This window comes from Astatotilapia calliptera, chromosome 2 (assembly GCF_964374335.1).
Source record: "Astatotilapia calliptera chromosome 2, fAstCal68.1, whole genome shotgun sequence".
NCBI lineage: Eukaryota > Metazoa > Chordata > Actinopteri > Cichliformes > Cichlidae > Astatotilapia > Astatotilapia calliptera.
The window spans coordinates 8,976,843-9,121,021 of record NC_137423.1 but is presented as its reverse complement, the minus strand read 5'-3'; the positions used below and the strand labels follow the sequence as shown (position 1 = coordinate 9,121,021).

At 40.7% G+C, this 144,179-nt stretch overlaps 1 protein-coding gene across 2 annotated transcripts; it reads left to right on the top strand.

Annotated features, from left to right (window-relative positions):
• Window positions 1-64,990: 64,990 nt before the first annotated feature.
• Window positions 64,991-125,627, top strand: cplx1 (complexin 1). 2 transcript variants are annotated; one of them, XM_026183839.2, is made up of 4 exons: window positions 64,991-65,462; window positions 66,234-66,352; window positions 118,612-118,787; window positions 124,595-125,627. In XM_026183839.2, the coding sequence occupies exons 2-4, from the start codon at window positions 66,322-66,324 to the stop codon at window positions 124,787-124,789; spliced, it is 402 nt and encodes a 133-aa protein (XP_026039624.1). In that variant the 5' UTR covers window positions 64,991-65,462; window positions 66,234-66,321; the 3' UTR covers window positions 124,790-125,627. The 2 variants fall into 2 exon arrangements, with proteins under 2 accessions (XP_026039624.1, XP_026039633.1); XM_026183848.2 differs by lacking the exon at window positions 64,991-65,462 and adding an exon at window positions 65,812-66,003.
• Window positions 125,628-144,179: the final 18,552 nt, after the last annotated feature.

The window sequence follows — 144,179 nt, the reverse complement described above, 5'->3', positions numbered from 1 at the left end:
GCCTTGGGACTCAATTTGGATATGAGTTGATATGCAGTAATAAATCTTAGTCAGTTAATAATGATTCATTATTTGTGTGTGAATAACATTTGTTTAGGTACTGCATGACTAGAACTACAAATACTCAGTTTTAAAACATACATCTCTGCTGCTTTGAAGCTTCTGCTGATTATTTTTTTCTTCATGTAAATGGTTTTCAAATTGTCTCTTTTGTCACTTAAGTTCTCTATAGAATCATTAGATTTTATGATATATATATTTATTACTGTATATATAAAACAATACATATGGGGATATATATAATATATACGGGGATGTTTCATATGAACCAAGAATATACCAAATACCATTTACAGCCTAAGCTAATTTGTCCTGTGACAGATTTATTTTGGAAAAGAAAAGAAACCAACAACCCCCTCCTTTGTGCTTTTCTTGCCACCCCAGGCAAGTGGAGACTGTATACCATCAGTATTTTCTATCAAATACTTACTTCATTGCCCCAGTTTCCCAAAATATTATGATCTGATGTAGAGACACATGGGAGATATGTGCGCCATGTGCTGCCTTTGTTCCCTGCTCAGCACAGACACCGCAGGGAGCTTAAATCTCCCACGCAGAAATCTTCATCTCACTAGTAATCAGAGACATTACCCTGTAGATAACATATGCAGACATACAATCCATATACTCTGCCACATAGTGTACTTGAAAACTGAAGACTGGGACATCTGATTGAGAAAAGGCGATTTTCATTTTTGTGAGGGTTGCAACTGTAATGGGTCTTTGGTTAAGCTGATTGTGTTGTATTCACGTCTGAAAAACATGAAAAGCTTAAGTGGGAGAAGAAAATAGAGAAAACAAGAGCGAAAACCCACACAAACAATATTCCACTGATGCAGACGCATTGCAGATGAAATCTCAGAACTGCAGCGCTGGGGCTCCAAACCCCAAAGAATGAATCTTTTTCTGTGCATAACTTTTAAACTATTCCCTCTGACTGGTGTCGTACTACTCGCCTGCTGTGTCTCAGGGTAGTGTTTCTTTTTCTAGTGCAGGAGGTGATGATGTACTGCAGATGATCTCCTTCCACAGCGTAAAGGCTGAAGTGCTGGAAGCACCGGTTCCTTATCTGGAGGTGTTCAAGGCAGCTTCAAAGGACTCCGAATCAAAATAAGAGTTCAAGGCATGATCAGCATCGATCAGCATCACTAAACCTGTGAAACTCCCCCTTCTTTCAGTCTGAAGAAGCTTAACTACAAATTTAATCAGTGAGACATCTTAATATAAGAAAAGGTGCAATTTCAAAGGTACGTCTCACATCTCAGATTTCTTTGATAAAGAAATGCTGCTGTAGGAAATGAAAGAAATCTGTTGGCATGACTCTTTGGGCTTAAACTGTAAGAAATAAACATACTGCGGACCAGTTGTTTAAAAACAAAAGTAGAATTTTAAATAATGGTAACAAAACAGTAACTTTTTTGTCATTATTACCTAATTACGTTGGTGTAGTATGAAAGACTTGGTTATAAAAAAATTACAAGGCCAAAATTTCCTTCCAAAGTCTTCCAGTGGGCGAAATTGAAATCTCTGGCAGGCTGATTCTGGACCCCAGGCCTCGTGTTTGACACGCCTGTTAATGAGTAATGAAACCAATGAGATTCACAGCTCAAGCTTGTCCAGTGTCTATTCTTCCCAAGTTAAAGTTTATTTCACAACAGAGGGCTGAAAAATGAAGCCAATGCAGAGGTGCCAAAAAGTTTCTTTTACTCTTGCGGCTGGTTTAAAAAATAAAGTGAATCCCAGCAGGGTTGAATTTTCAGACTTTAAAGCACTGATTTGGATAGTTCACCCCTTCAAAACTATGGCATCTATTAAGCCTCAACCTTTAAGTTGCTAAACTGGACTTTGCCACTGTGTTAGTGGTGCTGGTGCCATTTTCAGATGAATTAACTGACAAATAGCATGACTTGCTGTGTGCTTAACTGTGCCAACATACCATCCAAGAAGTCAATGCTCCAATTTTGGTGATTGAAATCTTCAGAAATCTTACTTCGGTGTCACTTGGCACTGACTCGGATATCTGTATCTTTGCAATTCAGCCATATAGTCTATGAATACAGCCTGCCAACAAAGCAAGCTTGTATCCAAATATGCTCAGTTCTGGCTCCAAAAACCCTGCATTGCAGCAACTGGAGAGCTAGTATTGCAGTTTTAAAATGTGGAGTCCAAACCTGGTGGATGACCTAGCTACGTCTATCATTTATAAAATTTACGCCCAAACCACAACTTTATCGTGCAACATTTTTAATTTTTACTGAATGTAGTCAAAATTGTTCAGTAGTCATATATCTCTCTGCCACTATAGTCGGTGTAACTCACAACTACTAAAATAATGCATACAAATCGTGGCGGACACAGAATCTAAATGGTGGGCTTTGCAGTGACAAAGGTCTGAGCTTATTTCAATCTTTAAAACTCATTAGGGATTATGATGAATGATTAGTCACATGCATTGACTCGTTTTTTGTCAAACTAATGGGAGGGAAATGGCAGTTTTGAACAGCCGGGGATTTGCTGCTTTCAGAGTGTGAAAAATAAAACATGACAATAATGGTGCAGAGAAGCAAGTAGGACCATTCAATACAGATTATGAGGAGTTGGCACTAATCACATATTGTAGCTTGTGTCAAATGCTGTGCTGACCTTATTGTTGTTATGCCAATACTTTTTCGATTAATTCTTCAAACCTGAGCGAAAAGATTTATTTGCCATAAAGAAATCGAAATGAGGCTTACAGGAAGGAGGACACCACACGGTGTTTTTAAAACACACATTTTCCACAGTTAACTTTTTTATTAGAAACTTTAGACACTAAAAATGATTGAAGGGTGATTTTTTCACATTAAACAAACATGCTCGCTTCTCAAAGTGTACAGATGGAACACTTTTGATGCTTTATGCTGTGACAAGAATATGGGCAGCTTTCTGTTTTGGGAAGTGACAGCAATCTGTCCTGGGGATTATTGGATGATTTATTCTGCACTGAAATGTGAAACTTGAAGTGCCTAAGTGGTGCCTCAGCTTGAGAGGGAAGGGGCCACCAAGAGAAGAGTGGCTGCAGCGAGTGTGATTTATTTTAAGCGTCTTTATGTTTACAGGCTGCTTCATCAGCTGCTGAGATTTATGGGTTGTTGACTCGCACTTGAGGCGAAGCCAAATAACTTGGAGATAGTTTGGAGTCAAATAAGCCCGGAAGCTTTCAACATGCAAAAGGAGATAAGAATAATAGAACATTGGATGGAAGTTCAATAGGAGCTTTTGAACGCGGTTGCTGCAAACAAGAATTTATAGCTTCTTCTGAATGTTTGTCAGGAAGAAAAAAGACGTACTCTATGAAAAACAATAGTGTATTAAGTCACTGCCCCAACTGAAATTTCCAAGGAGATGGATCTACTTATCAGCATGTAAATTGCTGGAAATTGTGGTGCAAATAATTTAAGAAGTCTCTCTACCTCGGAGCAAAGGAAGTACTGGTTAGGAATTCTTACATGAGGTCTCTCCTTTTATATTGGAAAGTTCCCAAAAGAGCCAAGCTAATTTCTTTGCTCTGCAACATGATGAGTGGAACTTATTCCTCTCTCCAGTGCACACCTCCACCTCTCCAGGCTCTCTTCCACCTACCTCTTCCATCTGTAATCATCATAGTTCACTGAGACCCCTGCCTGATCTCATCTGTCAGCCTGTCCAACACCATCACAAACAGGACAGATCCCTGATAAAATACAAAGTCCACCTTAATCTCATCTGTTGCACCTACCTGAAAACTGTATTGGTGTAATAGATGTCCTGCACCACCCTCACATACTTCTCTGCCACTCCTGACTTCCTCATGCAGTGCCACAGTTCCTCTCTTGGCACCCTGTTATCTGCTTTCTCTGATCCACAAAGACACAGTGAAACTCCAGACTGCTTCTGTACTTCTCCATAAACACAGCAAATGCCACATTTGTACCACACAATAACTCTCTCTCATATTTTCATGGATTTTCTGTCACAATACAGTATAAATAACATAATGACCAATGTGGACTTCAGTGGTCCTCAGCAAGAGCTTCTGTTAAAGTTCCATGTGCTCTGTACGCCTGATTAAAAAGATTTTCTGCAGGGCAATGCGGCAGTTTAAATGATCTGCTATCTAATTAAACGCATGTTAAATGTGAGCCACAGTCATTACTCACACTGCAATGAAATTTCGCTTGCTTTGAAACTGTTTTGCATGTGCTAAAATTGTGTGCCGGCTTGGTGTGGAAAACTTTATCATCATGCAAAAACTGTCACAGAATTCAAAAACTGAAAGTTTTCTCTCCAAAACGCATCTAGCCATTAGGAACGAGCCAAGTGTGCAGGTGTAATAGGCAACAACAGTTTTTAAGACTATTGCCATTTTGCTAGAGTGCTAATTAGAATGCAAATCAGAGGATGTACTGCCAGCAAAATGTTCTGTCACCACATCCTGCACACAAAGAATGCACTTTTTCAGTCGTTATGGCTCCAATCAGCTGCAGAGTTGATGAGTAATGAAACAACATTAGAAATGGAAAGAAGACTTTCTTTATAACAGCGTGGGCTCAGAGATGAAATGGAGTTGGATAACTCCATGGCATGAATGTCTATGAAATCTAAATAGTTATTTGTTGTTAATCGTTACTGGGATTTAGTTATTTGTGATGGTGTTATACATTGTTTAATTCTATATTTAAATCGTTTTAAAAAATTGTGTATAAAAGGCACTCTATGACACCCTCATGTACAAATATTAAATATTACAAAGTCTCTAAAATAAAGGAAGCATTAATTACTAAGGTGTAAGAAAGATGAGCTCTGGAAGTGGAAATGTTTTTCTTTCCCAGGCTACAAAAAGCGTAACATCTGGCTGAGATAATGTGCTGCCGGCTTCTTTCTCTCAACTCCAACTCTCGTTGTGAGTCATGACAAGAGGACTGATTAATAAGCAAGACGAACAATATCACACAACTGTCGCTGTGCAGTTAAAATCGCAATCACACTGTCATTTCACATTTATCCTGTTGTTCTGAAATGTAAATGTTTCGCCATCTTATCTTCTTTCCATTCATCACAAATAACTTGAACTGATCCAAACAAAACAAATCTGCCCTTCTGTAATGTAATTGAATACTCAGTAATGAAATGTAATCTAATTTTTCATTCGTATGACATGAGTCTTCCTGTTATTGTCGTAACGACAGGGCTGTGATCACCGTGAAGCATTTAATCTCATCTCATTTTGTCTTATTATAGGATTGTGTGACGTCTAGCTTTGTGCCTTTGTCATGATGACAGAGCAGCGCTCCAGTTGGACCGTGCTATGTAAGCATGGAGGTTAAAAATGACAGAATACCATTAAATTCAAAAGGTCACACATTCAAACCCTTCTATCCCAGGCAGGTGACTCTTTTTATTGCCTTTCCTTGAACGTGTGGCCATTTAATTGAGTGTTTCTGTTTACAACAAATAATGTAGGATGTGTCCGCTAGAGTTGGATTTCTCGAGACCGGTCTTGGTCTCGAGACCACTTTTACGTGGTTTTGGTCTTGTCTTGATCTCAGATCCCTCGGTCTTGTCTTGGTCTCGCTGTCTCGGTGTTGCTGTCTCTGATCGACATAGTGGTCGGGAGATTTGGAGTCAACAGTATCCATGACACACAATGTAACGTTCGATAATGTGTCATGTGCGAAAGCATCAGCTCTAAGAGCTGCGCTTTAATGGATTGCATTTATATAGCGCTTTTCAAGACCCTCAAAGCACTTTACAATTCCACTATTCATTCGGTCTCACATTCACACACTGATGGAGGCAAGCTAAAGGTGCAGCCACAACTGCCCTGGGGCAGACTGACAGAAGTGAGGCTGCCACATCGCGCCATCGGCCCCTCTGGCCAATACCAGTAGGCAGTAGGTGAAGTGTCTTGCCCAAGGACACAGCGACCAAGACAGACAGAGCAGGGGATCGAACCGGTAACCTTCCGGTTACAAGATGAGCTTCCCAACCCCCCAGTGCTTTGTAGTGAATCAGAAGAGTCGACTCCCATTGAGTGAGAGCCGGCTTCTCACTTAATTTCCTTTCACTGCTCAGCTCACAGTGGCTCAGCTATACTCCAATCCCTCCATATTGTGGCCAATCACATGCGAAGATATAGGATAATATCATTATGCGAAAAACAGAGAGGGTGAGAGACACGACAGTCAAGTGGAGCGTGCGTCTGTCCTCTCAGTAAGGGAGTGAGACAGTAGACAGCAGTGAGGAGGGCTGTGCGAGTGCATCGCAAAAACACATAAACACATGCCTGACACCCATAAAGCAACTGGCTGCAGTTTAAAGACTTTTTTGTCTCGGTCTTGGTCTTGTCTCGGTCTGTCTTGGTCTTGTCTTGGTCTCAATACCCTCTGATCTTGGTATTGTCTTGGTCTTGGTTTAGGCGGTCTTGACCACAAGTCTAGAGTCTGCCAGGAAAAGCCTTTTCTGAGAAATTTTGATCTAACTGTAACAGCAGCAGTCGTGGTGAAGAGAGAGCTGAGTGTAAAAGCAAAGCTCTCAATTTACCGGTCGATCTACGATAGAATGAGATCGCAGATACAAGCGATAATGAGCTTCCTCTGAAGGGTGGCTGGCCTCTCCCTTAGAGATGGGGTGAGAAGTCCAACCATCCGGGAGAGGCTCAGAGTAGAGCCGCTGGTCTTCCACATCAAAAGGAGCCAGCTGAGGTGGTTCAGGCATCTGACAAGGATGCCTCCTGGGTGCCTCCTGTGTGAGGTGTTCCGGGCATGTCCCACCGGGATGAGGCCCCAGGGCTGGCCTGGATGGATGGATGTAACAGCAACAGCAGTTACTTTCCAGAGGTTGGGTGTCTAGCAGCAACTGGCAAGTTCTCATGCAGAGCTCAGCTACCTTTGGAGGAAGCTCATTTTTGCTGCTCCTATCTGTGATCTTCTTCCTTCCATCGCTACCCAAAGCTTGTGACAATAGGCGAGGGCAGGAACACAGATCGACAGGTAAACTGCAGATCAGTACAGCATCCACATCACTGGTGACACCACACCGATCTGATGTAGTTTTAAGAGAATTATGCATTTAAAACACATAATAGTCAATGTACTGAGATGCTGTGTGACATTTTTCACATGAATGTTAAAGAGGTGTGCATTGGTCAGTATTGAGGAATGCTGACCCAATGCACACTGAACTGATGTACCATGATAACCAGGGTTAATTGGGATCATGCCTGTGTGACATCAACCTCCTTTGAAATAGGATTTTCCCTTTTACTTTTTCCCTCCTGTATGTGTTTATCAGAATGTGAACGCAGCAAATGTCTCCATTATCAGTAAACAAAAAAATGTCCATTAGCAAAACACATAACCTACCTGCTGACTCATTACAAGCTCCTCACAGAGCACTGCAGGTGATTTTAATTTTGTACCTCTGCTTTATCTCTCACAGATACTTGGCTTGTTTTGGCTATTTGCAAAGCATTTTCAGTAAATACTTTAACATAATGTTAAATTGCCCAGGAGCATTGTCATTAAGCGCTTCCATAAAAAACTAACATGTAATTTAATGACACATGTGAATGACTGAATGAAGATGGTACTAATTATGGGATTTACTCGATACAATTTCAGCAAAATATAGAGTAAGCTGTTTCTTTCATACAGAATTTATTGACCAAAGTTTCACTGTTTTCACTGACACATAAAAGCTGTGTCTCCAATCCGATACAGATCAGGTGAAATCCAGACTGTTTAGTAATTGTTTTGAACCGAAACCCATCCCAGCATGTTGTCACTTTTGCTCCCTGAGCCCCACAGAGAATTAAACAATTAGCAGGTAAATTCCTGCCATGGCCACCACTGTCATAAACAACAAATGATCACAAGGTAAGGCCATACTGGCAAGGTAAGGACGTGAAATCTCACCTTGAGCTGGAATAGTAAAAGTACTCATCATTTGTCACGATGTCTGTTCTCTGTTAGCAGCTAGCCAGTAAGTGCTGAGTCGGTATTGATCAGCAACATAATCAAGGTTTTACAGCCACACTTCCCTCATTTTCTACAACAATATGTAAAAATAAAAGGTTGACTCGTAACTTTTATGCTAAAAGAACAAAAATTAATTGAAGCAGACATGTGAAGTGTTGGATATTTTATTCTTTTGTTACCATGGCGACGTGTCCTGTTATGTAAACCACCTTAGTAATACGGGAAACCAAGGATTAAGCCTGAAGATATCAGAACCTAACCTGCCATATAGTATGGGCCTCTGGTTAGAGTCATACTGAGGTTTAGCTTGAACTTTTGGGACCCCAGGAATCTCGATTACACCAAAGCCGTCTGTCAGCAAAAGATTAGACTAAGATTACCTCCAATACCGGGAGGATACGGATTTTAATGTAACAGTGAGAACCACGAGAGTATGAATTCAGGTTGTAGATGTGGCAAAAACAAAAACAAAAGAAAAAAGGGAATGAACTGCAGTTACCACACAACCAGTGATTAAAAACAGATGACAAATACACAGAGTTAGAAGCGTATCTAAACTAGTTTGATTAAGGCAAGGCAAGGCAAGTTTATTTGTATAGCACAATTCAACAACAAGGTGATTCAAAGTGCTTTACAGAGACATTAGAAACAACAAGAACAAATAAAAAGCATGATTTAAAATTGATTAAAACAAGCAAATAAACTAACTAACTAATTAACAAACAAACAAACAAACAAACAACAGTATATAAAATCAAAACAGATAAAATCAGAACAGTAGATAAAATCAGTAGTTAAATGTAAGTTTTGAAATTTAAGCTTAAAGTGTGGATTTGGTGCTTTATTCAAATGCAGCTGAAAACAGGTGAGTCTTCAACCTGGATTTAAATAAACTGAGTGTTTCAGCTGATCTGAGGCTTTCTGGGAGTTTGTTCCAGATATAAGGAGCATAAAAGCTGAATGCAGCTTCTCCGTGTCTGGTTCTGACTCTGGGAACTGATAAAAGACCGGATCCAGATGACCTGAGGGATCTGGATGGTTCATACTGGGTCAGGAGGTCACTGATGTATTTTGGTCCTAAACCATTCAGAGCTTTATAGGCCAGCAGAACTTTAAAGTCTATCCTCTGACGGACAGGCAGCCAGTGTAAGGACCTCAGAGCTGGACTGATGTGGTCCACTTTTTTGGTCTTAGTGAGGACCCGAGCAGCAGAGTTCTGAATGAGCTGTCTGACTGATTTTTTTAGGTAGACCTGTAAAGATGCTGTTACAGTAATCAAGCCTACTAAAGATGAATGCATGGACTAGTTTTTCCAGGTCCTGTTGAGACATCAGATCTTTTATCCTTGATATATTCTTGAGGTGATAGTAAGCTGACTTTGTTATTGTCTTAATGTGTTTTTCTAAGTTTAGGTCTGCATCCATCACTACACCCAGATTTCTCGCCTGGTTTGTGGTTTTTAGATGTATAGATTGAAGTTCTCTGGTGACCTGTAATCGTTTTTCTTTGGCGCCAAAGACTATTACCTCAGTTTTGTTTTTGTTTAGCTGGAGAAAATTGTGGCACAACCAGTCATTGATTTCCTCCATGCATTTACCAAGAGCCTGTACAGGGCCTCGGTCTCCTGGTGACATTGTGATATATATTTGTGTGTCATCTGCATAGCTGTGATAGTTTATTTTGTTGTTGTTTACAATCTGTGCCAGTCGGAGCATGTAGATGTTAAACAGAAGGGGTCCCAAGATGGAACCTTGGGGAACTCCACATGTGATACTTGTCTGCTCAGATGTGAAGTTACCTATTGATACAAAGTATTTCCTGTTTTCTAAGTATGTTTTGAACCAGTTTAGTACAGTTCCTGAAAGACCTGTCCAGTTCTCCAGTCGTTTGAGTAATATGTTGTGGTCAACTGTATCAAATGCTGCACTGAGATCCAGTAAAACTAGGACTGATATTTTTCCACTGTCTGTATTCAGACATATGTCATTAAACACTTTGGTCAGAGCGGTTTCAGTGCTGTGGTTCTGTCTAAAACCTGACTGGAAGGCATCGTAGCAATTATTCTGTTTTAAGAAGTAACTGAGCTGTTGAGAAACTGCTTTTTCAATGATCTTACTTAAAAACGGGAGATTTGAGATCGGCCTGTAGTTGTTCATTTGTGTCTTGTCAAGATTGTCCTTTTTCAGTATAGGTTTGATTACAGCAGTTTTTAGTGATTCTGGAAACACACCTGATAATAAAGAAAAGTTGACGATCTGTAACAGGTCTGACTCTAAAGTCTTTGAGACCTTTTTGAAAAAACTTGTTGGCAGGACATCTAAACAGCAGGAGGAGGAGTTCAGTTGACCTAAGATGTCCTCCAGGTCTTTGCTGTTAATAGTTTGAAACTGTTTCATGGTGTTTAAACAGTTTTTTGGTGGACACAGTACATATCCTGGATCTGCTGTTGATGTACCAATTGCTTGTCTAATTTTTTGGATTTTTTCAGTGAAGAATTTGGCAAAGTCATTGCAGGCCATGGTCGAATGAAGTTCAGCTGCCACTGACACAGGGGGGTTTGTTAGCCTGTCAACTGTAGAAAATAAGACCCGAGCTGTCACGGTCCTGGGTCTCCTGACCCAGCGTTTTTAGTTCTTTGTGATTTTCGTATTATTGTACTTGTGTGATTTATTCTATGGCTTCTAGTTTTGATCCCTTGCCCTTCATGTCTCCCTGTGTGCCCCTCTATGTATTTATGAGCCCTCGTCCCCTTTCGTGTTTATTCCGTGTCTCCCCTGCCTGTTATGTTGGTGTTCTACTCGTGCTCTCTCTCCTCCTGTCTGAACCTCTGTGCTCCCTGTTTCACCTCTCCCGTCAGTGTTCAGTTCACCCCGCCCTGTCTCGTTATGGTTATCAGTGTCACCTGTGTTCCCCGTGTGTTCCCACTCCCCTCGTTAACCCTCTGTGTATTTCTGTCTGCGTCTCCCTCTGTTCAGCGTGACGTCGTCCCTCATGTTGTGTGGATCTCCCTGTGTCTCTCTGCGTATGTTAGTTTACTTTTCCCAGTTTAGTTTTGTATTTCCTATGTTCTGCCATTCCAGCATTAAAGCTGTGATTTTGAGTTCATCCCCGTGTCTGCGAGTTTTGCGTTTGGGTCCTCCTCCTGCCTGCCACACAGCCGAGCCTTGACAGTACGACGTCACCAGATATGGACCCAGCAGCACTCAACCCACCAGAAGAACTGCGTCTGGACATAATCTACTCCGTGGAAAGACTCCTGCATCTGTGGCTCGAACATGAGGGGAAGGAATTTCGCCGTGCTGTGGAAACCAAGCTACAGCGCTTGTTCTCTGGTCTTCCCTGGCTACTCAGTGCGCTCCACCCACTCGAACAGGATTTAATCCGCAACGAGCTCCACCTTCATCCCCCAGCTGCTACTACCCACCTGCCTGAAGGGCCGGATGTGGAGCCGCTCGGCCCGTCAGAGCCATCATCAAAAAAGAAACGGCATTCACGCCGCCGACGCGCCACCCCACAGCCGGACATTCGGCCTTCTAATTCACCTTCTGTGCTGCCAGAAGCTCCGTCAGCTCCCTCGCCGCCACCCGCAGCTCAGTTAGCTCCCTCGCCGCCACCCGCAGCTCAGTTAGCTCCCTCGCCGCCACCCGCAGCTCAGTCTCCTGTGTCCCCGCTAGCTCAGCCATTAACTCCACCACAAGCTCCATTTTCACCTCTACCATCGCTTCAGTCATCAGTTCGGTCTGCCACTCAGTCGCCCTTAGCTCCATCATCCACACTACCACCTGTTTCTCTTCCACCACAACCGTCACTACACCCAGCCACTCAGGCTGCTACTCAGTCAGTCATTCAACCCATAGCCCTGCCGTTAATATGCTCTGTAGCTGAGCCACTAGCCGCCCGACCCGCAGCCACTTCAGCCACTCCTCCACCCGTCACACCTCCACTACAACCATCACTGCAGTCTCTAGCGCAGTCACCTGCAGCTCTGCTTTCCCCAGTGCAGTCTCCAGTGTCCCCAGTGCAGTCTCCAGTGTCCCCAGTGCAGTCTCCAGTGTCCCCAGTGCAGTCTCCAGTGTCCCCAGTGCAGCCTCCAGTGCAGTCCCCAGTGTCCCCAGTGCAGTCTCCAGTGTCCCCAGTGCAGCCTCCTGCAGCCCTGCTTTCCCCAGTACAGTCTCCAGTGTCCCCAGTGCAGCCTCCTTTAGCACAGTCACCCACTCAACCACCAGCACCACAACCGTCACTACCTCTAGTTCATTCCCCTGTGAAGCCATTAACTCCACCACCTACTCCACTCTCACCACCACCGTTACTACAGACATCAGTTCAGTCCCCTGTGCAGTCATTTATTTCTCCACCGTTAGCAGCTCAGGTCCCCGTGTGTCCAGCAGCTCAGGTCCCCGTGTGTCCAGCAGCTCAGGTCCCCGTGTGTCCAGCAGCTCAGGTCCCCGTGTGTCCAGCAGCTCAGCTCGCACCTGAACCTTTGGCCCAGTTCCCCGTAGCAGTGCGGTTTTCTAGCCAGCTTAACATTGAGCCCGGGGTCCCAATCCTCTCTGGCTCTACATCGGCTCCTGCTGGAAGCTCGGATGAGCTCATCCAGGACTCCGTGGCTCCCACGCCGCCATCTACCTCGTCCGCTGGGGGTTCCAGTGAGCCCGGCCAGCACCTCCTCGTCTCCGCTGGAGGGTCCGAGGGGCCCGTTCCGCCTCCTGTCTCCGCTGGAGGGTCCGAGAGGCCCGTTCAGCCTCCTGTCTCCGCTGGAGGGTCCGAGGGGCCCGTTCAGCCTCCTGTCTCCGCTGGAGGGTCCGAGGGGCCCGTTCAGCCTCCTGTCTCCGCTGGAGGGTCCGAGGGGCCCGTTCAGCCTCACGCCTCCGCTGGAGGGTCCGAGGGGCCCGTTCAGCCTCACGCCGCATCAGCTGGAGGGCCCGAGGAGCCTGTCCAGCCGCCATCTGCGACCGCCTCGTCATCACCTGGCCCGGCTACATCCGCCTGTGCTTCTGCTACGCCTGGCCCGGCCTCAGCCTCTGCAACCTCGCCTGGCCCGGCCTCAGCCTCTGCAACCTCGCCTGGCCCGGCCTCAGCCTCTGCAACCTCGCCTGGCCCGGCCTCAGCCTTTGCAACCTCGCCTGGCCCGGCCTCAGCCTTTGCAACCTCGCCTGGCCCGGCCTCAGCCTTTGCAACCTCGCCTGGCCCGGCCTCAGCCTTTGCAACCTCGCCTGGCCCGGCCTCAGCCTTTGCAACCTCGCCTGGCCCGGCCTCCGAGTCTTCGTCTGCTGCAGCCTCTTCAGAGCCTTCGTCTGCCGCAGCCTCCTCTTCAGAGCCTTCGTCTGCCGCAGCCTCCTCTTCAGAGCCTTCGTCTGCCGCAGCCTCCTCTTCAGAGCCTTCGTCTGCCGCAGCCTCCTCTTCAGAGCCTTCGTCTGCCGCAGCCTCCTCTTCAGAGCCTTCGTCTGCCGCAGCCTCCTCTTCAGAGCCTTCGTCTGCCGCAGCCTCCTCTTCAGAGCCTTCGTCTGCCGCAGCATCCTCATCAGCTGCCTCGTCTGGTCCAGCATCCTCATCAGCTGCCTCGTCTGGTCCAGCATCCTCATCAGCTGCCTCGTCTGGTCCAGCATCCGCATCAGCTGCCTCGTCTGGTCCAGCCTCCGCATCAGCTGCCTCGTCTGGTCCAGCCTCCGCATCAGCTGCCTCGTCTGGTCCAGCCTCCGCATCAGCTGCCTCGTCTGGTCCAGCCTCCGCTTCTGCCTCGTCTGGCCCTGCGCCCACCAGGCCATGGCCAGCACGCCTGAGACTGGAGGGCCGCCGCTGCCTTCCGCGCGGTCGGCCTCCTGAACTGCTCCGTCGTCTCCTTCGCCGCCGCCGCTGCCTTCCGCGCGGTCGGCCTCCTGAACTGCTCCGTCGTCTCCTTCGCCGCCGCCGTTGCCTTCCGCGCGGTCGGCCTCCTGAACTGCTCCGTCGTCTCCTTCGCCGCCGCCGCTGCCTTCCGCGCGGTCGGCCTCCTGAACTGCTCCGTCGTCTCCTTCGCCGCCGCCGCTGCCTTGCGCGCGGCCGGCCTCCTGAACTGTTTCCGCGTCGCCGCCGTTGCCTTGCGCACGGTCGGCCTCCTGAACTGTTTCCGCGTCGCCGCCGTTGCCTTGCGCACGGTCGGCCTCCTGAACTGTTTCCGCGTCTCCGCCGTTGCCTTCCGCACGGTCGGCCCCCTGAACTGCTCTGTGTTTTGGGTTGTTTTCTTGGGCTCCGGTGTTTTCTGTGCTCTTTGTTTTCTGTTCCGAGCCCTCCGTCCTGGGCCCCCGCCGCCCGCCCTGGGTTGTTTTCTGTTTGGTTTTGTTTTTCTGTGTTTGGGCTGTCTGGAGCCAGCCCTTGAGGGGGGGGTACTGTCACGGTCCTGGGTCTCCTGACCCAGCGTTTTTAGTTCTTTGTGATTTTCGTATTATTGTACTTGTGTGATTTATTCTATGGCTTCTAGTTTTGATCCCTTGCCCTTCATGTCTCCCTGTGTGCCCCTCTATGTATTTATGAGCCCTCGTCCCCTTTCGTGTTTATTCCGTGTCTCCCCTGCCTGTTATGTTGGTGTTCTACTCGTGCTCTCTCTCCTCCTGTCTGAACCTCTGTGCTCCCTGTTTCACCTCTCCCGTCAGTGTTCAGTTCACCCCGCCCTGTCTCGTTATGGTTATCAGTGTCACCTGTGTTCCCCGTGTGTTCCCACTCCCCTCGTTAACCCTCTGTGTATTTCTGTCTGCGTCTCCCTCTGTTCAGCGTGACGTCGTCCCTCATGTTGTGTGGATCTCCCTGTGTCTCTCTGCGTATGTTAGTTTACTTTTCCCAGTTTAGTTTTGTATTTCCTATGTTCTGCCATTCCAGCATTAAAGCTGTGATTTTGAGTTCATCCCCGTGTCTGCGAGTTTTGCGTTTGGGTCCTCCTCCTGCCTGCCACACAGCCGAGCCTTGACACGAGCATTATGGCTGTTTTTAGTGATGATGTCAGATAAGTAGGACCTCCTTGCACTCCTCAGTTGTAAATTATAATTGTGAAGTTTCTCTTTATAGATGTCATAATGAACCTGGAGGTTTGTTTTTCTCCATCTGCGCTCAGCTTTCCTACACTCTCTTTTTTCATTTTTCACCAGTGTGGAGTTTCTCCATGGAGACTTTTTCCTTCCAGAGATAACCTTCACCTTAATGGGAGCAATAGTGTCCATTACATTTAACATGTTAGCATTGAAGCTATTGACGAGCTCATTGACTGACCCTCTGGACAGGTCAGGTGTTAATGGGAAGACCTGGTTAAAGATCTCACTACTGTGTTCAGTTATACACCGTTTTGTGATCACTGTTGTTGATATATTTGTGTGGGCTGAGATTTTACTTTCAAAGAAAACACAGTAATGATCAGACAGGCCCACATCAGACACAGTAACCTTTGAAATGCTCAGGCCTTTGGAGATCAGTAGGTCAAGAGTGTGTCCTCTATTATGTGTGGCCTCTGTTACATGCTGAGTCAGCCCAAAGTTGCCCAGAGTGTTACTCAGGTCTTTAGTCCCTTTGTCCTGAGGGTTGTCCACATGAATGTTAAAATCCCCAGCAATAATTACACAGTCAAAATCAACACAGATCACAGACAGCAGTTCACTGAGGTCATTAAAAAAGTCTGTGCAGTATTTGGGAGGCCTGTAAACATTAAGAAACACAACTTTGGATGGGGCCTTCAGCTGTAAAGCCACATATTCAAAAGACTGAAAACTTCCAGGAGATAGCTGCTTACATTGAAATGATTCATTAAATAAGACAGCAACCCCTCCTCCTCTCCTGCTCGCCCTGACCTCACTGATAAAACTGTAGTTAGGAGGGGTCGTCTCGATGAGAACAGCTCCACTGTTACTTTGGTCCAACCAAGTTTCAGTTAAAAACATAAAATCAAGGCTGTGCTCAGTGATTAAATCATTAATTAAAAATGTTTTCCCAGCTAGAGATCTAATGTTTAATAAAGCCAACTTAAGTGTTTTAGAGGTATTACTTGTCCCCTCGTGTTTGGGAGCAGTCTGTGGCACACAAGGTATGTTTACTATGTTTAAAGATCTTTTAGAGTGCAGGGGCCCGTTCTTCGTACCTCGCTAAGTAGGTTAGCCGGATTAGATTGTTGACGATTTCGCGTGATCCTGGATCAGTCGGTTCCCCGAAGCTCATCCGGGACTTGCTGTCATAGCAACAGAGCCGTAAGCGTAAACCTGCTCGGGAGCAGGTTTACTTTATGTAAACAGGATTAGATCGCGGCCACGCAGGTATGTCCGCTTCATTTATACGAAAGCAACAGCGATATTTTTCCACTGTTTCACCATAAATAAATATTATCAATGTAACTAAAGATAATGCAGCACTTGATCCTTTTATTGATGTCACACAGATACATACAGGTCATTTCCTAAAAAAGGGAAATGTACTATTAACATTCTATTACATGTATGTGATTATTTCAGATGTAATTCATATTTCAGAGTAGTAATAGTAAATTACTTTGTGTAATCAAGATGGGAGACCACGGCTATAAAAGCGAAGGTGGATTTGGGAAGTCTGTCGCAGCCATGTCCTGTCCGTATACGCGACCAACCCATTGTGGAAGGTGCAAGATTGATAAGGAGAGTCCTCAGAATTCAGCGTATATTGCGGGACAGACAGGATCCTTTAGCTCAGCGCGACAGTGTGCTCATAGAGAGATATCGATATTCCCGTGAGGGTATTATTTACTTAACCAACTTGTTGACGAGGGGGTGCAGGACCACCACCTGTCTTTTTTTCCTCTGCCCTTTTCTTGGTTGCTGTTATGAACAAACTAACAGAGTATTACAGGCCAGTATTACCTTGCCAAGAGACGAAAAGCAATCTAAGAGATAAATATTACCATTCTGTAGAATACTCCTGTATTCCACTTTTACTTGTTCCCATGTTCTTGTGGGTCCTGTTGTGGCTCTAATGTGAAAGGGGATATAATATAACATATTATAATATAATATAATGCCATATGATATTGGACAATATAGTGTCATATGATAGATCTACCCTACCGCCTACTGGTGTTGGCCAGAGGGGCCGATGGCGCGATATGGCAGCCTGGCTACAACCGTAGCTGCCTCCACCAGTGTGTGAATGTGGGAGTGAATGAATAGTGGTATCGTAAAGCACTTTGGGTGCCTTGGAAAGCGCTATATAAACCCAATCCATTATTATTATTATTATTAAATTACCTACGAGTTTGATTTGTCAGCAACTTTCTGCCAGCCCTCTCTCCTTGCTTTTGCAGCCTTTGCAGTTTTCTCTTGCGTTTTAATTAAACTCTGAAACTCCTGAAATCCCTCACTCATGAGTTCTTGCTCTGCTGCCGGAAAATACCGAGCACGCCCCTTGGACATTTTCGCCGACCAATCAGCGGGTTGCCGATCAATGTTTCTACTATCGATGCGTAGCCCCTTTTACGACACCCAGTGATGTCACATTCCTGCGTCCAGCTGTAGTAATCGTCAACAGCAGGTGTGTTCGGGGAACCGGATTAGCGAGCTCACGGTTAGCGCGATGATTTGATCTTGGATGTGTCATTTGATCTTGGATGTAGTAAGCGACGTACGAAGAACGGGCCCCAGCTCTCTGTGTTTTGACCAGGCCACATGTCTCCTGTCACCTAAAAGTACAGAAATTTTAAAACCTTCTAGTAAACAGGGTCCCAGCTTCTCCTGGGAAAAGTCACCACTGCCATAATCCTCGCAGCCCGGACCCTCCACACATCACGCATCAGACTGCGGAGACAGGGCATGAAGAGGAACTAAGGGGGGCGAGGCTGGGCAATGTGACTTCGATTGCTCTGTTGAGGGTGGGGCTCGATGGCGAACCTTTGGCCGCTCTGGTGGGGGGGGTTTATGGGGGACAAAAAGGGATTGGGACGGGGGGTAGATCTGAGCCCAGCATTGACCCGCTCCATCATCTCCTCAGTGAATTTCAGGTGTGGGGAGGAGGGAGAAAGGGAGGGGGAGGAGGGTGATGGCCTGTCAGGGGTTTGGGGGACTGGGGAAGGTCGTGGTCCCTTGTCCTGGTCGTTGGTGTTGTTGAGAGAGTTGGAGGCAAATAGGGACCCCTCTTCTTGCCTTAGATGTCTCTCCTTTCTGAGGCTCTTCCTCAGATGCCATGGATGTCTCTCCTTTCTGAGGCTCTTCCCGGGTGGGGGCAAATGGAGCTCCTCCTCAAGGTTTCTGCTGGGCTTTGTCTGTTCTTGGAGTACTGTTTGTTCCTCTTTATGAGATAACTCCTCGTTTATCTCAGCCTTGGCACCAAGCACGGATGGATGACGTATGGAATAAAACAAGTTGGAGGTGAACAGTTTCACCCCTGACTTGTTAAAATTAAATCCATTTGCTTTGAACAGATGCCTGCGTTCCCAAAAAATATTAAAGTTGTCGATAAAATGCACTGAGTGGTCAGTACATGCTGATATAAGCCATTTATTCAGTGTAAACAACCTGCTGAATCTCTCGTCTCCTCCTCTGACCGGCGGTACAGGTCCACTGATGAATACAGCTGCATTCAGAGAGTTTACAGTATTTAATAATCCAGTAAAGTCCCGTTTCAGAACCTCCGACTGTTGTTTGGACACATCGTTTGACCCTGTATGCAGAACAATGTTTGTCACAGTTGGATATTCATCTGCAATTTGAAGAATTCTCTCCTTCAGGTTGTTGACCATATCGTTAGGAAAGCAGAGGACTTTAGTGTTCTTACCGCACATCCTTTGTACATCCTTTATGGCAGAGTCACCCACAATCAGAGTTTCAGGCCTAGCCTTTAGCTTTCCCTGTGGCCTTTCACTTTTCAACAGATTTTCAGACCTTATTTCGCTGCTTTTAGATGGATGGTTGTCCGATATAGATCCAGGGTCCTTTGATAGTGGAGCAAATCTGTTCTGCAGTTTCACATTCAGTTGTTTTGGAGGTTTGTTGTTAACCTTCCTATTCACGGTTGTCCAGTCCTGTTTCCTCCCGTATACAGGGGTAGAAGAGCTTCTCTGTCTCGTAGGAAGTGAAGGCCAGTCGGTTTCAGAGATTTCAGCTCGCTGTGCCCTGCCTGTGATACGTCCTCCCCCTTCCAGGAGACATGATTTATGTCTTGGTTTTGCACCAAGACAGTCTAAGGGGGGATTATCACTTGAGGATTTATAATAATGCACAGAGTCTACTTTCTTGGTCATGTTATCTGTGCTCCTTAGCTGTGTACTAGCTTGCTCATCGCCATTGTTTTGAATCAAAGGCAAGGTTGTTTCATTTCCACACAGTCCATTTACCTCCACGTTTACTTCTAAGCGATGAATTTTTGTCTCCAGTACTGCAATCTTCTGCAGGAGGCTGTGGTAGTCATCTGTGGAGAGGGAAGGCATCTTGTTGCTAGTTAGCCTAGCGGTTAGCACCTTTCCAGGCTATTGAGGCTGCTTGGTGCCCAGACGCTGTAATCAGGCTTCAGCTGTGTCTAGGCCACAGACACACGGAGCGCTGAGGACAAGGTAACCATAAAATGTTGCTGTTTCTGTTAAGAACACTCTAGTCCTAATGATCTACAAGTGTCCAGAAGTTATCGCAGGTAAGCTCACACGGAAAAAAGGGAAAAAATCAGCATAAAAATCAATAAAAATCAATATAAGAAGCAAAGCATTCAAGAGCAAAGAGATGAAGCGTCCACACTCACAAAGGGGAGGAGCATAATTAACTTCAATCAAATCTGAGACCAGATCTTCATAGAGTGGTGCCACTGTCTTCTTTCCATCCCCACCCCATAGAGGAGATCTTTTCCTCTCAGAGGTGAAACGCTCATGACCATCAGTGGCGTGACGAGGTGTCCCTCATGGATACAGTGAGTGCTTGAATTGTAGACATGTCTGCAAAAAGGTTGCCAGGATTTATCGGACGGATAAAAACATTCTACCCAGAGTAAGATATAAGGTGTGAGGGCAACATGTGGTCAAATGCAGGCAACAAAATAGACTAACACTCTTGTAGTGCTGTATTCTAGTGACTGTGCCTATTCTGAACAAGTGTATACCATAAATACTGGCATCTTTAAATGAAATGCCTTTAGTTTTATTCTGTTCACTTAGAAATACTAAGCACATTAATGAAAAAAGCACTATGATGCATATTGCTACATTTCTGATTAAATTATATAACATACTGCAAGCCAGCACAGTGAATCCAATATGCCGATATGCTAAGTGTGTTTTTGGATGTTAGCATCATGGAAGGTTCAGGAACTGCCCAACATGAAACCGAAATCCTTTTCAGAAATGTGGAAGCCAAACCAGAATCCAAAGCAGGGATGATGAGTTAAAAAAGCACAAAACAAAAACAAAAATAAACCAGTAGATTTCTGAACATTTCTGAGGCAGCACAATAAAAAGATAACACAGACGAAGGAAAGGAAAAAAAAAACCCTGCAGACTAACTGAGGATTAGAAACAGGAGAGGAGGGAGACAGGTTCATCTCATCAACACAACTGATTTTTATGGTGATTGTTATTGTTATAATTGTTATGGCTGTTTTTTCTCTGTTTTACTGTTTTCTACTCACTTGATGCTTCCTGGTTTTCCATGCTTCAGACTGAACACCTGTTGTTGACTATTCTGGTGGACAGTTGCTGTTGCTTGTCTTCCTTAGGCTACAGATGTGTTTTTATGTGATCCTTAGAAACCAAACCAAGAAACTCTGCGGAAAACGTACCTGTTTGCTCCCAGCTTACCCACCTTTTTCGGCTCAAATCTCCACCAGAGGAACCTTGACCAGTTCCTTCCCCCACAGCTCTTGCCTTGAGCCTCCCAAATTAGCACCAAATCCTATTCTGATCCAAGTTTTCACTCTCCTAAACTGTCCTGGCTAATCTCCCTCTCCTATCTGGCAGACCAGACCTCCTGAGTTGTGAAGACCTCCAGTGTTTCTCTGGCTGCGAATCCCAGCTGTTTCCCTTTTGAGAAAATGCCAGTAAACCTTTTTAAAACTTCAAAGCTAGAGGTCCAATTTAGACTCCTGACATTAGATTTGCCTGATTTGGCAATGAGAACAATGTTAAGAAAAATCCCCTAAGAGCAAGCACTGAACAGCATTAAAAGACAAACCCTAAAGACAGAGACAAGAAGGGACACAAACAAGAAGACAGAAACAGGGCAACAGACACTAAGACAGAACAGAGGAACTGACAAGGAAACACTGGGGAGACTAGAATAATAAAATGAAACAGGAACCAAAGGTTCTACAAACTAAAACTCAACATCATACAAAAAAACTCAGGACCATGACAGGTGACTGTCATGGTTTGTCACAAGATGTCTGGGCAGCTTTCTTTAAAAGAAAAAAAAAAACATCAACTCTGTTATCAACAAGTTAACTTGAAATTTAGCTGAGTGACAGAAAAAATCTGAAATGTCTTCACATAGTTCTTTTTGACATGTCTTTCACTTCTGCGATGAAATGTCATCGCCAATTTTGAAAGCAAAAGAGCGGCATGTTTGAGGAGTGTCGGACCTGCCCATGGCACAGAGTTCAGCATGCTCGACTCAAAAATTTCTGAATTCTCGAACTGACAGCGCACAGCAAGTGACAAGAGTTTGCAGCCTGCTGCCATTACAGGAATACCGGTTTCCTACTTTCAACAGAATGGATGTGAAATCACCAATAACAGTACAGTTATAGGAAACGCTGTCAGTTTTGTGACTTCTATCCTACAAAATCTACAAATTAACATAGTGTATGATTGCACTCTGCTCTGGTATAAATAAGTCTACATGTGTGTCTTTAACAGCTCTGATACTTGCATTTTATTGTGCTAGATTTGAATCCACCTCAAATCCTATAGAATAAAAATAAATCCTTAGAACAGAAATCCTTGAGAGAATTCTGTAACAAAGATGGCAGACGTTGTGTTCCTCCCACCTACGAGACAAACAGGGAAACATAAGTGAAAAGTGCTGCAGCACTGATGCAAATGCACAGTTAGGGTTAGGAATAGTCTCGACTGTGTGGTCACAAACATGTGTTCTTGTTAGTGTAGGGAAGATGGAAGTGGGTGTACTTCATTTTATTCATAACGTAAATTCACATGACTTTATTTAAGAGTGTTGGTGAAGTAGGTCTGAGATGTTGACTGTAGCTGCATGAAGCAGTAATGTTCTCTAAGTTCGCACATGTGCAATATGTGCTGCAGGCTAGTCAGATTACCCATGTGTACACAGGCCCATGTGCATTGGTTCCATCCATAGGGTGAATCAGATTTTGATCCACTGAAGGAGTTGTGTTGTAGGTTTTTGCAGGTGACATCTTTTTTTGATGTTTGCTGAATGTCTAGCGTTGACGTCTGTAGGACCTCTGTGTACTGGCCATTTACAGTCAACAAAGATTCTCGAGCATATAGTCCGGTTCATACATACACATTTGCCCTTCTCGTACCTTCCGTCGCAACTTCTCTCAGAGCAGGCTACAGATCACAAACACATTGTGAACGATGCACGACAGACCTGACCATGTTTCCATGCTTTTCAGCATCTACTTTTATTTGCACGATTGCATACACATACACACTACCAACAACACAATTTCAGGACCCAGTACAGATTTTAACAGCCGGTGAGGCGTGATTACGGATGCTGTGCAGGTGCGTCCGCTTCAGTAAAACAGGATACGTGTAAAAATGAAGGCTAGGCTATGCCAACACATAAGAAATCGTGTTTGCTTATAAACAATCCATATTCATATGTTTTATGTTGAAAACAATGCTGATATTTGTAAATTAAAAAAAAATACTACATTTATCAATGATGTAAATTTCATGCATGACATCCCCAAAATTTAACCAGTCCAAAGTTTAAATGCTGAACATCAAAGTGAGATCCAAGTTGGGTCATAATTGGAGGTGCAAAGTGTGGACCTAGTTTGAACGTTGTATAGATGTGAAATGGGAAAATGATGTAATAGGTATAATCTAGTAGTCTGTATTTTACCTGCCCTTTTCTCCTGTCCATTGCTGATGTTAGTAGTCTCTCCCAGAGTCAGCTAGTTAGTGAATATGTTACTTCCAAAATGAATGAAACAGGCATGGCAGAGGAAACTGGAAAAACTAGGGATGCCCTAGTACCCTCTTTCTTTCTTTCTTTCTTTCTTTCTTTCTTTCTTTCTTTCTTTCTTTCTTTCTTTCTTTCTTTCTTTCTTTCTTTCTTTCTTTCTTTCTTTCTTTCTTTCTTTCTTTCTTTCTTTTTTTTCTTTTCTTTTCTTTTCTTTAACAGTCAATTCAGGATGAAATCATTCCCATTATTTTATTGAGATTTTCAGATGACATGCAAGCTAATCCAGAAGTTAGCTTTAGCAATAGCTCACAGTTGGAATGGATTAATGACCTGAAATTTTGGATGGATCCAAATGAAGGAGCTAGTGTGCCTTCACCAGTGGAGGGCCTTCGGCACCTCACAACTGAAGAACCAATATCCATGTAATAGTTCAGTTTTACTTGCATTATTATTATTATTATTATTGTTATTATTATTATTATTATTACACTTTTTCGTCAAAGAAAAAACTGTTGATTCCATTTCTAAATGGTCACCTCTTAAAGGTGCTCTTCCTGTTAAGCTTACAGAGCTATACTTCATTATGGTTTCAACACTCATACTGTGATACTGTGCTGCTGGCTAAAGGCACTGAAAGGATGGAAAGGAAGAGGGGATCACCAGGACAACAGAGAGAGAGAGAGAATGGCAGAGGAAGAAGACAACAACAGATGAGCACACATGAAAGTTTTTAGCAGTAAAAAATGTGATGAAAATTATTTGCTTTCTTTCATAAATTTAAATAAACTTGTAACAGGACTTGGCAAGACCGCTGCCAGAGTGGCAACATTTAACAAGTGACTCCATAAAATGGGTTAGAAATCTTGTATGGGACTAAATACCCATGTTGTAGTGTTAAAGCAAACTGCTTAATGCAAAGTATATTTTCCATACAAATGACCATAATATAGGGTAGCTTGTTGTGAAATGTGGAGGGTAAAGTGTAGCAAAAGCACTCTGATATAAACTTTGCTTGCAGGCAGTAGGGCGGACAAACAGTTTAATGATGACTCAGCCCTTAATGAAGCCAACTAAATCGGTCTAGCTCCCTGTTCATGGTCTGGGAACAGTTTTTAAAAAAAACTCACACCCACTGGGCCAGCCCCCTCCTAGTGGAGGTTGAGGTAACATACACACAATAAAATAAGGCAGTGTTCCTAATGAAAACCGCCACACTAATGAGAGCATACATGTCCTTCATCCTTCTTCCTTTCCAGAGTTAGATGGTACTTTAGCTGTCAAGATCTTCTGTGTGGAAAGTGGTTGCGTTCGCAGACCCCACAGAAGTACGCAGGACATCAAGGTTAATGTAGGGTGAGGATTTAATAAAGAAGCGACAAGAGGGAAACAGTCTAAAAAGAAAACCAGGAATCATGAAGAATAACTACAACACTGGGGAGAACACGGAAAGCACAGCAATGTGAGGTGACTTGACAAAGGGCAAGTGACTGAGATAATAATAACAAGAGGTATCAATATGTCTGTGAAGGTTTTCAGTCATCCAGGTCATCGTAGTCAAAGAAGCTTGCAAAGAAAAGCGTCTGGACTTCTTTAAGTTGCTTGAAGACGTTTCACCTCTCATCCGAGAAGCTTCTTCAGTTCTAAGGTCAAATGGTGGAGAGTCCCAGATATAAACCTAGTGGGAGTGACCCCCCACAGAGGGACAAAAGGACCCCCTGATAATCCTCTAATCGCCTGAGCCATTGAGACCCACCTCGCCTGAGCTGATTGGGACCCACACCCAGCGATTAGAGGATCATCAGGGGGTCCTTTTGTCCCTCTGTGGGGGGATACTCCCACTAGGTTTATATCTGGGACTCTCCACCATTTGACCTTAGAACTGAAGAAGCTTCTCGGATGAGAGGTGAAACGTCTTCAAGCAACTTAAAGAAGTCCAGACGCTTTTCTTTGCAAGCTTCTTTGACCAAGAGGTATCAATAAACACTGAGAGAGCTCACTGTCTTTTAGGGGAATAGTATTTTTTTTTAATTTTTATTTTTGCTATAAGAATCTTTCTGTTATCTTGATGATTCAGGAATGTCTGCCAAGTCCAGGCAGGAGAGTGACTATGTGATTTTATGAAGCATGACAAATCTATACAATGAGACTCTCCTGCTGTTTGTGCACAGAGGATTCTTCCAGGAATGGTGATGCCATTTTCCAGAGAATTGATTGGTCAGTAGGTGGTGATTTCATACCCACTGATCTCTAACCAGGCTATATTAAAGTTACCACAGCCTATACCCCGGGAAGAAGTGAAGCACTTCTGAAGCACCCTGAATTACCAAGATAAAATTAAATCCTGCTTCATATTACAGGCCTGTGGTCACATATGCATACAAGCACACATGCACCGATTAAAAAGCAAAAGTTTAAACAACAGAGAGTCAGTCTTTAAAATAATAACCAAAAGACATGCACAGAAACTAGAATACTCACAGTCTGATTCAGAAAGATAAAGGGAGGGACCAAGAGGGGAACATTGAGGGAACTACAACTATTGCTATTAAAACAAGAGAAAAGACATGAACAAAGCACAGCAAAAGCAGAACCAAAGTGAAAACAGTTTACAAAGACTTAATATCGCCAAAAATAAAACTCACAATTATTTACTAAAGTAATAAATTAAAACAGGAATCCAGGAATTCAGAAACAAAAATAAGGACCAAACTCAAAGATTAGATTATTTATTGAAACCAGCAATGTCGGACTTCAGTGTCTGCTCAGCTACAAACAGTGCAAAATAAATGATGACTTCAAATCTTCATGAGATTTAAAACTCATGGTTGCCCAAACATTCAGATCAGAGGAGACACTGGTGAGTGTGCAACAGAAGATGGCAGACACTAAAAAGCTTCTAGTTTAAGACACATCAATACTGTATTGACTCTTTCCAGCATTTTTCTTTCCAGCAAAATTGAATTTGACATCTTTCGAGCTGGTTACAGTGAATCATTTGATATTACACCAATACCAAACACCAATGTTTCAGAAATTCCTAACAGATTGGAGCACATAAAAAAGCACGACTTTGCTGTACGATAGAAGGGTAATGACACTTTTTATTGTTGAGATTTATTGCGCTGGGGTAATATTCCTCAAAATGATTTGTTGTGATATAAACCAGCCCAGCACTCCAGAAAAGGAAGTGGTCTAATCGCCAAAGAAATGCCCGTCAATAAATATGTCCACAGCTTCTCATGTTTCATCTCATATGCAAACTATCTCATACGCAAAGAAAGCAACTTAATGAGGAAGAGAGATGGGTGTTACTCATTCCTCTGTCTTTGCAGTATCTCCAATGTCATAATGTGAACCTTTTAAAATGGATTTTCTTATCTCTTTAGGTGAGGTAATATGATATGTAATCATCCGAGTGTGGCTGGTGCCACATGGGGCACAGGGCTGATGGAGTTGTTGCTCATGTGCAAACATGATTCAACCTGCAGTTATCACAATGCTCCAGTCCTTCCTGTTCCTTGTTTCATTCCAGGGTGGCCTTTTGTTGTGGGCAGTCTGAGGTACACCTGTGCACTACTCATGATGTCAGATCAGCATCCTGATGTGGCACACCTGTGAGGTGGGATGGATTATCTCAATATAGCAGATGTGCCCACTACCACACATTTGGACTGATTTGTGACCACTGTTTGGGATGGATGGTTATATTGTGTATCTGGAATGAATTTTAGGTCTCTACGTCCATCCCATGGGGAATGGGAGCAGTAACAAAGGTGTTGCGTTTATATTTTTGTTGAGTGTATGTGGACATCACATTTTGGGTTATTTAGACCAAAATACTGAATTTTGCCCTACAAGGGCCTGCTATCCACTTACGAGGACATTACACTGCTACTGTTCTATCGAAATTTTAAATGAATATCCTCATATGTGGCTCTCATTTTTCTTAGAAACAAAAATAAGGGGAAAAAAAATCTGGTAATTCTTTGTTTTTACATTCATCAGGTCCCAATCAGCTCAAATATCAAAGAGAAATTAAAAATGCATGATGTGGAAGAGTTCAGGTCTTAGGACGTTAATGTTCTTTGAAAAAGGGGTAAATGGAATGGCACTCATATTCCACTGTTTGGTGTTATCTGTCACATCTGCCATAGCAGACTTGTGGACTGGAGAGACCCGAATGAAGACACAGACGATGATGGACTTAAAGCAAAAGTGATCCTTTATTTCGGCAGAGCAAAATGCAAAATGCATCGCGACCGTCTTCATGCATGCACCATCACCAAATCCCAAAAGATTGATTCTGAAAATGCTACGTCCAAATTAACAGAATCAACTTTTTGGTGCCAAAGGCGACCATCACTAAAGTAGCAAAACCTAAACTGGGAAAAACCTAAAAATAAACAAAAGACCTGAGAACCCGAGATGTGGAACATGGGAAATGCAGTGGGTGATACACAGATGACCAGCAGCAAACAGAGGAGGACAAAGGGCTTAAATACACAGAGGGATAACGAGGGAATGACACACATTCCCTCATAATCACACACAACGAGACCAGGAGGAAGCAAAACTGCCAACACTAACCTAGACTGTCAAAGTAAAACAGGAAAGAAGAGACATTCACAAAGACACAGACACTGAGACCTGCAGACATGACATGAAATGTGGAACACAGGAAACTATAATAACAGAAACCTAAAGAATCCTAACATACTGAGAACAATAAGAAGAACCAAACCTATGAATAACACTAATAATCAACAAACACACCAAACCCAAAACACTGGGTCACGGACCCAGTACCGTGACATTATTGATCACTCAGACAGTCGTTTTCAATAATGATGACATCACAGTGGTTTAAAATGACAATGCACAAATCTGTGATACATAAATTTTTTCACACCTGAATTTGTTCATACTTTATGTACTGCTGCTATTACTAAAACTAGGTAATATGACTACTACTGCTCATTATACCATTATTGCAATTTTTAATATTATTTCCTTTAGTTGAGTATTTAAAGTATACAAAGACAAATGCTGAGTTAAAAGAAATAACAAAGAACTGCATGAACATTTGTAAGCTTTAATCTTCTGTTTTAAATATTTTCACATCACATCACGTCATCACTAACTGTCTAATTTCCTGGTTTTCTATTAGATGTGGGAGAATCTTGATGTTTTTTATCGCAGTGAGTGAACTGAACTTGGGCTTAAGACCGAGATGAGCACAGAAGCTCTCTGTGCTTCTTTTAAAGTTTGTAGTCTATTTAAAATGATTTTCCAAACCTCTGTTAATTCAGTCTCCCGTGGAAACAGTTTGGAAAGGTTCCACTTTTTTGAATCCCTCCTCTTACCCTGTTGTTCGAGTTTCTTTCTTTCTCACAACATTGCCTCGAGGTAAAAAGCGTTTCCATATTTTATAGATTTGGAATGATTCTGACTCACTAACATATGGTCAGGTGCTCCCGTTTCATAAACCCAATGGTAAGTTTGCATTTCTATCCACATAATGAACCTTAGTGAGGTGAGCACTTTATTGACATTAATTCTATCCAAGAGAAACACTATAAGATGTGGTAAAACAGGAGACTGACTAATCTGCAGAAATCATGAGATGCAATCATATTGCCAGGGTTCAGAATTGCAAATGAATGTTTTCATTATCTCAATGAATCCAAACACCATTTTCAGCTAATTGGAGAGCAAAGGCTGAACATTCAAAGTTTTATATGGTGCTCCTAATAAAGCGCCTACCAAGTTTATAACATTTAATGAAATTAAACACCATCCAAATATCATTACATTAGCATGAAATTAAAACTGACCACTATTAACTTCTCTTATTTCATCACTTGGCTGCTGGCTTGTACTAATTTCCCATCTCTGCCTGTATTACTGCGGCTGACCTGAGTGGATCTAATCTCTTTGACGGCTGCATTCTGCGACTTCAGTGTCGATTTTTTGGGGAGGAGAAAGAAGCTTGGGGGCCAAAGGAGATAAGGGGAATACATTCTGATTCATTTCTTCTGATGGAAGCATAATTGAGTCCATTCGAGGCTTTTAGGGGCTCAGATATAACCACAAAGCCTGCAGATGTCTATGTAATATTACATTAGCCCGAAAGAGGCACCACTGCTGCTCTTTTCTCAGACAGGGAAAGTGAATTAGCATTTGCATAATAACAATATTCACTTTTTTGACTTGCTCTGACAACTAAATGTTTCAGGTTTACCACATTAGCAAAAGCACTTTTGTTGTGCAAATTTTGAGTTGTGTTCCCAAGTGTGTTTCCAGTGGTAGGGAAAAAAATACTGTGGAAAACATTTTAATCCAACGAAAGCTGGATATTTGTCTTTGGTTTATTTTGCAGGAACATAATCAGGGATATAAATATGCAAACATAAATATTATATTTAAAATCTACCCACTCCAAAAATGTTTAAATCTTTGTGTAATCATCCACACAGTCACATAGTACCTGCAGATACCCTGCATAAAGAAAATAAATGCTCTTACCTAGATGATTTAAAACCTAACGATTGTCATTTACCAATCAAAAAACAGAATAAATAACTTTCCAGAGAGGTTTAATTAAAAGGAAAAGAGTATAACAGGAGCATGTTAACACAAACTGAGAAGGGTGAACTCTAAAGCAGAGAATTTCAGGTCAAAGCCAGCTGGCAGATTTCTACTGGCTGTCTGCCCAAAACATGTAAACCTTTTCTATGGGGATATGCTGAGGTCTAGGAACAAGCTAAGGTCAAAAAAATTAGACAGCCAGGTTGTTAAGCATGCGGAGGGGAAAAAAAAGGCTGGGTCACTTGAGACAAGGCAACAAACACAAACTGACATGAGACTGGAGTAACCAGGTGGTAAACCTGCAGAGCTGGATAATGAGGGACTGGTCTGCATGGAAGAGAAGGGTCTACTGACTGGAAAAAAGTGTGAGGATGTTGAAGGACAAGGGGTGTGTGGGTGGGTGTTAAGATGGCTGTTTAACAAGCCTGTACTGCTCTGATAACACAGAAGTAACTTATATTCAAATTATATTCTGTTAAAGTCCAGGTATGATGCATGCATAGTCCATAGGTGCTACGCAGATTTGCATTTCATATTATATATCGTCTGCTGTCACCTGAGGTCAGTGTCAAAAATATGTCAAGCGTTTGATAATGTGGGCTACGCTTATTCTTTTGGCATGTATCCTCCACACAAGAGAAGACAAGAAACGCATAAAAAGAGCTTTTCAGTGCATGCACATCTTGAAAAACAGTGTTTCCATATAAGCAAAGGGGATTTTGCAGTAGAAGCTGAATGTGTGTGCGCCCAGTCTTTTTGTTTACACTTCTGAAATTTCTTTTCACTGAAGAAAAATCTGCTTTTGATGTGGAAATGAAAGAAGTGGTGAAATCCGAATTGGTAGCACAGCTGAATTTCCATCTTGTTAGGATGCCTATCTCATTTATAACTCTACCGCTCTCAGAGAGATCGCTGAGTAGTGTCTGCACAACCATAATTTAACATTTTCAGTCTGAGAAATATTACGTTTATTCTCTCTATAGAAAATAACCAATTCATCACTCAGAGGTTTACAAGATGATACCCACCCAAATGGTAACTCAGAATAACAAGTTTGCAAATCAGTGTCGAGGATCCAACAGGCTAAAAGATGGCAGGAACAGAAGGATGCATGTTAACATGTGTGCAAGTGTATATATACCTACAAACATTGCACAAAATATACCGGCATCAAAACTTTGTAAAGTAAAGCTGCATCTCAGTCTGGATGTTGAATGTCGCTCCCACAGGATGTGCAAGGTTTTAAGCAGGCATACAAAGCTTTTTATTACATTTTCTGAGGTTATATCAGGTATGTGGTTGTTATGTGTTGGGAAAGCAGGGAAAATGATTCCTGACAAACCAGGTAGTCAAGAAGATATTTAGATGGGTTAATAACAAATGCAAAAACAGCCTTACAGGCTTGATAAAGTGGAAATTTATTATTATAAAGAAAAACTTGGGAACTTACTGAAACCTGAACAACTTAATTTACTGAAATAAACACAGTGTTGAACAAAATAGCTCAGACAGATAAAATAGAGAAGTAAACTAAGGAATGGACTTAAAGAAAAAAATATAAAAAGTGAGCGAGGTCATTCCATAAATCAAAACTTAAAAATAATAAAATAATACAAAGGTGAATGCTTGTATTCTGGTATGGATTGGTAAATGTTTTTGTTTTTTTAATATCTGAGCTTTCTTTAGTGAATCGGATACAGATGTTTGAGAAAGTGTTTAGCTGGTAGAAAGTAAGTAAGCAACACAGAGGTTAGTCAGGATTCATTAATTATTCATAGCCATTCGCCACAGCCACCGATGACTCCGATGACCTCTGATGGAGGAAGCCAAACTGAATGTTGGATTCAAACAGCAACAGCAATGATGAATTCCCCGAGGAAGTAACATGGATGCATTCCAGCATCCAGTGGCTCAATATTCAGGCTACAAAAACTCGTTCAGTCCATCTCTACCATTGCCCAACACCTCACATTCCGCATGATGATTGCTGGAACAGCACAAAGCTCTGAAAACAAGTTGTTACCTCCTCAGATCCTCTGGGATTACAGGCTTCTGCCCAGGCAGCAGAGCTGACAGTGTAATGAGCTGGTGAAGAGTGTAATGCAAAGAAAAACCACTAACAAACTTATTAAACTTGACTTTAAGAGATGAGACTTTAGAAACAAAAAGTAACCATTACAACTTCACTCATCTTCCAATCAGAATGAGCAACAAAAATAAACTTGATCATCAGGTTATTATTAAACCACAAGTTAAACTCAACACTGAATCAGGAAAGAAAGATACATGAAAAAAAAAGGGCTGCACTGTGACAGTCAGAAGGAAGTGTAAAAACATGACCTCCTTATCTCTTCCTTCTAAATCATAAAATTAAAGATATGGACTTTTGTTTAGCTGCATCTGTTTCTTGAACCGTTTTAAGCCTAAACCCTGGAATAATATCCAGAAAATGTTTGGTTTTTTTGGGAATTTTTTGTTTGTTTAATTTACCCTTTAAATACAGTTTCTGACAAATTTAAAAAATAAGTGTAAATTTGCATATGAGTTTAAATTTGTATCATACCATATTTGCTACACGTGACATTCTTTTGGAATGTAACGCTTAAAATATATTGTGCAATTTATTTATTATTTAGTACAATTAGAATTAATTAATTAAGGAGTTCTGTAGTGCAGAGGAATCAAATCCAATCCTTAGGAGGACCAAGTTGGTTTTCATTCGATTCATTGACAATGAATGGACTTACCAGCATTTTTTTTTTACCTTGTTTATGACTTTAAGGTATCAAAAAACATAACATGAGCAGGATCACGGGATCACTTCTTTTTTTTTAAACAATGCAATTTGGATATATTTGGTTAGATGAGAAGGTGAAGTTAAAAAGCAACTGCGTGAAAGCTGAGCTCATTATAATTCAGCAGGTTAACTAATTAATCCCCTGTATCAAATGACACATCCAATGCACAGTGTCTTAAAAAGCTTCAGTATTTGCAGCCTTTTTATGTGGCTTTGTGTGCTTTCGGGTTTGTTGTTTTATTTCATCTGGTCTCCTGCTTTTCATTTCACTGCTAATGGCATACATTAGTCGGTCTGACAAAGCAAGCTTTTCAGTTCTTTCATACTGTAAAGAACATTAAAATGCACCACAGAATGCCCTGTCACCACTCAGCACAGGTACGATTACCTTTTATCTGCTAAAAAATAATATATGAAAAACACTTCAACCAATACACTGTAAATAACTTAAAAATGAAAGAGCCTGGACAGCTCCTAACACCGATTCTGTATTAATCATGGTGAAGCAAAAGCAGATTTTCGTATCTGTCCTTGAAAGTGGTGTGACAATTAATCACTTTTCCTCAACCCGCATCTCTCTCACTTATTTCAGTGTACGCTCTGGTAATGACAGCGACCTTCGCAATGAGCCGGGAGTCACAGTGAGTGAGCTTTGCCCTCATTAGCAGCCTGTACTCGCTGTCAGTTGGCTGACTCACTGGGAAAAAACGAGCAGAGGAAGGAGGTGGCTCGGGTGAGAGTGTCCCTGTACACTTTCGCTGTCCCCAACCTTGTCCTTACTTCTGAAGCCTGAGCAGGGACAAGAATGTCACCAAAACAAGGTGCCAGACTGGCCCTCAACATCGCCATGTGTTGTGGTGCTGTTGGTGCTATTCTCTGCTCATTAGGAGATATAACAAGATTTCACCCTTCTGCCCAAATCACCTAAAGCCTGCGTGATGATGGCCTCTGTGACCTTTAGACTCCTAATAAATTTAATGAGGAAGAATATTTGCCTCCGCCCATTGCAGTGCGTGCGTCAGACACTATTTGTATTGTCTCAGAATAGAGAAACATTGAAAAATACTGTGTAGTTGGGATCTTAAAGTACCAATGATTCAGACTACAAGCTCATGAAAGACAACTGCAAATCATGCAAAACAGTGAGCTGGGACACAGTTAAAGTTTTTTACTGCTTGCTAAATGTAGGTTCACAGTCAGCTGGAGTGTACCTAACATCATAGTACAGAAGGGTGCAGGCTAACACACAGGAAAAGACCATCACACACTCGCACGTCTATACTTCAAGCCAGTTCAAATCAGCAGCCAAACTAACAATTTGGACTGTGGTAGAAAACTCGAGTAAAGGCCAACCAAGGTATCTTTCCATGTTTTTATTACCGTCTAGCTTCCATGATTGTATTCATGTTGTTTTATTTTCATTTTTTATTTTCCTAGTTTGCATGTCTTCCTTGTGAACTGTTTTCTAACCTTTTGCCTGCTCCTCACCTGATAAGTGTGCTTACTCCACCTGACAATTTAAGATTAGGATTTTGAATTTTACTCTGGCTCCAGGCATCTTCTTAGGTCATCTTTTTAGCATTTTCGAACAGAGACATCAATACAGCTGTTTAACTAACTCTTGTTCCATTTCATTGTCTTCACCGGGTAGTCTTTGGCTTTATCTAATGTTTGGAATGTTTGAAAGTTGATAACAACCATCGTGACTCTTTTTATCTCTGACTTGGGCTTTAGGTTTCGTCAAACCAGCTAAACAAAGAAAGCCTGGTTATGTTGAACCTCCTCCATATTATACTCCTCAGAAAGCTGCCACCTAAAAATGATAATTTGCTCATTTAGCTTTTGGCTTTTTTCATTGTAATTAATTATTTGGTTATAGAAAAATGAATAAATTATAATTAATCTGTGAAGTGGAAGTGGTAACCGGTGTTAAGGGCTTAAAGAACATTTTTCTTTCATATAGATGGATTTGCTTTCACTCATGTCTGAGTTAAGCTGTTTAATTTAATCACATTTTAATTTATTTGACAGTCAAATAACTGATAGTGAATATCAAATGTAACATTACATTTTGTCAAGTATACAAAACCACCTTAAAAAATACCCCAATAATGAAGGATGTGAAATTTGTCTTGGTGAAAGCCATTTCTAAGAAAGTATTTCTAAGGAAATGCTCTTTGCTGATCCTTGTCCAGTATTTTTCATATCCCCGCTTACTTTCAGCCTTGACATAAAATGATGTGCCCATTTACTGTCTGCACATTGTGTTTCTGTAACAGTCTTCCATTTTGTCCACCTGGATGTTTTGCTCGGTGAGGTGGATCTGACAAGTGCAACAAAGAAGAATTGAAAGTCAAAGTGTACGAAATTATCACCATCCGCAAGGTGATGCTGTGAGCACTGCACTCTTCATCAGATGTCTGCACTTTAAAATGTCAAGCTTACAGGTGTTAATGCATTTGAACACCTTTGGAACATGATGCAGTGTTCGCTTCTAGTCAGTAATAATTGCATATTTCATATTTTGGGCCCGAAAAAATGATGTTGTGCATTTTGGCCTCAGATTCTTCTGACTTCAGTTTGATCGAATTAAGATTCTCATCTAACTGTTTTGGACATTTTCCCTTTAATCAAGTGGTAAATTGGACTGTGTCCTAAAACAGCAGCTTAAGGCTGTGGTTTAAATAGAACAAACAACATTTTCAACAGCATTTGATGATCTTTGAGAACTTTTCCCTCCTTCGTGATGTATTGAAATAATAAATACAGCACTTATAACTTTCTCTTGCACACCTGTGCCTCACACAAGTTCCCTGAAAACCCACACAGACCTTCATTAAATATTGATCATTTCTATTAATACCAAATGAGAGCATAGCGGGGAAAGGCAAACCTGCCATGTGTTCCACATTGATCACTTTTATTTTTGCTTGGGGGGAAAAAGTCATCATGGTGTAACTCTGTGGTAAACAGTCTTGGCTACTCTCTGTGTTGATCTTAAGCTTTTATCACAAGGCTTTTACTCCTTTATACCACACACTGGTAACTAAAATTATATATTCAAAATTAAATAATAAATAAGTTATACATTTTTATATTTTAAGTCCTCTGAAAATATGTTAAATGCTTAAAATTCTGCCATTTTATTTTCTCATTTACCCTTTTTCTTGTGCACCAGGTCTAGTTCTGTTGTCTTCTGGGAATCAGCCAGAATGAGTCAGCTCTGGTCAAACATTTGATTTTTTACCACCATTGGCCCCCTATCCCACTGAGACTGACTGCAGTGCAGCAACAGCCTCTTTGCTTTCACACTGGCATGCAAGGGGAGTCGTGGAAGGTTTCCTATAATCAAGAAGTTTAAAAAAAGAAAGAAAGAGAAACTGTAGCCTCCTCGGAGCTCTGATCCAGGGTCTGGATTACATTTGAGCACTTTTATTCAGCTGCTAAAATCTACAGTCTGCTATTAGGACTCAGTTGGTAACTCATTTTCTTCTTCAGCTTCTCAGACATGTACAAACCAACACAGGATCTGTGGAAGATAATGTGGATTCATGATTGCACAGTATTGCATCTGAAACTGTGATGCCATCCTTTCGTTATATCCAGTCTGTGCTGTAAGTATTGTTTATTAGTTTGAGATCGTCTGGGAGTAAAAAAGTTAAAGATGTATGTATAGATGTATAGAGTGTGCTCATGCACATACGTTTAAATTTGGAAATCTTCCCTATAAGGTCATCTTCTTGTGCACCTCTGGACTGCTTTCATCACAGGTGCCTGTGATTCCTGTTATTCCAGCACATTAATTATTCTAACTCGTGCAATAGTAAGCACTAACAGTGCTGTCAGTTGCCTAGCAATTGGTTCAACAGATATAGTAAGACAGAAAAAAGTCAAATAGTAAGTTAAGTTAAGGTAAGTTAAATGTTAGAAGGTAAATTTTAAACTCAAGCTGCTGTGAAGTGAAAGGATCCATCAAGAGCTACATTTTTATTTTCATCTGTGATGAAACATTTGTATAGTAATGGTACCATAACTCTTCCACAGACAAATCACAGTGAATGGATGATGGAAATAAAACACTGAAGTAAGGTAGGTCGTAACAAGATATTATGTTCCCTTTATCACACACGCAAAAACAGCTGTGGCAACCAGGGATACACAGTTCTTATTATATTATTTTCTAGTGTAGAGTTTGCTTATGCTACAGTCAGCAGGGAAAACAGAGGTTTGAAGAAGACTACGTGCAATGAACTTACAATGTAAGTCCTTTGAAATGATTGCTTCAACGATGTGTACCAGTTCTGTGACCGCTCATAGTGAGATGCTATCTTCAAAGTGACTTTGACACATTACAACAGCAAGAAGAGAGAGTCAGTCTCAGTATGTGATTGAATCGGCTCAAGTTGGTAATTACCTGCATACTCTTTGTATTTATACAATGAACACTAACGCTAGCGATTGATTGACATAAATCTTTGAAATCACAAATCTGTTGCCATTTACACACATAGAACTGAGTCTGACCAGAACCTCAAAGAAATTAAGAAATTCCTCTACAAATAGTTTCGTGATTGCTGCTGGATGGCAATTGAAATTGAAAATTATATAGGTGCTCAGCAATCTTGCCTTTAATAATGAACATAACCAATACACTAGTCAACGACCTGCTGACTAAAGTCCCCTATTGCAAAGAGAGTTGTTCTCATTGGTGCAGACTGACTGCAGTGTTTTGACAATTTGTTTGCAATTATAAATTAGACAGCGATTATTTGCCAGCCTTCAACAATCAGTCTGAGAGTGACTGCAGTCAGTCTCAGTCAGACTGAGATTATTTGGTGGTTGATGGCCTCCTACCAGCCAACCTGTGCAACTGCCTTAGAATCAAAAGTGGTCATAAGTATGTTGCCGTCTCATTTTTACTCTGGTGACTGAATCATTAGCGTGCCCGTATAGTAACAAACTGCAGTACACAAAGCTTCAGAAAGCAGAACAGTTCCCATTACGGAGCACTCTCACCACAATTATCAAGACATCTTTTTAAAAACTTGATGTCCACACTGAAGACACAGTAAAGGTGCTCTAGCAGCCAGCGATAGCAACCCTGAATACAACACTTCATGCTGATTCCTCCCTTTATTGTATTATACTTATGGAGGAAGCTACATATAACGGTTATTGCCATGAATAAGTTTCTTCTTCAAAAAATCTTAGAATGAAACAAATGTTTGCAGAACCTTTAATAAAACTTGGTAAAGCAAACATTTCATTTCAAGCTAGTCTGAGAAATCAGACTCTTTATTTTCTTCTCTTCTGTCTGAGTGTCACTGTCACTGTAGTTCGTGCCCAGCAGAAGACGAGGTATCTGATCTATCATGATGCAGCAGCAGTGTCTTTGTGAACTTAGTCTGAACCTGTAGCTGGAAATCTTCAGCTTCATCTCAAATATGAAAAGGAGCTGGAAAGAAAGTTGAAAAATGTTCTTTTGTCTGCAATAGCAGAGACATAATCAAGTTAAAATCTGAAAAGCAAGCAGATTTCAGAGGTCAGAGACAGGCCAAAGTAAACTGTGGGTCATTAAAGTTATATAACTGCTTTAGTAAAGATTTATATTACAATCAACCAGTAATAATGAGTGCAAATGCCAAAGCTGAAGTGCCAGTTTATTGGCCTTTTCATGCAATGGCAGTGGAAAATTCTCCTTCCTTCTGGTAGGCAGACAAAAGATTTTAACCCAAAAACATTTGCAAAAATGTAAAAAATAACATGAAGAATCTTGATCTCTTTGGATATGAGACACGTCAGCTTAATCTAGACTTTGATCAAAGCTTATTTTAGGGAATAAATAATAACAGATTTTGATCATAAGCCATCACACATTATTTTTAATGAAACACTTCCTTCTAAATCTTCAACTGCAGTTACAACAAATGTAATGCTACACAAATCATGCCACATCCCTTTTAGTTTTAGTATGGCTTGATGCCCTCTTTGGTAAATGTAAGATGTATGAAACAGGTTAAATGCTGTTAAAATATGTTTTTAATGTACATTTATTGATTTTCAACCTTTCATTTCTAGAAAAAATCCCAGTGATTGCAGTGTAGTGATTAAACGAGTTCCCGGTGTCTTTATAGTTATCAGCCATTCAGGTCTTCAAAAAACTTACAGAAGTTCAGTTGCTTTCTTTCCAAGCTCCTTGGAGTTCAAGATGAAAGCTAGAAGAGATGTTTATCTTCTTCTTTAGCTCCTCTTTAGAGGTCACCACAGTGGGTTTACCTGCTCCCACCTCACCCTATTCCTAACATCATCTTCTGTCACACCAACCCTCTGCATGTCCTTCTTCACTACATGCATGAATCTTCTCTGAGGTCTTCCTCTTTTCCTCCTGCCTGATAGTTACATCTTCAATATCCCTTGTCCAGTATATCCACTATGCCTCCTCTGCACATGTCCAAACCAAACCATTGCGGCTCTCCTTCTGTCACAAATCACCGCTGACCTTTGTCTCTACCCTGCCTGCACTCTTTTCTTCACCTCTTTTTGTGCACTGTCCATTGCTTTGGATGGTTAACCTCAGGTATTTAAACTCATCTCAAACTTCACCTTCTCTACTTCTTGCATGTTCACCTTCCCACCTGTTTTTCTCTCATTCACACACATTATTCTGTCTTGCTTCTACTGACCTTAATTCCTCTTCTCTTCAATGGATTTCTGCACCTTTCCAGGCTCTCGTCCATCTGCTTTTCCACTCTTGACTGATTCATTAACTTTCCTCCATCTTTCCTCTTCTCTCTATCTCATTTTCTGCATTCAAAGTCAACTGGGAAAAATAAAATAAAATAAAAATCGAGAGGAAATATAATTAGTTTTAGTGTTGGTTAGTCTGGTAAATAATTTTATCAAAACATGCCTTGTGAACCTTTGACACATGAATTAATTGAAACATTGGATGTCTACAAGACAACTGCTGAGTCAACTGCTTTTTAAACGCTCTGTTTTTTTGTTGTAATACCTGTACTGATTTTTTCTAAATCTTGCCTCTGATATATGCCGCCCATACAATAATAATTACTAAAGACCAAAACTAACAAAAAATAAATGAAAAAAACATTTTCAAAAAACTAAAAACTGAAATGAACAGTTTAGTTTTAGTAACTGAATTAAAACTAAAAAGTCAAAATTAAATTAAATTAAAAACCAATTAGAAATACAAAAGTGCAATAGCTCCGATCCTTAAGTTTCTTTCACTATTTAGCTAACTGTTAGCTAGTCCTTCTTTTTTGTTCAGCCTGTCAACTCACTATAAGCCTTTTCCTTTGCTTCCTCTCTCCTTCTGTATGCTGTTAGTCACCCAGTATTCCTGTACACATTCATCATTTTTCATCACCATCTTGAATACTTTCCTGTACTTCCTCATTCTACCACTAAGACTCCTTGTCTTCTTACCTCTGTCGAGCGGTTGTCATTTCTGAATGACTGGATCCTACCACCCAGAGCCTGTTTCAGCCTCCTTGCTGAACTCTGTGTGACATTCTTCTTTCTTTCACTTCAACAATTTAATCTTTGGCTTGGTCATTAATTTCTGTTCTTGATTTCCAAAGTCATCCTACAGAATATCATCTGATGCTTGCTAGCTACTATCTCCCCTGACACCACCTTGCAGTGTTCTGTCTCCTTTAGATTGGACCTTCTGCTTAAGATGTAGTCCACCTGTGTGCACTTTCCTCCACTTTTCTGTGTCACTCTTTGCTCCACCCTCTTCTTGAAGTACACCACAGCCATTTCAATGCTCTTTGCAGAGCCCACTGCGACCCATCCTTTTCCATTTCTTTGCCTACACAACACCTCATCGTCATCTCTGGAATGGACCGGTACTTATATAGTGCCTTTCATAATTAGTTAATTTAAGCTCTCAAAGCACTTTCTACTAAGTTACACACATTCAGACAGTGCTTTTATGTATGCTTAAGTGCTTTTTTAGCTAACACACACACAGACACAGACACACACACACACAAACCCATGCATAGATGCTTCAGGGACAACACTGGAGTTCAGTATCTGGCCCAAAGATATTCTGACACATGGACTGGAGGAGCCAGGGATCGACCAGCCTTCTGATTGGTAGACAACCTGCTCTAACACCTGAGCCACATCCTCTCCATAGAGCCACTGAAGTCTGCTCCAATCACTACTCTCTCCCCTCTGGGAACGCTCTCCATTATTTCAGCCAGCTCACTGCAGAGCTGGTCTTTCTCTTCTGACATCCAACCTGTGGGGTATGCAGACTGACAACATTCAACATCACATTTCATGATCCTGTCTGTCACTCTGTACACATCCACAACACTGTTCACATCCTCTTCCTTCAAGATTACCCCAACACACCTCCACAGTCTTGCCTTTGTTCTCTCCCCATTTATTTGGGGAGGGTTGGACCGGCATTAGGACACGCTGGCTTGTATTCATAGTGCTGGTTTTCTCCATTCTTTTGCTCCTGTTGAATTTCCCGAGGGGAAAAAAAAAGTAAGAAAGTAACATTTAACCACAAATCATGTTGGAGAAATTAACTTTGATTTGGTATTTTGTTCATTACTGCATTTCAAACCTTGCTTGCATGCTTAGTCTATATACTCTAATAGTCTATAATACTTTGGTATGGTATTTAAATAAAACCCATGGCCTTTTTAATTTTATATATAGCTTTGCCTTCTAGTATACATGTGTGAAAATGAGAAATTAACTTAATGCTTCTTTGCTCTATAAAGTCTAACAGTTCCAAAGGAGCAGACTTTGGGCCCAGGCCCCTTTTGGCAAACTAACAGAATGAGATTTATTTTCTATTTTAATCAGCTTGTGCCATTTTCTGTCATAATACAAACAAAGCTCCTATATATATATATATATATATATATATATATATATATATATATATATATATATATATATATATATATATATATATATATATATATAGGGGTCCTTGGGGATGAACAGGCACATGGGGTCAATACATGAGCGGGACACAGAAAGGGATTGGCAAGAATACCAGAGGCGCAAAACACCAGCTACTGGTAGACAGAACAGTCAGCCGAGACTGCAAGACCAGACTGACCAACCTGTGCACTGCCTGGATTGATTACAAGAAGGCCTATGACTCAATGCCCCACAGCTGGATACTGGAATGCCTAGAATTGTACAAGATCAATGGGACCCTAAGAGCCTTCATCAGGAACTCAATGGGGATGTGGCGTACAACACTAGAGGCCAACTCCAAGCCCATAGCACAAGTCACCATCAAGTGCGGGATCTACCAAGGAGATGCTCTGTCCCCACTGCTGTTCCACATAGGCCTGAACCCCCTCAGTGAGATCATTAACAAGACTGGCTACGGATACCGACTACGGAACGGAGCAGTTGTCAGCCACCTCCTGTACATGGATGACATCAAGCTGTATGCCAAGAGTGAACGAGACATCGATTCACTGATCCACACTACCAGGCTATACAGCAATGACATTGGAATGTCATTCGGACTGGAGAAGTGTAGTCGGATGGTAACAAAGAGAGGGAAGGTAGTCAGAACTGAGGGGATTGAACTACCAGAAGGCAACATTGCAGACATAGAGGACAGTTACAAGTACCTGGGGATCCCGCAGGCGAATGGGAACCATGAAGAGGCCGCTAGAAAGGCTGCAACCACCAAGTACCTGCAGAGGGTCAGGCAAGTCCTGAGGAGTCAGCTGAATGGTAAGAACAAGATCGGGGCCATCAACACGTACGCCCTGCCCGTGATCAGGTACCCTGCTGGGATAATAGGCTGGCCAAAGGAGGAGATAGAAGCCACTGACATAAAGACAAGAAAGCTCCTTACCATGCATGGAGGGTTTCACCCCAAGTCCAGCACCCTGAGGCTGTACGCTAAGCGGAAGGAAGGGGGCCGGGGACTGGTGAGTGTCAGCACCACAGTCCAGGATGAGACAACGAACATCCAAGAATACATTGGGAAGATGGCCCCAACTGACCGAGTGCTCAGTGAATACCTCAGGCAGCAGAAACCCAAGAAAGAGGAGGGAGACGAGGAACCATCATGGAAGGACAGGTCCCTGCACGGTATGTACCACCGGCAGATAGAGGAGGTGGCTGATATCCAGAAATCCTACCAGTGGCTGGACAAAGCTGGACTGAAAGACAGCACAGAGGCACTAATCATGGCAGCACAAGAACAAGCTCTGAGTACAAGATCCATAGAGGCTGGGGTCTATCACACCAGGCAAGACCCCAGGTGCAGGCTGTGTAAACATGCCCCAGAGACAATCCAGCACATAACAGCAGGGTGCAAGATGCTAGCAGGCAAGGCATACATGGAACGCCATAACCAAGTGGGCGGCATAGTGTACAGGAACATCTGTGCCGAGTATAATCTGGAAGTCCCGAGGTCAAAATGGGAGATGCCCCCAAAGGTGGTGGAGAATGACCGAGCTAAGATCCTGTGGGACTTCCAGATACAGACGGACAAAATGGTGGTGGCTAACCAACCGGACATAGTGGTGGTAGACAAACAGAAGAAGACGGCCGTAGTGATCGATGTAGCGGTTCCGAATGACAGCAATATCAGGAAGAAGGAACACGAGAAGCTGGAGAAATACCAAGGGCTCAGAGAAGAGCTCTAGAGGATGTGGAGGGTGAAGGTAACGGTGGTCCCCGTGGTAATCGGAGCACTAGGTGCGGTGACTCCCAAGCTAGGCGAGTGGCTCCAGCAGATCCCGGGATCAACATCGGAGATCTCTGTCCAGAAGAGCGCAGTCCTGGGAACAGCTAAGATACTGCGCAGGGCCCTCAAGCTCCCAGGCCTCTGGTAGAGGACCCAAGCTTGAAGGATAAACCGCCCGCAGGGGTGTGCTGGGTGTTTTTTTTTTTTTATATGTATATGTAAGATTATTTGCCCTGAAGACCTCTGAGCCCTTACCTGGGACCAGTCTACCCCGAGAGAAAGATTGCAGACTGAAAATACAAAAGAGGCAATGCACATCTCGTTAGGCCTGGTAATGACTCTGGATCCACTTCAGAATGTGCAGGGCATGGTTAAGCTGAATAATATTTGCACTTTCTGGCTAAACCTTCTTCCATCATGACTCAGACCTGCATGGTGGGGTGCATTATTAACACTGAGAATTGATACTAAAGAGACTCAGTTTACCCCTCCTCTTCAGCCTTTAAGCAAACAGGGTGTGGAAACTCCCTGCAGAAATGAATCTTTTGCGGCCTACGATGACTAGTCATTGTTCTAACAAAAGAACCTATTCACAGACTCCCACAAGAGAATTAGATTTTAACCAAACTGTTGCACTTCAAGACAAAAAGCCAATTATGCATGCTTCATACACTTTGAAAAAACATTCCCCCTTTGCCACACTTCAAGGTAAAATAAATGGCTATCACATTGCTCTCATATCTGTGGATGTTTGAAGGTAAAAGGATATAGAGGGAAATGAGGAAGAAGAGGGGAGTAAGTGTATTTTTCCCAGTGGTCCAGAGAAAGATCAATATAATCATGCAACTATGATTGTGTTACCACACTTTTCTTCTTGCAGACCTGGTATCAAAATCATTTGTGAAATATGCTCAACAGAAATGAAAAAAATACTTGTTTACTTCTAATAAAGAAGTTGGAGAAGAAGAACCAGAGAGTAGTTTGAAAAACCAGAGCTGTAGAAAACATATTTCTCTCTAAAAGCTGAGGAACATGATCACAGTGGTGTGCACAGAGTTTTGGTGGGGGTGGACTACCCATGATGCTTCTCCCACTGGGTCTCCAAGTGCCCTTTTCTAACCTCTGAAACCACACAAACAGACCAGTGGAGTTTCCATCACTCCAAAGGCATGCTGTGCAGCCAAAATTGTTTAAAATCAGCAGAAGCCCAAAACTTTTCAAAAGAAAGTAGAAAATAGTTTTTCACTGGAACTTGGAAAAAATTGTATATTGAGTCTAGACATTTAATAGTCTCATGTTAAATATACTGTTACAGCTGTGGAAGAAGATTATTTCTCTTTCTTTAACAAAGGAGGAAAAATGCTAACTAACTATTCTGTCAAGTTTTAACTGAAGTCCATTGAAAAAAAATTGAACTGACCCCTAATGTGACCACATGACTAATCGACATAAACCAAACTTCACATTCCTTTTTAAAAGTTTCATAGGTCCATTGTGTGTCCATTAAATCATACAATGGCTCAAGAGCAGGACCAAAAAAATCCCCCAAATACAGGTTTTCAGTCTTTATTCTGAACAGGGAAGTGGCAGCAGTGGGAGCATGGATCGGAACACAGTTGTTATTTTCCAGGTCTGAGGAGTTTCACTGGAAGAGAGAGGAGACAGAGGTTAATCCACATGGTCCAGATTTTTCCACAAAGGTATTTATGAGATAAATTGAGAGAAGGGAATGAGCGCACTGGTTTGTTCTTGGGGGGACGGCTGTCGCTGGAGGGTGAGCAGTCAGGTGAGAGGAGAGTATCCACAGGTGGCCTTGAGAAAACAGTCAGTTTACAGGAAAGAGTAGGTAATGGAGATGAGGCCTGGGTTCTTCAGCAAATGAGGGCTACCCATTTAGGAGGCAGACAATCTGGCGGAGACTAGATGCAAAAGATGGCCCTTACATACTGTGGCGGATGAGGATGATGATGAACAGATAGTCTGGCTGTCGAGTGGGAAACTTCAGAACTCCACTCCAAAGGGAGTTCAGGCTTAGAGGACAGAAATTCAAAACAAACCAGTGCTGACTGTGACACTTGTAGCTCTTTGCGTGGAACAGGAAGGTGTTCCCAAGGCAGCCAAGAGATATAATCTCTCAAGCATATTCTGAGTATCACCCAGCGTCTCTTCTTAGTTAGGACATGTCCAGAACACCTCACTTAGGAGGGGAGGCTGATTCCCAAACCACCTCAACTTGCTCTCTTCAGTGTGGAGGAGTAACACACACCTGGTAGCCAGCCCTCTGCCTATCCAGGCTCAGGCTGTAGATGTAGTGCTGTGGAGAACCTGGCTGACTGACCCCCAGTTGCCAAATCTGGTTACAGACACTGAGAATACACTGAGAACTAAATGAATAATCAGGTGCAACCAAAATCTGAAAGGTCAGCAAACATATAAATATAGGGAGTGCAGAATTATTAGGCAAGTTGTATTTTTGAGGAATAATTTTATTATTGAACAACAACCATGTTCTCAATGAACCCAAAAAACTCATTAATATCAAAGCTGAATGTTTTTGGAAGTAGTTTTTAGTTTTAGCTATTTTAGGGGGATATCTGTGTGTGCAGGTGACTATTACTGTGCATAATTATTAGGCAACTTAACAAAAAACAAATATATACCCATTTCAATTATTTATTTTTACCAGTGACACCAATATAACATCTCCACATTCACAAATATACATTTCTGACATTCAAAAACAAAACAAAAACAAATCAGTGACCAATATAGCCACCTTTCTTTGCAAGGACACTCAAAAGCCTGCCATCCATGGATTCTGTCAGTGTTTTGATCTGTTCACCATCAACATTGCGTGCAGCAGCAATCACAGCCTCCCAGACACTGTTCAGAGAGGTGTACTGTTTTCCCTCCTTGTAAATCTCACATTTGATGATGGACCACAGGTTCTCAATGGGGTTCAGATCAGGTGAACAAGGAGGCCATGTCATTAGTTTTTCTTCTTTTATACCCTTTCTTGCCAGCCACGCTGTAGAGTACTTGGACGCGTGTGATGGAGCATTGTCCTGCATGAAAATCATGTTTTTCTTGAAGGATGCAGACTTCTTCCTGTACCACTGCTTGAAGAAGGTGTCTTCCAGAAACTGGCAGTAGGACTGGGAGTTGAGCTTGACTCCATCCTCACCCCGAAAAGGCCCCACAAGCTCATCTTTGATGATACCAGCCCAAACCAGTACTCCACCTCCACCTTGCTGGCGTCTGAGTCGGACTGGAGCTCTCTGCCCTTTACCATCCAGCCACGGGCCCATCCATCTGGCCCATCAAGACTCACTCTCATTTCATCAGTCCATAAAACCTTAGAAAAACCAGTCTTGAGATATTTCTTGGCCCAGTCTTGACATTTCAGCTTGTGTGTCTTGTTCAGTGGTGGTCGTCTTTCAGCCTTTCTTACTTTGGCCATGTCTCTGAGTATTGCACACCTTGTGCTTTTGGGCACTCCAGTGATGTTGCAGCTCTGAAATATGGCCAAACTGGTGGCAAGTGGCATCTTGGCAGCTGCACGCTTGACTTTTCTCAGTTCATGGGCAGTTATTTTGCGCCTTGGTTTTTCCACACGCTTCTTGCGACCCTGTTGACTATTTTGAATGAAACGCTTGATTGTTCGATGATCACGCTTCAGAAGCTTTGCAATTTTGAGACTGCTGCATCCCTCTGCAAGATATCTCACTATTTTTGACTTTTCTGAGCCTGTCAAGTCCTTCTTTTGACCCATTTTGCCAAAGGAAAGGACGTTGCCTAATAATTATGCACACCTGATATAGGGTGTTGATGTCATTAGACCACACCCCTTCTCATTACAGAGATGCACATCACCTAATATGCTTAATTGGTAGTAGGCTTTCGAGCCTATACAGCTTGGAGTAAGACAACATGCATGAAGAGGATGATGTGGACAAAATACTGATTTGCCTAATAATTCTGCACTCCCTGTAGGTAAGTAGCTAGTGAGGAAAAGAAGTAAAAAGAAAGAGAGAGAGAGAGAGAGGTAGGAAAGAATAGATGACAGGGGAAAGGACAGCACTTAGAAACACAGGGGATAAACAAAAGGAAAACTATGGGAACAGCCTGTACCAAGACAGTATTAGAGTGCTTAATTAACTTCATTGCTACATCCTCTTACCAAAACGATGCTTAATTAGAGTTTGGGAAGTACTGCTAAATCTCTGAAACAGTTATTTATTATGGCCATAAGTGATTTATAAGTGGGAAAATAGTCAATCTTCCATAGTCACTGCTCAAAATGGAGCAAATTGTACTAGCAGAACCCTGAAAGCCTGGACTCGTACATAAGTGCATTCTGAGGCTGTACCCTCTGATTTTAGCTGTCAGTTTTCCTCTCTTTAGAAATACATCACATCTGCTGTCCTTTCACATGTGAATTATAGACACCATCCAGTCGCTGAACCAATTTAGGAGCATAACCACAATTCATTTCAGCAGCTCATTTTCTTTCACAGAACATTGTTACCCGTGATCCATTTCCTAATCATCAAGAGCTGAAATGCTGGGACCAAACAGGAAAAAAGATAATGATAGGAAAAAATGAGTAAATACATAAGTAGGCACACATCTGTCTGCAAATGATTGTCTGATACTTTAATATCCCCCGTAAAATCTGAATCAGTCTAAAAATATAATATAGATATATAATAAAAAAATATATATATGCAAGCGTAAAGAATTTGATTGATGTAAAAATAATAAAGTAGACATGAGGAGAGATGGATGTGGGTGAAAAAAGAATGTAGCAGATGATGTTGAGTAATAGGAAATTTCAGTATCACTCTGCTCCTTTGCTCAAGATGATGACCTCCTCTAACAAGGTTCAGAGGAAGATAAATTTGTTAATAAAGTATAAAAATATGCCAATTTGCACCCAAAGACTAAAGCAAAACCCTGGAAAACACTGCAGGAATATATTCCAAGATATATAATAGTCTGGGGGTTGCTGCGGTTCTGACTGAAGCATGAGTGACACACAATCCAGCCCTCTGGGTGTTTTCAATTATGTCCTTATCAGTGCATGTGGCATCTCCATAGGAATAAATGCTGAGGATTTCCTGCTTGACACCAGAGCTGAGAGGAGAGAGAGAGAGAGAGATTTACTGATTAATCATCTGCACTCTGTGGTAGCTGTTAAAATATTCAGCTTTTCACTTTTTGTCAGAAAGTGAGTCTGTAGCTGGTACATGGACTTTGAAATCTAATGAAATTTCAAACATAGCTTCTTTTACCAAAACAGAGTTTGGCGTTTGAAGCATATCAAATTGTATACTTGTATGCTACTTTATTACATGTCTTCAACTGCTTCTTAATTCAAAAGTGTAATTAGCCAATCCCATGTTAGCGGTTCAATGCATGTAGGCATTTAGACCTAGTGAAGACAGCCTTCTCAAGCTCAAGCAGAGCAGCAGAATGGTGATGGATGGTTGTTGGTGATGGGCTGGTCTTACAAGTTCAGAACCAGCTGGGATTTTCCAACACAACCAACTCTAGGCTTTACAAAGAATATTCAGAGAAAGAGAAAATATCCAGTAAGGAGCAGTTGAAAATGCTCTGTTTATGCTGGACATCAAAGGAGAATGGCCCAGCTGCTCTGAGTTAATTGGAAATCAAAGGTAACTCAAATAATCACTTGTTACAACAAAGGTAACAATTGCCAAAGAATTCAATTCAATTCAATTTTACTGACATGGCAAAACAACACATCAAAACAACAGTTGCCTCAAGTCACTTTATATTGTAAGGCAAAGACCCTACAATAGCTAATTATGATTATGCCTTCCAACACTGAACCTTGAAGCAGCACACCAGGTGCCACTACTGTCAACTAACAACAGGCTACAATCTGCAAAATTGGACAACAGAAGACTGGAAAAATGTTTTCCGGTCTGACAAGCCTTTGGGCATAAACAGCATGAAAGCACGTATCCATCCTGGCTTGTATCAATGATTCAGGCTGCTGTTGGTGGTGTAATGGTGGTAGCTATTTATTTTGATACACTTTCAGTTCTTTAACACCAACCAACCATCATTTCCATGCCACAGCCTACCTGAGCATCGTTGCTAACCATGCCCATTCCTTTATAACCACAGTGTACCCATCGTCTGGGGGTGGATTGCCCTGTTTGTTGAACATGACAGTCAGTTTACTGCACTCAGATGGCCTCCACAGTAATGAGATCCCAAACCCTTTGGGATTTGGAGAGCTGAGGCAACTGTGTGACTCTACCATGTCAATATGGACCAAAATCCACGAGGAATGTTTCCAGCAACTTGCTGAATCCATGTTACAAAAACCAAAGACAATTATGAAGGCAAAAAAAATAATAATAACGTAAATATGAGTGTATAGTTTAGTTAAAAACTGAAAACACTTGTTGGTGGATAGCATACGTACCTATATGAATGTGGTACATTTTTTTTTTACAGCTTTTACAGACACTCAACTACAAAAGAAAGAAGAAGAAAAATTACATGTGACTGCAGAAACTCTTCCTTCTTCAGAGAGCTTCCTTCATCAACGGGCTGAAGCAGAAAAATCAGGAATTTAACAGCCCATGACAAAATGCAAAGAAATCTTGATTGAAACCACTGGAAAGACAACCCTTTTATGTGCAATTGCCGCTCTGCACGATTATCCAAAATCTATGTTTCTTCTTGCACAACAACATTTTGACTAATGTTCTGTATGATATATGGATGCAATACATGCTCAGTATTGCAGGCATCTGCTATAAAGCTTTTCAGTTAACTGGATCTAATAAAACCTCAGGAAGTCATACCTCAGTCCAGGGGCTCAAGGAGGATTTGGACAGTGGAGGAACCCAAAGATCTGATGTAGCAGTGCAATGGGGACCAGAAATTACCCTCAAAACACACATTAAGGAGTTCCTTTGATATTGAGACATATAGTTCACACAGCAAGTCGAACATTTGCATTTGCATTTGCAACATTTGAAGATAAGCACTTTATTTTGATTGACATCCGCAAGCATGAATGTGTTACAGGAATGAAAATGTGTTGAATATAGGAAGCAGGATCATTACGTAACTTTAGTTTCTGATTCTTTTAAGCGAACATTTGAGTGCTTTAACCTGTATGAGACCTCGGAAAGCACCACACAAAATATGAATCACTATGCATGAAACTGGAAGTCATATTTATTTATATTTGCAATTTTCAGTTTTTAAGATCTCATGATGGAGTTTCCACTCTGTTGCCACAATTGTTCTCAAAACAATCCCACAAAAAAGTCATTTGATCCCAGTGAAATGACTGGGTGTGTATCAACTCAATGCAAAAGAGCTGTGAGTGTATTTGTCTCTGTGTCTGTGTACCTCCCTCTGGCTGTAGTGAGCTGTCAGAGGAAAGGTGATGGAGTACAAACTTCTACAGCGTAGATTCTAACTCAGATTTCAGTTGCTGTGCTTGCTGCAGTTGACTTATACACTCCCGTGTCAGGCTGGTTTACTGCTGCAGTCCTCTTGTGCATGAGCAACAAAAACGTACTCGGTGGTAAAGAAAACCAAATAATGCTGTCAGAGCAACAATAGTTTTGAAGTTTTCCATCCCCGTCTCTTTCATTTACATTCGATCAGGATATCAAAGGACCACTCGGTCGCCTAGACTGTAAATCCATTTTTTGACACTTTTTGATTTACAAGGTTTAAACCTTCATCTGCTTTTTCCTCCCCAGTCAATATCAGACTTTCATGCTACTCAAGTAAAGAGCAGAATTAATAACATCGTCCTGGATTTGTCCACTAGAATAAGGCCTTTGGGTGGTATTCAGAGGCACAGCTCAAGCATTTATTTTAGTATGAGTAAAGTGCAAAACTCCACAGTAGTACTTAATTGTGAGCAATTTAATCATGCAAGTGCAGCCACTGTGAATGCATATTAATAAAACATTAATTTCTCCAGGTCTATCAACAATAAAAAGAAACAACACCAAAGGGGAAAGACAGAGCAGGGAGTCTGTAAACTGAATATTGGCTTCGCTGACAGATTCCAACTTGCAGATATATGTAATTGAAAAGTTTTGACTTTTTGATATTTAGAAGTAGAGAAATTGAAAGAAAATTTAAAAACGGAAAATTATTCAAACTATTTGACTGAAATCTCTTCCCACACTTGCATTGTGGGGAAGCCTTGAGGGAAATTAGTGTTCTTTATTAATTTCAGGGCTAATGGATCTTTGATGCACTGCCCTGATGATCTCATCTTCATAGTTCATCCATCCATCCATCCATGTCAAACCAGAAAAGACTATAAAATAACCACCTTAATGTAACTACAGTCCTACAGTCCCTGTAGAAGATATAATTTCTGCATAACCACTCTACTGTGAGTAAGACTGGATGCCATTGTGGGATTATGTACAATAACAAATAGACTGTTCTCACTGTGAATTTTTTTTTATTGTATTTATACAAATACTTTTATTTTTAATGTCACAAGTTGTAAAACACTAACAGTAAATACTGGCTGGATTTCTGCCATGATAACTGGAAAAACAACTAATTTTAAATCATTGCTGAAAATTAAGAAATCATAACTTTGTGTAACACCCACTCAAAAGTAAGCTGGTAATTCATAAACTAGCTAATTATACTGTACAACACTGATTTGTTAATTCTGACAGAGTGATAATGTGATCCCTTACTCATCACTCCAACTGATACCTGAAACAACTCACAAATAATCAAGTGTGTGCAATTTACCATAAAACACACTGATCAGCTGTATTTGGGAATTTTTTAAAAATGTGATTGTTCGAGCATGCGCAGTCACACTGTGCAGCTCGTGCTACAATAATATATAACTGCTTCATCACTCCTTTAAAGATGTAAAGATTCTTCCTTTAGTGTCAGTTATGATCTCAGCGTCAAAGGTTCCTCTAACCTTAGCAAAGTAAACATTTTAAGCCAAATCTGACGTTTCGCTAATGAGCTATCAGGCGCCATCTTATCTTATAGTACAGAATGACCCTATTAGAGCTCTTTGCTCTCAGAGTGCAGGCTTACTCGTTGCTCCTATTGTATTTAAAAGTAGAATGGGAGGGAGAGCCTTCAGCTTTCAGGCCCCTCTTCTGTGGAACCAGCTTCCAGTTTGGATTCAGGAGACAGACACTATCTCTACTTTTATTAAAACTTCTTTTTGATAAAGCATATAGTTAGGGTTGGATCAGGTGAGCCTGAATCCTCCCTTAGCTTTGTTGCAAATGGTCTAGGCTGCTGGGGGATTCCCATAATGTACTGAGTATTTCTGAGGGTTTATACACCTCTTTGAGTTTGATCATAGTTATTATTCATCTCTGTCTCTCTTCCACAGCATGTTTGTTGTCCTTCTTTCTCCTCTCAACCCCAAACGATGGCTGAGCCCTTCTTCTGAGGGTTCTTCCTGCTAAAAGGGAGGATTTTTTGCCACTGTCACCAAAAGCTTGCTCAGAGGGAGTCGTCTGATTGTTTGGGTTTTCTTTGTATTATTGTAGGATTTTTACCTTACAGCATAAAATGTCTTGAGGCACCTGTTGTTGTGATTTAGTGCCATGTAAATAAAATCAAACAGAATCAAATTGAACTGAACTAACCTAATTAAATAACTTATAAAGCAGGTTTATTTTTCAACAGTAATTTGAAAACAGATAAATGATGTTGTTTTCCAATAAACTGTATTATTTACAGAGTATTTTGTTGTTTGATATGATATGATATAGACATAGAAAGTTTGTGTAATATATATTTTTGGTGCCAATCACTGTATTTGATGAGGCTTCTCTGTTCTGGGGAGACTTGAAAGGTCACGCCCAGTGGAGTCTGTTGGATAATGGTGACCAGTGTTTCATTTGCCTCTCAGCAGAGACATACTTATGTTGAAAGTAGCTGTAGAAGGGAGTAAATGAAACTCTGTGTGAGATTAGCACTTGGAACATGTTCATCTCTCTTGTCCTTGATATGAAGCACCTTCCATTATAAAAATGATAAAAGTTTATATTACTCACCGGCATCTCCCGAACAAGGCAAACCTGGTTTCATCATAATTTCCATAACAAGCCATGATGAATAGAACGACATGTCGACCTAAGATGATTTACACATTATAAAGCCGTTTTCAAATCAAACATGGTCTACTGTATGTTATCTTTATGAAGGATAATACTATATATGCAAGATTACATAAAACAACTAATAATCCTCATTTCAAAGCAGATTGCCTGATTTCTCTGCTTGTGAGTACATTTAATGAGGACAAACAAGAAGCAAGCCGACATTACAAGTAACAAGCATTTGCCCTCATACTCCAGTCTACAGGTCACACAACTCGTCCTCTGGGGAAATTTGTGAGCTGAGCACATATCAGCAGCCACACAGGGGAAATAATACAATGCGTCAGTGGTGTCTTGCTGGCTTCCCATGTTGATCTGCAGGCCACCTTCTTGCTTAAATGCATAAAGTTTGGCAGGTCAGTGGGTATCCTCTGATTTCAGCCACACTTTCTGTGTGTGTGCATGTACGTGTGAGTGTGTCACTAGTAGATATACAGTGAGAGGGGAAAAGAAAGGAGGATCTAGTGTCTAAGAGTGGGCCTGAGCTGCATTAACAAGACGTCAGGGGAGTACAGCATGTGTGCAAGAGAGGAGAGTGTACATGTGAGTGTGTGTTGTGCCTTTTTGTACTCCTTGTGCACCGAGGAAAAGTGAACTTATCATGTTGTTGCTCCTTTGACAGAGTTCCCAAGGTTATTACATCAGGTTAGGTTTAAAGCACAGAGTAGAACTCGGGTCTGGAATAACAGCTAGATTTGGACTATCCGTCACTTTAATCTAATCAAACGCTCTGCAGATTTGGAAGGTATCAATGGTAAAACTCTTCTTCTCCATGGATGAAGACAGAATATTTAGTATATACTGCACAATACCTCTGACATTGAAGGGATGTCCACACAGGAAGTTGCTCATAACTGGTGATGGCTGGCTGCTAGTGGACATTCAAGGCTCTGGTTGTCTAGGTAACCTTTTAATGCATTTTCCACCCTGTCACATGTCAGTCAAAGCAATCCCTTGTTTCAGTTTCTCACTTTGAAGTTGAGAAAGGTTTAATCTCAGGACCTGCTCTTTTTAAGATAAGATAACATAAGATAACTCTTTATTGTCATTGCACGTCATACATAGTACAATAGTACAATGAAATTGGAAAACTGTCCTACGTAGGCACTACATATAACACAACACGACCCGATACGACACATCACATCACAACGCAACGCAAACAACACAACACAGTATAATAACTTAGTAATAAAAAAGAAGAAGTGTATTTGTATTGCACACTGGTATTATTGCACATTAATTGTTATTGCACCTTGTTATAAATATAAATATTATTATTGTTACTGCTTTTACCCCAAAAAGTCCAGGTAGGTAGCCAGTCAGGTCAGCTATTTACATTGATCAGGGCTATTGCCCTGTTGTAAAAGCTGTCCTTGAGTCTATTTGTTCGGGACCTCAGCAGCCTGAACCTCCTGCCAGATGGCAGCAGCTTAAACACCCGGTGTCCTGGGTGAGTACAGTCCCGTAGGATGCTGCGTGCCCTCTTGAGACAGCGAGTGCTGTACAGGTCCTTCAGGGAGGGAAGAGGATGTCCAATGATTTTTTGGGCCATATTGATGACCCTCTGGAGTGCCTTTCTGTGTACTGTGGTGCAGCTGGAGAACCACACACCGATGCAATATGTCAGCACACTTTCAATGGAGCAGCAGTAGAAGACGGTCAGCAGCTCCTTCTTCAGGTCCATTTTTCTGAGGATTCTCAGAAAGTGGAGACGCTGTTGGGCCTTCTTTAAAACTCCAGAGGTGTTAGAGCTCCATTGGAGGTCTGTGTCTGTGTGCACACCCAGAAACTTGAAACTGGAGACCCTTTCCACGCACTCCCCGTTGGTGCTGACAGGCTGCAGCTCAGACTTCCTCCTTCTGAAGTCAACTACCAGTTCTTTTGTCTTGGTGGTATTGAGGTCCAGGTTGTTATCTACACACCAATCTGACAGCCTCTGAACTTCAGCTCTGTACGCCGTCTCATCTCCCCCTGAGATAAGCCCCACCACGGTGGTATCATCTGCAAACTTGATGACTGTGTTGTCTGGGTGGGTACTAACACAGTCATGTGTGTACAGAGTGTACAGTACACAGCCTTGTGGAGAGCCGGTGTTAAGGCTGAGGGCTGGGGAAAGATGAGGCCCCACTCTAACTCTCTGTACACGGTCTGAGAGGAAGTCTCTGATCCAGTGGCAGGTGGTAGAAGGAAGTCCGATTTCCAGCAGTTTAACTATTAGTCTGTCCGGGAGTATCGTATTGAAAGCAGAGCTAAAGTCAACAAAGAGCAGCCTGGTGTAACGGCCCTGCACTTCCAGGTGAGAGATGGCGGTGTGGAGCGTTGTAGCAATGGCATCTTCAGGTGATCTGTTAGCTCTGTATGCGAACTGGAGCGGGTCGAGTGTGGGTGGCAGGCAGGACATGATATGACGTTGGACCAGTTTCTCGAAGCACTTCATTATAACTAGAGATGGCACGATACCACTTTTTTATGTCCGATACCGATACCGATATCATAAATTTGGATATCTGCCGATACCGATATGAATCCGATATAGTGTTTTTTAATCAACAAAACTGCTTTTTAAATATCTTGCTGCATTTTGTATAAGTTCATACTCAAGTTTAAAACAACAACTACACTAAAGCTATTCTGTTATACCTGTATGCAAAAAAAATTATTTCATAGTTCAGCAATACTGATCAATCTAATAAACTTAAACCTACACCATCCTCCCTATTCTGGTATTATAAAGAGTACTTAGCATAAATATTAAGCAACCTAACTAATAGGGTTCCAACTCCCAGCAACAACAAAAATAAATAAATAAAAAATAGGGAACCACCCCTCACGCTCCACCTCATGATGCTTAATCGACGTAATCAACCTTAATTTGATGCAGTGTGAAAAAAAATGCACAAAAATCAATTATTTTTCAAGAAATATTAAATAGATTCAACATCTTTCTTCAACAAAATTGCAGACTGCACAGATGGTACCTTCCCAAAGGAAAGCTTACTAGGGTATATATATTAGACTTAATAGTCACTATATACAGTAATTGACTTCTATTCATTTTACATCAAATTAAAACTTTGGGTGTCAGATAATTATTTATTAAAAGCTCGACATTTTAAATGAGAATAAGAAAGAAAAGTATGTCTTTGTGCCCCCTTTTCCCTGTTAATGCCCTATCGGCCCCCCTGGCTAAACTTTGCTAGATCCGCCCCTGCACAGTTACCAGCGTCAGCTACGTAGAAAAAGATCCTCGAGTAGAAAGTAATATTAAATAAATTCTAACAACAGCTGATCAAGCTTAAACGTGCTGCTGTTGTTCAGCCGCTGGTTTCCTCTTTCTGGTGCGAAGTGGGCCAAAAGCAAACTAGAGACACGGACTCGCGAGAGAAAAGCCGATCAGCTGATCGTTAAGCAGTTTCATGATTGAAGTAGCAGCAGGAGAGGCAGTCGCTTGTTAAGCTTAACGCAGGAATGCTTTACAAACATTCAGAGATGGACTTACACACTTGCTTTACTTCTCTCGGGATAACTTTGTCGGAGATGAAATGCCGGGTTGCTAGCGAAGCTCCAAATGCTATCCAGACCACCGACAGGTCCCGCATGCCACAGCCGCTCTATCACGTGATGCATACTGCTCCGACGTGCTAACGTTCTGAGGTGAGTTACGGCGTGTTGCAAGTTTTGTGAGGTGCTTTCGTGATATTTAATGGATCGGATTACATTTTTTATGTTTTTCTCCGATATCCAATCCAGTAATTTAGGTCAGTATCGGACCGATACCAATACGTAATATCGGATCGGTCCATCTCTAATTATAACAGGTGTTAGAGCAACTGGTCGGTAGTCGTTGAGGCTGCTAATGTTAGTACGCTTTGGCAGTGGGACAATTGTGGCTGACTTTAGGCACGGCGGGATGCAGGACTGGGACAGTGAAGTGTTGAAGATCTTAGTCAAGACCCCAGCCAGCTGGTCTGCACACTCTTTTAGGACCCTTGCGGTTACCCCATCTGGTCCGGCGGCCTTCCTGGGGTTCACTGCCCTCAGTGTGCGCCTCACCTCATATTCCTGCACTATGAGGCTTGGGCTGCTGCTGCTGTCCGATGTTTTTGCTGCTGCTGCCTCTGGTCCCTTCACCTCAAAGCGTGCGAAGAAGTGGTTCAGCTCCTCCGCAAGCACCGCGTTACCCTCAGTCAATGTGGTATTTTGTGTCATCATGTCCTTGAGTTTCTACAGTTTCTAACTGTTCTGTGTGGACAGATGTGAACAGTCTATTTAACTCTGCAATTTTTAAAGGTACTCATTACTTATCTTCGTTTTCCTCCCGTCCATCATCTTTTTTTTTTTTGGCTGATCCTTTTAAGGATTGCCACACTGCATCATCCGCCTCCAGCACACCCTATCCCTTGCATCCCCCTCTATCACACAAACCCTCTGCATGTCCTCCTTCACTACATCCATGAATCTTCTCACTGAGCTGTACCCGGCAGCTCATATTCCACATCTTTTGTCAAATATATCCACTATCCCTCCTTTGTCCAAATCCCCTCAGCCTTGCCTCTCTTTGTCTCCAAACTGCTCAGCCTGAGCTGTCCCTCTGAGGTACTTGTTTCTTATTCTGTCCATTCTGGTCACTCCCAATGAAAATCTTAAAATCCTCAGCTCGCCCTCCTGTCTTTTTGGCAGCACCAGTGGCTCCAAATATAAGAACACTGGTATCATCAAATGAAAAGGGTTTTAGTCAGGGTGTAAAACTTCCAAATACTTGGACTTTGAAAAATAATAAACCAAAAGGTACATACGCCCTAATAATCTGATTAATTACTTCAAGTAAAAAAAAAAAAGTTAAAATACATATGCTGCAAAAAACAGCATTCTAGCAGTGACCATTTCAACGATTTATTAAAGTAGCTGTTTTCTAAAACACACATTATGCTTTTTCAGTTATCTTACTGTAAACAGGATAATAATTATTTGCAAAATGGACATAATGTCATAATGGCCTGTAAATGGTAAATGGCCTGTATTTATATAGCGCTTTACTAGTCCCTAAGGACCCCAAAGCGCTTTACATGTCCAGTCATCCACCCATTCACACACACATTCACACACTGGTGATGGCAAGCTACATTGTAGCCACAGGCACCCTGGGGCGCACTGACAGAAGCGAGGCTGCCGGACACTGGCGCCACCACGCCCTCTGACCACCACCAGTAGGCAACAGGTGAAGTGTCTTGCCCAAGTACACAACGACCGAGACTGTCCAAGCCGGGGCTCAAACCGGCAACCTTCCAATTACAAGGCGAACTCCCAACTCTTGAGCCACGATAATAAATAATGTTTTAATAAAAAGGACTTAAAAATTGTGACTCAACCCCAAAACAGCATTCACTGGGGTCATAAATCCAATTAGCTATGAGGGCATTGTTTTTGTGCACTTATATATAATCTGACTTCTTTTTGCAACGAGAGGAGTCGCCCCCTGCTGATCTATAGAAAGAATGCAGGATTTTGGCCCGACGGCTACATCCATTTATCCATCTGTTATAGCCAACCAAAACACATCATCTACTCTCACTGGATACATTACTACTAGGTTAGAGCCCCAGAAGTGAAAACAAATGTCAGAATACCTTTAAAAATGTAAAAATATTAAATATTAAGTTTCACATTAAAAATATAAAACTTCACATGCCTTTTGATTTGACCTTAATTTTTGTTTAATAGATTGCTCAAGGATTCGGGGTCGTGTTTAGTGCCCAGATACAACAAGTGCTATGAATATTTACAGCTCTATAATTGATCAGTACAGTTGATTGAGTGGCTGAATAATGATCAAACAAATCCCCATCAGCTCTCTGTTAACAAATCCCGTCACGTGAATTATGACTGCACTGGATGGAAGGCACAGATGGAGGTTTATAGGTGGACTCATGCTTTGACTCGAAGGCATCCTAGAGGGCAGCCTGTGTCAAGTGCAGAACTCGAATTTGATAGTTACTGTATATTTTTGGTGTCTGGGTGTATTTATTTTATTTGTATCTCTTATTCACTTTATTTGTGCAACATATTTACTCTTCCAAAGATCTGTATGCCATTTTATGCCTTACAAATTCATTTTTACATCTCTTTCACTATAAATATCAATCCAAGCTTTAGTATTGCTGTGCTATGGTGGAAAGACATGTTCCCTAAAAACATATACAGAGAAACTGGATAAAAAAGAAAAAAAAAACAGTAAATAGAAAATAGAGAGTCTGCATGAAAATAGCACTCATTGCAAAATGAAAAGGAGAGTTCACTTTGAAGTTTAAGGACTTCCAGAAATCCTGTAAGGTGACGTTAGCAATACATGCAGAATCTAGCCTTGCTATTCTCCCAGTGGCTCTTTGATGGCGTATGTCAAGAAGGAGCCAAAGGGATTAGGAAAGGTTCAGCAGTGGTGAATTATGCTCTTCCTGCAAGGAATCATTTTTTAGAAACTCTACACCTCACATTTAAGTTTAAGTTCACCTCCTGACCAAATGAGTTCAAAACTACAAAAATGTATTCATAATTTCTCTGTATATACAACACCTGTTATAAAACTAAAAGACAAGGTTTACATACTCTCTCCTTTATGCTGAAGCCTCTCCAAGGACAGCCAAATGCATCCTATGTGATGCTTTAACCCAAGGAAAAGCTTTGGACACAATATTCCTTCCAGTTTGCTGTTATATCTTTTCACTGGCAGTGACTTCTGTGAAAATCAAGCTTCATGTATATGCAGTTAAACACATAACCTAGAAAATTGGTAGAATTTTCACCCATCTGAGTACAGTATTCGTGAAAACTGAGAAAGCCTAATTACCTGAGTTTGGCAGACTGCTCAACCTTTTGTTACTGAGAATCCTCAAATAGGTGAGCAAGTAAGATAAAACGAAAACGGGGATTAAAATTCTCTACATGAAGCCTAATTCCAGGAAACATGTCAAGTCCCTGCAATACAGCTGAATGGTGAAGGGCCTCATATTGGCATGATTTTACATACAAATCATGCAAACCAAAGAGCAAGTTTGAATGCTGAATGGGATGCTAAATGAGGAACATCTGAAAGCATGTAAGACGTGGAAGTTTTAGTGTCAGAGCTTTGCATAAATTTGCAGAGCACATCATCTATCAAGATAAAATTTAATACTGTATTATGTTGGGAGATACGCCTAGCAGGTTAAACCTCCCTGAAAGCAAGATCCTGATAAGAAAAAATGTTATGAACTGGGAACAAAAAGGGCTCAAGTGGCATTATGGACTGAAGCAGGCTCAATATATATCATATAACGTCTGCCAGGCTTCAAGCTCGCTCGGTAGACAGAGGTAGGGTTACATCTAACGTGTACTGAACACAATGTTAAAATTTCATATACAAATGTTCTAAATGTATAAAATGATACATGTGACTTCCTATTACAAGTTGGGGAAACAGGTGGATACAGATGGGCGACGAATTAAAGCGAATTGCACACATGCCGAAGACCTTCATTGAGAGAATCTGTTGGGTTTTTGTATTGATATGGGGGTATGTTGCCAGCACAGTTTTGGTACAGTCACTGCCATTACATTTCTCTAAGAGAGAAATCGTGGTCACAAATAAAATACAAGAACATAATCAGGACATAATAAAGAATAATGTGCATCTCAGGATGTCTTAAAATTATTTAAACAAAACCTCAGATGAACTACAAAATACATCATATGCACCATGTAATTATGTTTTTGTAAAAAAATACGACAAAATGCAGAAACATTGTTTGAAAAAATCAAATACATCCTTACTGCTTCAAAACGAAAAGCATAAATAGTAGCCAGGTGCTGTTAATCAAATACACTTGATTAACTGATCATCAGTGAGTGTGAGCACCGCTATGAAAGCAGACGTTTTGCAGTTTTCTTATCTGGAGCATTCAGGTGTGTGTTAACATGATGACAGGGAGGAAAGACATCTGCAACGGGCTTAAAGAAACAATTGCTGCCGCTTGTCAGTATGAGAAGTGTTGTAAGGCCATTTCCAAATAATCTGCAGTTCATTCTTCAGCATGAAGGATCACTGACAAGTGAGAAACATTCAAGACGGCTGCCAGTCTTCTAAGGAATAGATGTCCCTGCGAATCTATCCTAAGGTCAGACTGTGCAATGCTCAGAGAAACTGCAAAAAAACAAGAGCTACATCTCAGTTCTACAGGCCTCGGTCAGCATGTCAAATGCTAAAGACACAGCAATCAATAAAAAAAATAGCTGAAGGTAGATTTCTCTCTTTAAACAGAGCTTAAACTAATTTTATGGGTGAAATTTAGGGTCTGACATGAGTTAAGAGAAGAAAAGGGAAAAAAAATTAATTGATTTGAAGAGAAAGAAAATATATGCTTGTGTCATCAGTGACTGACATTCATATTGTGAACAAAATGATGTGCAAATCAGTGGAGGCTCATTATTTTCCCATCAAACAGAGCAATAAGAAAAGCTGAATATAATTCAGTAGAATGAAGCTGAATGAAAGAGTCCCATTCACTACACAGGTGGATATATAGTTATAAAATCAAAACAACAAAAACAATACAACAATGATCATTTAATCATCTTTATTCGCAAGACAAATACACCAGGCTTTATTAACTGGTGTATGTTTGCCTTCACACTAGAGTAGACCTTAAATCCGGTGAAGATCTGATTTTAGTTGCATCTATTTTTAAAAAAGCTTTGAGAGGTCAGAGCGGTGTGGTTGTGACTTTCTTCACATTAACACGATCCTTTTTTGAACCCCTGGTTTTATGTTGCAGGGTTCTTTCCAAAATCTTCCTGAAATGCACAACGAAACAGGCTGTAAAATACCAAAATTACTAATCAACTGATGGATGCTGAAAAACAGCTAAAGGAGAAAACAAGATAAGTCCAAGTAAAGTTCAAGCAAGGCACCCAAAATATTAGAAAACAAGGAGGTTTCAAATGAAAGAGCGGGTAAAATGCTGACCTGAAAACACACAAGAGAAACACAAACATTCAAGACACACAAAATAAAGTTTCTGGATATAAATCAGGCAAAAAATATGCAGAGCACTTCATGCAAATTAACACAGGGAAAAAGTAAACGCTAATGAACACAAGACAGGTGATTTAAAAAAATAAAAAGAGAAATACCCAGCATTTTGAGTTTGTTTTGTATTTTTGATTCTTTCTTTGTATTATAATGATTATTTAAGCTCTATACAGCTTAGTCTTCAGTTTAGTTCTTTAGTTCAGTTCTTCTACTGTCCCTGAGTTTGGGGGTTTTTTTTGGGTCATATTGGGTTCCTTTTGTATCTTTGTCTCGTCCCTGTGTCTCCAGTGAGAATCTGTCATGTCCTCTGTTTTTATGTGTCTTTCCCCAGTCATGTCTCTGTTTGCCCACTCTCTCTCTCGCTGTTTATATCGCTCACCTTTCCTGTGTCTGTCATGCCTTTGTGTTTCGTCTCCTGACCTGTTTCCTAGTGTCTCCTCAGCCTGTCATGTCTTCCACTGTTTGCTGTCCCCATCCTAGTGTCAGCTCACGTATACGTGTCACTTCCTGTTTTATTTTGACAGTACCTCATCTCATATGTGTTATATTCAGTTTTGCTCTCCCTATTTGTGTCTAATTTGTTCCAGCTTCGTTTCCCTGCTGTCTCCACTCTCCTAAACACCTGCATTGTTTGTCCCAGTCTCCCCTTGCTTTTTGTCAGATCGTCAGTTCTCCCTCCATGTTTCCCTGCCACGATCCAAGTTCTTGGTGTTAGTTTACTGTTAGTAAGGGTCTTATTCTTGCCTTCGTTTTGTAGTTTTGTGCAGCCTTAATAAAGCTAGCTTCTGCTAACTTGAGTCCAAGCATCTGCATTTGGGTCCCCGCTTCAAATACATGATCTGCATCTGCAGATCGTGACATAAAAGCTATGAAAATACCTAAAATCAGTGCACCTATCCAATAAAGCAGCACTCTCAGGGTAGAAAATAAAAATGGTCCGATTCCTTTCCTGGGTGCTCCTGGAATTTAAACCATTGGTAAATAGCAAGAGATGACTTTACAAAAAAATGTCGAAATCAAGGCTCCTGAGGCCAAGAGAGCTTGTCTATCATTTCTATGTGTAAAATTCTAATAGAACTTGGATTATTTTTCAGAAGATGAATTGCTCTCAAGCTAGAATAGGCTCCACACCCCTGTGACCTGGATAAGAAGAAGAGAATGGATGGATGGAACTGCTATCAAAGTCCTTAAATTCCTTACAGCATTATAAAATCTGTAAACTATGCCTCCACATATTCTCAAAGGTCCCCCAGACCTGCAGGAGACATGCATTTACTTTTCACTTGCTGTGAAAAGTAAACATCATCAAATCAGCATAGTCTTCTTCTTCCTTCTCCTCCTCCTCCGTGTAGTGGTCTCCACAACAGATGATCAGTCTCAAGGTCGCCCTGGTCATGCCATCCTCCTCTGCTGCACCAACCCTTCATCACTACATCCATAAATCTTTAAACTAATCCTATATGATTAAAGTTTCAATCAGCATTTGATTTCCAATAAAGATGAAATACAAACTTTTGTTTCCATGCAGATGAAAAAAAAAGCAAAAAAGCATCAATCTTTCTATTTAGTAGACCAGATGTTGGTGAAAGTCTTTCCTGAATGACAAATTCAATATAAAACAAACTCTACAACACTGTCATGGTCTTTGTAATTATCCCTGGTAATTTTTGCTTACCTCATTCTTTGCTGAGTGTTTTCCTTTTTCGTGTTGCGTCCCCCGTGTCTGTGTGTCTCTGCTCTTTTCATGACTTGGTCTTTCTTTCATTTTACTTCCCGCTTTACTTCAAAGCCTAATTCTTTGTGAGGCACTCCCTTTCTTTCCCGCCTGCACACTTATGCCTCATGTTGTTTATGTTCATTTAGTTTGTGTGTCCTCTCTGAGTCTCTTTCACGTCAGTTTTTACTCTTTTTGTTATCAATTTTATTGACGCTGTGCAACCAACACCTTCCTTTTTCATGCATGTCTGCGATTTATTTTCCTGCCAAGTACATCCCACACTTACACAAGCAAGTCAAATTAAAGGTAAGAGAAGAAAATCTCTTTGTGTGCAGGGTAGTATTACAGTGACACACACCACTCTCTTGGACATAAAGGACCTGTTTCTGTTTCTGTTTCTGTTTTGTCTTTTGTTTTTTGTTTTTTGCATATCCTTAAATACTGGAGCAACCCCCCCCAACCCGCCGCGATCCACAACATGAATGAATGTAAAACAGCAGAGGTGCCTTCTTCCCCCTTAGGTCCGTGTCCCTTACAGAGTCTGTGCACGACACTGACGCTGTTTAAAGAGAGAAGTGGATATAATTTAAAAGGAAGGAACGAACAGTTGGATACAGAGAATTCCCCCCCCCCCACACACACACACACACACATGGGGACACCTGAATGCAAACCAAATGTGGGTCACCTAAAAGAAAACGACACCTCCAAGCCAAGAAGCGAGAAATGTTGTGTCTCCTAACACCCCCAGCCTATAGCTGATATTCTGCACCACCGTTTTAAGCACACACCGAGTCCCCCTTCTCGTTTCAGAGATGGGAGGGCGGGCTGTAGGACCGAGCAGCCAGCCAGCGTCAGGGCTGAATAATTGATCTCTCTCTATCGGTCAGGGGGACGTTAGTGGGACGTTTCTCTCTCCATCCCTCCATGTGATTCATTCGCTGCTTCCCATCACAGTGTTAACGGCAGCTGCTTCACCCTCCGCAAACCGCCACCCCCTCCACTCCTCCTCCTTGTCTCTACGTGTGAGTGTGAGTGAGTGAGTGAGTGAGTGAGTGCAGGAAGACGAAGCGGCAAGCAGGAGGAAGCACCAAGGACGTCCTTTTTCCAGCCCCGGGAGACGGAGATGCAAGGAACGAGCAGTTAGATTAGCCCGTGCTGCTGTTGCCTGCTGCAGGATAAGTTCGTTCCGGAGGGTACTGCAGCTGAAGCTCTGCTCCTCGATCCGTGCTCGGTGTGTGAGTGTGCCAGGAGAATTTCATTCAGGCGCCGGACGGAGGTAAATCGACGCTTGATGCGGCTGCTTCAACACAAGCCAACGGTTTAGGGAGCTATCCACTCGCCGTGGTGCTGAAACCAGGCTCGCAGCTACTAGGAAGTGCATGTGTGCCTCTCCTTTCACACAATCCCAGCACATGCATGCATAAAAGGGGGGTCATTTTGAACATATGTTCCAACTGCAATTTCAGCTGTAGACATGCGTGCATAGCTCGATATTTCTGCTTCATTAACGTGCGAGTAGCTTTTTCTTTTTTCTAATGTTGAAGCGGGATGGCTGAGTCCACGTCCCTCCAATGGAGGATGGAAAGTTTTACCACATGATCAGGAAAAATACACAGGAGTGGTTTAGTCCGGGATTCACATGCGTGACAGCAGACCGTCCTGCCAGACTGAGGGTCTTTCACGGTGCACTTTCTCAGAAGTGCTCTGACTGCAGGCAAAGCTTAGCCGTACACGGTTTGAACGATCGTCAGCTGTCCTGGAAAATATTTTAAAGCAAAACGTTCGCAGATAAACCGCGAGCAGTAGTTTCTGAGCTGGTCAGTAGTTGTGACATGTTTGGCGCTTTTGTGTTCGAACCATTGACCTCGGTGCCCTTCAGTTGGCGCATCGAAGAAATGTGTTTTACACGCAAAAGCACCTCTTACAAACATTTCAGAAATCACCGTTTCATATTTCAGCTTAACAAATGTAGTATAAAGAGCGTCGACTGTAGCCTAAGCTGAATACACGTCTCCGTGCTTAACGTGCTTGTCGTTTTAATTTGCAGATCTGGCAACAAAGGACTTCTCATCTTCCGCAACTATTGAATGTAACATCGCTCGGATAAGGAAGGCAGGGAATTAAAAGCCATCATCATGAATTTCGTTATGAAACAAGCGCTGGGAGGTAAGTTCTTCCCTTTTTATCCGCTGTAACGACGGATGTGATGAGTGTGAGTCCGCCGATGTTTCTGCTTCTTGTAGAGGTTTAATTACTCTCCAAAGTGATTACTTTTGTATCCAACACCCTCCTTTTCCACGCAAACATTATTGGATTGTCACATCTCAAGAATTTCTCTCTTTTTCTTTCCTGTTTTGCGCTTTGGTGCTTTTTTGCGCATTTCTTCCACATCTGCTGCTTGGTCTTTGCGCGCGTGGCGCAGTTGGCCTCTGTGGCGCATACTTCAGTGAGCTCATGATTTCTAACGCGATTAAACCAGTGCAGTCAAAGGGGCATTTTATGTTCGAAGAAGTTCAAATTTTTCACCAAGACGAGTTAAAAACGTTTTTAGCGTTTTTCAGTCTTACCCATCAAAAACACAGAGATGCCTTTTGGCCGGGACTCTGCAGCGACTCCTTATCACGAGATGCTGAACGCACATTTTCCACCTGAGGAAGAAAAGATAATCAAGGCACAATCTAATCTTAAATAATTTCATTCCCGCGTGCAGGCACGGGGGTGATTTTCTAATGGCTTGTGCTGCAGTGAATCCCTGAACATGTGAATACCAAAACAGAGTAATGAATTTTGAAGGGGTATGAACTTGTTATGAATATGCAGACAGTGCAGTGGAAGGTGAAATGACGGAGATGGTTTTCACAAAGCAGCGGATGGTTCGTGATGATTCGTGGGACAGTTCAAAGAATGAAAGTGGTTTACCTTCCCCCTGAACAGCAAAGGTAACAAAAGGCTGTTTGACTTTTCAAGCACATGTAAGCTGCGTTTGCGGAGGTCGCTTTGTGATCAGAGCAGTTAATCTCTCCAACTGCGTGTCTGTTTTCGACGTTACGCAAAATAAATTTTAAAAAAAATTGTAAAACTCGATGACGATGTGAATTATTTTATCGAGGGAGGATCCAACATATTTTAATATGAATCACAGTAAATTTTTTTGAAACGTAATGTAGTACATAATGTATGGCGGGGAATGTTCTTCTGATTGTCTTTATTCATGAATATATAACAGAATGGCAACATTTTCGCTGAATGCTGGATTTAAAATGATGCTTCTGGTATCTGGTGTCATTTTGTGAACTTGTCATTTTGCCAGTTGGACATTTTTTTTAATTTAATTTAATTTTTTGTCAGTGGCTCATTAATATGATGACTATGCTACAATGGCTTCTTCTTCTTCCATGCACTCTTTAGCCTTTACATTCCTATAGGAGACAAAAACCTGCCTACTCCACTTTTCTACAAGGAGGTCTCTTCAAATATGTGCATTCATTATATAGAACATTAAAAACATTTGGATGGAAACTACTAATTAATCATTTACAGAGTAATCAAGTGAAACGCACAAATCAAGCTTTAGTTATTTATTTTAAACATTACAATTCTTTGATGAGCAGGTATTTGTTATTAAAATGTTAAATTTGGGGATTGAATTTCATTTCTTGCAAAATGTCTTTTTAAGGCCATACAGTTTTACAGCTGGATACCCCCACATGTTTGAATTGTGATTCATTTTTACACCACTGTAAGACTCAGAAATCCCACCCTGGCAACCCTCCACTGCCCACCATATGGACAGCTACACATGCATGTTTTTAACAAGTTAAAAGATTTGGAGAGCTAGTCGCTGGTCAAATGCAGTGAAACTGTGAAATGCAATGCTAGTGTATTACAGTAAGACAAAGCAAGCATGCTAATATTACTTTTCCCACAGCAAGAAGATCAGCTCATTGTCTGTCTCACAGACTTTTGTTTCATGAAGCTCTAAAAAAACAAACTAAAAGCCAGTTTGAAATTACTGTTACTGGACGTCCTGCTTGCCACCGTTTCCGCGATTCTTCTTCCGCCATGATCTCCAGATCCTTAGCTAACATCTTCTTAGAGGTAGCTGAAGATCACAATTGGGTTGCAGTTTGACATAGTGCCCTAAAGGCTGTTGTAACCAATCATCCCAAGTTACATCATGCAAAAACAGAAGCAGCATAATGCTCCCTGTTACTAGTCAGGGTAGCATCAAAGCAATCTGGAGGCATTTACTGAATAATCAAGTGAAATGCAAGGTGAAATGGGTGCGTAATCTTCTTTTAAACCTTGAGTGCACAGCTTTTGTCTCCCACTTCTGGCAATGATCATCATCAGAGGCACAATGACAAGTGCAGATGACAAGGACTTTTTAAAAAATATACCTTCATCGCTCCTCTGAACAGCAAATTTCTTTTAATCTCAAATACCTGAAACTTTTTTGGGGATCTTCCTACTTGCTGTTGCTTCTCTCTTCAGTGATGTAAAAGCAACCATCACTGATGTAAAACACACAGCTACCTGTGTTCCAGTCTATACGATCCTAGACAAATTCGTTAAGAAATTGTTATGATTCAGGCAAAGAAAAACCTATAGAATACTTATAATTCAATGGCACTGATGATTAATATTGCATCGAAAAGTCTACACATGTAAAATATTTATTATATGTACTTACGAAGCTTCCTGTTTTGTGTTTTTGACAGGTTCCGTAGCAATGTGTTCATCGTGTGTTCAAACATTTGGCTGTTAAGTTAGTGGGTGTCCTGGGAGCTGCAGGTGCCCACTGCCAGGCTGGTACAAAGCTCCCCGTCAATAAAAACGAGTCAAATCTGCTGAACCGCACATAAAAGAAACTGCACACATGAGGAAAATCAGGCAGGCTGTGCCAAGGTCTTCACCTTGAGCAGAGTATTTCTTTCCATCTCGGGGAGCAAGTTTTTTGTTTTCTTCTTAAGAAGTAATGAGTTTTTAGTGTGCAGTGGATTAGCTGTGAGCTATTATCTCACTTCTCGTTCTCTCTGCGCGCTCTTAGGAGAAACTCACACTCCATCTGCTCCCATCTAGGCACCGATCTGTGCTCTGTCTGTTTCATACGCTGAAGAGAAAGGTCGCCTTGCAAGGTGTACTCATCTGCCATCCGCGAACCTTTCGTCCTTTGAAATGCAAGTCATAGATCAGGAGGTCTCAAAAATGTTTTCATGTCAAGAATCCATGCAGAGAAGACTTTGAAAAAGATCTTAGAACAAATACGCTGGTTTGTGTTTGTGTGTTTACTCTGTCAATCAAAGTTTGTGAGTACTGATAGAGTAATGATGCTAACCAGTGGTAACTACATACTCCATCCTCAACCCCTCATCCTCCATTTTGGTGTATTTTGACATATAACTCTGTACAACACTGAGCTGTGAGGCAGGAGACACCCAGAGAGGCAAAAACAGAAGTTGTCACAAAACATCCTCACTGTTGCACCTATATCCACTTCTACCCAAGTCCCCTGCTATCATAGAGAGTATAAAAGATGTGATGTCACTCACTGGCAGTGTTGGTCAAGTTACTTGAAAAAAGTAATCAGTAACTAATTACTGATTACTTCCCCAAAAAAGTAATCCTGTTACTTTACTGATTACTTATTTTCAAAAGTAATTAATTACTTACTTAGTTACTTAGTTACTTTTTAAAAACACGATTTACAACCTGAATAGGTGATAAAGCGATAGATCTTTCAGCCCAATTCTACTTTTTCTGCATAATCCATCATACAAAATGTAATCAAATGGAAAAGTCTCTTTTTTAAACTTGTTTTATCAGTTTTAATCTTTTAACTTTATGCATCAAGCAAAAATTTAATTATATGCAACATTCACTGACTTGAAGAAATTAGTTTAACATGTAAACCTATTTTCTGCACATCCCAGCACATAAAATAAAATATTTTTTGTGTTTACACTCACTCTTTCAAATAGATGCAAGTAAAACACAGCAGAAAATAAATAAAGTCAAAGACTCAGCGGTCCTATTGCTCTATTTTCACCTGTAAAGCAGGAGTGGGGCAGGCGGAGGTTTACCCTGGTGCAGGTGTGCCGCGGTCAGCGGAAGAATCCGCGAGTTTCTCTGTGAGTTTCCCATTACGTCGTTTCGCACTCGGTGCTTGCTCGGAAGTTTAGGGGGTTTTTTTGCTGTAAAAAGAAGTTTTCTTCCCACGCACAACGGACACTAATGTTTTTGTCACTTTTTATGAAATCAAACTCAAAATAAGGTCAGTACTTCCACGCTTTAAACGCTGCATGCTCATACTCTCTCCTGCACTCGATATATGATCCATTGTTGATCTGCACACAGCTGTTGTCACGAACGGCGCACTCGCTTACATCACTGTCATGAGACATTCTCGCAAAAAATCACAGTTTTAGTAACGCAGTAACGCAGCGTTACTACGGGAAAGTAACGGTAATCTAATTACTGTTTTTGCAATAGTAATCCCTTACTTTACTCGTTACTTGAAAAAAGTAATGAGATTACAGTAACGCGTTACTTGTAACACGTTACTGTAACACGTTACTGCCCATCTCTGCTCACTGGCGAGTAAAGTCCTGTTATGAAGCCTTAAGCTGTGTTTTTTCACCTTCACCATCTTGGTTGCTTGAAACTGGACACGGCAAGGGAGTGGTGGATCTGTGTCACGCACTATTGTCGGGCACAGTGCCGGTGTGTTTGTTAAAGCGGACCCAAAAGCAGACACTGGAGGCAAGGAGCTGGTTTGCAAACAGAAGGCGAGCCTTTATTTCGGCTGAAAACGTGAAACTATGAAACACCAAGCATAACTATGAAAAACTATGACAAACCTATGACTGACCATGATAACAAAAGGTTATCATGATCAGACGCCCTGACAATGAACAGTAAGAGACAAAGGACTTAAATACACACATGAGGTGATCAGGGGAAGTGGAGACACATGAGGAAACAGTTGACTAGGATGAACATAATGATGCACAGGAAATGTAAACTAAAACACAACGACATGAAAACTGGACTTTCAAAATAAACAGGAAAACATGACTAGACACAGGCATGACAGCATTAACCAGGCAGACCAGAAACATGACACATAAGACACAATAAACAACAATGGGAAATTTAATACATGGGAAGACGACCCAAAGGAGATCTACTAAACAATGAATAATAACTACAACTAAGGAACCTAGGACCTAATGCCAAAAGGACTAACTATAAACAATGAATATCAAAATACGACCCAGGACTGTGACAATCTGACTGTGAATTTAAGAACACTGCACCCTGATTGGTTAAAGACTTGTGATTCAGAAGTTGCCGACTACCCTGGATGATCCTCCATTCTGACTGTTATACTGACTAAAACTTACAAAATGAACTTCACACTTTAATCAAAATAACCTGAAACTAACATCAGAGTCCTTAAAATCATCCAGAAAATATTTACTGAGGTCAGAGAGTGAGGGAGGTGCTCCACAACACCCTAAACCAGCGGTCCCCAAACCCCGGGCCTCGGACCGGTACCGGTCCGTGAGTCATTTGGTACCGGGCCACGAGAGTGAGACTCGGGTGTGAAATGTATGGTTTTCAGGGTTTTTATCGTTTTTTAGCGTTATTTTGTTATAGTTTTTTTTTTCGTTAACTCTGTTTTCCTGGGTCTTTTCACGTGTGTTATGAATAAATCTTATTTTTTTCGGTTCCGTTACTAGTTTTATTTTGTTGTATTTATCCGCGACACCTTAAAGGCCGGTCCGTGAAAATATTGTCGGGCACAAACCGGTCCGTGGCACAAAAAAGGTTGGGGACCGCTGCCCTAAACTATTCAGATCAGTTTCCCAAATGTGAATGTAATCATTTATTATTCATTTATTTCTTGATTATTAACTGGATGGTGAAACTTAGTATGTCAGCTAGCTCGGAGAACATGACTAAATAATCCTGCCATGCCCAGTGGCTGGGTGTTAGCTTTCTGTGGTAGCGTAACAGTTCATTCCTCTGACTAGTCAATATGCCACCTAAGTGCACCATAGTGCTGCAGTGGCTCTTTCTGGTGTGGTCTATATTGAACAGATCAAGGTAGCATAATTAACTGCCTTCTGCTGTTTCTAGTCACGTTTCACAAAAATATAATTTTAAACTCACCTAAGACAGCTAATCCAGCTATGAAATGATTAATAGTCATTCATGTGCTTTCTTTCATTTGGCCTCCGTAGGCTAGTTTCAAGATTATGCATATCAGTTTTTAAGTGTCAAAAATAATTGCTTTTGTTAATTTTGCAGGATTTGTTTTAAGTGTTGTTTTAAGTGTTTATATGAGGGATTTTACGCAAACAGTGTTTGCAATAACCAAAATAAATCTGCTAAAAGAGATTCTTAATTTGTGCTTCACAGACAATCTGGCAACTCACGTGATTTGTGACAAACACACTAAACATATGGATTTGTATTTTCACAGTGAAGGTCCAGTGTCATGCTAATTACAGAGAAACAGTAAAAAGGGTGAGGGCACAATGAGTGTGACGAAGAGTTTGACTGTGTGAGTGTGTACAGTCTGTGTTTGATTGACATCACATCACCCTATCATTAGCCGTCATGTACCAGTGTGGGTGAAGCAAATTCATCATTATTATTATTAAAACATGTAATCCTGAACAAAGCTGAACCCAGATTCAAACTTTTATCGAGCCAGAATAAAAACGGCGTGAGGAAGAAGTGAAAAAGAGAAAGAAGGTTATGAAAGTGAGACCTTCTTCCTAAGCATGCAATCCTTCTGTGTGTTTGGCTTTGTTTACATCAGGTTTAGCTCTCTAACCTTCACTTCTCCAAGGACATATTTCAAAACGGTTCCTGCTTCAAACAGTTATGTGTGGTGGAAATATGACACAAAATAAAAGGTTTCTTATGCACATATTACAATGTACAACTTGTATGCAGACTAAACATTTTATTGGGATAAATCCCACCCTGAACTTCCTGGATCTGTGTTTTAGAACTGCTTGATACAGCTCATTAGTGTCACATAGGGAGAAAAAAAATCAGGACAAATGAGGAATTGATTTGATGTCCATTGCTGTTAAAGCAATGTGTGCATGTTTGTGTGTGCATGTTTGTGTGTGCATGAAGAGCTCTTATTTCAAAAACGGGAATCCATGCCAGGGGGCAGAGGGAAGGATTTATTCCAAATGACATCATCAAAAGTGCTCGTAAAGAGAAGTCAGCTCTCTCACTCTCACCTCTTTCTCGCAATAAGGCTGCAGTTCCATCTCCTTCCTCCTCCCCCCTTCTCTTCTGGCCTCCTCCTGCCCTCAGCCTTGGAAGTAAATGAGGTGTAGGAGGAGATGAAAAGTGACAAATTGATCTTTAAAACTTGGTGTTTTATCATCAGCCGCTGACGGCAGATGTTGTAAAGTCACGCTGCACTGTGGACCGGCAGAAGCTGTAATCTCTCTTTAATTGGAGTTGTTTTCTGTCCTCAGCAGCCTCTGAGTCTCTCTCTAGCCTTCCAGCCTGACCTCAACACAGAAATGACAATAGCAGCTGATTTCTTTTTTTTTGAAGGAAGTTAAAATGACTGGTGCACATGCATGTGTACATAAGTGCATGAAAAATGTCTGACCTTTGTAGAAAGGCGACAGAAGTGGTGGAGAAACTCATTGCAGGAGAAAGTTTGGACCAGTCAGCCTCATATGAGAAACTATAAGCCACTGAGTTTGCAGCTATGGATGCTATTCAAATGTGATGAGATGGATGGTTCCCCCAATCCTTTTTTATTTAAGGTGACTTTTTTCAGTTTTTCATTCACTAGTGGCTTGCTAGCTTTCAAAGCTCATCATTCTCCGATTTCTGTTTTTTTTTCCTTCTTTGCCATCGCATCATCTGATTAGCTGAAGTTGTGGTAAAAGGTCATAGAAAAATGATTTATACAATTTTATGATTTCTAAAATTTGTATTTATTGGAAGTTTCAAATCATACTTAAAGGTACATTTCGTAATTACCCTTTCACCACCAGGGGGCAGCGCTTTACCTCTGAGTGTGTTGATGTTGTTTGATGTGTGCTGCTGTTTCACTTTTGATATTTTTTGTTTTTGCCCGGCTGCCACTGAAAGTTATTCATGTGCCTGGTTAAATTAAAGTTACACCAACTCAGTGTACCATCTTGTGGTGCAGGGTGGTATTACGCCATCACTGACACAAACTGGAACAGAACGTTCACCTCCAAAGTAAAGGTTGTGGCTTATTTCTCCAACCAACATGCTTCAAAATGTGCAACTTTTACTTTGAAGGTAAACAGTCTCTGTTTTCTGTACTCTGTACTCAATTTCACCACTGCTAGCAACCAACCAAGGTTTTGGTTGCATCACTGTATCCCTCTTTGAGACCAAACCTTTACTCCACCTCGTGTCACTACCTCTCTCACTTCCACATCACCCCCTCCACCCACCCTCCCAGATCAGCTCCCTAAGCCTCTCTTATTTTACTGGATCACTAATTTTATCCCTTCTTTGCTCTCCCATCCTTCAATTTAACTTTCCATCTATTTCTTTCCTGCCGTCCTCCTTCACCGATTACAGTAAATCTGAAGGGCAAGGCAAAGAAACCTCAATCAGGCAGCCACAGGGGAAAGAAGGATATGTTTGTCTGAATATGTGTGTAGGTGTGTGTGCATGTGTGTGTTTCTTAGTGTGTTTTTTGTGCGTAGTGACAGCGGGATAGAGAGGGAGTGAGCTAGAGGGAGAGAGTGACAAAGTCTGTGACAAACAGAGAGACTAGGGTGGACCTTAGTAGTTGGCTTTAGCTGGCATTAGATGATAAGGTAGGTGTGTGTGTGTGTGTGTGTGTGTGTGTGTGTGTGTGTGTGTGTGTGTGTGTGTGTGTGTTTGTTTCTGGGTTTTTCTTTTGGCTTTCCAAGTAAGACTGCAACAGAAATGACAAACACACAAACAAGCACAAACAACATGAAACAGGCAAACAATAGATGCATGAACACGGACACACACAACCAAGAGAAAAACATCACATTCAAAGTTAGTGACATGATAAACAAACCGAGGATCATACAGACACACACACACACACACACACACACACACACACACACACACACACACACACACGCACTCTGGGGCCATAATCAGTGGGATGCGACGGGCCTCGTGCCCCCAGCTGTAAACCACAGGAGGGCAAACTGCACCACAACAATGCAGATACAGCAGCCTGCAGCTTCACATATCCACTTGGCAAACATGTAAACATTCTCTAGACAAACTTCTGTGTCAACAGATAATAACACTAGGGAATGCCAATACCAATATACACATTTGAGGGACGTAAAAGAACGCCCACAATACTGTCAGTTTTCAGCTCCAGCTCTTCTTTGTGACATGTTTCTTATCTCATAGGTTACTTGTGATTTACCAGCAGTATGTGATTTAAAAGAGAAAATGAATTTTACGTGTACATTTTGTGTACAATTGCTGTCAAACATAGCGACTACCTCTGAAGTGCGTATGGACTGAAGGTAGTCCTCAAGAGTAGTTCAGCTTTTTGTTAACAAAGGTCAGAGACGTGAACCAAGAGCGCACAGTATCAGGTACGGACAGGAAGAATATTCTAACATTCAGGCATCCAGTGATTTCCAAATGGGTTTCCATAAAAACTGGAAGACAAACAGCCCTATCCTAATTTTTTATCTGCTGTTAAGATCTGAGTCTCAGTGTTTATCAGAATTTCCAACTGATCATAGTTATGTCATATCTCATTGCATCCCTCTGATTCTCAGCGGTTTACCTAAAAATAATGTTTGGTACTCATAAACACATCTGTATATTTGTACTGATTACTTCACTAGGCCTACTGAGAAAAAGAGAAAAATGTGCAAATTATTCTATGGCCAAGCTAAACTTTTATGACTATGTGCAATATTACAGTCAGTATAAGCACTAAACATCTGACGAGTGGAGGGACACATAAGCCAATCGGACGGTTCCGTCATAAGCTCATCTGTAGTCGTCACACATAAAAAGCTTTGAACCACTGCTGAAAATAACAGCATCGCTACATTTAGCCGCACAAATACTCACATAAAGTGCGTATGTTAAGCTAACGTGGGTGCCATGTTTGTGTGAAAATACAGTCCACATAGAGTTGTGCAAAAAAAAAAATGCATTAATTTGAAGTGTCATGACTAATAGTGACAGTGTTACTGTGGCTGTGCGATTACATAGGTGATAAAACATAATTATCCTAAAGGATTAATTAGGATTAGCTGGAGAACCCTGGAGCATATATGTCTGTATGAAGATATACAACTCCCACATGACCTTACTCACCCGCTGATGCTGTTTGCTAGTTCAGACAGCGCCATGAGTTTCTGTATTGCACATAATTACTTTTGTGCTTTCAAATCACACTTTTCTTAGCACTAATGTGGATTTTCTTTCCCTCAAAGAATCCTCAAACAAACCTACATTTGTAAATTAATGGCTTTTCCGTGCCCTCTACTCCATGCTTTTACTCTTTGCTTGTCCTCATAGAGTTCTGCCTTTCGTCTTCCACCCCACTCATCCTCACGCTCTGTCCACTCTCACTAATGAGCCTTAGAGCTACAGGCATGACCTCCATCCTCTTACTGTCCTTAAACAGAGGAGCCTTTGCACTGATAATAGAGAGTCAGTTTTAAAACTGTAAAGGCACAATTTTCTTTTTTTTAGTTATTCTTTCATTTAAACTATTGAAAAACAGGAAACTGAAGTGCGATCGTAAAGCAGCTGAAGTCCTGCCGGCATGCTTGTGTTATTGCAACAAGCTATTTTGGTCCCTCAGGCCTGTAATGAAAAAAAAAATCATCCGTTTTAAAACATAACTTATTTTATTTAGAAGAGTTGACTATTAAACCACAAGCTTAGATAACACAACATGTAATTTCAACATGACACACTTCCTGCTGGATTTCATGTAAAACCTCCGTGCCCGAGTGTGCAATCTCCGTGAACAATTCAGATGAGTTTCTTCACACTTAAATGGCTTTCAGCTGACTTGGCATATAAAGAATAATGTTTTATGGTGGATATTAACCAATTTTAAGTGAATTCAAAGAAATGAGGCAAGAAGGAAGGCAATGTAATGCTGATAAATTGAGCTGCGGTAATGATATCTGCCATTTTTAGACACCTCCGCTGCAGCAGTTTTTATCATGCGTGGTGCAGAGACGTTTTTTTTAAGAGTGCACATTTCTGAATACACAATTCAGCTCCTTTGAACCACAATGTGACCAACTGCTGTATTCTGGCAGGCTTTATAAATGCATGTTTCAATTATTTATTGTTGTACATATCCCCTTGAAGATGAATTGAATAACTGGAAGAAAATGCATGGATCAGTGGATCAATCTTTACATGAGAAAAATAAATCCCAAATTGCTCACTGTGTCTGGAAACATTTTAAACTGAGTAATTCTGATATATCTTAATCAGATTCCATCAAAATTCGCTAACTTAAAAACATCAACAGTAACGTGGTTCTGAACTACATTATTGTGTAATGGGATTTAAATGTAATATACTAGAAGGCGAAAAGGATACATTGCCACCTTCAAATGAAATGTAATATATTTCTATCAGGAGCTGACAGATGTTAGACAAAGGCTAGATGCTAACTGCTTATTTGTGTACTCGGCTCTAAAGTTATACTTAAGAAACACTTTCAAAATCACCATGAAAAAGGAAGAATTTCCACACAAAAGATGTTTTTTTTTTCCCTCCACCTGGCTGAACTGAAAGGGCCAATTTAAAAAAATGCCTGCCTGAAGATGATTGATGTATGGATGTTTTACTTGTCATCATGGTCCAGCAAGTCACCCTGAAGGCCTTCATGTCAGACTGTGTTTTTGTCTGGGCGATGATCACAGAGCAAGTGACAGGGACTAACCTGGGGGAATTTTCTGAAACTCAAGTTACAGCCCAGTGGTTTCAAAATGGTGTGCAGAGCGACACTGGTGTTCCGTGATACAAGTCCAGGTGTGGCGTGGGATTTAATGACATCAGATACACAAAAAGTGAATTTGTGTCAGCTTTGTGTGCACTTATGTCCCCTTCTGTCGGTTGTGATGAGTCACTATCTCACAAGTTATGTGAGTGAAGAAGAACAACAATCGCATTCTTCTGTAGGCAAAACCACAACTAACTAACAATTCAGATGACCACTTAAAAAACATCACAAAGGCTACCAGCTAGTGTTACAGCTGCAGCTGGACCAGAAATGTAAGCAGCCCTTTCCTGTCATCTGTCAGGGGAAGTTGGCCAAAGCACTTACTCATATGGTATGATTGTTGGCGTTTTCTCTGTTTTCTTTTTATTATTGTAGGGTCTACCTTACAATATAAAGTCCTTGAATTGAATTGAACTGAATTAAATTCTGATTTGGGCACTGGCCATTCTTTTTAACAAATCATCCATCATAGGTTTTGAAGCAAATTGAGGTGTATACACACAAGGATACTGTTATCATTTAAAAAGGAAAATTATCTTCCCTTAACCTTGAATAATTCTGAGTCTAACTGGGGCACACAAATAGTCGCGAATCAGAGAAAATGCCATATTCTCACACTGTATTACTATCTTTAAGTGAACAAAAAACAAACATCTGAGCCAAAGCAGCTTATCGTGATACATAATAAAATCTCCACTTATTGGCAAAAAGTGTTAAAAGAGAAAAGTAGCAGTTGACTTGGTGTTTAAGTCAATACAAGTTTGTGAAAATCTGACATCAGAGGCTTTCAGTGATGCAAAGACAAAAACAAGGTTTTAGTGTGAATCAAAGCACAAGTTTCTCAGGTTACGGGCGCTACAACCTACCAGATGCTCTTTGCAAAGTGTTATATAGTTATATTCCTTATATAGTAACAACAATAGACTGACATTCAGAAGTCTGTGGGGGTTTTCTGCCCTGCAACAACTTGCCGTGAGTGGGCAGCCCATCAACTGCAAAGGGAGTCCCCATGTGACCAACACATCTGTCAATCTAAACTTTTCACTTTCAGCAGGGAAATTCCCTCAGGCTTCTATTGTGAGTGAAGTCATGAAAGAAATAAGCAGAATACAGGCATAAACGCACACCTATTCTGGACACCAAAACAAACATTCTTGTTTAAATGTGGTTAAATGAGGTGAAAATGATCTACAGATCAGGAATATCAATCACATAAGAAAAGTGTTTTTGTGCTGGTTTTCTTTAGATTTTTAGACTCATTTCCCCCACATTAATACTGTAGCAGTGTATAAGCAACTTACTGTGTGTATCTGCATGTAGATCAGTGATGTTATCACACACGTAATTAGTGAAAATCTTTCTGCTGTCTTTCTAACATGTCTCATCAGCCTCAGAAACAAAGTTCACTGATAGATGAATCATTTAGTCTTTGTGCTCAGCTGAATATACATTTATCCTTGGTTTGATTATTGCCCTTCACCTTCTTGTTTGAAGAGGTGAGCAAATCCATGTCTCTCGCTAATTAACTGAGTGAATCCATATTTACTAAATAATGCAAATGGCATTACTAGGACTGCCATCGGCATGACAAATAAGCAAAAACACGCGCAGTTTCACCACGTGGCAGTTCCGCTCAGTGAGCCGTGCAGACAAATGAGCCTTTCTGAACCTAAACATACAAACACCACAGTTCTCTTGCTTCTCGGTGCTAATTACAACTCCAAATGGATATTTTTTTGTGCGTGTGTGTGTGATCTTGGCGAGGAGTTCAGGGAATCAAAACACTCCTACCTGCCTCGCCAGAGAGCTGAGAGACACTGTTCTGTGTGAGAGCCACTGATGCTTATTACTGATTCACGCTTTGACCTAGAAAACAGTTAATAGTGTACGCCGAGCCGGCATGGCACTTAACTATACGCTAGTGAGAGGGATGATTGGATAGCACGCATTAATGTTATGGAGCTCCTACGTGATTGAGTTTGTGCGTGCAGTGTTATACAGTATATCAGCATTATCTGGTAGGAACGGTGCCAACATCTGCAGTTGACTCACCTCTTATTTTTTATGGACAGGTTTGTGGCTCTCGAGTGCTTTCAAATGTAATGTAAAATATAACTGTATAGAAATATTAATGTTGTACTTTTGACAGCTTCTGTACATGTACACAACGACTTCACTGCTTAATGTAGAATATGATATCGTTGTTGTTGGCTGATCGCTGACATTTCATACACGTTTGATATTGTTGTCAAATATTTAGTGTAACACCAGCATGGCAGGCTGGATTTGACAGAGAAGTAGTCCTGTACTTGAAAACATTTTCATAATTTTGGATATAAAATTCCATCTGTTCCAAAAACTGCTTCTGTTGTTCTTATATCTCAGAAATTAAAATGGTGAACAAAGATTAGTGTAGCTGAAATGTCAGTTATAAGATCAGTTGGTATGGTTACACCAAACTTCTTTAATTTTAACACGTGGTTTTGTGGCAAAAGTTCGAAAACTACAGTAAACATGCTCGGTAACTGCAAAACATAAATAAGACAGAAAACCTTTTACCCCATCTTCAAAATCCTTTTTTCCTATTGCTCGAGGTTCATCATCCTTTATCTAAACCATCTCAGCCTTCCTTTTTCCGATGCACTCATTTTTAATTCATCCCTCCTGGTAACTCCCATCAAAAATCTTCAATTTTTCCACCTTCAGCTTTGCCCCCTATCTTTTTGTTCCTTCAAATTTATTCAATAAATCTTAAGAAATATATTCTAAGTCAATTATAATTTCTTTAACATAATCTGCTCATTGATTTTATGCATCACCAGTCAGCGTTCCTGACATTTAATCAGACGAAAACTAATCGTGTATGATTTCCTGGCAGTAGGATGACTTTTCCCACCACAGTGGTACAGTGCACGAATGTAAAAGTGAAGCTAAAGGGCTTCCTGCTGGGGCTGCTGCTCTCACCCCAGACACACATAATGGAAGGCATCTTATATATACTATAATGCTTTGTCCATGCAGCTATAGAAGGCTGTAAAAGGCTTGCTGTATATCAAGGATAGACTTAAATGTAATGTTATGATGGCAAGCACCAAAAGAAATGAATTATGTCGTAGTTCCAATTTAGTTAATTCTAATCTATAGAGAGTATTGTAGGATAAAGACCATAAAATATCCAGTGTTACATACTGGCTGGCTGTAAAAATGAAAGTAAAAGTGCAATGTAAGGAAATGTGTTTATTAATACATTTTTAGAGATTCAAGTTATCCAAAGCCTTAAAATTTGCCATTTTAAGTCTGGTAGGTTAGTTGGGTTAATTTAGATTCTTTCTTTAGCGCTTTACTTGGTCCCTATGGACCCCAAAGCACTACACTACATTCAGTCATCAACCCATTCACACACTGGTGATGGCAAGCTACATTGTAGCCACAGCTGCCCTGGGGCGCACTGACAGAGGCGAGGCTGCTGGACACTGGCGTCACCAGGCCCTCTGACCACCAGTAGTGGGCAGCAGGTGAGGTGTCTTGGCCAAGGACACAACGGCCAAGACTGTTGGAGCCTGGGCTTGAACCGGCAACCTTCCGATTACAAGACAAACTGCCAACTCTTGAGCCACGATCATCACCTTCAACCACGATCGCCACGTATTGTCAGTAATGGTCCTGCATTTGGTATTGGATCAATACCAAATTCTGCAGTATCGCACAGCAGGAAGAGGCCTCGGAGACCACGGTTAATGGGAGCTTTGTTTTTTCACTTTGCCCTCACTCACTTTTTAATTTTCCTTTGCATTTTACATTTACTCAGTTTTAACAACCAAAATGTAATTAATTAGGTTATAATGTGCAGAATTACAACATTAAGCTTGACTGTCCAAAAATAGCAGAACTACTGTCTTTAAATAAGACACCAGAGTTCCTTTACAGCTAAATGATGGACCTGTATCATTGTTGCCATAACCTAGTGCTCAACATGGCTCAGACACTTTGTTCACCAAGTGTGAGACACCAGGGGTTTTGACAAAATCAAAGTGCAATACTTGAAGCCCTGGAAATCGGAAAAGGCTGCTCTTAAATTAGCATGTAGTTTGCATTTCAGGCTTTGCACAGTGCACAGAGAGAAGAATTGGCCAGGACATCCTGTCAGAAGCCCAGCAGCATCCAGAACTTTCTGCAGGGGTCAGCAGCTGTACATTTGGCAAACACACACACACACTGGCAGTGGCAGGGCTGTCTGAACCAAGGGCAGAAGGAATCAGTGATGTGTTGTGGCCCGCTGTGCCACCCGTAGGATCCTGATGCAAAGAGACACCGCCTGCCACTGTGACACATGCACTCACCAAGGGGTGAGAAGTTATCAATGGCTGCTGCAGGAGTGTTAGATATTGCAGTTTGTTTTCCTTTGCACAAGTTGGGTTGTGAAGTGAATTTTCATGCACGTGGCCAAGAAGTGGCTGAGTCATTCTGTAACCTTATAAAAACCCCTGCAGATGTAGTGAAGCCAGTTCAATCCATCAAGTGGCAACGGCATTAAAACATACACTCATAAACATATGAATGTCTACCAAGAGTAACATATACACAAAAAAATAAATATGCTCATGAATAAATTTGCCTATAAATGGGAGTCATGTTACTTCCACACACACAGTACAAATATACAACACTTACAAACACAAACATGCCAAACTGGGACCGATTCATGTGTGCATATTGGCATGCATGAAGGCACTAGATGAAGAAATAAACACGCTAACACTCGCATGTAACAGTGTGCAGAAACATACATCATAGCACGTTAGCCGCTCATATGCACACCACAGATGGGCTCACTCGCTACCTCGGCAGTGGTTGAATTGTGAGGACACGAGTCATCTGTTTGTCACCTACATTATGCATGGAACACTGTGCCGGCCTCCACTGTCCACTTAATGGCGGTTTAACATCAAGCAACACTGCTTTAGTTTGAGTCAGGGGACTCGGGGAGATTAAGAAGCACCTCTGCAATAACTTTGGGGAAAATTTTGAATATAAAGAGAGGAAAAAAATGTACACAGTGTAGTTAATCAGTTCTGCCGCTAAAAGGCTCTTATTCATAGCAGGAAACTCTCAGTGAATAGGCCCCATTCACAGCAGCCATTCTGACCTGTCTTAGCAGGGTAAACACAGGTGTAATTTATAACATTAATTATAGTTCCATTCTGTTTACTGTGTGTTCCAGTAAGTCAGTAGATACCCTGGCCCTGGAAGCGTATCTGTTTATCTGTCCATTTATTTTATACTGTTTATCCAGTAGACATGAGCAGGCTTTCCTGTCCCGTATCTTTATCTGAAAGATACCACGAGTTCCCAAACCAGCAGCTCTACGCTCAACTAAATGTAATGGTCATATTTATTAATTACCTGCACCTGTGTTAATCCTTGCAACAACATGTCAAAATGGCTGCTTCGTGTTGTGTGATGTTGGTCAAATGGCTTTAAACACAATACCGGCGCCGTGGAGAGGAAGACCATCAGATGTTTGAATAAAGGACACCTTGTTATTGTAAAGTACAGCACAAAGACAGTCGAGTCATCCAGAACTAGTCTGAAGTATAAAATTAAAGTGTACTATTATTAACGATTTACCCAAGCTAATAGCTACTACATCTGTAACAAAGGAGATACTTTTTAAGGCTGTTGCTTAAGGATTTTGTGGCATCCAAACGCTTAGAAGTGCACAAACTGCCAGCTTTACTTCTGGAAAAACTTCTGTTTTTGATTGAGGATCAAGTTTTGTAAGATAAGAATAAGATTAAGATACTTTGTCATTCTGGAAAGATAACATTTCCTTCAGTGACTCTTTATCAACTAATTGTAAATGGCAAAATAATAACAATTAAAAAAATAGGAATAAAAAGAGCTATACACAAAACAGGGATATATAAAAATTATTGTGTTTTTATGGTAATATATGATAATTATGTATAAATATTGTTTTCTGTTTTAATGAGAATCTTCAAAGTGTTGATAGCTACAGGCTGCTTAAAGCTGCAGACTACGAAGGCAAGAACACAGTATCTTTTTTAAAAATTTTGTTTTAATGGATTACAGTGTTTAAAAAAAGCTTGTGATAAGAAGACTCTTTGAATTTAATGCAAAATCTGTGGCTGATTATGTAAAGGAAACACTGTTGCCTAAAATATCTATTGTGACGTTTCCCTACTTAGATAATCACTAATTTTCCACTTGGCTCTCTGCTGCAGCACACTGTGCAGCTCTTTCCAATGGGAACAATGTGTAATTCTCTGGCGAAGGCAAAAAGCAACAGCTGACCTTCTCTACACCTTCCTGACCAGCATCCAAAATGGCCGCCCCCTTCAATATGTCATCTTGGCATGGCATTGCTCTCCGCTCCATTGCTGAGGAACATGGGATTTGGGGTGTTTCCCCTTTACGTTGCACGGTGTATCCACAAACATATGGATACACACACATTTCTCATGGAAAACAAACAGGACCGTCAGTTGTATCTACTGCAGGCTGAGCTGCTGTGGGTCCATTAAATTGTTCAGCTGCATTTGTTCTGCTATATCATTAATCACAACACTGCTAACGCCTGCTGCAAACATTGCAGGTGTGCGTTTCTTAACCCTGCACACAGGCATTCATCCAGACATGTTTAGTGCTGTTGTTGTGAGCCCGAAGGATTCACACTGGTGATTTTGTCTGAGATGCAATGAAAGGTGGAGCTGAAAGCCAGCAGATCAAAGAGACACAGCAGAACGCCCACTGAGACTTCCGTGAAGGTTACAAGGCGATTTTCAGCCAGGAAGCAGAACAATTATGATTCTGCTCATCTCAACTCTACCGGTGGAACAAATAGTCAATACCTAGAGGACAGCCATTATCTAAAATATGTGTTCTTTCTTTTAAAGTCAGTGAACAGCAGTTACACCATCTTTAGCTTCCATCACTTGGGTTTTATTCTCTGAATCAAATGAAATAAGGCAGGGTGTACTTAAAGGAGGGAAGTGATTTAATCCTTTAGATCACTGAAGAGAGCTTTGTAAGGTATAGTGCACTTTTGGCCTCCTCCAGCATCTCCCTCATCCATACAGTATTATATCCATACAGAGCCAAGCATACAGAGAGACATGCTTCCATATATGATATGGATATATTCACATGAAGACCATGAGAGGATACGTGTGGTTTGATATGATGGATAGGGCAAGTTAGTCAACTCTAATCAAATTTAACTGCATCTGTACATCACTGAGTTCAACATGAATCATGAGGAATCTTTTACTTTTTTTGGATAAACAGATTTTTTGGGCAAATATTTATTTTATAAATACTAAAACTGGACACAGATATGCACATGCTTCAGACATTTTTGGTAAAGGTAGACCAACATAAGTCTGTAAGACTAGTGTCAGATTTGAGCACACCACAAGTCTAGCATGTCACGAAAATGTAAAAAAACATTGAACTTCACAGAATACAAACAAGTGGAGAAAAATTCTGTCTGTATTGATACTTTGTTTTTGGTCATGACAATTGTTCAGATGTTTTTACGTGATTTTAAATGGCATGTTAGATTCTTGCTATCCAAAATAAACTAAAAACAAACAAACTCATTAGTTTATCTTAATACATCTAACTCTGAATAGGCCCAACTGGCATATAAAGCAGCCATGATCATATGCACTAGTTTAGGTCTAAATACCTTAACATTGCTTTTCCTCTGTTTAATCATGGGCAGTTCTTTCCTCTGTATTTTACAGATATGACTACTGCTGGTTTTTCTTCTTAGTTAATTGGTGTTAACAGAATTCACATGGCTTCCCAGGTGTAGATTAGTCCCTGATTAGCTGGCAGGAATAAAAGCCAACAGGACTTTGGATCCAAAGGACTGCGAGCAGGAACTTTTGTTTTCATTGACAACGCTGTGAAGTCCAGTTCAAACAGAACTGAATCAGGAAGTCATGCATTAATAAAAATTCAAATTCTGCTATTTATGTCACTCTTCCAGCTTATCCCATTCATCTAGATGTTTTCTAGAAGCGTAACTATGAACCTTATCTTTTTGCAGTCTGTACAGGACAAGCTTTATAGCCTGCTGGTTGTCGTATGCCGAGTGTCCTCAACAGTCCTTGGTCTCAAGCACTGCCAAGGTTTCTGTGGTTCGAATCCTGCTGGGACAAGCCAAGCGGAAAATGTATGCACTCACGATATTGTATGGTGCTGAAGATTAATAGCTTGTGGTATTTGGCCTGGTAGCAGTGAACTTGCTGGAGAACGGGACATGAAGATGAGAACAGGATGCCCTGACTATGCTGCCAAGCTCAGGACCACGTTAGCCTCCGTATATTTCGGGGAAGTTTGTACAGACAGAAGTGAAGCACAGGGAGGTAGAAGCACGTTACAGTAGAATTATATTTTTTCTACTTGCTCTACTGTTGTTTAAAAAAGTAGATATGATGTTTAACTAATTTTTGTTTGTCCTGTTCTGATTTTAAGGTAAGTTCATCCAGAAAGTCAGGCAAGTGTTCATTCCCGAATGTCCTTTTATTTATTTTTATATTGATTTAAAGAAGGAAATGCTGTAAAAATAGCACAGCTGATTGAGTATCATGGTTTGTCTCTTTCTGACCTGAAATCCTTCAGAGGGTGGAATCCCTTTTTTATTTATTCCTACTTGAACACTGAGTCATAACATGATTCATGTATCCTCCAGCAAACTCCTGACCTCAGCTGATGATTGTGGGCAATAAACTCACTAGTCCTGAAGCTGATTAAGGATTTTCCGGTTTTCATACAGCTCTGCTTTGTGGACACCCCCACACACCTAGAGTTTGCCTTCAGCATTTACCTCCTGCAGAGTTTACAACATTTGAACTTTTGTCAGTTTTCCTTATACAAGTCTTCAAATAGCAACTACTGCTTTGTAGCAGCAAGGAAGCAATTTGCTTCCTTGATTTACTTTTTGAACAGTTTCTTCATTAAAACAAAAAATCTGTGAAATGACACAAATCTAAGCTATTCTGCCAAATTAAAAGATAACATGATTTATTTTTCAATTTTGCTAAAGTTCAATATTTTACAGATATTGTTTAAAAATACTCGTCTGAGTAGATTTGTATGAGATCCCTTCATAAAAGAAACCAGTAAATCTGGATACTGCACTGTTTCAGTGCTGAATTTGTCTTCATGAAGCAGTTGAATTGTTTAAAGGGAGACCTGTGTGACAAAAGAAACACTGCACAACAACAGATTTCAGAAAGAAACGTCATAATAGATTTTTAGCCATTTTGACCTTGTTTTTCATCAGTTCTTCCCCCTACAGTACTAAAGGCAAAGTGCTAAAGATTTTGCTTGGGATACCTTCATATTGTGAACATTTGTGAAGCTACATGCAATATGAGTGTGGAGAAAAAGCAGTTGGGTTACTGTGAGTGGGGGCGTTAACTTCTACTGACTGCTAAAAGGTTTTATGAAGCTACCTGGATTATTCCACCTAAAGAGCAGTAGGTGGGATTCAAGAAACTGGATCAAACCATCATTGTTGGCAGAAGGGACCTGAGATTAGCTGTTTTTAACTAGTAATGGAAAATTGTGTTTAGCAGCAAGATTGAGACCATAAGTTACTTGACACTGGTCTTTCATCCAGTCATGACCAAGAGGGTGAGAGTTCCCTTCATCAACTAGGTCCCTCCTTCAGCTCTGGGCTGTCTCATTGAACTAGTTCGCTGCAGGCATAACTGTTGGCTCTCGGTGTCGGCATATATGTTCAGGACCTTTAAGCTTCCAGCCAGTGCACTTGAAGCACACTATGTATGCCTCACTGACTCTCACTGACCATTGCCCACAAGGGAAGCAGCTTTTGAGTCACGTGTCTGTGCCATGGGGATGAATAAAAAGAACAAATCTCTGCAGGAACCGGAGTAAAACTTATAGGAACTACACTCTGTATTCAACTGACTATCACTCTAGTGCTTCAGGTGGCTTTTCTCCTTTACTATTTCTATCCAAAAAAAGCCCCATTTTGATATATTTGCTTTTTTATCTGCATAATCTGACATATTTGGTCTTTGCGATAGTAGCATTTTCTCAGCTAAACGGTGTCCACGTTCTGTGCAGTGTTTAACTGAAGGCTAGTTTAAAGAACTGAGCAAATACATCCTCTGTAAGATGCCAAGCCACCGAGAAGAGAGAAACTCCAGGGGAAAAAAACAGGAATAAAAAAGAAGCCAACTGCCACAATGCAGCGCTAATTAGGTTGCAGATGTGAATTGGATGGCAAGTGCCTCAATTTTGGGGACAGTTAAATGTGTCACTGGCAGGAAAAGAGAGAGGCATCAAATTAGTGTGCCTCGCTTATATCCCTCCCAGCTGAATAATGAATCACTGAGGACATCGGGAACGTATTAAGGTGCAATTTGAACATAAGCGTCACATTAACAAATACCTCCCAACAAAACTAGGACCTCAAGCCACAACAACAGATGCACTAAACTATCAGATTCTGGGTATGTGTGGTGAACATTTAAGAGATATAATGATTTGTTTAGATGGGGGAAATAATAAGCAAGTTGAAAGGCAGTTTGTTGTTTACATGATTTATTTGTGCATACCTTGATGCAAATAGTCTTAGGTGAGCCTGCCTCTCAGATTTAAGGGTCAGAAATGAGGTGAATGAAAAAGTAGCTCCTGTCAGACATTTATGAGCACGCTGCCCAAGGATGCAGACATGAATAGATTTCATAAGTCTCTAAAAGAGAAGTAGAGATGCACCTTTGCTGTGAAGGTCACTCTCTCTATAGGCATTCAGACTATCACTGACTCAAAGCTACATATATTTTTAGTGTAATCGTGTCACCTTCCTGACTACTGACTGAAAAAACAAGTAATCAACAACAGCCCGAGGGCCATGCTGCTCTTTCTATTGCCACAGTGATCGTGACAGAGAATTGACAGCTTTGTTAGTGCACAGTTTGCACGCCAATGCTGGTTTTTGTCCTCCAAGACAATAGAGAAGATATCTTCTAAATCCATATCTATAGAGCTACAAAGAGACTTGTCCCACATGCCAAACGAGCAGCATAAAAACCTTGACCTGTCAGAGCAGATAAGAAACAGGACAGCAGCTGTTCAGGAGGAAAAAAGAGTTTATGCACTCGTATGCTTCAGAGGTAACAATTTCAGGCAATAAAGTGTGTCTTCTTTAAAGTAGTGCACAAGGATAGGGCTGTTATTTTAAGAAAATATTTACAACTGCTGAGATTAAAGTCATTAAAGTCAAAATGGGTGCATAAAAAAGTATAAAAGTATTTAAAAAAAAGTATAAAGTCATACATTTGCCAGAAAAATAGTTATAAATATATAAGAAAAGCTCAGAAATTCTCCTGAACTGAAGCTACACATTCATCAGAAACGCATTAACTGGCTTTACGTGGCACATTTATCACACCACAGACGTGAAATGCCACACAGTCACTTCAGTGTGGAGGTGCATCTGTGTGGGTTATGTAACTAGCAGCATCTTTGCATCTGCCCATTGCCTTGTAGGTGTTGTTAAACAGAACCCATCAGAGCATCCAAACAAGTTTGTTCTTTTGTCCTGCGAAAGATCCAGTACACACAAATGTCTGCTCAGGGGAATTTCTGCCTTCCTGGCTTCTGAGTAGTAGGCTTTCATTTGATTGTGTCGTCTACTGCAGGCATAGCAGTAAGCTTGGTGTCTGCGCTGTGATGAGGTTGATTCAACCTTTTAAACTGAAATCTTATAGTTACTTGACAAGAAACTACATGTTTATCTCTCAAATCTATCACCAACATTCTCAGTGAACACATACTGCTTGTTATTTTGCATCCAAAATGTATGTACTCATGAAAACTTAAATACTGCATGTTGATTACCAGCTATTTGTAAAAAAAAAATAATAATAATTTGTGTGAAATGCCGGTGGTGGAAAGTGATTTTTGTGTTTTTAAAATGTACTTTTTTAGCTGGTCTTTAAAATTAAACAAGAAGAAATGCTTTAAAATGTTTTAACAATAATGAATTTATGTCACAACCTCAAATCTATATTGCATCAGTTACGTTGTTTCCGATTCACATATATCTTCGCTGTCTCACAGCTATGTCACTAATGAATGACGATCTTTGATATTTGTACCTCTTAACAGTTTGCTGAGCAGCCTGTAAATGCAGCAAACTGCCATTTTACCTCCAGAGTTACAGAAGGAAAAACAGGTTTGAGATTTCAGACCTTTGAGTTTATTTCCACGTTAAAATTTAAGATACACCGGCAGGAAACAAAGAACTGGGGAGTACAATAAAGGTTTCATTAGAGCTATTCATTTACCAGCTAATGCATACATGCCAGCAACCACAGTCCATTAGGCTGAAAAATGTATGTGCGCTCACTCCCCATATAGGCTCACTCTGCATCAATCACATTAGTTTATATCTTTACTAAACTTTTACTTCATTTATCTTCAATGCAGATATCGTTAACATTTCCAGGGACATCAAAGACTCACAATAGGCAACATTTACAAAAAGGAAACAGAAGAAATCCTAACAGGAGGTTACACTTGAAGGCTGTTGTGTGTTCTTGTGCTTGTCAAGCTCAGCTCAAAGCTGAGAAAAACACAATGAGAGTCAGAAGACGTGATGAAGAGCATGCAAATGAGAGAGGGAGAGAGTGATTTGCAAAGCAGCACTGATGGCATGCTAATGTAAAGCTGCTAATTAATGAGGGTTCTAGCTGGTGTGAAAAATGAGATGATACTGAGTCACGTGACATAAGAAGTTTTGATTAATTAGTTTTCTTTTGTTTTCGCTGTCAGGGGGCATCACTTGAATAACGAGAGAAACGCCAAAGTGGCAATACGTCAAAGAGGCCTTATGTTTGAGTCGGCAGATTAAAAACAATACTGCCAGCATCAAGTTAACTAAAAAGCCACACCAAAGGGGCAAATCTCTGCTGTTGCAAAACACCAAGGGTCAGTTTTCCCTTCGCTATTTTGTAGTGTTGATAATATGAGTCATCTTGTTGATTTTGATTGGATTATAAGAGAAGAAATAATCCTTCTCTCACAAGATTCTTAACAAAAGCACTTTGATTGGAGCAGTGCTAGAAAAAGAAAGCTGTACTTTGAAGGTCCTTTTGCACTCAGGTTAATATAAGCTATATGCACTTACTCACAAAAGTGAGTGCACCCCTTACATTTATGGAAATATTCTATCATATATTTTCATGGGACAACATTGAAGATATGACACTTTGATGCAATGTAAAGTAGTCAGTGTACAGCTTGTATAACAGTGTAAATTTGATGTCACCTCAAAATAACTCAACATGCAGCCATCATTTGTCTAAACCACTGGCAACAAAAGTGAGTACACCCCTAAGTGAAAATGTCTGAATTGCGCCTAAAATTTCAATATTTTGTGTGGCAACCATTATTTTCCAACACTGCCTTAACTCTGTTGGGCATGGCGTTCACTAGAGGTTCACAGGTTGAATCATCTTCCACTCCTCCATGATGACATCATGGAGCAGGTGGATGTTAGACACCTTGCCTTCCTCAACCTTCCATTTGAGGATGCCCCACAGATGCTCAACAGGCTTTAAGCCTGGAGACATGATTGGCCTGTCAAGTATCTTTACCCTCAGTTTATTAAGCAAGGCACTGGTTTTTTTGGAGGTGTGTTTAGGGTCATTATCATATTGGAATACTGCCCCATGGCCCATTATCTGAAGGGAGGGGATCATGCTCTGCTTCAGTATATCACAGTACATGTTGGCATTCATGGTTCCCTCAATTAACTGTAGTTCCGCAGTGCCAGCAGCACGCATGCAGCCCCAAACCGTGACACTCTCATCACCATGCTTGACTGTAGGCAAGACACACTTGTCTTTGTACTCCTCACCTGGTTGCCGCCAAACATTCTTGACACTATCTGAACCAAATAAGTTCATCTTGATCTCATCAGACCACAGGTAATCCATGTCCTGAGTCTGCTTGTCTTCAGTAAACTGTTTGCAGGCTTTCTTGTGCATTATCTTTAGAGGAGGATTCTGGGAAGACAGCCATTTGATGCAGTGTGCAGGTATGGTCTGAACACTGACAATCAATCAATCAATCAAGGCTTTATTCGCCACGTGCAGGTTGCCCTGCAGTGAAATAGGACCCCCCCCCCCCCCCCCCCCCCGACCTTACACACACAACACAGACATCACATGGGGATACAGGTCGGAGATCGGTAGCCTTACAGAAAACAAAGACTGAAATATACACTACAATGAGAAAGTACAAGAGGAAAAAAAGAGACCTCTACTCATGCTGGGCTCCTGGGAGGACAGCATGAGAACAAGAAACAAAAAAAACTCCTCTGCACAAAAAAAACACAAAAGTCCACAGCACAACAGTATGGAACACGTGACAAGCCACAGGGTCGGGTGGGGGTTGAGGAGTAATCCGAAGCAAACACAGCAGCCATCCTGCCCAGCGCTACCATTCCAGCGCAGGCTCAGACCTGCCGTCTTCCCAGGAGGGAACAACCATCGAAGGCGTTTGGAAAGGGAGGGGGGATGAGTGAGTGCGTATCAGTGTATGTGTATGTGTGTGCGTGTCCAGAGTTCAGCTGAGACAGTGTCCTTCGCCCTGCTAGGCTAAGTAAACAGTCTTCAAGCCAATCCAGGTGGCCTTGCATGGGAAGGAACAGACTAAACACAGTCGTTATCAGGGTGTTTTTGTTCGGCTCCAGCCTTGCGACCACAGCTGGCGCCGAAAGGGTCTCCGCATGAAGGGATGGTGCTTTTTACTTTAGTGCGAACAGCTCATACGAATTTCAAAGCTGTTCTGACAGTCCGACACTGGTCTCTCAATCTCCTGTTGGAGAGCGGTAAGCTTCTCCATGATGTTATCAACCTTGCTTCTGTGATGTTGTCATTCTTGTGCTCAAAGAGCCGATTCTGAGAACTCACGACCGCAGTGAGCCTCCCCAAGATGTGATCCAATTTGTGCTCAGAGGTCTTGTTCTGAGTATTCACGGCAGCCGTAGCCTCTCTACGATCTTATCCGTGATGACTCAATGAGCCCATTTTGAGAAACTCACGCCTCTTCCCATCATTTCAATCCCAGCGGGCAGCCTTGTGGGGGTTTGAACAGCCGGTTCCGCTTTCTTAATTCTTCGATAAGTCAGGGCCAAGCCAGCTCCGATCAGCAAGAACCCTGTGACCATGGTTCCGAATAGGTAGATATCTTCAGCACTCAGGCTAACCCAAGCCCAAACCTCCCGTTAAAGGGGTGTCAATTGCATTTAGGGACCAGTTGATCAAATCCACAATTCCTCTTTTAGGTTTTAGAGAACAGACTATGAGAGAGTGTTCCAGGGAAAAGTAATACAAAAGACACGAGACTAGACAAGGACATAAGAGGCTAAGCAGGGAAGCTAAGGGAGAGGAGGAGAGGAGAAAAGTGCGACCGCCTTCATCAAGAGCAAGAGTAGAAAAAAAAAAAAAGGGTGACCCTCCATGCCTTCAAACTCTGCAGCAGTGTTGGCAGCACTCATACGTCTATTTTCAAAAGACAACCTCTGATTATGATGCTAAGCATGTGCACTCAATTTCTTTTGTCGACTGTGGCGAGGTTTTGTTTTTCTGAGTGGAAACCTGTCCTGTTAAACTGTGGTCTTGGCCATGCTGCAGCTCAGTTTCAGGGTATTGGCAATATTCTTATAGCCCAGGCCATCTTTATGTAGAGTAAAAATAATTTTTTACAGATCCTCAGAGAATTCTTTGCTATGATGAGCCATGTTAAACTTCCAGTGACCAGTATGAGAGAGTGTGAGAGCAATAGCACCAAATTCAACACACTTTTGCCTCGTTTGCACCTGAGACCTAACGAATCACACGACACCAGGAAGGGAAAATGTCTAATTGGGGACAATTTGGACATTTTCTTTTAAGGTGTACTCACTTTTGTTGCCAGTCGTTTAGACAAATGATAGCTGTATGTTGAGTTATTTTGAGGTGATATCAAATTTACACTGTTATACAAGCTGTACACTGACTACTTTACATTGTATCAAAGTGTCAATGTTGTCCTGATGGGTTCTGTTTAACATTTACAAAAATGTGAGGGTCGTACTCACTTTTGTGAGATACTGTACATATATTATAAATAGAGAGATTTCAGTCTCCAATTTTATGATGTAAGTACTCACGCTCTTATTTTGACAGTGTGGTGTTCCTGCCAAGCTTCAGGCAGCTGAGTGATCTAAGTTGGTCTGACATCAGTTTACTCCACATCTGACATCTTCCAGGTCCATTTAGCCTCCTAAAACCTGATAAACACAAGCTTCTCTTCCTGGGTTGAACATGGCCAGCCACCGCCATTCAACCCTGAGGAAAAAAGGTTAATTTTCCGACTGAGCTGCTCCTGTCACTTGCATTAACATGCTAATTCAGAAACTGTGTAGTGGCTCTGTGTTGGTATGTATACAACTCCAGGCAGAGAGTGTATCTCGTCCTGACTCGTGACCTTGTGTGACTCATTGTGACTCTTGGACATCGAGACTGTCAGAAGGTTTCAGTGAGCTCTGGCATGACTGGTACTGCTGTCCAGCTCAGACACAGGAAGAACAAAAAAAGCTGAATATGAGTGGTGAGTGGTTTCATATTGTGTGTGTGTGTGTGTGTGTGTGTGTGTGTGTGTGTGTGTGTGTGACACTTTGGATCAGTCCCACAAGACAGATTTCTGCTATATCTGGATAAAATTACTCACTGAAACCCGGTACTCATCATAACTGATGCTTAATACCTTCAATACCTGGAAACATCAAATCTGCTATTTAGCAACTTACACATTTTAACATTTTCTGGTAACTTAATATATTCAATACTTTGTCTATGAGTATCTACAATATATTTACCTCCCCTAAGGAGTTTGTTTTTTTGGTAGCTGTGATAGGTGAGAGGCACGACAGGACCACGGTTCTCTTGGTTTCAGCATGTTTTATTTACACACGCACACAACAACCCTCAATACAGGACCCGGTACAGCTTTTAAGCTGGTGAGGCATGACTGTAGATGCCACGCTGGTGCGTCCATCTCACCTGCAGTGGAGTCACAAACCACTTTCTGCCACAGTAGCGTTTGCATCGTGTTTGTTATTCTATCTGTAAATATGGAAGCTTGAAAAGTTTTAAATAAATTCTGATAAAAACCTTTTAGGAGTGCAGAGCGCGGTCATGTTAACAATTCATTAAAATCTTGCTTACATCCACCGAGGTCTCCAAGGGTGTAAACAAGTGTCAGGGATGATTTGTGACAGAAGGATAGCAGCGGGACTTAAAGGGGAGGTTTACAAGATGATAAACCTGCTATGAGAGGGTGGTGCTGACAAAAAGACAGCAGGTTGAGCGGAAGAGTTTTCGTTGGGAGATACCAGGATGCACAGAATTAGAAATGACTTTGTCAGAGGACAGCTGAAATTTATTGGTTTGGAAACAAAGAGAGGAAAGACTGAGAGGGTTTGGACATGAGGATTGGATGAATTTATTGGACTAGTGATGTTGAATACGGGGCTGCCAGGCAGGAGGAAAAGAGGAAAACCTCAGAGGAGATTCATGGACGTAATGAAGGACATGCAGAGAGTTGATGTGACAGAGGAGGATGCTGGAAGTAGGATGAGGTGAAGGCAGATGAGCCACTGTATATCTATACACAACATATTATATTGTCTTATAATCATATATATGGTTAGAAACATCAAGCAGCGATCAAGCAGCTGCTCCTGTATTCTTTCTCCTTTCAGCTCTTTTTGGCTCTCCAACATCTCCTAAAGCCTCTTTAGCAGCTAAATGTTGCACTTGCTCATGTCTGTTTCCTAAATTTGCTTGCCATTTACTGGTGGGTAGTGGTGGTATTATCACTGAAAGCAGCTTGTTTGCTGGGATAGGAAGCAAGAGTTAGTCTAAGAGCTGAGGCTGAACCAAAATTAGTCAAGTTGTGGGCTGCAACACAAAAACGGTGATTTAAAAGATGCCTAAATGTTTCTTTGCTGTAGGAGGCGGAAGAATTGTGTTATACTTGTCCTTCTGTTTCAAAATCTGATTTCAGATTACACCTAGGATTACCAATACAAGGATACTAAAATTCAGTTTTACTTTGTGGTTAAAAAAAAACAAATGACCACCTCAAAAATTGCTGTGCTTTGTGGTTATGCAAGTGAATGTTATACTTTTTTCAGATTTATATAAAAGGGTAAAGGGCACGGCTTAATGTTCAGTTCATAAGATTATATACAAATGTAGTGAAAGAAAGTAACGGGGACTACTGATGCTAAAAGATGATTCCCTGCAAACAAAGATTCATGAATATTTCCTTCAGCTTCCTGTTTGCCAAATAATCTGTTGCTGCTTGAAGAATTTTGTGGCACTTTGGGTGATCTGTTTTATTGTACGTGTTTAATTCATGTTCCATGTTCCATGTTCTGCCGTTTAAAGCAAAGCAACACCCTGCTACAGTGATAATCCTCTGCGCCACTCGAAGGATCAGCACACATGAAAACAGAGTACTGTAAGAGTTCTTGGAAATGCTTTCGCTTCTGCTTTGAGTACTTGATATAATGCACACCTGAGGGAAGTTGTGACAGCCTGAACACAGATAAAAGAAAGATGTGCATCAGTGATGTTGCTTTAAAATATATTTTTATTCATGCTTTCTCTTTGGATTGTATGTTAAATACATTTATATATATAATAATGTGAGAACAAAAAACATGCACAAAATATATTGTACATCAGACACAGTATCTGTCAATAATGTTCAAAGAAATGGCAAGTAGCTACTCCGTTATTTACCAGCAAAGCCTACAATGATCTAATCTATTAATGATACGACACAGAGTTTGCAGGCAAAGCAAGCTGCATTGGATCATTAAGCGACAGTTAATAATGTGCTAATGTGCATATACGCCGACTGTAAGGTGGCAGAGAGTTAAAAAATGGTTGTATCCATTTACTAGCTTCATAAATATTACCCTCTTCTTTCTTGCATCCAAAGAGTTAGCAAGGTACAGGTAAGTTACCTGTGAACTGTAGTTGCTGCTGTGAGCTGCTGATAATCTAGTTTTGCTCTCTTTGATGGATCCATGAGGAAATACTAAATTTTGTCTTCCTGTTTGGAAGATTTGTGGTGACCACGCCATAGATCAACTGTTAAACACTTACGCTAAAATTATTAATATTATAATTAAAATATCATAGCGCTCTGTAATATAAGGGAAAAAAATCAAATGAAAACTCATTTGTTGATTTATTTTGTCGTCATGAACATGCAAGTCCTCCATCATTCACCAGGGGGTGATGCAGCACCCTCAGCACCCCTAATTCCTCCAACTTTGGGAGAATACTGTCTTTTTATGGTTTGTGTGCGTTCCTGTGTTGTGTGGTATCCCATGCTTATTCGAAGACATTGTAATTATCCAAAGACAGTCAAATGCATGCCCTCCATATGCACTCTCCCACTGGGACTAGACGGGCTCACTAAAGAACATAATTACCTTTTCATGTGGGAAATCCTTTTATGTAATTTTATCAATGTTTGTAATAAAGACACCATAAACTAGCACTAATGATTTTCCCTCAGAGTTCCAGTATAGAACATCCATCTCTGTTCTGCCTGTCCTCGCTGACCTTACCTCCACAGCATCCCATGATACATCAGCACACCGGCAGATCATTTATAGTCAAGCGGCTTTGAAATGTGTTTTGATACAGCTCTGTTCTTAGAGGTCAGAAAATTCTCAATAGACTCCCTGACTTCATCAGATTTAATTGAATTTGTTTGACATGATGAATCCAAAGCAATAGAAGTAAGAAGCAAAAATATATTTATTATTAAATGCTGGTTTTTCTGCCCTTCCTCCGTTCTGAGGTTACACATCAGAGAAACAGCAGCAGGTCTGCAGCTGGAGGTGATTGTGTATCTCACAGAGGAGCACTTTTATCAGGAGTGACACTCACCAACACCACTCCCTTCACACATATAATGTACCTGAAGTGTGGTCTTTTAAAGGGCTGAGTCCACCCACTGCTCAAATAATTGAACTAAATATATGATTGGTTGAAACCAAGCTATGAGACATGAAAAAGCCTGTTTTTCACTAAAATTCCCTTATGTTTAACTTGCTGTTTATTTAGCTAGCAAACAAGATTTTAGCATGTCAAAGCAGGAGTATACTGCATTTGTTTAGTAGAGGGGACAACCGTCTCTGTACTACAGTCAGGGGTTAAAGTGTGTAGCGCTGTAGCAAGGCGAGAAGAAACACTTTGAAATAAAGTTGCCTAATAAAATGTTACAGGCTGGGATCAGCTGACCTGCACTGCTGCCCTTTGTTTAGCTAATTAAATTCAACAAGATAGATGCAAATGTATCACAATCTTTTTTTTTTTTTACCTTCTTGACATGATAAATAGTATAAAAGGATTCAGTGAGTGGATCTAATCAACATCATCAGCTGGAATATAAACTAATATCTGCTACCCTTGATGTAATACTTGATGTACATACATACTCAAGCTAACCGAGTCTGTCTGCACTAAATGGCGTAGTACAGTACTTTCATGCAACCTTTGAATAACAGCCAATGTGTCTGCTAGCTAAATGTTCATATTTGTTTTATTTGTTGAGATGTTCAAGAACTTGCTTTAAGTTACCACTAACAAAAAAGGTCACTCCATTTAGCACCATGACAAAAAAAAAAACCCAAACAAAACATTTGCACCATGAACACATCACAGCAATAAGAAGGAAAGCAGGCAGTGAGATGATTTTCTTATTTTTCTTGTTACTGAGCAAGTGTCTCTATGCTGTAAGTGGATTCCCAGTTGTACCACCCAATAAATTAACTTATTAGTACAGTTAGTTCATCAACAGACCACCTAAAATAAAGCCAACTGTGGTTATGTTTGAATGTAACCAAAAACATTGTTAGAAAACTCCTCAATTGTCAGATTTGTCAGGTTTTAACATGTAAAGTATGACCCATTTCCTTCTACTCTATATCCAAGGGGAAAACATTGATATTCTGTGCTGCTCCTCTTCCTCTGCCAGCCAAGGTCACCGATATGGATGAGTCAGCATCGCAAGCCCTGTTGTCACACTCTACTTCCTTTTTCTCCCCAGGAGAAAAAGGATGTTTCTCGACCTCTTTCTTTTTCTCTTGATTTTTTTTTGGTTCCCTGGTTTCCTTTTGTCTGCTGCTCCAATCTCTCTTTGATTCTCTCCTTCTTTCACCTTCACCCTCTCCTATTACTCCATTTTCTATGACGTAGGTATTAAATTTCTTGAAAGGCAGACAGAAAAATTGAGGGTATATCAGGCCTCCGAAAGTGTGCTGACCCGAATTCTGAGTTTGATTCTTACAATTTTCTTGTCCTCTTTTTTCCTGAGAAGAACTTCAAAGAGCTGTGGGTTAGGCAGGGGACCAGTCACCCGGTGAACATCAGAGGACCTCTAGAAATACTCAAGCACCAAGAAAGCCTGAAAGCGTGCCAGAGCATGCGGCACGATTAAGATTCAGTCAAGACGAAAGGCATGATGGGATTTTTATGCTGCAGACAGTTCCACTTTTCACACCTAACTTAGTGGACATGTCACAGCAGAGGTTGTCAAACTGAAGGTCAAGCCAGGCTTTAAGAGGGAAAAAACGTCATTTAATGGAAGTTCTTTTCCTTTATGAAAAGCCATTTGCAGCCACATGACTTTCTTAGGATTAATAGTGAAAGTGAAATAAAGTAAATGTGTGCTGTGCAGAGATAACCTTTCGGCTTGTTTTTAGTTGGATCGCTGTCAGCTACACCTACTTACCGTACCGCTCTCACAGTGGGTGACAAGTAGGAGTCGTCTATTTGGAGAAAGGTGCGAGCCAAAAACATTGTTTACATATGTGTGAGCTTTTTAAGTTATCGTTGTCCTCTGTAGCATACAAATAATAAAACTTTTCATTTTCACATTATCACCTCATCTTTTTTTTTTTGAAAGGTGTTTTTTTTTAAGATCCATGGGAGAAAAATCTAAATAGAGGACACATGAGGATGAATAACAACAAAAAATGCTCGACCAACTACACAAAACCCACAGATAAACAAACTAGAAATCAAAGAAACTCAAAATACAGAAAGGAGCATGAAGAAGGGAGAAGGTGATGCAAACAGGACCGACTGACGGGGAGAGGGCTGATTGAGGAACAAGACACAGCCAGTGCAGAACATCGAGAACAAAGACAGTAACACTCGTGGGGGAAAATAACCTTCAAAGAGTGCATATCTGGGAAACATGAAGCCATAAATAGGAAAACACAGAAACTAGAAAACCATTAAGTATATGTGGACCATAATAAATTTTAAGACTTGACCTAGCCTTCCCGTTGTGTTCGGGTCAAATCTTTACAACCTTAAACACTCATAAATATTGTGTTTTACATCTGAAGGCCTTGTGATATCCTCCACACTATGCACTTGAACATATAAAAGTGACGATCACCTCTTTCACTGAACTTTGAGTGTTTTAATCAACCTTGTTGCACCTATTGTCATGACTGCGTGCAGGCAGGCAGGAAAATGACCCAATATGCAGACTCACGGAGGTGGAAAGTGAACTGAAAAACAGCTTTATCGCTGTACACAAACTGAACTTAACTGAGATTACAAACTAAGTATGCAGGCAGGCAGATAGACAGACAGAACACACAGCTGGTTGAGGGTGCGACGTGACAGCGAGTAGACACTAAATACAAAAGGGAAACAGGGCAAAGAGTAAACACCTTGGACACGCAGCTGACATGAACTACAATGACGAGACGGAGGACAGAAAAACAGAACCTGACGCACACAGACTGAACACTACCAAAGTAAAACAGGAAGTACACAGACTCGAGGACATGGGCTTCACACAGGGACATGACTGACTTGAACACAGATGGAACAAAAGAACGAAAGATCTAGAAATACAAAACCAAAACACAGACAGTAATAACCCCGCAAATAAACAATAAACAAATCAAAACACTGTGTGACACCTATGGTGTTCCCGGTCAAAAGTGACAGCCATAGGAAATTATTAGGAATCCACTCACTTACTTACTGAATGGCCCACTGAACGACCCCCACCGAACTGAATTCGGTGGCGAAAAATGTTTGTTGTGCTAATTTAAGAGCTGTTAAAACATACCAGTCAACTTCCACTGGGAACACGGGGCGGGAGGTGAACGCGACAGGAGGGCTAGTGTTATAGGTTAAGCACAAACGCTAAAAACAGCTCTATTGGGAGATGAGTGCCTGCCTACCAGCACATGTAAAGCTCACTAAATAAGAAGTTCTGTTGTTATTTGTTCATGAATTAGTATACTTAAAGACAGTAATGTATGCACACTGTCTAATCAAGTATAATGACAAGAGTATTTTGCAGGTAAGATAGAAATGCAAAGCGAGAAATCAAAATGGCGAGCAGCTACAGAGCAAAAGCCGAACTGAGGCTCATAATAAAGCTACTAATGCGTTTCATGAAGTGTAAAGCAATGGTATAAATCCAAATGCATCTTCTGCAAATTCACGAGTCTGATAATTAATAAGGCCACCCTTTATGATGGAATACAGGAAACATTTTATTGCATAATATCACATTACATATCATTTCAGTGGAAGATTCTATGGAGCTGAAGACAAAGAGAGGGGCCATAATTATTCAACAGGCTCTGATTCACAGTATGAATCAGCTCGGCTGTATCCCATTACCAACTGTCGCTTTACTTCCAGACAGGATGATAAGTCAGAAAAATTCAGGAGTGGAAAGTCAGAGTTTCTATTACTCTCGGTGCAAAGAGTTAAAATATATTTTAGCATTTGTATTAATCTCTTTCTCTGCCAGTCAGACTTGTTCATTGAGGCCAGGTTGACTTCGAAGTGTCACATTTTTTTTGACGTTGTTTTGCGCTCACCCAGTTCCCAAGTCTGAATATATAAAATATGAAGAGCACCTGGTCTCTCTGTAGAAGTGTAATCATAGGAAATAAATTCAAGGGAACGATATCACCCCGTTGGGATTTTAAAATTTAGAATTCACTCTTTGAACCTTCACTAATGAGAGACAGAGAGACTTTTTAATCTTCGAAACAGAAGCAGTAATTTGTGTATAAGGATGCAGATTGTTCAGGAATCTTGATGGTAATGTTACTGCAAATATTTACTGAGGTGTAATCGCTCCATCGTGTCCGGGTTCTGCCCCAAGACCTCCTTCCACACCTCACCCTAAGAGGTGCCCCAGAGGCATCCTGGTCAGATGCCTGAACCTCTTCAACCCAAGGTCATTTCCACTCGTTCTACCCATGTTCTTATTCTTTCCATCACTGCTCACAGCTCATGACCATAGGTGAGAGTAGGAATATGTAAATTGACAGCACATGTAATCCCTGAGATAGCTTAATATAAGACAAAGAAGTGCAGTTCCAGCAGTCCCAAATTTTCACGATATAGAAATGCTGCTGTAATAAATAAAATACATTTTTGAATATGGTTCTTTCAGCTTAAGTTTTAAGAAATAAATGTGTAAAATTACAGAAACAAATCTGGCATCACACTGACCACCAGAAAAAGATGTAATAAGTATTAAAAAAAACATTTAAAAGTCCAAAAATTTATGCTTTCCTTCACATTCACAAGTGATCCGGATTGAGTCCCTGGTCTTATTTTCAACACCCAGGTTTTAGGTGGTTTACGTGGACCTATTTTTTTTTTTTTTTTTTTGTGGTTGTATCAACCTAAAAAACATGTTTATAAAATTTCTCTGTTATCTAAGATTTAATAATTGTCAGATATATTTTAGTATTTAGTGGTAAGTCAGAAAGCTGGTTCTCAAGTCAAAATACTTAATGAGGAGAACTATTGTTAATCAGGTTAAAGCTATGTGATGGAAAATGTGCTATAATGAGACTGATCAATGCTGGCTCCCAGTCTAAATTAGTGGCTATTGACATACTGGTGTTAGGGACAACAGGGAAATCGTGTGCACTCCAAGCCTCAGGGGGTCATGGCTGTTATGGTGGCACATAAAGGAGCAGCAGCAAAATTGTTCTGTCAGCAAAGTACAGTGTGCCTTCCTCCATTAATTAGTCTATAATAGAAATATTTAAACTACAACTACCTCAAAATGACATGAGTTGAACATTGGACTGCAGACAAGCATATAGGTCAGCAGATTAAATAAAGTAAAGTGGCAGTTGTTGTTTTTCACACTTGTAGCTGCAGATTTATAAATTGCAACCTCATCTGAGTCATGCAGAGCTCCACAGTCCAGCTCTATATGCATGCACGGTCTTCGCCCCTGCATGACCACTCATGCTGTGCGAGGGATTGGTATGAATTGCATTTTCATATTTCACACACTCAAAATGCTCCAAAGCTGCACAAATCCAAACCACGGGTGACGGCGTAGAGGTCGGCGCGATCTCATGTTTGAGTAATGGTGTTAGGTTATCATTGAAATCAGATTTCCCTCACGTGATTGATGAGTATACTCAGGGAGTGGCAGGGGAAGATGAGACTGGAGTGATAACACATATCAGGATACCATGAATCCATCTAGCTAATTCCCAAACCGAAGCTCTCCAAAGCTGTCAGGAGGCACAGAGGATTGAATCACAGCCCCTGATATTAGAGGCAGGAGGCAAAACTGGAGCTATAAAGCTAAAAGCATATTAGGGGAGGGTGAAAGGCAAGCAAAGCCTAGGGTCTTAGGGATCAATATGCATGTGCATAATACTGACAACACATACCCGAGGAGGATCTCAGTGAGCTCGGGTCCATTGGCTTTTTCATAATTCCTGTTTCAGGAGGCGACAGCAGCTTCACGGTGCTCTCTAAGGAGCTGCAAGATTTGAAAAGATGACTTTCCAAAAAGGTCATTCCACAATTTGGGATTTAGACTCTGTTTACCTTGGCTTATGTAGATTGGATTTTTGAATATCAATTTATAAAGTCAGCTTTTCATTAATGTCAATGCAGCAGAGAACTGACTCTTTGTGATGCCCCAATTCCTTATTAATAAAGTAAACAAGCTGGCTTATAAAAAAAGTTTGACCCACTTGAAGAAGTCTGTTAAACTGTAAACATCTAGCTTTTGCTCTCTTTAATCATCTTGCTGGGATTTGAATGCTGCAGGCTTAGATTCTTAATCTCACTGGTTGGTTTAAAACGTCTAGTTGTATTTATTCCTGTATTTTAAATGATCACAAGGATCTTTTACTTTAATGTTAGCCTTTAGATGTGATGGGCTGTTCAGGCAGATCGGGATGTGATTATGGCAGTGATTGGATGATTGTTTTTTAGATGACAGATGCAGAAATTGGTTAAAGTGAAAGTCATGTTGGAAAAGGCTGTTGTCCATAACATCAAAGAGTCTGTCTGCTGAATAGCTGATGGGGAATTTTATCGCAGAGCTGACGAGGGAGTTGCATTAGCATCTTTAACCATGTGGGAAATATTAATTCTAAACGTAAATGTAGGAATGCTGGATTCTCCTAAACATAGCCCCTGGCTGCCTGGTTATCGTTGATGAATATTATAAAGCACGAGAGTTTGTTCATCTGAGCTGTAATAAGAGAAAATGAAGGAATTTGTTAATCAACCTGTTAATTAGCTCTGGTATGAATTCTGATGTGTTAGAAGTCACATCTCACATATGTGGAAAAAAAATGTATAAATAGGACACGAAAATAAAGCGAATGTATTCAGGAATATGTGAGGAAGGAATAATTTACATCTACAGGTTTGTACAGCTTGTTTTTAAAACACTTTTTATGATTCAGCCCTGAAAGTGACTTATTGGTAGTTTACACTTTTACAGTTTAAGACATGAGGACATTTTAAATGTAGCAACTGCTGTAAAACCATGTTTTTAACATTAAAGTGGCTGAAATATGTAAAAATCAAATCGTAGACTCTATAGGATATTAACATTGTGCAACGCTGATTTTAGTTTATATGGACATACAGCCACAGGTCATCATGTTAATAAAATATTTGTCTACAAAAAACAAATTTCTCCGTTTACTATCTCAAAGCAAATCTCTTGCATGGCTCCCTGGGTTAACTTGTCTTTCTTTGCTGTGTTGGAGCACATCCTTGATAATATTCTTGTCAATAAGTGTCATGATCCTGGGTCCTTTTGACCCAGCATTTTGTGTTTTCTCTTCGATTTTGGTTCTGTTCTTCCTTTGTTTAGTGTTTACTCTGTTCTGCCCGTGTGTTCCTGTTTTATTGTGAAGGTCTGCGTCTTATGTGAGTGTTTTCAGTTTGCCTCCCTAGTCTCGTTATGTTAATCACTCCCAGCTGTGTTTCCCACCTGTGTGTAATCTCCCTGTGTTCTCTGAGTGTATTTAAGTTGTATTTTCTGTCTTAGTAATTGCTGGTTCGTCTGTGTTGTTTCCCCTTGGTCTCCCTGCGTCTTCCCATATGTATTTCTCCGGACCTCCCTGCATCCTCGTTCTGGTTTGTCTTATTAGTTTACCCAGTTTAGGTTTCCAGTTTCATGTTTTGTCGCCACCGCTGTTTGTACTTACCCACCCCTGTTAATAAACACTCACCTGCACCAGAGCTGCTGCCTTTTGGGTCCTTCCTACATTCCACACGGCTTGCCCCGGCAATCCGTGACAATAAGAGAGCTACAGAGCTGACAGTGAATCAAATTTTTGGTTCAGATACAATTTGGACAATCACCTGATCCATCTAAAAACATTTTAATACACTTGTATTTACATTACATTTGTAATTTGTGAGCTAACTGGTTGTTAGCTTCAGCGAAATGCCCTTAAAATGTGCTGAACTACCCCAGCATACTGAAAAAAACTATGCTTAGTACACTCCCATTGTTCATTCATAGAAAAGCAATAAAAGATTTAATCAATGAACATTTCATTTAAATGTGATTGTAGAGCTGATTACCTGCTCACTTTTCACTCACGTCTTCACAGAGCTAATTAGCTTGCTAGTCAACATTTGTGGAACAGTGGAAAGCTGAAGTGAAATATGAATGGAGTGAATGTGTGGATAAGTAGTAGAGCAGTAACTAATGCTAAAATAACTTTTTTAGGCTTAAAGCTGCAGTGCTTTCTTTAATAATTCCTTAAAATGAAGACAGTAAACCAGAGGAATGTCTGAATTTTTCAGAACACGTCCTCCAGGTGAGCTCACACGTCACTGTGGCTTTATGTAACTAAAACTCCACCTCAGATAGTCCTATAGCAGAGTGCAGAGTACATGTTATCTTGACGGCAAGGATCAAAAATGGATGTAAAGCCTTGCTTCATTCTCTTCCAGGTGGTCTACAGCTAGAAGCTGCTGTTTGTTTTGTGTGTGGTGCAGATGAAACAGGTGCTTTTTAATTTTCATCAGTAAATGACTGAACATGTACAATGAACAATCCAAGACTTGAAAAGCACCAAGGATAAGAAACACTCAGTAACACTCTACACATTTTAACACACAAAAATGTATAGATACATGCAGTCAAATGTTTCTGAGCATAAGTGCAACAAAATGAAACAGATTTGTAGAGGATACTTCTCCACAGTGTTTCTTCAGACTGATGCAAAAGGAGTTACTTCTGGGGTTATTCACCTACTGGCTTGATGCAGCCAATAGAACTGTTTAGACAGTTCAATGGGCTGAGAAGATTTGAACTGGAAGGGGAAATGACAGGTCAGTAGAGTTAGCTCCCACTTTTCATCTACTTTTTGTAACTAAAACTTAAAATCTGACCTGAAGATGACTGTAAATTTGGCCTTCAGTGTACAAAGGCTCTTTATTTTATTTAGAAAGCCAACTTTTATACTTCAACTCTCGCTGCTTTAATGAGCTGTCTTGCTGGCTGTGCTTGGATATCTTCTTTAATGTGAGCATATGCAACGTTCAGAAACTCAGACATAGCAATAAAAGAGCCGTGGTGTAAGATTATGCCTTCAAAGCACTGTCTGATACCTTATTGATCTCTCATCCCCTGTCGACAGGTCAGAGTCTGCCATAACAGATCTGTGGTTTTTAGAGCAGGGCCCTTGAAGCAGTCAAATATGCAGTAATTTGCTGAAGAACTCTTCAGCGGTGCTATGATAGAGGTTGAAACCTTGAATTGATGACTTAACCTCCACAAAGTCATGCAGTTTTATAAATTGTGGAGACTGCCCTCCCCCAGTAAATGATCCGATAGGTCATTTGTGTAAGCTGCTATTATAACCTGCACTGTAGCTATATTTTAAACAGACGCTTAAACACCTGCTTGTTTGATCACATTTTTAGATTGTTTTTCAGATGGCGTTGGAAACCTACACAGTGGGGGGTTCCAATAATAGTAAGGGCAGATACCAAACACAAGTGAACAGGAAGTGAAATCAAAACCTAAAAATTGGTCCCAGCTGAAAGTTAAATTGTCTCCCAATTGAAGCAGATGTGTTTGTAAAAGGGACACTTTTGTATTGGTTGACTGTGCAAGTTTGGGGACAGTTAATGAATAACTTTTAGAAGAAGCCAAATTTTTAATGCTTAAACAACAGATGGCATAGGAGACAATGAGGTTTTTATGATACCACACTTTTTGGATAATTTACTATGACGGAATGTTGAAATCTTTATTACCAAGGCCACCCACAGTCACCAAAAGCTTAGTGTCAAATAATGAATTCATTTCATATATTCAGTTCAATTCAATTTTATTTATATAGCACCAAATCACAACAACAGTTGCCTCAAGGTGCTTTATATTGTAAGTTAGACCCAACAATAATACATACAGAGAAAAACCCAACAATCATATAACCCCCTATGAGCACCACTTTGGTGACAGTGGTAAGGAAAAACTCCCTTTTAACAGGAAGAAGCCTCCAGCAGAACCAGGTTCAGGGAGGGGCGGGGCCATCTGCTGCGACCGGTTGAGGTGAGAGAAGGAAGTTGTTGATTTAGGATGAGAAATTTCTATACATGAAATCTACATCACATGTTCATCAGCTATTCATTCTGTAAAACTAGACTTGCTGTTGTCAGTTAACTGAAGTACTCGAATACTATCATTAAATCTTATAGTAAAGGTTGCTAAATAAAAAAAGAGTCCCGCAGTAAAGTTATTTTTTAAACCGGTAAACTGCCTTTTGGTCTCTTCTTTGTCCCCTTGGACAGCAAAACAACAGCTGAAACAATGTAGAAACCAAATATCTGATCAATGAAAACTAGAATCTATTTTCTATCGAGGATATTCTGATGCCAAAATGTTTGCTGTCCATCATCCTAAAGTACTCTTACATTGTTTTCAAGTTCAGTTATGTGACTTTTGAGTAAAGGTTACTGTGCAGGGCATGGCTGAGAACACCAGCACAGTGTGTGTGTGTGTGTGTGTGTGTGTGTGTGTGTGTGTGTGTGTGTGTGTTTCTTTCAACTTAATCTGTTTTTTGGGAAATTTCCCATTTAAAACTTTGATATTTGATCTTTATTTTCTCGCTGTTTTCTTGCTCCTCTTCTTCCAATGGGGGCAGCGTCTTTGGTGCTGCTGGTGGAGTTTCAGCCTGCTGCAGTGTCCCCTCCTATGACTCATTACTGCAGTGACTCCATAGTAATTGCTTATGAAGTTCTGCTATTGCTCTCAGTGATCTGTGGCACGCGACCAAACGTGACACCCTGAGCTGTGGGGGGTTGGGTGAACATGCTCTAACGCTGATAGTCCTTATTGGAAGAGGCAGAAAAGGAAATCAGACCTAGATTCCATATACAAAGCCAGTTATCATAATGAGGCCTGGATGTCATGATGAAAGTGGTATTACCCTGGAGATAACTGTGGCAGAAATGATTACATTTAGGGTTATTTGGGCTTTTTTTATGTAATCTTAGAAGGAAATGATCCCTGACTTGAGATTGTTGTTCAAGGCTTACTTGGATTTGCCTTTCCCCCCCCCCAGATAGATAAAGTTCTTATAAAATGTTTGTCTTGCATAATATGATGCGATAATACAGCTGTTTTGATTTTCAATTGAACACTTTGATTTGTTTTTGTTTGTGTAACTGTGTAGGTATGTGTTCCCTATATTAGTAATGTTTGGTTTGGGTAGAGATTGAGTTAGAGTCTTTAGGAAACTGATTTAAGTTAATGTCTCCTCAAGTTTCTGATATACAACTCTGCGTGTGATGTGTGTTTAAGAGGATGGATGGATTGCCTCGTGCTTGGTGCCATCCTCAGAGGTGATGAATGTGCTCTGTCGCTGCTTGCACATCTCCAAGGCCAACCTCTGCGAGGCTGCCTTCCAATGATACTGGTTGCAAATGGGTGATAAAGCACAGGAATGATGTAGCTCAAGCCTCCTTTTCCCTTGTGCCCCAGAGATTTACTGAGGTATTCAGTGAATCTGGAAAAATGAGGCCACTTTACCCCCATCGTGCATCATCAGTTTTTACTTGCTGGAACACTGGGATGTCCACGTCATTCAATAAATATTTTTCTAATCTAGTTCTTCAAATTGGTTTTAAATAACATTCATTCCTAAAGTAAAATTAAAGAAAAATACTCAACCAAAATCCTCTAGATTGATTGTCATCATAAATCAAATGTTGTAAACAAATAGGGCAGTAAACATCGTTTTTCCTCTGAATTTGCAGATGGTGACAATATGGCCTCATTCACACTTCTTTATTTCATGTATCTTTTTCTGTATTGCATCTCTTCAGTAAATCTGAATTCATCCATCTGGGATTTCCTGAGATGGATACAAATCAGGGCCAGTTGCACTCCACTTTAGAGGGCTGTCATACTCCTGATCTTCTCAAGCAATCACTAAAAATACCACAGGAAGTTAAAAACAACACTCTCTAGTGTCACTTTAACATCACTGGAACTGCTTGGCTGTGTGTGGCTGACAGGGAAGGAGAGCAGTCTAATGTTTCCTGTTCAGATCAAAAAGTAATCCAAATTTTACTTTAGCATCCGTGTGTGTGAGTTTGCATGTTCTCCCTGTGGCTGTGCAGGTGTCCTGACTATAAATTGGTCACAGGTGTGAATGTCTTTCTGTCTGTCAGTACTGGCCCTGCAAAAGACTGCTGAGCTTACCTTTGTCATACTGCCTTTTAACCTATAACAGCAAGGACAGACTCAATTCCCAACACGTCATCGCATTGTTTCACTCTTCCAAAAATTATTTAACACAATGGGGCGGGGTTGGCTTCATGTTACTTTGGTTTTGACTTTAACTTTTCTGTCACTTTGGTTACATTTATAGAGAATAATGGCTTTAAACGCATGCTTAATGATAAACACATTGCATAGCTTTTCCTTGGTTACCACAATTAGGCATTAGGTTGGTATTACACCAGTCTTTTCGCTCAGTGTCATAGCATCTGTATTGGACTACTGTGTACACTCAAAAAATCTGGAGCTTTATGGTTTCATAGATGTGATAACTCGGAAGTCAGAATGCTCGGTGTTTCTTTTATGCCTCATTTACATAGTATTTTTATTTCTGCTAGCCATGTCCCCCATGAAGGCTACATGGTGTCTTTTATGTTATTCTTTTAAATAAAACTGATCCTTATTGGCATGTTGTAATGATATGCTATAATGCAAAGTGTTAATGAAGAAACAATGGGATCCCCATACAAACTTGTACAGTGAATCTGTTTTCTATCCACCAATATGCCATCCGTTTTTCCTTATTATTGTCGTAGCGTAATGCTTTAATTTTAGTGAGTTAATGCTTTCAATTACCTTGGTAGAAGAAAAGTGTTATACATAAGGCCACTTAAAGGACACTCTCTTATGCATAAGAATGTACAAGGAATGAAAAGGAGATGGTTCTGTCTCTCGCTCAAGGACAGAGAAGATTTAACTTGGCGCAGTTGCACTATAAAATAATCTTTCCCTGGTCAGCCTGTCACTCATAGCAATAGAGAAGTAATCTTCTGTACTGAACGGGGCTTTCTCCTTTTCTCCAACACTAAGTGTGGCTAGAGCTCTCCAAGGACAGCTGTGTTCCAAAAACCATACCAGTCTCCGAGAACGAGTCAATAGTTAGGACGGGAACAGACAGCTCAGTGTGAAAAGTGACTCAGTGCTGCTTCAACAAAAGATCTTTTCAAGGTCTGACACTGATAAAACTTTGTGTAGGAGTTGAAACACAGCCACAGATCTAAAGCATCACGATGCAACCACAACTTCTATGGCACCTCTAAAAAGTTGGCAAGAAATTTTGACACTTTATAAACACCTACGCTGACGCCCCATTGGTTCCTTGACATCAGCATGACTGTTTTAATCCAGTCAAGGAAAAATGCATGTGAGGTAATTATTGAATCCAATTAAAAAAATGGTCACCAATTTTGTCACATAGTTATTTTAGATTATTTAAATCTAAAATTGTATTTAGACTATTTTAATCTAAAATCTGGAAAAACTGGAGCATCCTTTTTAATCTATCAGTAAATGTAAAAGCTTTGTGCTTACTTTACTTTGGTTTTTGATGAGTCATGGTACATAATACCTCCTCTGATGTTCGTCATGCCCATTCATTGATCTAAATAACTCAATTTAGATTTCCAAGACATGCTTGTTAACTTAACTGGCGTGGATGTGATTGTTTCTCTCTGTGCTCGCCCTGTGATGGGCTGCTGACCTTTCCCGGATGTGCCCCACCTTTTTTTGCCCATCGTAAATTAAAACCACATTTCACCTCTTATCAGTAATATTGTGAATTTCCTCCTCTGTAACATTACACCATTCTGAGGTTTTAAAAATATATTTTATATATTATTTTATCTTGCAATTTGAGGGAACGAGTCATAGCTTCTAAAAGATGTGGGATTCCACTTGTGGAAGGCACTGAAAGAGAATGCAGCCATGCATGGTGTCTTTAGTAGTTTTCCCACTGGGATTATGGACCATCCAGGTTGGGGTGGGAGGCTGATGAAGATGGTCCGACCCACTGGAGTCAAGATGGGGGGACCTGACAGTAGGCAGCTATGGGACTGCTGAGTAGTAGTGACAGATGGGAGAGCAGGAACACAGAGTCCTTGAGCTGGTCCTGCTGTTTTCCTCTCTTATGCTATCACTTTTTTTCTGCAGCAGCAATCTCATTCTCACAGTGCATTAAATCATTTTTGAGAAATCTTTTGTCATTTAGGAATATGTTCATTATTCTTTTGTTCTCCCACCTAACTTCATTTATCATTCACTCTGTGCTTTTCCTTTGTTACCAGTCACTGCCCTGTCTTTCTGCTTATGTCTTTTCTCCTAACTGAATACACAAGTTTCTTTTCTTCTCTTGATTTCTTTTTAATTGTTGTTGTTTTGTTTTTTTTGTTTGGTTGTTGTTGTTTTTTAGCTCTTTAACTTATCTCTGATATACTGTTTTCTTCTAAATCTTCTGCACTGACAGTTTTTATTTCAACCTCTCTAATTTTCTTGCTCACACTTTACATGTTACCTTGTTTATTTGTTTTTTTTTCTTTCCCTTTTCCCTTCTTTTGACTTTGCTCCCATTTCCCTTTCTGTCCTTCAGATGCGTTGTGCTCCACAGGGGACACATCTCGTGATCTCACCGAGTCTATCAGGATGAAACACGCTACTGTAGCTCACGCACTTACTCAGAGGAAATGCTCTTGGAGCTCAAATGCACCTGGAGGACATGCACTCAATCTTACTTTAATAGCACAATGGAGACCTGTACATTTTGTTTTCATTTTCCAGTGTTTCATCCATGCACACATGCAGAGTACCACTGATGCTTCCACATTTTTCCAAATCCAATGCCAGCTTTTATGTAACTCTGCACAGTTTAATCCGTCCCTAGACCAACCATCCACAACTTTCCAACTTCTTCCTTATCCCCTTTTAAATTTTCACCCTTATTCTCACCAAGTCTTTTCTTCCTTTATAATCAGCCCCTATGTCTCAGCTGAACTAAAAAAAAAAAGCCCCTAAAAGCCGTAATGAGACGACACGCATAAATACAGCTTACTCTATTTATAGAAGTGATGTGATTATTAGCATTGATGCTGTGCTTCTGGTGTATTGCAGTGACTGAAAAAAAATGGTTTTAGACACTCAAGCGTTATAATTCATGAAATGGCAACACCTGTCTGTCAGGTATTGAATGAGTTCAGCCAGTCAGTCAATTGCACTGAAATTTGGTTCTGCCTTTCATGGTACCCTGAAAGAGATTTTTGCTCACCAACCCTAAAGTTGACATTTTTTATAATTAGATGTCTCAACAAGTATTGAATGGATTGCCATGAACTTTGCTACAGAACTCAGTGGTTCTGTTGTTATATTTTCCTCCAGCAATATCAGCATTTTTATCTTTGTGGCTCAGATTGAAATGTTCAGATTGGTGGCTCAATTGCAATGTCAGATTTAGGTTTTTTTTTCACCGTGTTCAAATCTCAAGTGTTTAATCAGTCCAAAAAATTTCATTATATACTGAACTTAAAAGTATGGTTTTCTTCAGTATACGTTTTGTATGTGTTAGCATGCAGACAGACATAATTGTCTTGTTTCATGTCATGTTTCAAGCTTAGATTTAATGAGGTGTATTCGTTTTTAAAGTATTAATGGAATCATTCTGAATGAATGAAAATACATTCTGAGTTTAAGATAAAGAGGTCAACTTTTTTTAATATGTGTGGAATGATTCACAGTCTGAGGTAAAATATTGATATTTTTGTTTTTAAATAGTACAACAAATAGTCTTGAGACTTTGGAGGCTTTTTCTATCCCATGATTAAGATTATTATTGTTATTGTTCATTGTTTCCTGGCTGATTGCTGACCATGTTGTAGTTTGGATCTGGTATCCTCATACAGTCTGAGATTGCTTTGATATATATTTGATATTAGTTATTTCAACAGCGTTTTCTTACTTAACAGACATTATAAGATACCATGAAGAACCGCTCTCTTTCTCTTTGCATTAAAAAGGAGCCATGGGTATGATGAAAGGTTTATAATATAATGTTTTTTGGATACATTAACTTTCAACTTTCAACTTTGATCTTGAACATTACAGATCATATCTCCTTGTGCATGAGCTTGATTGGCTTGGTTAAATAATCTCTAAGGGCAGGTAATGTAGCAACCCACTAAAAACCTTTCATGGTCTTAACATAAAAAAAACAACAACAACAACAACAACAAGTGATCTTATAAATCTGTAAAAGACTGATTTTGTGGTGCATTGTGTCTTCTAATGGAGTACTCTAAACCATCTTATGATGTTTTTCTAACCATAACTGAGGCTCTTAGCTCTTCCTCAAGGGCTTTCTCACTGTACTACTTCAAGACTTCATAGCTGGCATCTTTTGATGATACCAAGGCTTTGGGGAACAATAAATGTCTCATAGTTTTACACAACAACTTTGTCACAATCAGATGAGCTAATTAGGCTTGAGCATTGAGATTAGTCATGCAGAGGTTTGGGAGAAGCGAGCGTAGAATAACAGCAACATGGGAACTGACAAAAAATCAGGAAGAAAAAGTTATATCAGCCACAGACGATATATCAGTCTGATGTTATAGCTTCTTTCTATTGAAAAATGCCTAAATATAACACAGCTTATTCATCTGGACAATTAGAAATATGTCAGTTAACTGGAAAAGAAGAATATGATTCACTTTGAAAACCTATTTATATGAGACAATACTGATGAGTACAATTTAATCAAACAAAAATCAAACACCCTTCAAAACCTCCTTTATATATGACTTTAATTTGGGGTAGAAATATATTTTCTGCATAGTGTGATCCAATTTTGCTAGCATAAATTTACATTTCAGTATCAGTGGAAGTGCAAATGAGATGGTGAGAATAGCTCATGATGACAGGAATGTAGGAATATATATCTAATAAAGTATAAACCCAGACAAGGTAACAGTATCTGTCGTGCTGCATTTTAATTTGTGTCTGCAGACTCTAACGTATAATAACTACTTTGAGTTTTAAAAGTTTCTCTGTTCAGCTTGGCCAAAGAAGACTGTATTAGCCCTAAGTGATTAAGGGTATCTTCTTTGTAGAGTCTACTCAGCTTCTGTGACAATTGCTGCTCATACAAGATTTGGAAAATCTCCTCAAGCAACCAACAAAGTCACAGGAAAGCAAAGTTTAATTCAGCACTTCAACCTGAGGCAAGGCACAGACAAAAAGAAATAATCTCTAGGCTACACATATTCTGTGTTATACCAAACAAGTAACCTAAAACAAATCTGAATTCTTTAGAAATGCATAGAGAATGTTTTTAATTATTAAACCCCAGAGTTCCTTGGTGCCTGCAAGGAAAACATGTGATTGCACAGAAAGCAAGAGGATCATAACAGCAGATGAAAACAGCATCGTAATCCTGATAGCATGTGTCTTTTAAAAAACACGCTTTTGCAGCTTTTTTCCTACAACATTATTTGTTAATTTTTACCTCACGTTGAGTGTGGAGATGAGATTAATCACAGGCCAACTTTGGACTGAAGTCAAAAATTCATTTGAAATTCTCTCCTTAATGTAGGCACTGTAAAGTCAATTAACTAATATTAAGAATTGGAAATAATCTATGGCATCTATAGCAAATATGAACAGATAACAGCCTCACAGAGAGACTAAACTATAATGACAGCTAGCAGCTATTTCTTTCTACCCGCAGAGACAATAAAAACTGACAACAAATACAATCTTTATTGTAAAACTTGCAGTTGTAAGTAACCAGCCATCCTCCTCCACCTCGTCCCATCTTTAGTTTTCCTACCTGCAGGTTAGGAAGGCCACTGTTGTCATGGCATCTCCAGAGATTCTCTTCTTTCTATGAATTCATGATTTCAGTTAGCAGCAGCAGAACTTTTGTTGCAAGTTGTAGGGATACTCCCACCAGAAACTGCACTTGTAGAAAGGCTACTATGCCAAGCTCCCCAAGGCTGGAGAGCACAAGAACAAGTTGCCCAAGATGGCATAGAGAGTCTGTCTGCGGTCACTGAGAGACGAGGAGGCTTACTGAAGAGGCAGCTGAATGACGCTGAGGACTATCAAAAGCAACGTGCCACCTGGTTAGCAGAGATAAAACTATCAAAATAAGACTTTACATAGACTGCCTTTAAAGGGCTCACGTTTGCTCACTGTGCAAGCAGATGTTTGACATGTATATCATAAAATCTCACAGATATCAATGATGATGCACTACCTTCTCAATATGACAGCATGCCATGTGTGAGAGACATTAAAGAGTTACCGTGAAGAAACATTAATTAGCAATCACCCTGCGCTTTATGAGTAACGACTGGGGCTTGTACTGGTATGTCAATATGGCAAGCTCAAACTACAGCCAAGAACCTTAAGGTCATCGCTGTCTCATCAATTTCACCGCCTAAACAGATGGCTCAGTCTTTGAGTGTTTCCTCCAGAGAACCAGTGAAGCTCAGCTTTACAGTCAAGCCCAGAGCGGTGGAGGAAGCAAAAGCCCTAACAGTGAAAGCAAGTACGCTGGGCCAAGGGCAGAGGGAGAACCGAGTGTATTTCAAATTTACCCATGTCCAAAGGTCCAGTTCTCATTAAAATCAATTCCCTTCTTTCAAGTTGGAAGTGAGCAGAGAGTCATGGGTTCAAGATTCGTCAGACCACTGTTAGAGTGCTGGCTTGCTTCCAGCCAGCGAGCCGGAAAGAAGAGCTAATGCCTCTGGAGTCCGCACATACAGGCTGGGCTCTGTGTTAAGCCAGTGTGCAAAAGCACCTCGGGAGCAGCTCAACATGCAGACTGACAGTCAGGATTAGCCTGGGTAACTTCCTGATTTGATCTTTGGCTTTTCAAGTGATTGTCACTTTAAGGATGATAGCGGAGGGTTTTTAAACCAACATTCTTGTTGCTCTGAGTGTGAATAAGACTGTGGGACACTCATCCTGAAGGACACTAAAAGGGTCGTGAACTGGTTAGCTGAATTGCTTAACATTGAAATGACCCCGGGCACCATTTCAAGCATAAAGCATCAATACAGTGAGTGTTATGTTTTCCTGGATGGATTTGTATCTTAGGCCAGTAATCATACCTTTTAAAACACAATCAAATGGAAAACAAACAAAATATTTCCTCTCAGGGGCAAAGATCTGTGTGGAAGATATTTTTATTTGATCAATTTCCAGCGCAGTATTTGGCTTACTTTGAGCTCTGACAGCTTTGACAGTGTGGAGCTGGCATGTTTAATGCATTTTTTTTCCAAAGCCAATGTTTTAATATTCTTTCTTCCTATAAAAAGTTCACGGTTGCCGTGTGTGATTAATGTTCAGACACTTACATCCCGTGTATTTCTACAAAGGCAGGCGTGTTCCTTGGCTGAAGCTTGATGTAAATTACAGAATGATTCCAAGAGGCGCTGGGGTGGAAATAAACACACTGGCCATATAGTGACGTATGAGGAATGTCAATTGACGCCTGCAGCACACACACCAGATAATCCACAAACACACACACACATACACAAAAGAAGTGGTCCAGATAGAGCAGTATGTCAGTGCCTGCTGCAGCTTTGCTAGCACCAGCAGGACTTTCGATAATCCAGCCTTCATCAAGAGAGCACCTCATTAAAAAGACTTTCTGGCATCTCTCTCTCTCTATTCTTTTTTACACTTCCCGAAATTCAGAATCAGGTGTTTCATTAATGCCACGTAAACATCGCTGACAAACATTCACATTTAAGATACAGATCAGTGATAGAATGTTTAATTTCCAAGATAAGCAGCATTTAAATTGAACAGATAAGATACACATTGGTTAAACCTTCAGCAGCCAGCTGTGAAGCACAGAAGATCTTTTTACCACATTCTCCATCCTCAGTTTTTACATATTTAATAAGTTCAGACGTCAGTAGCAGAATGAGCCCCTGTGTCTGATTGTTATTGTCCCTTCAACTGCTCCCCATGCCCTTTGTTCTCTGGTCTTAACCCATGGTCCAAGTGGGCGCTTGTATCTAAATTCCTCTTGGAGATAGTAAAGGGCCAAAATGAGCAGCACAAAGGCAATCAAGAGAATTGCTAATAATTTATTATAGTCTTTTATCTCAGCTCTCTTCGTGCTGCTCACCTCTTGTTCTCTCTATTGTCAGACCCTTTTGTCTTTGGTTCAGTCAAGTGCTGCTCTTTCACTGGCCTGAGAGAGGATTTAAATACAAAGCAGTATCTATTGAATTATCCAGATTTCAGATGTAATGCTGGGCACATCAGATGTTGAAAACCAGCCCGATAGCTGTGATCTATTATGTGCAATCACTATGAACTGCCAGTGTCACTCCATAAAAGAAATGACTGAATTTCTTTTATTTCACAATTTCTTTCTGTCTATTACCAACAACAGGGGCCACCAAAGACATGGGCAAGATGCTTGGTGGAGAGGAGGAGAAGGATCCTGATGCTCAGAAAAAAGAAGAGGAAAGACAAGAAGCGCTGAGGCAACAGGAAGAGGAGAGGAAGGCCAAATATGCAAGAATGGAGGCAGAGAGAGAAAACATCCGACAGGGCATCAGGGATAAGGTAAACTTCAATACTAATAGAGCCTCACGAGTTAATCATGCTCAAAGAGCTCTCATTGTTCTTAAACTGTTATCCAGTCCACAGACTAAACAAACTGCTGTTCAGCTGTTATACATGCTTACAAACAGGTCTGTTTAGTAGAAATATGCAATGTAAACTTGGGCAGCATGGTTACAGCCTCACAGCAAGAAGGTCGTGAGGTCGTGAGTTCAGCTCCGCCACCTGTCCGGGGCCTTTCTGTGTGGAGATTGTGTCATTTCTCCGGGTACTCCCCAGCTTTCTCTCCCAGTCCAAACACATGCAAGTAGTAGGGTTAGGTTAACTGGTGATTCTAAATTGACGTTAGCTGTGAATGTGAGTATGAACACTTGCCCATTTGTCTGTATTAGCCCTGTGACAGACTGGCCTGTCTAGGGCATACCCCGCCTCTTGCCCTAGACAGAATAGGCTCTAGCCTCCGACTGACCCTAAATTGGACAAGGAGAGAATAGAAACAGTGTAAAAAAAACAAATATAACTTCTGTAAAACAAAGTGGGATTGGCTTTAGTCGTAGAGAGATGCTGCTTTTGCTTCTCGTATAGTTCTGCTAACATGTCTATAAACCAAGCATCAAACTCAACATCCCAAAACCTGCATTTCCTCAGGCTTCCTTAAAAACGTGCACTTTTTGCATGTGTTTGATGACAGTTGGAGTCACTGATCTGGACCTTTCTGCTCATTTTATGCTGCTTGAGCTTTTGTAATGAAATTATTTGAGAAATATTTGCTTTTGTGATGAGGTACAGACTGTCCAGAAGTTTGTGCTTCAGTTTTGGTTTTACTATTTTGTTAACTAAAGTCGTCAGTGATATATGTGTCTGTGTTCACCCCACACAGGGCCATGAATCCAGGCTGCAAACCAGTCTAGGTGATATTGGCTAATAACTCAACAGTTACCCTTTCTGATCCAAAAACTGCAACATCTGACTCAAAAAACAAAACAAAGAAAAAAACATAGTGATAAACATACTGAGGCTTCAAACTGCAGGGTCAGAACCAGAGGCTGAAGTCATGGTGGTTACATCCATCTTTTATACACTGGCTGCAATAAATTCAATCGGCTCTAAAAAAACATCTCTTGCATTTTGGTGACTGTTGTTCGAGACCGATTAGCTTCAGGCCCGTCATAAACAGCTCAGCTTCACTCATGGTCACAAAACAGTGCAGCGAGACCATTGCACAAATATAATCAACAGCATCAGCCTCTCTGGCATGGCTCTATTAGGATTCAACAAGTACTATAAATCAAGCTTTATACTGCAAATTGCACTTTCAAATGAATTAGCTAATGGAGAATGGAGGTTTAAAAAACTGGACTATATATTAGTCCTGTTTTGATTTAAAACTCTGCACTCTTAATTTTTTTTTTTTTAAATTACTGGATATAGATCCTTAAACATATTCCCTTCTGGAGTTCATTTTCAAAGTTCAATGGAAATTCTTGACTTAGTGGCCCTTTTTATGTCACCAAGATAATTCTGGCTTTGATAATGTCTAAATTAATATTTGATTAAGCTGTAATAAGATATGATGATCAAAGTGTCTGCAGCTTGCCGGGAAGGGTTACCCTTGACACTGCTAATAATGCATTAGATATTTGACTTGAATGCCCTGAGAGAGACTGAAACTTTTCTATGTGTAGCTCTTATAAAACTATGTTTGGAGTTTGGGGATCAACTCTAAACTCTGCTGAGCCCCAGCACTTTTCCTTCTCGCTCTCTCAAAAAAGAGCAATATGACAGCATATCTTTGGGAAGCGTTTGATTATAGCAAGGTGAGAGGGGCTGACTAAGCATGGCTGTTCATTTCAACTGATGCAAGTCTTTGTTACTGTGGAACAAGTCTAAAAAAGAAAGAGAGACCGAGTGGAAACAGAGGGAGTTATAGAAGAGAGCTACATCAACCAATTACACCAATGTTTGTTTTATTTCTGTCGGAAATTCAGAAGAAATATTTCTTAGGTACTGAAGTAAGATACACCCCTCCAGCCAGTCAAAAAATATTTAGCTTCTCGATCTTGCTGAAGTTAAACTTTTCTTCATAGTCACATCTTTAAAATAGTCATTGTTGAAGATATGTATATGAGGATTCCCACATTTTCCAACTGCAGCAGCTGGAGTGTTAATATACTTTTGGTATTGAAAGATTTGTGACAGTTTATGAATTATTACTGGTATATAAAATGTTGTCAGTAAAGCAGTCGACATGATATCTATGCTCATATGTACTACTGAGGACACAGGAAAGCATCAGTGCTGAGAGATTACATCATTTTTTAAAATGGCAACAACATCCACCAACCACTCAACCTCTGACAGTCCGTTTGCAGCCTGGAGGGGCTGAGTGAGTCAAACGTTTGCTAGGGACTGCAGTTTGTGTCCTATATGGAAGTTTCATGTTTTTGTTTTGCTTAATTTTCACTTGGGTTTTCTTTTTTTCTTTTTGTTTTTAAGACACCTCTTAGTTTAAGACACCTAAAGCATTTGGTTAGGTTTTGGAAAAGCTGTTAACTTAACATTAACATTGCATATTACCCAGTGTATGTATGCAAGGGATTGTTTACAAGCAAATACACCCGATGAGCTGTGAGTTTGACCCACCTAAAGATACACAAACATTGTCCTTTAGCATTGATGTCGTTCCTCACCATTTGATGGTTAAGGCTGAGATGTGACAAAACATCAGTATTTGATGCTGTTTCTGAAAATCGGTGGATTTAACTGAACCGAGGAAATGAAAACCTACAATTCAACAGTTCTGAAGGATTCTTCTGTTGGCCTGATCTGAGCCAGTCTAGCCTAAAATAATATATTGTAATCAAACACAATTTAGTATGCGGTATAATTGAAAAATAATGTCTAAAATCATTGTTGGCTAATCCAAATCAGCCATAAATGTGACTTATAGTCTGTCGCTGTGCTAGTGCTGTGATAGACTGTTGGCCTGTCCAGGGTCGACTCCCACTCTTTCCTTATGATACCTGATTTAGGCCTGTCTTTTCATTTTTTAAACTGTAATTAAGTCTTTGAGTTTCAAACCTCAAAGAGAAAAAACATAAGATCTTGACAAAAGAGTGGTTTAGTCTTGAAGGCAAAAAACAAAAAATATTTAAAGCAACAGTTTTTTTTCAGCTGTTGTTCCCTCAAACAGTCGTACAGCTTCACTCCACAGACATACCCACTTATGCCCTGTGTTCCTCTCTGCAGTGGAAATGGACACTGCGACTCCTCCTCTAAGATATTTATTGCCACAGAATCACATTAGTGTGTGCCTGGCAAAGCAGTCAAGAGGTCATGGAGCAGTGCAGCTCATTTTCCCCTTCCCTGCCTCAAGATCAACTATCACTCGGCCCGCTGACCTCCCCGTGCACTGCAACCTTTTCCTTGCAGTCCTCCTGTATTGATTTTTCTCAATCTATGACCACAAATGCACAAAATACACAAAACTGGACACAGATCCTCAGGTTTAATGCAGAAATTGAGGTCAGGATCCTAGTTTCCGTATGGCAACAAATTCAATCTATCCATCTATTCTGAATTCATAAAAGCTTCAGGTTCAATTGTGGTGCTTGAACTAACGTGTTGAAATAACGATGAATTATTTCAGCCTGTCTGGACTTGTTTGTTTCATGTTTCATGTCATATTGTCACAGTGTTTGGTTAGTTATGGGCATATCACTCATAAAATACAAAATCATTTCCATACTATCTTCAATGCAGTTGTTCACAGACATTACAGTATGGCTGTGTCAGTGGACTTACTAGTGGAATGCATTTCCCAGCTGATGTCTTTAATGTTTTAACAAGCTTGTTGTTCTCCAAACATACTCTTGATTTAGTAGTAGTCTTAAAAATGGGCTTTTCAAAAGCAAACCTTGTCCAGAACACCTGCCAAGTGCCTCTGCCTCTGTAATTGCTATATAAAATATCCAGGAAGGTTAAATTAGAGCTAGCAGCAGTTCAAGCCTCCATATACACCCACAAAAACATAACCAAAAATAAAACAAGAACCTGAACTTCTTTCTGCATCTAATTGCAGAAATCAGTTGCAACAGGACCTAAAGGTTGCTGTATACATTGTGTTTAGCCTAATTTGCGTGTAGCCTCAAGCTAAACCATGCAAATTAAGAAATCTGATACTTTATAAGAATACTTATTGCTTTAACCAGTCACCACCTCCTGGAATTGCTTGAAATATTCATGTCTTTATGTTCCTATATTTAAAAGAAACTGATATTTTAAAGTGAATCCTAGTTTTCTCTGCAAGCCTTTAAAGCAAAAAACAAAACAAACAAAAAAACAATTAACTAGCTTAAGGCCCTGTGTCTACAAATAGAATAAATACGTTTTTGGACAGACACTAATTGACAGAAGGAATAGACTTTATAAAGGGTTGAGTTTAAAAAGAGGCAAATATACTGCTTAATGAAATGTAACAATGAAATTTATTACTCATTCATATTTCTATCCCTAAGTTCTTGACAAAATTAGTTGATCATAATTGGTGAAGAATTTTGGCCTTAACTATGCAGGTTGGTTGGTAAATATTTAATACAAATTTAATAAAACTGCATATTCTAATCCCTTGTCATCAGATACAGCTTTGCTGTCAGATCTTGCTGTCATAGGTGTCTTTTGAACCCTCCATACTAATATCAGATGCTGAGTGATTTTAGAGCTCCTTCATCTGGTAACAAAGAACAGAACAAATTAGGTAAATAGGAGTTTGAGGGGGTTGTGGTAGGGAAAGGCTTAAGTTTGTCAGTCAGGACACTGTTCTGTTTAGAAATTTTGGTCATTGCTTTGTTATGTTTAGGCAACACAACTCAACAACAAAGGACACTTTGTGTATCTTGTGAGACTCAAGCGGGTTTGACACATAGTGGAAGTATGTGAATGAGAATGGGGTGTTGTTTCATGCATGAAGCATAGCCCAGGTGCAGGCTGTGTAAAGATGCCCCTGAGACAATCCAGCACATAACAGCAGGGTGCAAGATGCTAGCTGGCAGGGCATACATGGAACGCTGTAACCAAGTGGCCGGTATAGCATACAGAAACATCTGTGCCAAGTATGGCCTGGAAGTCCCGAGGTCAAAATGGGAGACACCCCTAATGGTGGTGGAGAATGACCGAGCAAGGAATCTGTAGGACTTCCAAATACAGACAGACAAAATGGTGGTGGCTAACCAACCGGGCTTGATGGTGGTAGACAAACAGAAAAAGACGGCCGTAGCGATAGATGTAACGGTTCCGAATGACAGCAACATCAGGAAGAAGGAACACGAGAAACTCGAGAAAATCCAAGGGCTCAGAGAACAGCTGGAGAAGATGTGGAGGGTGAAGGTAACAGTGGACCCAGTGGTAATCGGAGCACTAGGTGCAGTGGCTCCCAAGTTAGGCGAGTGGCTCCAGCACATCCCGGGAACAATATCGGGAGATCTCTGTCCAGAAGAGCGCAGTCCTGGGAACAGCTAAGATACTGCGCAAGACTCTCAAGCTCCCAGGCCTCTGGTAGAGGATCCAAGCTTGAAGGATAGACTTTATTCAACTGAAAGAACCATTTTCATCATTGTAACAAAACTGACTACATGAACTTAAAGGAATTATGCTAAAATTCAATTTTTTGTCAACTCATCCATCTAGCCTACCTGTACAGATTTGGTGGTTTTATGGTAACATCCTTTGCTTCTGTCTTGATTGCAACCTCTACAGGGTGTTCATTTTCTAACTATTTTTTGTTTTTACCTGTTTTCCCTTTTACCGTGCAGTATGGCATCAAGAAGAAGGAGGAGAAGGAAGCCGAGGCAGCAGCTGCTATGGAGCAGGCCTCCGAGGGCAGCCTCACCCGCCCGAAAAAAGCAGTTCCTGCTGGCTGCGGCGATGAGGAGGAAGAAGAGAGCATCGTGGATACGGTCATGAAATTCATCCCTGCACCACTCATGGATATGTTCAATAAAAAGTAACAGCGTTCTGGCAGGAAAATGGTTAACTTCTTACAATGTCCATCTAATCAATGCTGTACCACCCTGCCCCACCTCCAGCTGCAGCCACACCTTTCTTCACCTCCCTCCCACCCAGTCAACTCAACTTCTAAGTGTCCTGGAATTACACAACATGCTGTGATTTTGCCCTTAAGTTAAACTTTCTGATCTCACAGTGATTCATACTTTTTAATATCTCTGACAGAGATCTTTCTTGATAACCTGTGATTATTATCGTGTTTTAAAAAGTATGCAACACCTACACAGATCGAATGTCTTTACTTAAGGCAAACTGATGCCATGTTTTCAAAATGCCCAGCACTTAGAATACGACCAGATATCACCCATCATCCACCCTTTTTGTTTGTAAATAGCCTCGGTTATATAAAAAGAGTACTATATATCAGTGAAATATGACGTATAACAAGATAACTAAGAGTATAAGCCATATTTTTAACTTGTAAGAAATGATCCAAATCATATCAAATTTAATTGAATCGTCCTGTTATGTTCTTGCTAATATTTGATACATACAGTGTATATATACTTGCATTTTTATTGGTTCTCCTTGGTTAGGATCATTCCCACAAACTGTCCCATATGTTCTCACTGTTTTAATGTAAATGTGTAGTACGAACACTGGCAAAGCCAATACATCTGTAAACTCAAAAGTGAAGGAATTCAGTTGAAATGAAACTTTTTTTGTTTTGCTTTGTTTTGTTTACTTTTTTAAGCATGCAGTAAAGTTGTGAAGTACATATATGGATACCATTTCCTTTGTTATGATGAAGCAAAATACACTGAAAATTTGAGGCAATAACTGGTTTTCCATTTTTATTTAGTTAACGTCTCATCCACCACCGTGTACAGTAAGCGATAATTGACTTTGTGTCTAAAACGTTCTTCCATGGTGGAAATTATAAATGTTCTCCATAAAGTTTGTCTTAAAAAGAGTAAGATGAAATCCTTAAATTCTATAAAGTCACTGGCTATACATGTTTGAGGCTTAAAAAAACAAAGTTCTTTTCCTTCTGTGGTGTTGCACACTCAGCTTTTTGTAATAGGAAATGTAAACGTTTGGCCAGTCTTGTTAATTTTGAATCGTGCTAACACTTTCATCATTTTACTTTTTAAAAAGACACTTCCCAAACACAACTATGTTGTGAATACACTATATGTGAACAGACAGTGACAATAGTGCAATATATTGTTCAAAATGAAGTTGTCTCGTGTCCGTTGGTTTAACTGATGGGAGTCGAGTCCCAAATCAGCAATAACAGACAATCTTCATTGTTGTGTGTTTGAAGTTAATCCCTAATGTTAGTCGATGTTAAAGACGCGAGGGTGGCTACTTACTGTAGCGAGACTTAAGAGTTCATTGGTCAGAGGTATTTACTTAAAACAAGGAAGAGAGAAAGTGGGATGATTCGTTTAATGTTGTGAGAAGTGTTCATCCACGTGACATACGGCATCCAGGGTTTGTGTTCAGAGTTACAAACTACAGGTTTTTACAAGCAGACATTAACAAATCAAAGTCATCCTTGGCATCTTGAAAAAATAACATTGACCTGCTGTTTATAGTTTACAGTTTACTCTGCCTTGCAGGTAACTGTAATAGCACAAATTTAAAAACAAATGAGGACGGAATAAATATATCCTCCTCATGCCTTTTCTTTAAATTTCTCCATCATTCCCAGTGTCTTGTTAAACATTCCAGATATTTCAGACATTCCACCAGACTCGAGCTGGTAACACGCAAACTTAGATTTACACTACACCTCAGTAAATGCCTTTTCAGCCTACAAGTACATCACAATGAATAACTTAAATTTGATGCTGTAACCGCAAAATTTATCTAGACTGAATCTGATTAATGGCACTAAAATGTTGCTGCGGAGAGGTTATATTAGCTGCCATTTAGGAAAAGTCCCGCATGAAGTCTAGGGGAAATCATAAATGTGCTTTTTGCAGTGATCGGTTAAATTTTGTTGGAAAATACTTGTGCACAGTAGCCATAGGTAGGTGTTAAATTAGGGTTTTCAAAACCAGCTGTTTCGCCACATTATGACTGTTTTTATTAAGCTAGCTAACCATGAAATGACACTAATTCTGATCTTGTGTATTTCTGTGGCGTAGAGAAAGGGAAATTTAGCTTCTCTCTGTGTTTTGTGAGCTCTGTAATCATGGTGAATATATACATATATACCCTGAATATGTTAAAACAAAATCAAATGGCACAGTGTGGTAAGATCATCTGTAGAGCACATTTATTGAACTTCCTGTGATTTTATTGTACCTGTAAACTGCCTTTGCCAGCCTCTGTTCCTACAGTGTGTTAGCAGCTAGCTAGAAGCCAGTAGATGTTTCATGCACTCAAATCCATCATCACAGCAGTTATTCAGTCAAACCAAAGAATAGTGCTGGTAGTATTAGACCTAGTCAAGGGGTGTCATTCCCATTTAGTTCCTGCATATCTGATTTATTTTAAAATTCTCAGGTATTCTAGTAATGTTTTTCATAGACGTTAAACATATTTAGCCTTCACTTAGAGTCTCATTGGGTTCTCGGCTAAAGAATTTTATATTTTCATTGCTAGCGGATTAGCAAGCCTATAGCTACGGTCTTTCTTTATGAGTGAAATATCTCTTTTTTTGGCCCAGAAAATAATCTAGAAAGCTACAATTACTGCCCCTGCAAAGGACGACAACACCTTAGCAAACGTCGTTAGCGCGTGCATTCCTTCAGGCTATGAGTGAGTGTGCTCTGAAATCAGATCAAGCTTTGCTTCTCATCCACTGACATAATCATGGACTCATTCATCATCATCATCATCATCATCTTGTAAATGTCGGTTGATTGCGCTCCAAATGGCTTTTTGATCACTGCCTAAACAAACTGCCCAAGTCATGCGTAATCAATATCCTGTTGTCCAGTAGACTGTGTCAGACACCCAGTCAGTCATTTGTGCCACTCATACAGCCATTGATAGAATTTAAAAAGCTGCCTGAAAAACATGGCACAAAAAAGAAAAAAAAAATCTTTTGATGTGACTTGAATGTAACTGTCTGACGTTTCTCTCTTCTTGCATCTGTCTCTCTCTTTTCTGTACTTGTTGAGAAGATATTTAGTCTGGTGCAGTATGTTTTTCTTTCTTGTCTGTAGCCGGTCCTGTCCTCTGGTGGTTGATATTTTGAGAGAAAAAAAAAACATGTTCATTTAGTGTATTCTTTTGTACTGCAAAATCTTCTCACCCCCCTCCTCTCTCTCTCTCTCTTTCTCTGTAGCTCCCTATTTGTTGACCAACATGTATGCATGCTTATGGTGTGCGATGTAGGCAAGGTTGTTGATATAAACGTTCCGTGTCCTCTCTGTGTTTCAAAGCGCCACCTGTTAGCCTCACTGCATGCCATTTTAGACTAATATTTCGGTCTGTAACTTTCCTGCAAAAATGGAATCACCGCACACTGAGAATAAAGTGATTTCATATGATTTTTCATCGTCTTGTGTTTCTGCATTCAAACAGTACAGCAGCAAGTCTTTAGCTACCTGTGTGTACAAGAGAAAAAAAGAAAACAATATATGGAAGGAGTGGTAGAGTCATGTAGTGTGTTTCTGGGAGGCGGGATCATCCCCGCTTTGTGACTCTGAGACGTGGCCTGCCGTCATGGATCATATCCCATTGCATGGCATTCGTTGAGGAAGTATGTGCAAAAACCTTTAATGTATTTCACATGTTACTGTTTGTGTCAGTCAAACCTGTTTTTCATCTCAACATGACTGTTGTGCATTTTTTACTTTTTTTTTCTCAGAAGGAATTTCAACATCTATTCAATAAAAGCGAAAAGGGCTGTAAACAGAATGCAGTTTGTCGTTCAAATCGTGATTGGAGGCAGACCTGACTTGTGATCGTGTCACAGTGAGTACATAGACATCAAAGAGATGCAAATGGCATATCTCTCATAGCAAACTGGTTGCCATAAGTGCGTCTGTGATAATGGGTTTACGGGTAACAGCAGACCTTTAACATCAAACAAATCCACTGAAAAGATAATAAAGGAATGCCGAGGAGGGATGGCACCCTACTTTTGCGCTGGTTTTAATTTGGGAACAGAAAGCAGGCAGAAAGTAAAACCAAATTATTCAATTAATGTGTTTTGACATTTCTGAGTTTATTCCTTATCTCACTATTTTGGATTTCTAATGTTCCTTGCCCACAAGGTTACAAGCATCACATTTTAGCATTTACTGTTCAAGGCTTGTCATTTATGTACCTCCCACTCATGCATCAGCAAGTTCCACTTGGTAAAGGTATGCTGACATTCTTCATTCTTCTCTGCAGCGCTGCCGTGTGTTTTCAGAAATACACAGCTTTTTTACAAGAATAACAAACACGTTAATTTATCCATAAATAATAGTATTTTCACTTGTGTGATAAAGCAGGCAATTTGGATGCATTCTGTTGAACTTCAGAAACCACATGTGGTTTCCAGTGCACATGGGGAAAAATCTTTCTTACTGTCTGTTCCAACAGATGCTGAGCAATTTATGCTCTGCCGGCTCTTCACGCATAGATACTCCCATCCCTTGACAGGTTGTTATTATTAGTATTTAAAATGGCATTAACAGCAATATATTAAGATTAACAACTAAATACAACCTTCAAATTTTTGAATAAAAAATGGACTAAATGTCTTTTCTAAAGTTACCTGGAGTCATTCACAACACCAAATGAAGCAAAGATGTATTCAAAGCATTTCCTCAAGCTTAACTCAGAGAAAGCCCATATATTCTTCTATTTTCACCAGAGTCGAGGCTGCGAAATTACTAGTACGCTAACTGAGATCACTGTTAAAGAAAAGACGGGACAGATTTTCTCTTTCACTTTACATACGTTTTAAAAAGTTTTAAAAATAAATTAAAACACACCCAAAACCACCAACATCTGTCTCTGTGTGTGCCACTATATTCTCACAGTCATTTCCCCAGTGGATTTTCATAACAGCTCTGGACTCTGTTTAAATCATGATTGTAGTTGCCTCCTACGATTTCAACCTCGTCACACTTTTGAGCACACAGAAGGGTCTTGGTTCCCCCTCTGCAATAAAAGTCCACAAGTCTCCCTTGTGGAGGAAATGGAGGTATAAATCAATTCCATTAGCATTCATGCACTGAGGCAGCTTTTTCAAACCCAGCAGCCTTTGTGCTCTCTGAGCAGCACTTAGGCAGCAGGAGAGCCACGGCTCTATTGGTGTCCTATAGACATGCAACAGTCGATGTCAATTAACTGCTCTCTACTGGGCACTGACTCCTGGCTTTACAACATTCACACTGAAACTGGAATCAGTGTTTTTTTCTCTTTTATAAAAAACTTAATGGGAACATGGACAGAACTGCTGTCGCACTGTTGTGATATAATATATAACTCTATTAACAATAAATCTAAATGACAATAATAGACAGATAACCTGAGTGATAACCTGAGGCTATCCAAACCTACTTGTCTATATATGAAAAAGTAAATGTCCAACTAAAGCTAGCATGACTTGATGCTTTTTGTGGTTAACCACAGTTAATTCATGATCTAACAATCCAGGTTTGATAGCTTTTTTCATAATCCCACAATACTGAATGAAGCAAATGAAAAATACTCGGCCATACTGCATTTAGTTCTTTGCGTAATATTTATTTACCGTATAGATGCTAAACCAAATTCTCCCTCCCCTCACCACCAGCTGGTCACAGCTGATGGCCGCCCCTCCCTGAATCTGGTTCTGTCGGACGTTTCTTCTGGTAAAAGGGAGTTTTTCCTTCACACTGTCGCCGAGTGCATGCTGACAGGCGGTGCCCGGTTTCTGGGGTTTTCTCAGTATTATTGTAAGGTCTTTACAAGTATTTTAAGGCACCTGCTGTGGTAATTTGGCGCTTAAAAATAAAATTGAATAAAGTTGAACTGAATTCAGTTTGATTCAGCTGAAATAATTTCATGGAGTGTGACTCTCCAATCTCTGTGGACATAAATCAGAGCTCCAACATTAAAGTGGATTTGTTGTTATTTTACATTTATCAGACCATTAAAAAGTCATCAACAGTTGTTACAGCTCTTGCCGATCACACATGTGAGAATAATAACTCTTCAAGATGGATCCTCAGGTCTTCACTGAATGGAAGGAGCGTTATACATGCAGTATGTGCATGTTTGCTGAAAAACTCTGTTGGCTATTGTGAATGGACAGGTCATTTTCCTGGACTGTTTATCAAGAGACTTACCAAGAGTGTTTTCAGACTTTAGTTCGTGAGGTTTTGCTTTAAGTTATTGTTTGTTTAGGTTACAGCAACAGAACTACTTCAGGTTTCTTCTGAAAAGATCTAAGTTTGGTTATATTTACCAGAGAAGAAGCTTTTTAATAACAAGGTGAGGCAACATGTGACACTAACAATATCAGTGCATATTTTATGTGCTCTTACTGACCTGCTATTCTGCGTGACGGGGGATGCAGGAGGGAATCGTTTTCTGAATCAGATGCCAAAACATATCTGACAGATGAAATGAATAGGTTTTTATTGCATAATTACACAATCTGTACAGGTACAGTCAGTTGTAATAAGCATATTGGAACAAATCATGCTGGGAATACATGAAGAGCTATCCTAAATTGCAACTTACAGGCTTAAAGGATCAGCAGCTGAAGTCCTTGTATGATATCCCAAAGGCCATCAGCTCAGAGATCCTGTAGTCGATGCTTTTGGCAGCAACCAAAATACCAGCAGAATGTTCACCGTTCTTAATTCTCTGGCTCATTGCATAATTTCAAGCCCACAATCATTTGATCAACAGCAAGTTGGTGAACCCGTTCCACACACTGACACCTTACTTTTAAAGAAGCTCTATCTCCTGTAAGTTTAAGTTTATTCTTATAGGTCTGCGAACAACAACAGTACATATGTCTGTGGTTGTGTAGTTTTACAGTGAAACATACAGTAAGACCAACAGTGTGCGTTCAGTGTGGTCATATTTCTACAGAGCAAAACCAAAACACAGAAACAGGCAATCACTCTGAAAAAGGTTTGTGTGTTTTCTCATTCAACTAAATCCAAAATGGACACACTGCTCCAAACAGATAAGCCTGCTGACTCCTCTGATTAGCATATGGTGATTATGTATATGCAAATTAACTCTTGGGAAGTAAATGTGATTCAAGTCTGTGAAAACACCTCACTCTCCATTTTCAGCCCTGTATCCACTGGACTCAGATAGGTATCAGCAGCATCCTGGGGACCCTGTGATTGACAAATCCACTGACATAAGATTGCAGCAGCCGCCAAAGCTCAGGTGAAGCTATAATAGGTCCATTTAATGAAAAAGTAGCTCAGAGACCTTCCCCACACATATCAGCAACAGACAAGGGAGCTGCGTTTTTTTATCCACCTTGGTGACAAGAGGTCGGCCGTATTATAAGGCGTTTATTTTAAGCAGAGGACTCTCAGGGAACAATCTTCCATTTCACTGTGTTAAAAGGAGCAGACAAATGGGCAGAAAAGGATTTAAAAAGTTCAGTTAAAGAGCACTGCTGACCTCAATTAACGAGCATTTCTCCTCCGAGTATGAAGTGCTACATAGCTGACATGCGATGATGATGTGCAGTCTTTGTCACTGTTCCGCGAAACCTTATGCGAGTTGACCTGCATTATATATAAAACTTCCTCCATCTAAAAACAGAAGATGGAGACTGGGAATATGAATACTGCATGAACCCCCCAATCAGGATTTGAAGGAGGTAAACAGGATGTTTTCCTCCTTCTATAAATACCACAGCGCTTCAGTAACGTCTCCTTCTGGGAATCTGTCAGTCGGAAGTGCTGCTTCTTCTGTCTCCCAAAAGAAAAATAAAATAAATCAACCAGCATTCACACTGGGATGGCAGCTGTGCTATAGATTCAGCTGATGTGGCTCAGGATTCTCAAACCTTTCTTTTTAGAGCTAAATAAATGTGGTACTACCTGACATAGTTTTTTATTAGTGTCACTGCCCTTCATGTATTCAGGTAAGATTATTCTCTTCTTTCTTAACCTGTAATTCTTTCCGTCAGTTGTCTAGAGTGTGTAACTGTTTCGCCCTGCCCTTTTTTCTAATTTTGGATCTATAAGTGAACGTGTGTATATACTCAGTAACATCCAAATTGATTCCTAGACTTTTCTCACGAAACCCAGAGTGCAGACTTCCTCAATGATCTGTACAAAAGCACGCAGCAAGTTATTTATTTTTTAAATTATTAATTCTTCATTTGTCCAGGTAAAAATCTCATTTCCAAGAGAGACCTGGCATCATGGCAGCAAAAGCCAAACGGCTTTTGAAATTTTTTTTTTTTTTTTTTACCTTGACGATCGTGGCTCAAGAATTGGCAGTTCATCTTGTAATTGGAAGGTTGCCAGTTTGAGCCCCGGCTTGGACAGTCTCGGTCGTTGTGTCCTTGGGCAAGACACTTTACCCGTTGCCTACTGGTGGTGGTCAGAGGGCCCGGTGGCGCCAGTGTCCGGCAGCCTCGCCTCTGTCAGTGCGCCCCAGGGTGGCTGTGGCTACAATGTAGCTTGCCATCACCAGTTTGTGAATGTGTGAATGACTGAATGTGTAAAGCGCTTTGGGGTCCTTAGGGACTAAATAAAGTGCTACACAAATACAGGCCATTTACCATTCGATTATTTTTCCACCCCAATAAAAAAATGTAAGCAGCTGAGTTGTCAAGTTTTTCCAACCTGTTCTTATTTTTCTAAGGTTAAGATGTCCTTAGACACTAATACATGTAACCGGTTTTGTCACATGTGTCTCACGTCCTTCACATTTTACTCCGTTATTACAGCTAAAAGTCGGAACTGAAAGAGTTGGGTTTATGTGATCTGAAGATGGTTTCTGATGAGCAGACTGGGAGGACTGCTGTTTCTAATTAAAACTGGAACTATGTTACACTGATTGAGCATGGAAATTATGGCCCATTGCCTCAGAGACATCAACAGTCTTTAGAGACTGACTGACGCCGCTTTTTAAAACACATTAGGAAAAATCATCTGTGCGGATTTTATTCATTGATTGCATTAACTTCATTTTAGGCATCTTCACTTGCCTTCTCCGTTTACATTTTTATGCTATTTCTAGTGGACAAGGGAGATCATAAATGTTCCCTTTTAAACTTAAAAAGATTCCATGCATTGTTCTCTTGGTGTCTGTTAAAAAATATGTGACACTTTTTTTTCTTTTATTTCTTAGTTATTGATCCCACACAGTACATTACATGTTATGGTCATCAAAAAGGCCTCCTTGTATCTCACAACATCAGAGTCTTGGTCTACCTTCCTCAGTGTACTCTTACTTACTTTCAAACGTGATGCATGAACTATAACAGTACATTTAGCCGAGCTCAATCTGAAGCCTTACTTCCCAGAAAGTGCTCTTTTGGAATAAGCTCTGCTGAGCTGCAAAATTGAACTGCCAGTCGTCTATGGAAATTTGATAACAGAGGGTAATGCTCTGAGCCTGATGTCTGAATTCTCACTCTGAAGTAGCTGTGGCAGAGAGCGCTGTAAGGTAAATCACTATCTATATGGCTATCAGTGGGTTGGGAATGTAGTAAAGGTGGAAAAAATAAAAAGAGGAAATCAGACTAGGAGGTAAAGGTCCCCAGTCAAAAACTGTAAATAATAAAATAAAATACTAATAAAATATTATTAGTATTTTATTTGTTGAACCATCTGGAACCATCAGTCCAAGTTCCCCCTTGTTGCATCTTTGAATCCACCCACATTGCCTCTTATCCAAGCCTTAGCTGGCACTGTGATCCATCCAGAAAACCAATTACATATAGCAGACAGCCTAATTGACTCAAATTTAATTTAAGTCGTTCATTTGTTCCACTGTCAAGAGATGGGCTGCGATTTATGCAGAAGAGATGCTGTGTTGCTTTGAACAAATGGGCAGCTTTGAAATTGAAATGCTGGCTTTTGTATAAGAGGAACCAGTGGGCAGCTTATGATCTTCAATCAGAAGCCAGTGACTTAAAGAGCAGGTCGTTTAATTTGAGATCCCTGTCAGTGCAGTGTGTTTTAGGAGATTTATGTGCTTAAAATGCAGATTCCCAATTACGTTAGGGAGCAGAACCCTGCTTTATACTGTTAATCCAAAATTTAACACTGAAATACAACATTTCATTTTAATGCTCTGTGACTGGAAGTTACCTTTGTTTAAAGAAACGCTGCCTCAGTGAAGACAATGTTTCACCTTGCTGATGGCTAGTTTAGGCCTGTTGGATCCAGGTGCAGATGGCGTCAGCTACTGCCTTCAAATACTGATTGTGGCGCCATGCATCTCTTTACTTTACCAAGGCTTGCGGTAGCAGCTCAAAACATGCTCAAGGAAACAAACTGCCTGGCACACTGGGTGTGCTAGGTGCAAGAACCCAACAATGCAAGTTAGAAGGGTTTGGCAGAACATCATACATCGACTGGATCAGAAATCTGAGTGTTGTTGGTTCCCAGGTCCAGTTCCCTGTCTAGGTAATCTTCCATGCCGATGCCTGTAAGATTTCTGACCTGATTTTTCTCATGGGCTCCTCTTTTGAAGTCTTTAAAATCAGATGTCGGATTATAAACTAGAACGGTCATCTTGCAATCACTTAAAATTTCCCATTTAGAGATGAAAATATATCACCCATATTTTTGTTTTTTATTGTGGCACATTCCTTATCTCTGTATCCATATGGATGTTCAGCTTCAGCAAGAATAAACTGAAAATGTAGTAAAGATGGTTGTGTTGATATTAGGGATAGGTGGATTTTCTGACCTAGAAATCATAGAGCTGATAAAATGGTGACAATGTGAGTCTAAAATAGTCTGTTAACAGATCTACAACACACAGCATCTAAAGGCATACTAATGTTAATGATTGTTGGGAACAAATAAATCCAAACAAAATGATTTTCTTCAATCAAAATAAGTTAGAAAAGCGACATGCCTTTTCATTAAACACATTCGACTTGCATCCAGTAATATTAGAAGCTCCAGATAAGACTGCTCATTAAGCCAGGCACAGCATGCGATTGCTTGAGTGCACCTAAAACACATGCAATTTTCTCTGTGGAGAATTCAACAGTAGAGATTTAATTGGAACTAAAAATAGAAAATGACCTTGAAGGACACCAGGTGAGCACAGTACCAAATTATTTAGTGAACCGCCATGTCTATAGTATGACGTAGGACTACTGAGAACAAACATGATCTACTTGCATGTCATTATAATTGGAAAAAAGAAGAGCATGGGTCACTCGAACACTTCGGTCCCCACAATCATTTGGGAGCAATAGTGTTTTTAACCATTCCCTATCCAGTAATGTGAATGGGTAGTTCTTTTAATACCTACAATATTTCAACAAGAAATGTTCAGCTTTTTAGAGCACCAAAGCGTCAAATTGGGAATTTCATCTACTTCTACAATCACTTTGAATAAGTTTTGCCTTTCTTCACAAGTTTTAGGAGCTTCCCTCATTTCAAGTTTTGTTTTCTTGCATTATTTAGAATTTCCTTGCATCACTTCTCTCTGATCTGTAGAAAATGGCAGCACATGTAGGTGTACCATCAACTGTAGGTGCTCAGGAGCGATCAGCTAGATGGGTAACCGCAGGAGCTAATTCACTCAGCTTTCTTATTCGTTGCTGCTGCGGTGGATTAAGACAGGATTTAGGATTCATCTGTGATTATGACCTCATGTTCTTTTTATTTAAGGTAAATCAGATACCAGCACCACAGGCCTGTGTTTCTGAGCAAGGCTTTCTCTGCTAATGTTAACATTTGGAGCAGAAGAAGTAGTTGTTTGTTGTGCTGTTTGTGCAATATGTTGTTTTGCTAGCGATCATGTAGGACATCATTATATACCAGCTAGCCCAACTTCAGTAACCCTACAAAAGTCACTGCTGTTTAGTTTCCCATCTTCATTTATGTTGGAAGTGATAGCAGAGCTGTACGTTTAAATTTTTTCAGAAATCTCTCAGTCAGAACATGGTATGTCATGTTTAGGTGGAAACTAGCGAGCTGACTTCTAACTCCGTTGAATTTAATAAATTCTTTTTTCATGGATGTCTGGATGTTAAACTCAATAGTTACACCTGGTAAAGCAGCAACGCTGATCATTTTATTAAAGATGAAAGAATTTAGACAGTTTTTAACTCCCAGTGATGCCACAGTGTTCGTCTTTGGGACCTCAAGCTGACGGAGTTTGGACCCAGATTACTCTGCAAGGCTCCTGATTACGGTAGCCGTAATGCTCCGACAATCCATCAAGCGGTGCGGCTTCATAGCTTACCAAAGTCGCACTAAAACATTTATTGACAGATTTCTGCGCACCATGTACCACATAAAATCGGTTCGAGGACAGCAAGCACAACCAGAATTCATACATAAAGCACACTGTCAAATTTTGAGAAAATTAAAGGATTTTTATCGCAATATATATCGTTACCACACATGCTTCAACTTATACTGTGATATGGATTTTAGGCCATATCGCCCAGCCCTAATTTATAATAAAGATCAAATAACATGTACAGTCAATAGAGTTTTTGAGACATAGCTCTCACACTGCTTGTATTTATTAGTGACCAGGGAGATACTTAGTTGAATCCTTTTTTAAGAAACATTAGTAGAAAGGTACACATTTTACGATCACATTAATATCTATACAGATCACAGATCACCGACTAGGCCGTTTTAGACTGTGTGTTTCGATGGGCATGATGGATGCTGAATAATTTGTGGCTGGCTGGAGCATAGCGTGGTTTCAAGGTTTAATTTCCTCTTTTCACAACATGAGCCAGTAAAAGCAGGAATGTTCTTGGTGCAAAGTTTCTCCTGTTGTTTACTTTAATTGTGGCTACTACTGCGGTCTTAACGTTTCCCTTCTGTCACCTCAAAGAAAGATGGCAAAGTGACCCCAGGAAAACAATCAGAGCAGAGAAACAAAGAGTCTTCATATCAGACAGACTCCACATTTCCCCTGAACAATAGGAAATGCTGACTTTTATAATAGCCACAGCAACCAGGCTTTATTTCCCCAGGTGTCATGGTGATTTGTTTCTCTTGTACAGAAGCTATGTAAAATAAAAGATGCCCAGTAATGTATGACTCTTTAGTTGTGGCCTTTTAATTGGATTTCTTTGAGAGATCAGATTAACCTCAAGGGGCCTCTGCCTCTGATTGTAGCCTGACACCCAGTTTCCCCCTGCCTCGCTGTGAGGCTGTTTAATTCACTTTGTGTTGGTAAGGGCTGCCATTTATCATGTCAGGACTTGCTTTTGATTGATTCTCAGTGTTTTTGTAAACAAGATCTGCTCAGGGGTCCCAGGGGATTTGTCCTAGGATAATTTATCTCTTCCTGCAATAGATATTCATGCAAAAATTACAATTTATGATTCAAAACACTGCTGTAAAGCATGAATGAAGATATGCAGTTGTGTTTTACAAAGAGTCACATCACTGAATAAAATCTGGTGATTATTTGCAAAGAATTTTCCAGGTCCAGCAGACTTTGCAGTTTCAATTAGAAATAAAGACAAGTGTGGCACTTTTCAAAGAATCATGTGCCCTCTTAGATATTTAATTAGACCATGCATTTAAATTTCATTTGGTACTTGCTTAACACCATTATCTTCACATGACCTATTCTTAGGCCTTATAAATATTCAGTTCATTCATAATGATCTTGATTATAACCAAGTGTTTAACAATTATGTGTAATTAAATGCAGGAAGGGTTGCAAAATCCTCTCTCTTATTCATAATGTAGTTACTGTATCCTATCAGACTCAAGAAGGGAGAGTTACAATGTAAAATGTACAGAAAATTGTTCTGATAAAAATATTCCCGTAGCTGTTAATGACAATGGGAGCTACTGATCTTCGCAATGGAGGATTTATATTTCCATTTTCAAGACAATCTTAAGGACTTTTTATTCATGTTGTTCTAAATATTGTGGTGAAATTTGATTGTTGATACTAGAAATAGTGGTAGGCAAAAAATAATAATATTTCACAATCTCTAAAAAATTTATCTGTTGAGTTGAATTAACAGGTGATAGTTTGTATTTTTTAATTCGTTTTTTAATAAGGCTCATGAGGATCTGTTTAATAAAAGTCTTACTCTAGCTGTTGAACTGCGAGAGGTCGTGTTTTATTAAATAAATGTTTCTGTGTGTAAACAGAAAACACAGTCCCTGCTTCACCCCTGCTTTGGATCCATACACTGTGTTTGTTGGTGGCCTACAGCAAAAAGAGCAGTGCTCTCGTTTCTGTGGGGACCAGTGGAGTGAACAGACCCTGAAACATTGATGTGGAGGGCACACATGTACTCGTCCCCTGGCACTACACAGAGTCCCAGTCACCTCCAGGAAACACTTACATAGTAGAATCTTCTAAATAACTCAAACCACTTTCTTCAATGTCCTGTTATAGTAAAAAGGGAAGACATATGTTAGGGAATAAAATTAGAGCAGCAGCTCATTTAGCAAAGCAGTTTTGCTTGATATTTCAGAAACTAATGACAAACTGTCATCCTGTGGTGTGCTATAGTTAGCCATTAATTCAGGAATAACAAGATTTATCACCAAGGATCCCCAGTGAGGGCACTGAACCACTCCAAGTCCAGCTGTGACAACACTGCGTTGGTATACTGGGAAAATCTTATTAATTTTCTCTCACAGAACCCTGACGATGTGTGACATCTGACAAATATTTTCGCTTTTAACTTGCAGATGAAGAGTGGAGAATTTTTATTCTGTAAGAGGGAGAAAACTCACATGTTGATCCAAGTGACGACAAGTCTGTGTTACATGTCAGGTTAAGTTTCATTTTTACTGATATAAAAGCTACTTGTGGACGCTCCTTTGTCACAAGAAGTCATGACAGCAGGTAGCTCTGCATGTTTGGCAGAGTTTGGCAGTTTTTAATTTTCACACCAGATCCCCTCACGATGCAGCCACACAATGGCATTAGTTCTTAGATATGAATCTTGCATAACAAAGTCTGCCCTCACCATTAGGGATGGGTATCGAAAACCGGTTCTTGTTGAGAACCGGTTCCCACTGTTTCAATTCCTTGGAATTGTTTGCCATTTTTGCAAACGATTCCCTTATCGATTCCAGTTGCCTCGAATGACGTCAGGTAAATGACGTCACCACATTATTTACCTGGCAGGAAACATGGCGGCTCAGACGCTCAAAATTTTGGTTATACTTTACGAGAACGGATGACAACAGGGCAACTTGCAATACTTGCAAAGTAGATATTTCATTTAAGGGAGGAAACACTACGAATATGCAAAAGCATTTGCACAAAACACGCGATGACCTTAAATGAATGTTGTGTTTTTAATTCCGCTCCAGACTCGTGAATCTCAACCCAGCAGCAGCGGTAACGTTTGCACGTCCTCTCCCGTTAATGCGGCAGGTAAATAATCAACTAACAGTGCATATTATGTTAGCGCGATCGGCCTTATTACAAAACCTGCCATTACTGTGCATTTAGGTGACCGTGATGAGACAGAGTCTGGCTCAGATGCTGCCAGTTCTCACTGCAGTCTACCGGTAGCGTCTCCTTTCAGGCCAGGATAGACGAATGTCACCGAGCAGTGACTAAGTTTGCGGTAAAAGGCTTGCACCCATTTGCCACAGCAGATGCCCTGATTTTCGGTAAGTGAATGTGTTTAATTGTAGGCAGGGACTGGATATTCTTGTGTTATTGCTACAGAAGAATATTTATTTTATTATTTTACATTTACAATTTTTTTTTCCCGAGGACCCTGTTACACCCCATTGAAGAGCTGTAGGGGGTTTGTAAGGCCTGTCACGGTCTGCAGAGACAGGCCGTGCGGTGGTGTGTGTGATGGACCCAGGTGCATACACAAGTGAGTAGACGGGAGTGGACTTAACAGAAAGCGAGCCTTTATTATGGCTGAAGACAAAGTGCACAAACAAAGCAGGGATGGCGTGACTAGACTATAACTAAACTGGGAAAACTAATACTGCGACAAACTAAGAAAACTCAGACTATGATGATCACTGCAAGGACTGACCGTGAAAACATGGAGGTGGGAACACAGACGACGCGACACAGACTGTACGAAACACAGAGACTAAATACACATGAGGGATGATCAGGGGAAGTGGATGCACACGGGGAACACAGGTGACACTGATAATCATAACAAGACACGGCAGGAGTGAACGTAACACTGATGGGAGATGGGCAAAGTAAAGCAGGAAGTACACAGAGGTTCAAACAGGAGGAGAGAGAGCACGGGGAGAACGCAGACATAACGGGCTGGGGAAAACATAGAATAAAGCACAAAGAGAGACGAGGGCTCATAAATACACAGAGGGGCACACAGGGGGTAAGAGTCACGAAGGGAAAACACATAAGGAACAACGTAACAGATCAACCCAGGAAGCATGGCCTAAATAAAGAACAAAATACAAAAATACATGAAAACTAAGAATACTGGGCCCACATGGCCCAGGACCATGACAGGCCATGTTACTCCTAAATTTCTATCTTGTTCAAAGAGAAGATATAGAACAAAGTTCTAAACTAATCGACCTTAGTGTTCTCCTTTTTTAAAAAGAATCGATGAGAGAATCGATAAAGACTCGAATCGTTAAACAGAATTGAAAATGAAATCGGAATCGTGAAAATCTTATCAATACCCATCCCTACTCACCATTGTTGAAATTTGGAAGTAAGTAAGGTTTATTTATTAGACAGGCAGTCACAAAGCACTATACACAAATGTTAAAATATGGAAAATGTTAAGTAAAATAAAATAGATATAAACAATGCAAATTCAAAACAATTCAAAAACGTTGATTAAAAGAAGGCCTGTTTAAACAAAAAAGTTTTTTAACTGCTTTTTAAAGGATTCCACAGAGTCAACCAAACGTAGTTGTGGTGGTAGACTGTTCCACAGCCGTGGTGCCAAAGACTGAAAGGCTCTCTCCCCTTTCGTCTTCGCCATTTAGTGCTCTATATGTTGAAACAAGAATTTGAAAACGGATTCTAAAATCTATTGGGAGCCAATGTAAAGAATATAAAATGGGAGCAATGTGAGCACGTTTACTAGAACGTGTTAGTAGCCTGGCCGCTGCATTTTGTATCGTTTGGAGGCGAGAAAGAGATGATTTGCTCAAGCTGGTAAACAGGGCATTACAATAATCTAAACGTGATGACACAAATGCATGAACATTTTTTTCTAATTCAGCTGAGGAAACCATATGTTGGAGTTTAGAGAGGTTCCTTATTGTTATTGTTAAGCACTTTGTGCAGCATCGGCTGTTGGAAATGTGCTATATAAATAAATCTGACCTTGACCTTGACCTTAAATGAAAGAAACAAGGACGAAACAAAGACTTTACATGTGAGTCAAGGCCCAGAAAAGTATATATAACTCCATGATTTTAAATATTTGAGTTGTGGTTATTTTTGTGTTACCTGCAGCAAAGGGCTCTAAACTTCCTAAACCTAATAACTGGTTGGGCCACCCTTAGCAGCAACAATTGCAATCAGATATTTGTGATAACTGGCAAAGAGTCTTTTACTGCACTGTGGAGAAATTTTGGCCCACTCAACTTTGCAGACTTGTTGTAGTTCACTCTCAAGTATTCATTTTGTTTTTCTTAAGCCATTCAGAGGTGGACTTGCTGGTGTGTTTTGGATCATTGCCCTGCTGCAGACCCAAGTATGCTTCAGCTTGAGGTCATGAACAGATGGCCGGACGTTCTCCTTCAGGATGTTTTGGTAGACAGCAGAATCCTTGGTTCCATTTGCCACAGCAGGTCTTCCGGGTCCAGTTTTTCACTCAGGGCCATGTAGCTTTGGGTTTTACTTCCCCTTATTAAATAACACTTTCATTTAGAAATTGCATGTTGCGTTTACTTGTGTTATCTATATCCAATATTGACATTCGTTTGATGATCTGAAACATTGAAAGGTGAAAAACATATAAAACATTTGGAAATCAGGAAGGGGGCAAATGCTTTTTCATACCACTGTGTGCAGTAGTGATATGTATGAGTGAAAGGGGATATTTTTAATATCCAGATATATGATTTGAGTTTTCTTGTGCCTTTGTTGCCTAAGCCACAGGGTGGACTCTCTGACTTGAAATCAGATCTCAAGTAGGAGAGTGTCACGGCCAGGCGGATCAGCTGCACGCTGATCAGCTCTCTCTCTCTCTATCGCCGGGGCTGAACTCACTGTGGGTTTATGCCCTTGGCCCACGTCCTCGACAGATGAGACACCTGGGTCTCATTAAGACGATCAGCATTTAAACCAGGAGGCGACTGCTGTTCATCGCTGGATCGTTGTCTACCACGCGTTAGTGAAGTCTCAACTGTTTCCTTCCTGGGCCACATCATCGATCATGGTAACCTCAAAACGGATCCCGCAAAAGTTCAAGCCGTTTTTGACTGGTCGACCCCTTCTAAACGTAAACGGCTCCAAAGCTTTCTGGGGTTCGCAAACTTTTATCGTCACTTTATTCTCGACTACAGTAAACTTGCCCTTCCTCTGACCCGTCTTACTTCTCCCAAGGTTCCCTTCTGCTGGGATGAGCTGGCTCTACAAGCATTTGTCCATCTGAAGGACCGCTTTGCTTCGGCGCCCATTCTCGTCCAACCCGACCTCAACCTGTAGTTCATTGTGGAGGTGGACGCCTCGGACGCTGGAGTGGGGGCGGTGCTTTCCCAGCAGCAAGGTGGTAAGCTTCATCCCTGTGCCTACTTTTCACGCCGTCTCACCTCCGCAGAGAACAACTATGATGTGGGAGATCGAGAGCTACTAGCCATCAAGCTAGCGCTGGAGGAGTGGCGCCATTGGCTGGAGGGTGCTGCTCAACCATTTGTGGTATGGACCGACCACTAGAACCTGGAGTACATTCGATCGGCAAAACGCCTCAACACCAGGCAAGCCAATTCACCGCCTCCGAAGACGCAACTCGGGACTCTCCCATTCTACCGCCCACCTGTGTAATTGGGGTCCTGACCTGGGAGATCGAGTCAGCCATTAGAGAGGCCCAACAGACTGAACCAGACCCTGGAACGGGACCTCCATGCCCGACCTGCGCTCGAAACAAGAGCGGCCATCAACCACCCTCGGGCCTCCTCCGACCTCTGCCGACTCCGAGCCGTCCCTGGTCACACTTCGCTATTGACTTCATCACCGGCCTGCCTGTCTCGTCAGGTAACTCTGTCATTCTCAACATTGTGGACCGTTTCTCCAAAGCTGCTCATTTTATCGCTCTCCCTAAGCTTCCCACTGCCCTAGAGACCGCCCAACTACTAACTAACC

What these genes read in the sequence shown, in the direction of transcription:
- cplx1 (XM_026183839.2), top strand. Translation starts at nt 66,322, where the DNA reads ATGAATTTCGTTATGAAACAAGCGCTGGGAG. An exon ending in TATGAAACAAGCGCTGGGAG is followed by an intron (nt 66,353 to 118,611) that starts GTAAGTTCTTCC and finishes TACCAACAACAG; the next exon opens with GGGCCACCAAAGACATGGGC. An exon ending in GACAGGGCATCAGGGATAAG is followed by an intron (nt 118,788 to 124,594) that starts GTAAACTTCAAT and finishes TTTACCGTGCAG; the next exon opens with TATGGCATCAAGAAGAAGGA.